This window comes from Hemitrygon akajei, chromosome 9 (assembly GCF_048418815.1).
Source record: "Hemitrygon akajei chromosome 9, sHemAka1.3, whole genome shotgun sequence".
NCBI lineage: Eukaryota > Metazoa > Chordata > Chondrichthyes > Myliobatiformes > Dasyatidae > Hemitrygon > Hemitrygon akajei.
In genome coordinates, this window is record NC_133132.1 from 168,197,233 (window position 1) to 168,341,411 (window position 144,179).

Consider the following 144,179-nt stretch of genomic DNA (forward strand, 5'->3'; position numbering starts at 1 on the left):
AGCAACATACACACAAAATGCTGGAGAAACTCTGCAGGTCAGGCAGCATCTGTGGAGGGGAATGAACAGTCGACGTTCTCCAGCATTTTGTGTGAGAGTTGCTCAAGATTTCAAGCATTGACAGAATCTCTTGTGTAAGTGAAAAGAGGGGGGGGGGGGGTTCAGCTCATCTAGTCTGTGCCAAACCATTTAAACTGCCTACTTCCATCTTCTAGATCTAGATAGCAAGAGGAAGCCGCAGGAACATTAAGAAATAAATCTGAAATTTGCTCGTCCTTCAGATGAAAGAAGGTACACAAAGTTGACTTGTTTATTTTAAATTACATAGAGGTACAGCTCAAAACAGGCCCAGCACCCTACCTATTTAACTCTAGCCCAATTGCAGGACAATTTACAAGGACCTATTAACCTACTAACTGGTACCTCGTTGGACTGTGGGAGGAAACCAGAGCACCCAGAGGAAACCCACACAGTCATGGCGTGGAACGCACAATCTCTTACAGCGTATACCAGAACTGAACTCTGAACTCCGACGCCCAGAGTTGTAATAGCTTTGTACTAACTGCTACACTACTGTGGCAACCCAAGAGGAAAGCAAGATGCAACAGCCATAACGCTAGCTGCACGGTATCAAACCCTCTGTTTGTTGCAAATTGTAAGGTTCACTGAAGCCTCTAGATCATTTTAGATCCAGGTAGATGTTTGGGCCTTGTTGCCTGGAAGGGGCGCAGAAGCATGAAGCCAGAGGTTAGAAGTATGTGGATGTGTATTTAAAAAGTTTTGCTTGCAGCTGAAGACTGTGATTAAACTGGCAAGCTTTCTACTGACTAGCAGTGAGCAGAATGCCCCACTCTCGTTGAGAATATCTCCGAGATGAAAGGGAGGAATGTTTGGTGGCTCTAGGACTGTAGTCTCCCAGTTCCGAAGAATCGAGGAAGATCTCATTGAAACCTATCGAATATGGATGTTCCAATAGTGGGGGGAGGCTAGGACTAAACGGCACAGCACCCGAATAGACGCCATCCCGTTAGAACAAAGATAGACCGGAGGTTTAGTGATTCTGTGGAATTCGTTGCCACAGACGGCTGTGCAGCCAAGTCATTGGGTATATTTAGAGGGGAGGCTGATAGGGTTTTGATTAGTGAGGGCGTCAAGGGTTACGAGAAGGTAGAAGGGGTTGAGAGGGGTAATAAATCATCCATGATGCAATGGCGGAACAGACCTGACGGGTCGAATGGCCTATTCTCCTCCTATGTCTTATGGACTTATGATCTCCTCTACAGAGAGCTTTCTGTATGGCTGTAAAATGCCGATTAAAGCTTTGCACATTTGCGCGAATTTACAATTGTATTAGTTGTCATCGAAATAACTCGCCAATAAGTGATAATCTGTCAGTTCACATCGAAGCGAATAAACATTGCCCCCCAGCACAAAAACTCGTCCCAGGCATATGCAGCAGTATTTATATCGTCCCGTTGTCAAGGGGGGCGGGAGGGATCTGACATAATTATGAAAATCCATAGTGCACTTTTTATCCAGCAATTTGCCTTAGTTGAGTAAAGATTGAGAACGCGCAGCACTGAGGAATATTGACACACACCCAGCACCGAGCTGCTCTTGTGTTAGGAACTGACGGAGTGGCGCTGAAGGGAATCTGGAATCGTGCCGCGTACCATTCCAGACACACAGTTCAGATATGAGAGGAAGAGTGAGTGAAAACAAGCGCATTGATGACTTTTTTAAAAATTATATTCGATGAGAGATCACCTTCATCGTGCTTAACGACAAACGACTTGCACTCCCCGGATCATGAATTTTGAATAAAGCCTAGTTTACGTCTCAGCCAGTGAGCGAGCACAAATATTTCCCCTCGGAGGTGTAAACCCATGTGGCATCGTACGCTTATCCATATTCAAAGGCGACTGGTTTCACAGGGGACTTGGAAGTGGGGGTGGGGAGGGTGGGTTGCGATATGTAGAGCAATTTATTCCTTTACATCGCTAAAAGTAACATATCACTTCTCTTCGATAACGTATGCACCGAGGAGCACAATGCAGCTTCGGGACTGTGCCTTTTGTGTATTTATGCCGGCGTATACCACCATCCCCCCCTCCTTCCCCTAATATGGCTCGAAGACTTAGAAGCAGCAGCGGGAGCGATTGGGCGTGGCGACGGGGCTCGGTGGTGCTGAAAGACAGCTCCCCGCGCTGAGGGTGTGCGTTGCTGCTCCGCCGCGCCCTCCAGTCTTCTGCTGTGCATCATGAGTCCAGCGGCTCCCGGAGCGGCGCCATGAAGCGCCAGAACGTGCGGACCCTCGCCCTCATTGTCTGCACCTTCACTTACCTGCTGGTCGGAGCCGCCGTCTTCGATGCCCTGGAGTCCAAGCAGGAGACCTCGGAGAAGAAGAACCTGGAAGAAAGGAGGTACGAGCTCATGACCAAATACAACCTGAGCGAGAAGAAATACGAGGAACTGGAGCTTGTTGTCTTGAAACTCAAGCCTCATCAAGCGGGGGTCCAGTGGAAATTTGCCGGCTCCTTCTATTTCGCCATCACTGTGATCACAACCATCGGTGGGTTCTTTGTTCTTTCTGTCTTGTATTGACGGGCCTGCACTTTCTGTCTAGTGTTTCGTCAAAAGAGAGTTGAGGTCTTGGCGCTGTTTCACTGAAAAGTTAATGTTTGTAGCAATTTTAAATATCCATTACAATTTTCAGTAGTTTGTGGCGACGCAGTGGAAGTTTAAGATCTAAGACGTGTTAAATAGTTTCTTGCACTAATTTAACCGTGTCTCGGGAAACAGATGACTTGTATTTTAAAGGATAGGGGAAGAATGCGACAGCCTGGAGTAATTAGTTCTGTCTGACCTCTTGAGGAAGACGTGGTGTAAAATTCTGTAGTAAGTCACAACCTCTCTGTATGTGGTGCCAGAACAGCGAATATAAGGGGAACACGGGTCATGCAGGATACTGAGCATTTTCACATTGAACACGTTAGCAATGTTTTATACTCATTTCTGATTTCCATGTCAATTAACAGGATATAATGGAGAACTTGCCAGAAAAGAGGCTGATCTCAGAACAGGCAGTAAATACCAAACAGCGTATTTTTCCTATAAAGAGAAAATTGAAGTATGACCTAGCAGGTGCTTTCAAAATAGCAGAGGATATGTATTTCTGGCATCTCCTGTACCTAATAAAGTGGCCACTGAGTTTATGCTTATGGTCTTCAGCTGTCATAGTCCATCCATTTCAAGGTTCGATGAGTTGTGCGATCTGAAATGCTCTTCTGCACACCACTGTTGTAACATGTGATTATTGCAGTTACTGTCACCTTCCTGTCAGCTTGAACCAGTCCGGCCATTCTCCTCTGACCCCTCTCACTAACAATCTGGTTTAGCCAACAGAACTACTGCTTACTGGACTTTTTTCGGTTTTTCACACCATTCTCTAGAGCAGAGGCTGTCATCCTGGTGTCCAGGGACTCCTTGCTCAATGGTATTGGTCCATGGCAAAAAAAAGGTTGGGAATCTTCACTCTAGAGATGGTTGTGCGTGAGTATCGCAGGAGATTAACAGTTTCTAAGATACTCAGATCACCCCTTTGGCACCAGCAAACATTCCACCATCAAAGTCACTTAGATTATATTCCTTCCCAATTCTGATGTTTGGTCTGACCAGCAACTGAACCTCTTGACCATGTCTGTATGTTTTTATGCATTGAGTTGCTGCCACCTGATTGGCTGATTAGGTATTTGCATCAACCAGCAGGTGTACCTAATAAAAATGCACTCAGTGGCCACTGACTGCAGGTAGAGAAGTGGCCTTTTACATTTGTAAGGGAACCCATAAATATGGGATAAATCTAACAAGGACTTCAAAAAAAGCTTCTTCTTCCAGAGGATATTTTGAAAATGGATCTTGATACAAGGAACAATTGAGCCACATTACATATTCTAGAAGCTTGCAAAGGAAGGAAGATTAAAAGGATATACTGATAGTATTAAATGTTTGGAAGAAACTTGGGGAACATCAATAGATTGGTTGGTCTGAATTGACCTACTGAAAACTTGATTCAACTTGTTTTAGGAGCCATGGCATTTACCCTGCATTGTCAAGATTTCATTGACCTTTAAATCTTTCCATTGTCACCTTTAAGAACCTTACCTTGATAAAGCATTTTAAACAAAATTAGACCATAAGACAACGGTTCCCAAACTTGGGTTAATGGTAGGGTCCCAAGGCATAAAAAAAGGTAGGAACACCTGCCATAAAAATTAGGAGCTGAATTATATCATTCAGTCCATCTAGTCTGCTCTGCCATTTCGTCATGGCTGATCTATTTTCCCTTTCTGTACCATTCTCTTGCCTCTCCCCATAACCTTTCATGCCCTGATTAAACAAGAACCTGTCAACCTCTGCTTTAAATATACCCAACGACTTGTCTTGAACAGTCACCTGTGGCAATGAATTCCACAAATTTACCATCCTCTGGCCAAAAAATTCCACCTAATCTCTTTTCTAAAGGGATGTCCTATTATGCTCTTTATCCTAGCTTGACATCTATTGTATTGGATCCCATGCTGAGGTACTGGAGCACATTCATCTGTTAGTGGGGTTACATGGCTATAATTTGATATTTTATTTCATTGATTTGGGGTGTTAAAATCAATATATTTGTATTTAGTTAGTGTATAGTAATTCCATAATCATTATCCACTTTAGCAACTTCTTAATGCAATTGCCTGAATGCGATATTGGAAAGCTGCCCGCCTTGTGAAAAAACTGACTATTTTGTTTACACAGTTTCTATCTAATGCAAGTGTTCAGTGAAGCTATTTTTAACAGCTTTATTCTAGAACATTTGTAACTTAGTTCATTCGTTTTATTTCAGTGCACTTGGTATTATTCAGTGGATGATGTGAATGAGAGGTGACTGGAGTGATAAATTTGTGCATTTCAGAATCAAAATCAGATTTAATATCACTGGCATATATCATGAACTTTGTTGTTTTGCAGCAGCAGTACTGTGTAATACATAAAAAACTATAAATTACAATAAGAAATATATATGTGTGTGTATGTGTATATAAATAATATAATATAATGTGTGTGCATGTGTGTGTGTGTATATATATATATATATATATATATATATATATATATATACACACACATACACCCATGGCACCCACCTCTCCTACCCTGGCACCCACCTCCCCGACCCTGGCACTCCTTCTCTGCCACCACCTGCACCACACCCCCCCCTTCCATAGCGCTCCTCCCTTGCCATTCCCAACATTCTTTGTTCTCGCCAGATTTACAAACTCGTTCTCTGCTCCATAGTACTGTACAAAAGTCTTAGGCACCCTAGCTATATATATATATATATGTGCCTAAGAATTTTGCACTGTATTGTATGTATGAAATTAAATATGTAGTGCAAGAAAACAAAAGTAGTGAGGTAATCAGAATCAGAATCAAGTTTATTATCACTGGCGTGTGACGTGAAATTTGTTAACTTCATGGGTTTGTACACTGTCTATATCTGAAATCTGATGGCAGAAAGGAAGATGATGTTCCTAAATTTTTGACTGTGTGTCTTCAGACTCTTGCACCCCCACACTTTGGTGCCTTTGAGAATAGGGCATGTCCTCTTTGCCCATCTATGTAACTATTAAATCTAATGTCCAAATTAAGGTGGAGGGGAATATCATTTGCTTTCCAAACCAATTAAGTTCAGAGATATCAAAGCAGCTGTACAGATTATGAAAAAGCACAGAAGGAAAACACATAGTTCAAGAAGGCCAGCAATATCATGAAGGATCCCACCCACCCTGCTCATGGACTGTTTGTCCCACTCCCACTGGGGAGGAGGCTGCACTCCAGGACCATCAGACTCAAAAACATTTCCTTTTCCAAAGCAGTAAAGCTGATCAACACCTCCACCCACTAACCACCCCTCCACTCCCAGACTCAGAAACAGTCACTTTCCCCAAGCAGTGAGGCTGATCAACACCTCCACCCACTGACCCACCCCTCCACTCCCAGACTCAGAAACAGTCACTTTCCCCAAGCAGTGAGGCTGATCAACACCTCCACCCACTGACTCACCCCTCCACTCCCAGACTCAGAAACAGTCACTTTCCCCAAGCAGTGAGGCTGATCAACACCTCCACCCACTGACCCACCCCTCCACTCCCAGACTCAGAAACAGTCACTTTCCCCAAGCAGTGAGGCTGATCAACACCTCCACCCACTAACCCACCCCTCCACTCCCAGACTCAGAAACAGTCACTTTCCCCAAGCAGTGAGGCTGATCAACACCTCCACCCACTGACTCACCCCACCACTCCCAGACTCAGAAACAGTCACTTTCCCCAAGCAGTGAGGCTGATCAACACCTCCACCCACTAACCACCCCTCCACTCCCAGACTCAGAAACAGTCACTTTCCCCAAGCAGTGAGGCTGATCAACACCTCCACCCACTGACCCACCCCTCCACTCCCAGACTCAGAAACAGTCACTTTCCCCAAGCAGTGAGGCTGATCAACACCTCCACCCACTCACCCACCCCTCCACTCCCAGACTCAGAAACAGTCACTTTCCCCAAGCAGTGAGGCTGATCAACACCTCCACCCACTCACCCACCCCTCCACTCCCAGACTCAGAAACAGTCACTTTCCCCAAGCAGTGAGGCTGATCAACACCTCCACCCACTAACCACCCCTCCACCACCATTAATTTGTCATTTCCTCTCAGTCACCTTATGTACAGATACTCCTATAACTTGCATCACCTTATGGACATACAATCAGTCTATGAGTTCAAGCTAATCTTACACATTTATATTTATTATGATTTTTAAATTGTTTTCTATGTGCTTTCTTAGGTTGCATCAAATCCAGAATAACAGTCATTTCATTCCCCTTTACACCAGTGTATTTAAGAATGACAATAAACAATCTTGACTCTTGAATCTTGAATTGGGAAATCCACTGACTTGATCTTCCTTCAGATGTAGCTTGTGAGTTTAGGATTCAGTATATGGTAAGTGAAATTCTGCATATGATACTTACCTTCCACAAATTGGAAGCAGAATTCATTGTGAGCTGCTGGTGCAGAGGAGGTTGCTGATAGAAGGGACAAAGTTGTGAGTCAGCTGGAGTGGTCAGAGTGCCTTCCAGAAACTGTTGAGCAGATCTATTATTGTGTGCCTACTTTAAATTCTGTGAGCTTTTAACAAAGACGGTAAAACTTCCTTTGTCCTTATTGTGAACGGTCTTGATAACTTCATTAATGTCATGTGCAAATAGAATACCAAAGTTCAAAGTGAATTTATTATCAAAGTATGTATATGTCGCCATATACAACCCTGAGATTCATTTTCTTGCAGGCATTCACAATAGAACAAAGAAATACAATAGAATCATTGAAAAAGTAGGCAAAATCAACCAATGCACAAAAGAAGACAAGCACAGTAAATAAATGAATAAACAAATAAATAAATAATACTGAGAACATGAGTTGTAGAGTTCTAAAAGTGAATCCATAGGTTATGGAATCATTTCGGAGTTGAGGTGGGTGAAATTATCCATGCTGGTTCAGGAGCCTGATGATTGAAGGATAATAACTGATCCCTAAGGCTGGTGGTGTGAGTCCTGAGGTTCTTGTACCTCCTTCCTAATGGCAGCAGTGAAAAGAAAGCATAGCCTGGATGGTGCAAATCCTTGATAATGGATGCTGCTTTCTTGTGGCAGTGCTCTTTGTAGATTTGCTCATTGATGGGGAGGGCTGTGCCTGGGATAGTCTGGGCTGCATTCAACACTTTTTGTACATGGGAAATAGAAGACTAAAGACTAATCGATGCTGTTACTTGCGACTTGGGTAAAAACTGTGTTTGGAGATGCAGAAGGAAGTATCTTTGGAAGTGGATGAGGGATGTGATGGATGAAGTAACAGGGAAATGGTCAGAGATAGTCTTGACTACAATTGTTAATAAAGACATCAGATGATTTAAGAAGATTTATGTGAAGGACATGTCCACTTCTCATCACTTTTATCAGAGAGAACATACAGGAGCCTGAAGGATGCTGCTTTCTTGTGGCAGCGCACGTTGTGGATGTACTCAGCGATAGGTAGGGGTTTACCTGTGATGGACTGGGCTGTCTCCACCACTTTCCATTCAAGGGAACTAGAGCACTAAAGGCTAATTGATGCTGTAATGTTTAATGTTTTAGGAACAGCTTCTTCCCCTCCACCAAGATTTCAGAATGGACAATGAACCCACTACTTTTGCTCTCTTTTTGTACCACTTATTTTTTAATATATACTTCTTAATATAATTTATAATTTATTGAATGTTTTGCACTCTACCACTGCTGCAAAACAACAAATTTCACAACATCTGTCAGAGATAATAAACCTGATTTCAAGTTCCTAGATGTGAACATGTCTGAGGATCTATCCTGGGCCCAACATATTGATGCAGCTACAAAGAAGGCACAACAGTGGTTATATTTCATTAGGAGTTTGAGAAGATTTGGTTTATCACCAAAGACACTCACAAATTTCTACAAATGTACCTTGGAGAGCATTCTAACTGGCTGCATGACAGTCTGTTGGGGTGGTGTAGGGGGGCTACTGCACAGAATCAAAATAAACTGCAGAGAGAAGTAAACTCAGTCAGCTCTAACTCCATCATGGGTACTAGACTCCCCAGTGTCCAGGACAGCTTCCAGGAGCGATGCCTCAAAAAGGCGGCTCCATCATTAAGAATCCCCAGCACCCAGGACATGCCCTCTTCTCATTGCCACCATCAGGAAGCAGGTACAGAAGCCTGAAGACACACACTCAACAATTCAGGAAGAGTTTCTTCCCCTCTGCCATCCAATTTCTGAAAGGACTCCGAACCCACAAACACTACCTCACTACTTTCTTTAAATTTTTAGTTTTGCACTACTTATTCAATTTAACTATTTAATATATATATAAAGTTACTGCAATTCACAATTTTCCTTATTATTGAAATGTACTGCTCCCACAAAGACAGCAAATTTCACGTCATATGCCAGTGATATAAAAAACCTGATTCTGTTTGTGACTGTAACCGCTGATAAAGATGTCATATGATATAAGATGGTTTAGAGGTGGTCATGGTTATGAATAAGAGATATTACATGGATTTGAACAAGTTCTGGAAGCATAGATGGCTTGTAAATTTAGGGTTTACTAGTCACTGTTGTTTTGTTAAAAAGGCATGTAAAGAAGTAATTGGTGCAGAGACAGAGGTTGATGTGAAAAACCTTAAATTTAGAAGTAGATAGGGTGGTAAAGAAAGGCATGTTTGTCTTCATTGGTCAGGGCATTGTGTACAAGAGTGAAAAAGTTATGTTGCATATGTGCAAAGCTTTGATTTGGCTGCACTGGGAGTATTGTGTGCATTTCTGGTTCACCTATTACAGGAATGACGTGGCGGCTTTGGCGAGGATGTGGAAGAGATTTACGAGGATTCTGCCTGGGTATTAGCGATAAAAAAAGGTTGGACAAATCTGGATTGTTTTCTCTGCAGTCTGAGGGGAGATCTCAATTTAGAGTAGTTACATAGAACATAGAACAGTACAGCACAGTACAGGCCCTTCAGCCCACAATGTTGTGCGACCTTTTAGGCTACTCCTAGATCAACCTAATCTTTCACATATCCCTCTATGTGTCTATCTATGAGTTTTTCAAATGTCCCTAATGATCTGCCTCTACTACCACCCTTGGCGGTGTGTTCCACACACTCACCACACTCTGTGTAAAAACCTCCTCTGACATCTCCTCCTGTACGTTCCTCCAATTTCCTTAAAAAGTCTTCCCTCTTGTATTTGCAATTGCCAGCCTGGGGGAAAGGTGTTCGTTGTCCTCTGTGTCTATGTCTCTTAAACACGAGTGTGCTAAATTTGGAGTATTGTGTGCAGTTCTGGTTACTTACTTACAGGAAAGATATCAATAAGATTGAAAAAGTTACAGGGGTAGGTTGATTAGGTCACACAAGCCTGGAGCATCTGGACAACAAGGATGCATATATCAGGATGCCCTTTATTGATTACACCTCAGCATTCAACACCACCAGCCTCTCAAAACTAATGATTATCTCCATGATAGATAGATAGATAGATAGATACTTTATTCATCCCCATGGGGAAATTAAACTTTTTTTTCCAATGTCCCATACACTTGTTGTAGCAAAACTAATTACATACAATACTTAACTCAGTAAAAAAAATATGATATGCATCTAAATCACTATCTCAAAAAGCATTAATAATAGCTTTTAAAAAGTTCTTAAGTCCTGGCGGTTGAATTGTAAAGCCTAATGGCATTGGGGAGTATTGACCTCTTCATCCTGTCTGAGGAGCATTGCATCGATAGTAACCTGTCGCTGAAACTGCTTCTCTGTCTCTGGATGGTGCTATGTAGAGGATGTTCAGAGTTATCCATAATTGACCGTAGCCTACTCAGCACCCTTCGCTCAGCTACCGATGTTAAACTCTCCAGTACTTTGCCCACGACAGAGCCCGCCTTCCTTACCAGCTTATTAAGACGTGAGGCGTCCCTCTTCTTAATGCTTCCTCCCCAACACGCCACCACAAAGAAGAGGGCGCTCTCCACAACTGACCTATAGAACATCTTCAGCATCTCACTACAGACATTGAATGATGCCAACCTTCTAAGGAAGTACAGTCGACTCTGTGCCTTCCTGCACAAGGCATCTGTGTTGGCAGTCCAGTCTAGCTTCTCGTCTAACTGTACTCCCAGATACTTGTAGGTCTTAACCTGCTCCACACATTCTCCATTAATGATCACTGGCTCCATATGAGGCCTAGATCTCCTAAAGTCCACCACCATCTCCTTGGTCTTGGTGATATTGAGACGCAGGTAGTTTGAGTTGCACCATATCACAAAGTCCTGTATCAGTTTCCTATACTCCTCCTCCTGTCCATTCCTGACACACCCCACTATGGCCGTGTCATCAGCGAACTTCTGCACATGGCAGGACTCCGAGTTATATTGGAAGTCTGATGTGTACAGGGTGAACAGGACCGGAGAGAGTACGGTTCCCTGTGGCGCTCCTGTGCTGCTGACCACCATGTCAGACCTACAGTCTCCCAACCGCACATACTGAGGTCTATCTGTCAAGTAGTCCACTATCCAATCCACCATGTGAGAGTCTACTCCCATCTCCGTTAGTTTGTGCCTTAAGATCTTGGGCCTCAATACCCCCTTGCGCAATTGGATTGTGGATTTCCTCACTTGTAGATGCCGGTCAGTTTGAATTGGCAAAAGCATCTCCTCCACAATCTCCATCAGCACAGGAACAACACGGGGACGTGCGCTTAGCCCCCGCTCTACTCGTTTTACACTTGCGACTGTGCAGCTAAGTACAGCTCCAACAGTGTATACAAGTTTGCTGATGACACCACTGTTGTGGGCTGTATCAAAGGTGGTGATGAATCAGCATACAGGAGGGAGATTGAAAATTTGCCTGAGAGGTGTAAAAATAACAACCTGTCACTCAAAGTCAGTAAGACCATTGAACTGATTGTAGACTTCAGAAGAGGGAGATCAGAGGTCCACGAGTCAGTAATCATCAGAGGATCAGAGATAGAGAGGGTCAGTAGCTTTAAATTCTTGGGTGTCACTATCTCAGAGGACCTGTCGTGGACCCATCATATAAATATAATTGTAAAGAAAGCACGGCAACACCTCTAATTCCTCAGGAGTCTGCGGAGATCTGGCATGTCATCGAAAACCTTGGCAAACTTCTATAGACGTGTGGTGGAAAGTGTACTGACTGGCTGCATTATAGCCATCAGGCTCTTGAACAAAAGGGGATAACTATACCTATTTAAGGACTTTTTATCTCATTATTTCACACTCGCTATTTATTGCTATTTATTTATATCCGCATCTGCACAGTGTATTGTTCATTGATCCTGTTTACAGTTACTGTTCTATAGATTTGCTAAGTATGCCCACAGAAAAAGAATCTCAGGGTTGTATGTGGTGATGTGGATGTACTCTGATAATACATTTTACTTTGAACTTTGACTTAAAGGACACAACTTTATTCCCAGGTCTGCATGAGAATGAGGGGAAATTTGTTAGAAGTACTTCCTCCTTGTATGATGGTTTCCTTTCCAAAGACGTACCATTTGATTGGTTAATTGGTCATTTCAATTGTCCCATAATTAGGCTAGGGTTAAGTCGGGGGCAGCATGGCTCAAAGGGCTGGAAGGGCCTATTCCATACTGTAGCTCAATAAATAAGTCAACATGAGAGGTATAAATAGGGTTGTTATTGCCGGGGGTGGTAATGGGGCCAAACTCGCACCACCTATCAATGGACTTAGTGTCTCAAATAGCTTCTGACAACCAAGTCCAGCTGCTGGCCTTCATGCGTGACTTAGCTACTAAGCCCAGCAGAATCGTTCTACTTACAGGAGAAAAGGCAAAGGCAGGTTACTGGCACCTTAAAGCTAGTCGCTTTGGGCAGATGGGGCTCATCAGCCGTGGGTGGCCCCTCATCCAGGAGAAGGAAAACTCTGATCTCAAACCTCCTCTGGCTTTCGGCTATACCCACTCGTGAGGAAGGATTCAGGACTAAACTCCAAGGGAAAAATCTGGAACTGGAGTCCCAGCCGCCGTCCTACAGTGAGTTCAATACTGCCTGGCAGCTCCTGCGATGCTGCTGGTACCAAACTGTATCGGTCTCTGCCATTCCTTTGGGTTCATCAGATGCGTGGAGAGGGGGAGCTTGCTACATGGGCAACAGCTTGCTCTCCGTATCGTACTGCCCAGATTTGCATATCTAGAAGCTAGGACACAATACCCATGGTCAATTCTGACCGACGGAGGCCTCATAAATAGGGTGAATTCATTCAGGCTTTTTTACCTCATGTTGAGTGAAATTTGAACTAGAGGTCGTAGGTTTAGGGTTAAAGGTGAAATATTCTAAGGGTACTTGAAGGGGACTTCTTCACTCAGAGGGTGGTGTGAGTGTGGAATGAGCTGTCAGTAGAAGTGGTAGAAATGGGTTCAACTCAAAGTTGAAATTTCAAAGTTTATTTGTTATCAAAGTATATATACATTATATAGCATTAAAACTGAGCCACAAAACAAAGAAACCCAATAGGACCCATTAAAACAAAAGAAGACTATCAAACACCCAATGTGCCGAGAGAAAAACCAGATTATGCAAAGTTTAAAGAAGATATGTGGGGCAATTATTTACACTGACAGTGGTTGATGCCTGGAATATGCTGCTAGAGATGGCAGCAGATATGATAGTGGCATTTCCGAGGCTCTTAAACAGGCACATCGATATGCTGGGAATGGACGGATAGGAATTGTATGTAAACAGGAGTAGTTACTTAAATTTGATATCATATTAATCCCAGTGTTCATGCACCAAAGGGCCTTTTGCTGTACTATCCTGCTCTATGTTATTTGTTATGTGTAGAAGCTGAGAGGGGATTTTTGCCTGAGAAATCTGAGCTGGGGGGGTGGGGTTATTGAGGTATATGGATAATGCTGGGAATGTTAAAGATGAAGAGATTGAAATGAAACAAATTTAGTGCTCAAGTGGGCGGGGGGGGGGCATGAAGAACATGTAAAAGTAATTATCCCTCAACATCAGGCTCCTGAGTCAATGTACATAACTTCACTCACATAATACTCAACTGATCACTGAATAGAAACACTTCCAACCACCCTCCACCTTGTGTTCTCTGTATTATTTATTTATTTATTATCATTCAAGGGTGGCAGGTGGAGATATGTCTCTTCCAAAGGAGGTGTAAGGCGCTCCTTCCCCCCACTAGCCTGCAGGTCACCCTTGGGCAAGGTGTAGCACCTGCTTAGTCCCCCGATCAGGGTCACGTGAAGCCATGAAAGCAGGTGGTGGATAGTCGTATGAGCAGCCGGTGCAGATCACAAGTCCTGGTTATGTGACCACTGAAGCGAGGCAGACAAACTCTGAAGAGTATTAGGTACAGAGAAGATGTCAGGGGTATGTTTTTTACGCAGAGAGTGGTGAGTGCGTGGTATGGGCTGCCGGTGATGGTGGTGGAGGCGGAAACGATGGCGTCTTTTAAGAGACTCCTGGATAGGTACATGGAGCTTAGAAAAATAGAGGGCTATGGGTAACCCTAGGTAATTTCTAAAGTAAGTACATGTTTAGCACAATGTTGTAGGCTGAAGGGTCTGTATTGTACTGTAGGTTTTCTATGTTTCTAGTATGGGCAATGGCTGGGGACACCTGCCTTGTAAAGACACTGCCCAGTAGAAGGCAATGGCAAACTACTTCAGTAGAAACATTTGCCAAGACCATGACCATGATTGTCCAAGTCATATGACACGGCACATAATGAATGAATGAATTCTTATTATATTTATTACTATATTATCTTCCTTTATTCATTGACTCTATTTCTTTGTTCTACTGCAAGAAATGAATCTCAGGGTCATATTTGGAGACATATGCATACTTTGATAATAAATTTACTTTGAACTTTAAGCAATGATTTGGTGATCACCTTATACCCAACAGTATTAATACTCAACATGGGCATTGGTGGGAGGGATTCCAGCTAGAGATTTTGGTGACAAGCAAGATATTAGAACTGATTATTTTTGTTTCTGTCAAGGCTGCATTGATTCAGGCATTTATTGCACTGTGATCACATTCCTTTAAGAAAAGGAGTATTAAAATAGAAATAAATGAATCAGAAGCACATTTGTGTGAATTTATATTTTGACATAAATAGCAGAAATTGTGTTACTTCACATTTAGTGATTGAAAAGGTTAAAATCCTCATCAGTCACACCAGTGAATTTAAAGGGAATGGACGTACGGGAGTTTTTATTAGATCAGTAATCCAAAGGTCTAGACCAACAACTTGACGGGTTTCAATGAGATCACCCCTCACTCGCTGGAGTTTAGAAGGTTATCACATTGCAACCTATGGAATATTGGATAGCCTAGACAGAGAAGAAGATATTGTGGGGGAGTTTACAACCAGAGGATACAGCCTAAGGATAGAGGAACGCCTCTTTAGAACAGAGATAAAGTGGAATTTATTCTGTTCTTCAGCAGAAGGAATGCTATCTCCAATTCAAGCAGTTGTGCTATTAGTGATTGAATGAATCCATGTGTCACCTATTTGTCCAGCATTAATTCTCACTCATTCACACAGAGGCCTCCTTTTCTAGATTAACATTTCAGAACGTTCTTTTACCTCAGGCTGCTAATTTGTGGCATGATGTGCATCTCAAGATTTAAGGCGTTGCAGTTCACTGAAGGACAATCGTTCTCTGTCAATCACTGTAACTCTTTAACCTTGGCACCAACAATAAAAGGCTGCCTACTTGCAGAGGGAAAAAAATAGTTTTCTTTTCAGTAGAGCAGAAAGAAGGCGATGGGGAATCCCTATTCTTGTCATGAAAAATACTGCAACATGAAAAATATGACGGGTGTGGACTCTCGCACTCAGTGGCAATAAGACCAAAGAACTGATTGTGGACTTCAGAAAGGATAGGACAAGGGAACATGATCCAATCCTCATAGAGGGATCAGAGGTGGGGAGAGTGAGAAATTACAAGTTCCTGGGTGTCAAGATCTCTGAGGACCTAAACTGGTCCCGCTTGTCGATCTAGCTACAAGGAAATCAGCGGCTATATTTTTTGAGGAGATTTGGTTTGTCACCTAAGACACTTGAAAACTTATACAGATGTACCATGGAGAGCATTCTGGCAGGCTGCATCACTGTCTGGGATGAGGGTGAGGTTGGGGGTAGGCGATGGCACAGGATTTAAATAAGCTGCAGAAAGTTGTAAAATCAGCTCGATCTTGGGTACTAGCCTCCATAGTATCCAAGATATCTTCAAAGAGTAGTGCCTCAGAAAGGCAACGTTCATCATTAAGGACTCTCATCACCCAGGGCATGCCCTCTTCTCATTGTTACTGTCAGAAAGGAGGTAAAGAACACTGAAGGCACACACTCAGCAATTCATACACAGCTTCTTCCCCTCTGCCATCTGATTTCTGAAAGGGCATTGAAACTATGAACACTACCACACTTTTATTATTTCTGTTTTTGCATTATTTTTAATTTAACCATGTTATTTATTTATTAATTTATTTGCTTGCTTGCTTACTGTAATTTATTTATTTTTCTATATTATCATGTATTGCATTATACTGCTACGGCTAAGTTAACAAATTTCACACATGACCATAAGACCATAAGACATAGGAGCAGATTTAGGCTATTTAGCCCATCGAGTCTTCTCCACCATTCAAACATGGGTGATCTTTTTTTTCCCTCCTCAACCCCACTCCTTGGCCTTCTCCCCATAATCTTTGATGCCATGTCCAATCAAGAACCTGTCAAACTCTGCCTTAAATATACACAATGACCTGGGCATCCACAACTGCCTATGGTAACAAATTCCACAAATTCACCACCCTCTGGCCAAAGAAATTTCTCCACATCTCTGTTTTAAATGGACGCCTTTCTATCCTGAGGCTCTTCCCTCTTGTTCTAGACTCCCCAACCATAGGAAAAATCCTTTCCACATCTAGTCTAGGTCTTTCAACATTCGAAAGATTTCAATGAGATCCCCCCTCATCCTTCTGAATTCTAGCGAGTACAGACCCAGAGCCATCAAACGTTCCTCATATGATAACCCTTTCATTCCTGGAACCATCCTTGTGAACCTCCTCTGGACCCTCTCCAATGCCAGCACATCCTTTCTTAGATGAGGAGCCCAAAGCTCAAGGTGCCTTATAAAGCCTCAGCATCACATCCCTGCTCTTGTATTCTAGACCTCTTGAAATGAATGCTAACATTACATTTGCCTTCCTCACCACCGACTCTACCTGCAAGTTAACCTTTAGAGTGCTCTGCACAAGGACTCCCGAGTCTCTTTGCATCTCAGATTTTTGGTTTTTCTTCCCATTTAGAAAATGTTCCGCACATTTATTTCTATTACCGAAGTGTGTGATCAAGAATTCTTCAACGTTGTGTTTCATTTGCCACTTCCTTGCCCATTCTCCTAATCTGTCTAAGTCCTACCTGTTTCCTCAACACGACCTGCCCCTCCACCAATCTTCATGTCATTTGCGAACTTGGCAACAAGGCCGTCTATTCCATCATCTAAATCATTTATATACAGCATAAAAAGAGGTGGTTGCAAGTGATTCTGCATTCCTCATGCACTGATACTCACTCTGCTGGCTGCAATTTTGTGCTATCATCTGCTCACCCTTCCTGACAGTCTTGACTGCATGCTATCTATGCTTTTTTACTGTCTAACCTATCCTGAGTCCCTTCACTCCAGTTCCCAGTCCCCTGCCAAATTAGTTTAAACCCACCCCAACAGCTCTAATAAACCTGCCTGTGAGAATATTTGTCCCCCTCGTGTTCAGGTGCAACCTGTCACTTTTGAACAGAAGAGATCCCAATGATTCAAGAACCTGAAGCCCTGCTCCCAGCACCACCTTCTCAGCCACACACTTATCTGCCAAATCATCCTCTTTCTACCCTCACTGGCACATGGCACAGACGGCAATCCAGAAACTATTGCCCTGGAGGTCCTGTTTCTTAGCTTTCTGCCTAGCTCTCTAAGTTCCTTCTTCAGGACTCTTTGCTTTTCCTTCCTATGTCATTGGTACTAATATGTTCAAAGACATCTAGCTGCTTCCCCTCCCTCTCAAAAATGCTGTTGCTGTGATCCAAGACATCACTGCCCCGGCACCTGGGAGGCAACATACTATCCAAGAGATTCATGTTCACAGAATCTCCTGTCTTCTCCTCTGACTATTGAGTCCCCTAGCACTACAGCTCCCCTCTTCTCCCTCTTTCCCTTCTGCACCACAGACCCGTGCCCAGTGCCAGTAACCTGCTCTCCGTGGCATTCTCTTGCGAGGTCATCCCCCACAACAGTATCCAAAGCAGTATATTTATTTCTGAAGGGGGCTCTGTGCTAACTGCCAATTCACATTTCCATTCCTGACAGTCACTCAGCAACTCGCCTCCTGCAACTTTGAGGCAAATTATATATGCCAGCAATATTAAACCTGATTCTGATTTGTATCTGCTCTGCATTGTCTGATCATAGTATTAATGACACCATTGCTCTGTATCTTTAAAACTCAACTGAAGTTTTATTAGTTTCATTTTGACTTTTTCAAATCACCCTCTGTAGTTTTTTGGAATCGCAGTTTCATGTTACCATTAGTAGAAGATAGTGTGATGAGTTGAGTCAAAGTTCAAAGTAAATTTATTATCAAAGTATATATAGGTCACCACATACAAATCTGACATTTATTTTCTTTCAGACATATGCAATAAATTCATAAAAGAATAACAACCATTACAGAATCAATGAAAGACCACAGCAACTTGGACATTCAACCAGAGTGCAAAAGACAACAAACTGATCAAATACAAAAAGAAAGAAAGAATGATAATAAATAAATGAGCAGTAAATATTGAGAACATGAGATGAAGAGTCCTTGAAAGTGAGTCCATTGGTTGTGGGAACATTTCAATGATGAGCCAGGTGGAGTTAACACGAGGAAATCTGCAATCTGCAATGTCGACGTTTCGGGCCAACGTCCTGATGAAGGGTCTCGGCCCGAAACGTCGATAGTGCTTCTCCCTATAGATGCTGCCTGGCCTGCTGTGTTCCACCAACATTTTGTGTGTGTTGCTTGAGTGAAGTTATCCCTGTTGGTTCAAGAGGCTGATGGTTGCAGGGTAATAACTGTTCCTGAACCTCATGGTGTGAGCACTGAGGCTCCTGTATCTTCTTCCCAATTACAGCAGTGAGAAGAGAGCATGACCTGGGAGATGGGAGTCTCTGATGGTGGATGGTGCTTTCCTGTGACAACATTCCCTGTAGATGTGCTCAATGGTGGGGAGGACTTTACCTGAGATCGACGGGGCCATATCCACTACTTTTTGTAGAATACTCCATTCAAGGGCATTGGTGTTTCCATACCAGGCTGTGATGTAGCCAGTTAATATACTCTCCATCACACATGAAGCTTAAGTTCATATTCAAGTTTAATTGCCATTCAACCACACATGAATACAGCCGAATGAAATGGCGTTTTTCTGTGGCCAAGGTGCAGGACACAGTTCCAACATCATGCACAACACAAGGAAGGTATAGCACATATAAGTTTGCAGTAAGCATACAGTCACACAAAAAACTATATCACCAAGTTCCTGAGTGTCATGTCTTCTAGACTGATGGTTCATGGTCGTTATCAGCAAGATCAAGCGCTCAGCAGTCCAGTCATCATGCGCTAATTCAGCCACAGATGATCACAATCCAACTTGCCCTTCCTCTGAGTGAACACTGGAGGGCAGCACCATTGAGAGGACTTGTCTATTGGTGGGTTTTCAGGTGGCTGTCATGGCCACATAAATGGAGAAGACCTGTGTGTGACTTTGTTTAATGTGTGGATGCTGATGCACAGGGAGCCACCACTTAGTCCTTGACAGTTCGGGTCAGGGTCCAGTGGCACTGAATGCAAGATGACTGAGGTCTCTATGCTGCTGCAGCCTTTCTCTGCCTTCACTGCCATTGTGAGGTGTCGTTATCTTCCCTGAGGTCTTGGTTCGATCGCTCTTTGTTTGGTCCAGAAACCTTAGATCCCTCAACACTGGGTTCATAAACAGTTATAACCCTACAACCATAAGGCTTCTTCACTTTCATGGATTTGGAGGGAAATGTTAGATTGATCTTAGAGTAGGTCAGCACAGCATTGTGGGCCAAATGATCTATATTGTGATGAAATATTCTGTTTAATGATATTTCCTGTCCTCTAGCATAGAATGGATCCAAGGAGTTTTATATTCCTTGAACAGCCCCCCAGGGCTGTGTGCTCAGTCCATTGCTGTTCACTCTGCTGACCCACGACTGTGCTGCAACACACAGTTTGGACCAGATCATCAAGTTCGCTGATGACCCGACTGAGTCAGCATACAGAGAGGAGGTGCAGCGGCTAACAGACTGGTGCAAAGCCAACAACCTGTCTCTGAATGTGAACAAAACAAAAGAGATTGTCGTTGACTTCAAGAGGGCACAGAGCGACCATGCTCCGCTGAACATCAATGGCTCCTTGGTAGAGATAGTTAAGAACACCAGATTTCTTGGTGTTCACCTGGCAGAGAATCTCATCTGGTCCCTCAACACCAGCTCCATAGCAAAGAAAGCTCAGCAGCGTCTCTACTTTCTGCGAAGGCTGAGGAAAGTCCATCTCCCACCCCCCCATCCTCACCACATTCTACAGGGGTTGTATTGAGAGCATCCTGAGCAGCTGCATCACTGCCTGGTTCAGAAATTGCACCATCTCGGATCGTAAGACCCTGCAGCGGATAGTGAGGTCAGCTGAGAAGATCATCGGGGTCTCTCTTCCCGCCATTACAGACATTTACACATTTACACTACATGCTGCATCCGCAAAGCAAACAGCATTATGAAGGACCCCACACACCCCTCATACAAACTCTTCTCCCTCCTGCCATCTGGGAAAAGGCACTGAAGCATTCGGGCTCTCACAACCAGACTATGTAACAGTTTCTTCCCCAAACTATCAGACTCCTGAATACCCATTGCCTGGACTGACACCTTACTGCCCTATTGTCCTGTTTATTATTTATTGTAATGCCTACACTGTTTTGTGCACTTTGTGCAGTCCTGGGTAGGTCTGTAGTCTAGTGTAGATTTTTCTTGTTTTTACATAGTTCAGTGTAGATTTTGTATTGTTTCATGTAGCACCATGGTCCTGAAAAAAGTTGTCTCGTTTTTACTGTGTACTGTACCGGCAGTTATGGTTGAAATGACAATAAAAAGTGACTTGACTTGACTTGAAAAAGCAAGTGTATTTTATTGTTGAGTTGTCAAATGTTGTTGATTGTAAAGAAGAAGCTCGTTAAAAGCACAGACAATCTGCTGACAATAAGGGAAGGGGGTGAGAAGGGATAGAAGTGTTAATCATGAATATACGTGATTATGCTTTGCTGGAAATCCAGAACTACAAACTCAAAATGCTGGAGGAACTCAGCAGGTCAGGGAGTCCATTGAGAGCAATAAACAGTCGGTGCTTCAGGCAGAGTTCTACTAAGTGGTCTCAACCAAAATGTCAACTGCTTATTCCTTTCCATAGATGCTGCCTGACCTGCTGAGTCTCTCAGTGTGTTACTCCAGAAGGCCGCATCCATTGTTCAGGACCCCCATCGTCCAGGTCATGCCTTCTTCTCATTGCTGCCGTCCAGGAGGAGGCACTCGCTCAACATCTCCGCAACAGCTTCTTCCCCTCTGCCGTCAGACTTCTGAATAAACAATGAACCCATGAACACCACCTCACTTTTTGTTTGCTTTCATTTTGCACTACATATTTAATTTCATTTATTTATGTATTTCTTATTTTAATTAATAGTTTTTTAAAATTATGTATTACAATATTCATAGAAACATAGAAAACCTACAGCAAATACAGGCCCCTCAGCCCACAAAGCTGTGCCAAACATGTCCTCACCTCAGAAATTACCTAGGGTTATCCATAGCCCCCTATTTTTCTGAGCTCCATGTACCTGTCCAGGAGTCTCTTAAAAGACCCTATTGCATCCGCCTCCATCACCATCACTGGCAGCCCATTCCACGCACTCACCACTCTCTGCGTAAAAAACCTTACCCCTGACATCTCCTCTGTACCTACTTCCAAGCACTTTAAAACTGTCCCCTCTCGTGCTAGCCATTTCAGCCCTGGGAAAAAGCCTCTGACTATCCACATGATTAAACCTGATTCTGTTCTGATATTTTAAGACCGAGACCCTCAAAGTGCGATTCATACCTCAATGGCATTCTGCTTATGAAGACCTAGTTAGGATTCCTGGAAATTTACTGCAGTGATGTGGGGTTAAATATCTCTGTTCTCATTTCATCTTTAACGTTGAGAAATATTTAGTTCACAGGCAAAATGAAAACAAAGAACTCAAACTTTTGTAGTACTCTACTGTTTTAAGCTTTCAAAGGAAGCAGGAGGCTGTCAGTTCCTCCCATCATTACCATTGTTACAGACTTTAAAAGAAGTCTTCAACCCCTAGTTTTGTTTCTTTAGTGTCTGTCTGGAAAGCAGCAGATGATAACCAGCAAGAGAAGAGTCTAAGAAACTGGCATTATGCTGAATATATGTGAGACCTGTCATCATTTAGTCATTAAATATTATTTTTATTGACAGATACAGCACAGTAACAGACCCTTCTGGCCCAGTTACACCCTGGTGACCAATTAACCTACTAACCCGTACGTCTTTGGACTTTGGAAGGATTCCAGAGCACCTGGAGGAGACCCACACAGTCACGGTGGCCTCTCGCATATCAGTGAGACCAACATAGATTGGGAGACCGCTTCGTCGGGCACCTTCACTCCATCCAACACAAGAAGTCGGACTTCTCGGTGGCCACCCATTTCAATGCTACTTCCCATTCCCATTCCGACATGTTAGTCCATGGTCTCCTCTACTGCCACGTTGAGGTCGCAATCAGGTTGGAGTAGCTTCCAACCTGATGGCGTGAAAAATCATTTCTCGAATTTCCAGTAATAGCCTCCCCCCCTTCACCATTCCCCATTCCTGTTTCCCTCTCTCACCTTATCTCCTTACCTTCTGGTGCTCCTCTCCGTTCCCTTTCTTCAATGGTCTTCTGTCCTCTCCTATCAGAATCCCTCTTCTGCAGCCCTGTGTCTCTTTCATCAATCAACTTCCCGGCTCTGTACTTCACCTCCTCCCCCTCTCCGGGTTTCACCTATCACCTGCCATCTTGTACTTCTTCCTCCTTATCCCCCCACCTTCTTTTTCTAACCTCTCCTTCATTACCAGTCTGCTGAATCACCTCAGCCCGAAACGTCAACTCAACTCTTTTCCATAGATGCGACCTGACCCGCTGAGTTTTGTGTGCGCTGGTTTTGACGTTACAAGATTCTGAGGAGCCTCGACTGTGGAAATGCTGAGTAATTTGTTTTCTCATGTGGAGGCATCTGGACATAGAGGGCAGAAAAGGTCGCCTGTTTAAAATGGAGTTGAGGAGGGACTTCTCTGTGATTGGGAACCACTTTACGGGTCAGCTGAAAGGTGATGTGGCTCACAGCTTTCTTAAAGCAGAGAGGCTGCTCCCGCAAATAACAATGAATAGAGTCAAAATGAATTCAGTCAAAATAGCTGGATGATTGAAAAACTGAAGAGAGAATTAGTGGAAATAGAATGCGTGTAAGGTGTTTAACATGGAGCAGTGTTGAGATCTGTTGGTGCATGGAATGTGCCTTCTGCTATGACTAACAGCAAAGGGGAAACTTACACACTAACGTACGTACTAACTCACAGGTACAAAGAGAGCTCACCAATAATTACTCTCAAGGACAAATGGGTACAGAGGTTTGAATTGCAGGCTTTTCTGTGATTAAAATTAATGACTGGAAAATTAGAAGGGTCGCAAAATATGTGCACTAATCTCAATAAATTATCTGATCTGCCTTCTCATTGAAAATGCCCAAGAGAACAATAACTTTTAAAATTGACCCCAGGTTTTATCAATAATTCTGCGGAATAGACTATATGTAATTAGTTTGTTGCTTTTGATTCTGCTGAGCAGTGTGTGGAATTTCCAGGCCAGTGTGTCGTTTAATTTACAACCCACTGTTCCGAACAGCAGCACAGTTATGTAGTGGTTAGCACAACACTTTACAGTACCAATCAGTTCAGTATTAGGGTGAGTGAAGGTGTACCCTCTGGTACCGCTGTACCTCCTGTACCTAATAAAGTGGACACTGACTGTTCGTCCAAGGTTTTCTGTTGCTGCAGCCCAACTGCTTCAAGGTTCAATGTGTTGTGTATTCAGAGATGCTCTTCTGCACACCACTGTGGTAACGTCACCTTTCAGTCAGTCTGGCCATTCTCCTCTGACCTCTCTCATTAATAAGATGTTTTCACCCACAGAACTGCATTCACTGGATATGTTTTGCATTTTGCACCATTCTCTGTAAACTCTAGAGACTGTTGTGTGAGAAAATCCCAGGAGATCAGCAGGCCTGAGATACTCAAACCACCCCGTCTAGCCCCAACGATCATTCCACAGTCAAAGTCACTTAGACGTTTCTTCCCCATTCTGATATTAGCCCAGAACATCAACTGAACCTCTTGACCATGTCTACACGCCTTATGCATTGAGTTGCTGCCACATGTTTGGCTGATTAGGTGTTTGCATTATTGAGCAGGTGTGCAGATGTACCTTATAAAGTGGCCACTGTGTACCCCGGCACCCTGTCTTGGATATTTACATTGTCGAGCAGGTACAAGGGTGTACCCAATAAAGTGGCCACATTGGACCCGGAAACAAAATCATGGTCATTATGTTCAGGGTTGTCACCAGTCTTCTTTAGCAGTAATTTTCTGCTGACATTTTAAAGTATACTTCAGTAGACAGTGAAATGTTTGCTTTTGATGGAGTCTGCAGGCCTTTGAATACTTACAAATACAACAGTTGATTTTATTAATTCATTTGACAGGAATTTGAAGTGAAGGTCATGTATAAAGTTATTTTTTATTAGAATAGAATGTCAAGGTTAACTTCACATACTTCTCATCTCGTGATTACATAGCAATGTTGTAAAACAATTTGATCTCAAATCTGTGTAAATTCACGTTCTTGCAGCTTAACAAAGCATGGAATGTGGCACACAAAATACACTGACCTGTCAAAGTTCATAATCAATTAATCATCCAAGTACGTAAACGTGACCATATGCTACCTTGAGATTTATCTTCTTGTAGCATCTAAATAAAGAAATACAATAAAATGTATGTAAACTTTTACATAAACAAAAACTGACAACACAACCTGAGCACTGTAAGCAACTCACACAAAATGCTGGAGGAACTCAGCAGGTCAGGCAGCAACCATGGAAAAGAGTGAACAGTTGACCAGAGTGCCAGCCTGCTCCACCATTTAGAATGTTCATGGCTAATCTGTCTGTTGTTACAACACCACTCTTCAGCCCAAACCCCCAAAGTCTCTTCATAATGCTGTAGTGCAAAAAACCCCACTACTTTCCAAAGAATAAAGTTGAAAGTAAATCTATTGTCAAAGTACCTATATGTCACCATATACAACCCTGAGATTCACTTTCTTGCTGGCATACCCAATAAATCCAAAAACTTAATGGAATCAATGAAAGACTACATCAACTTGGGCATTCACCCACTGTGCAAAAGACAACAAACTGTGCAAATATAAAAAGAAAGAAATAATAATAACAATAAATAAATAAACAAAACTATTGAGAACATGAGGTGAAAGTGAGTCCATAGGTTGTGGGAATAGTTCAGTGATGGGGCGAATGAAGTTTATCCTCTTTGGTTCAAGAGCTTGATGGTTGAGGGGTAGCCAGTGTTCCTGGACCTGGTGATGTGGGTCCTGATTCTCCTGTACCTTCTTCCTGATGGCAGCAGTGAGAAGAGAGCATGGCCCAGATGGTGGGGGGTCCTTGATGATGGATGCAGCTTTCCTACGACAGCGCTCCATGTAGATGATGTGCTCAGTGGTGGGGAGGGCTTTACCCGTGATAGACTGGGCAATATCCTCTACTTTCTGTAGTATTTTCCATTCAAGGGCATTGGCGTTTCCATACCAGGCCATGATGCAGCCAGTCAATATACTTTCCACTACACACCTTTAGGAGGTCAATAATTTATCATTTAGGTTCTCATGGGTAGATAATTCCAATCTCCTATCAGATTCCTTTTTCTCGAGCCCTTTATCTTCGCCTACCACCTTCCAGCTTGTACTCCTTCTTCTAACCCCTCACCTTCTTATTCTGGTTTCTGCCCTCTTCCTTCCCAGCCCGATGAAGGATCTCAGCTTGAAACATCGACTGTTTATTCATTTCTGTAGATACTCCCAGGCTGCTGAGATCCTCCAGCATGTTGTATGTATTACCCAAGACAATATATAATGTGTTACTCTGGAAAGAAGAAATTCCACTTCATTTCATCCTTAAGCGGTCAATCTTTTATCCTGAGACATGCCTCCTCATTGCAGACTCCCTACCAGAGAAAATATTCTCAGATCGTCTGACTTATGAAGCTCCTTCAGGCTTCTGTATGTTTTGATGAGATCACCTTTCACTCTTCAAACAGCCAAAAGTATTAACCCATTCAGCACCATCTTTACTCACAGGCCATCCCCTTTATTCTGGGAATCAATCTAGTGAACCTTAGCTGCACTGACTCCAAGTAAGGTATATCCTTCCTTAAAATAAAAAGACCATATATAAGGAGACATAATTGGATGAGGTATAGGGGGTGTGTCAGAGATAAGTTCTTCATACAGATAGTGATGGGTGTGTGATATGCCCTGCCCAGGATGCTGGCAGGGGCACGTATATTAGGGGGGATTTGCGAAACTCTTAGATAGGCACGTGGATGACTGAAAGATGTAGGAGGGAAGTACTAGTTTGTTCTGCAAGTCAGCTGAAAGAGGGGCACAACATGGCGGACTGAAGAGGCTGTACTGTGCTGCAGCATTCTGTGTTCAAATCAGGATGCTATATGATGCAATGTGATCTCCCCTCCCATGTACCTCATCATGGAATTTATCCTGGCTTCTGAATCATCAGAGAGCAAACAAGGCATAAATATTCCCTCATCTCCAAAGGTAATCACGCAAAACAACAGAATTTTATTGCATTCTCACATGCATGGCCCACAGTGTACATTTCAACGGTCTGTGCTTGGCACAGACATTCAAAACAGTGAATGCATATCTGGAGATCCTTCGCAAGAACAGTGTGATCAGACCAGAAGATATAGGAGCAGAATTAGGTCATCTCCTCTGCCATCCATCATGGCTGATTAATTTTCCCTTTCAACCCCATTCAAGGTTCAATGTAAATCATATTTATTTATTGTCAAAGTACGTATATATGTCATCATGAACAGTACTACCCTGAGATTATTTTCTTGCTGATTTACTGCCTGCTACACTGCTTTGATTTAGGGCAGCACTGAAAGTCCTCCATCTCTGGTAGTGGTCAGGGCTTCCTTCATCATGTTAGTAGCTTTCTCTTGGTTTTCACTACTGTCAGTCATGCCAGTCCCAGGAATACTGTCACACTCAGACATAGAAGGATTCTACATTGGTGTTTCTATAACAATTCTGTTTTACCAGTCAGGGTTGTGAGCCCTGAGCTGAACGTTCAAACCTAGAGGACCGATAAGACCACCCTTGGTACCCTTTGACCTGTTTGGTATGGGTGACCCTAAGAGCCAAAGCATAAAGCCTTGACTCCAGCAAACATGACTTTCTGGGTCATTGAGGAATGCAAGCCTCCAAACCCCAAGGTTGTGGTCCTCTTGGAGGTTTATTGCAGGCATTAATAGGAAAAGAAATTACCCTGTTCTCAAGTTTTTTTCTCATAACCTTTGATGCCCTTTCTGTTCAAGAACCTATCAACTTATACTTAATGGCTTGGCCGCCACAGTCATTTGTGACAATCGATTCCAAGATTCACCATCCTCTGGCTAAAGAAATTCCTTCTCATTTCTGTCCTTGCATTCTGAGTCTGTGACCTCTGGTCTGAAACTTTTGGAAGCACCCTCTCCATATTCTGTGGACGTTTTAATGAATGCCTGTTTGTGCAGTCATTTCAGTTCTAGCACTACTGTAGCCAAGAAATCTGTAGCCAAATTGCCAACCAGAAAGGAAAGCTGGAAGAACTGAGGAACAGAGATAAAGGGGTTGAAAGTGGAGGCACTTGTCGGTGCGAATCATAGTGATGGACAATTACTGTGAATACAGTAGAAAATGTCCATTGCCGTAAGCAGCTCGATGGGATAACTGTTGAGTCATTTTGCACGTTCAGGTTTATTATCACTGATGTACAGTATGTTATGACATTCACAGTTTAGCAGCAGCAGTACAATGCAATGCATGACAAAAATAGCAAGATACACGATTCAAGTTTATTTACACATGTACTTTGAAGTATACAGAAAAATATTTTGATGGGTTAACAATATCGTGCCGCTGTCGGTAAAGCATTTGTATTGCCTGGGTTCCTCCAAGAGCTCCGTTGTCCTCCCACATTCCAAAGACGTACAAGTTAGTTGGCTAATTAGTCACATGGGTATAATTTGGCAGCACCATCTCATTGGGCTGGAAGGGCCTGTTACTGTGCTGTATCTCTAAATGAAATGAAATGAAATAAACCAACATACCCAAGGGCAGCCAATGTGTCACCACAGGTTCTCGTGCCAACAAAGCATGCCCACAATGCTCGGCAGAACGGCACAGAACACAACAAGCAACAAAACAACAGCAAAACAAACCCCTTTCCTCCCTCCCACCCACGCACTCACATAGTTCTCTAATCCCAGGACAGGCCTGCAGCTCCATCCCCGAGCAGACGACCACAGCTCAAATTAAGCATATGAAAAAATTGTTAAAAGTTGAATCTGAATAAAACTCAAGAGACCAGCTTCTTATAGTTACCACAGTTTATTGCACGCCCTCCTGCAGGAGTCTGAGACCCAGTTATCAAAGGGAAGGTACTGCCACCATCCGACAAGTGGGCCCACTTAGTCAGGTTACAGCCATATACTTATACATTGTAAGCCCCATACATTATTGTTGCAAGATGTTATTTGAACTGGTTCGCCCACCAAGTCTGTTGGTGCAAAACTTAATTACTTAGATAAGAGAGTCTGCTAGATCTAATGACAGACGGATATGCTGTCCATTCCTTATCAGTTATTCCCTTTGCTGGGCCCTGACTTAATTACAGATGGATGCACATTCCTGTCCTTATCAGTGAGTCCTCTCCCTGCTACTCAAACGAGGGTACAATGTACAACGTTATCAAATTCTCAGTGTCTCTCTGCAAACCAAGGAGAACTGGCAATGAGCCTGTCTTAGCTATCTGCTGAAGACAGAGTTTACTTCAGTTCAAAAATTCCCATTCAGTCCCAATTATTCTTTTAGCCAGAGGTTACATAGGTTCAAAATGATTTTTTATACCCTCAATTCCTCAAAATAAATAGTGTAAAATAGTGAGGTAGTGTTCATAGGTCATTCGGGAATCTGGTGGTGGAGGGAAGAGGTCGTTGCTAAAACACTGAGTATGTGCCTTCAAGGATCAGAGTACATATATGCCTCCATGTACACCCCAGAGATTCTTTTTTTTTTTGGCATACCCAGGTAAAAACAAAGAACCAACAAAGGGAACAAACAAAATAACAACAATAAATAAATAAATCAGCAATAAATACCGAGAACATGAGATGGAAAGTTCTTGACAATGAATCCATTGTTCAATGATGGGCAAGTGAAATTGAGTGAAGTTATCCCCTCAGGTTCAGAAACCTGCTAATTGAGTGGTAATAGCTGTTCCTGACCCTGTTGGTGTAGCTCCTGTACCTCCTTCTTGATGGCAGCAGCGAAAAAAGAGCATGGCCAGGAATTGGGAGGGGGAGGGAGTTGGTCTCTCATGATGAATGCTGCTTTCCCACAGCAGCATCTTGTGTAGGTGTGCTCATTTGTGGGGAGGGCTTTACATGTGATGGACCGGGCCATATCCACTACTTCTTGTAGGATTTTCTATTGGGGGGAATTGGTGTTTCCATACCAGGCTGTGATGCAACCTGCATGCTGACTCTTCGCAGACATCTAAGGAAGAAGGGACGCTACCGCACGTTCTCTATAATGACACTTACGACCCAGGACAGATCCTCAGGAGCTTAAAGTTCCTGACCTGATTGCCTGAAGAGGACTGGCTCATTGTCCTCCAGTTTCCTCCCCCTGAAGTCAACAATCAGCTCCTTGGACTTGTTGGCATTGACTGAGAAGTTATTGTATGGCACCAAACAGACATATTTTCAGTGTCCCTCCTATGTGCAGATTTGTCACCACCTTTGATTCCGGCAGTGACAGTGGTGTCGTCAGAAAGCCTACTGTGAGTATGGCATTGGAGCTGTGCTTAATCTCACAGTGATAGGTGTAAAGCGAATAGAGCGGGGGGTTTAAGCACACAGCTTTGTGCTGCCCATGTTCAGGTGGAGATTGAGGAGGAGATATTGTTGTCAATCAGGACTCATTTTATAAAAAATTGCCTACTTGTTTAACGTATTAAAGGTGGGAAACGTTTGGTTAGTGAGCATGGCGTTTTCCTTTGGGAAGATATTTATACGCGACGTGATCCCTGAATGATCACCTGACTTGTTTGAGGTGTTGGTCGTGTTTTATGTGGCAATGAGCTGAGCTCTCTGAGATTGCTCTTTCTTGATCCATTTTCCTCTCTTGAAAGAAAGGTAGATGCATTGAGAATCAATTTCTAGCCATTTTCTTTCTTTTTTAAAAATTTTTTTTATTAGTTTTTCAAAACATTTTACAAAATTAAAAACCCCAAATCCCAGTGAGGAGCATTAATACAGAGCAAGGTTAAGCATACAATAACAATATGCTACAAAGGAAGAGAATTTAACAAAAAAGCACCTAAATTAAAGACAATTGAGCTTAGTGTCCTCCCCAAACCCCACAACACAAGAAAAAAAACAACAATTCCAGACCAACCACCACACAATAAAGAGAGTATAAGTCCGGACAGTCAAACTCCCAGACTGTAAATACACTTAGCAACAGAGGATAATAATGCCTACTACCAGAAAAAAAAAGGAAGCTGAAAGCAAGGGACCGAAAAGAAAAAAAAACCCTAGTCAAGAGGAAGGTTATGAAAGTACTCGATAAAAGGCCCCCAGACCTTATGGAACTTTAAATCCGAATTGAGAACTGAATAATGAATTTTTTCGAGGTCCAAGCAGGCCATAATGTCGTTAAGCCATTCTAGCCATTTTCTGATATTTATTATTTCATTTTTGGGCAATGGGTTTCCTTTCATAATAGAAACAATGAAACATAGAAAACCTACAGCACAATTCGGCCCTTTAGCCCACAAAGTTGTGCTGAACATGTCCCTACCTTAGAAATAACTGGGCTGACCCATAGCCCTCTATTTTTCTGAGCTCCATGTACCTATCCAAAAGTCTCTTAAAAGACCCTATCGTATCCGCCTCCACCACCATTGTCGGCAGCCCATTCCACACATCTCACCACTCTGGGCATACAAAAAACGTACCCCTGACATCTCGTCTGTACCTACTCCCCAGCACCTTAAACCTGTGTCCTCTTTTGGCAACCATTTCAGCCCTGAGAAAAAGCCTCTGACTATCCACACGATCAATGCCTCTCATCATCTTATACACCTATAATGTTGAGTTAAGAAATCAAGTTAGCAAGGTGTACACTCAAGTGGCCACTTTATTAGGTACAGCAGTGCAGGTGTGGAACCCAAAGTTCGCACAGCTTTCAGTGGCCACTTCGGATTAGTGAGCCAGTCTACAGGCATACCTGAGCCACTTTATTAGTTATGCCTGTACACCTGTTCATTAATCTAATCAGCCAATCATGTGGCAGCAACTCAATGCATAAAAGCTTGCAGACATGGTCAAGAGGTTCAGTTGTTATACAGACCAAACATCAGAATGTGGAAGAAATGTGATCTAAATGACTATAACTGTGGAATGAGTGTTGGTGCCAGATGGGGTGGTTTGAGTATCTCAGAGGCTGTGATCTCCTGGGATTTTCACACACAACAGTCTCTAGAGTTTACAGAGAATGGGTGAAAAACAAAAGGCATACAGTTAGTGCTAGTTCTGTAGGCGAAAATGCCTTGTTAAGAGCGAGGTCAGAGGAGTATAGCTAGATTGGTTCACGCTAATGGGAAGGTGACAGTAACTCATTTAACCATGTGTTGCAACAGTAGTGTGCATCTCTGAATGCACAGCATGTTGAACCTTGAAGTGGACGGGCTACAGCAGCAGAAGACCATGAACATACACTCAGTGGCTGCTTGATCAGGTAGAGGAGTTACCCAGTAAAGTGTCCACTGACTGTATAATCCTTTTGACAAAAATAGAACTCCAGGTTGATACTTTGCTGAGGAGTGCTTTGGATAGTTTTTACCTCAGCCACATGAAATGTTCGAGTTGTATTTCAAATTGCCTATATTTTAATTCTGTAATTAAGAGCACATAAAACTACTTCCCGCAAGCTAAGTTACAGACTTCAATTAAAATTTAATTCAAACTAATATTTAGAAGAGTACTAATGACCTCCGATGTATTTATTGAGATACAGCTTGGAATAGGGCCTCCTGGCCATTTGAGCTGCTCCACCCAACAATCCCTCAATTTAATCCTAGCTAAATCACAGGACAATTTACAAAGACCAATAAACCTACCAACCGGTATGCCTCTGGGCTGTGGGAGGAAACTGGAACACCCAGGAGAAACCTACACAGTCACAGGGAGAACATACAAACTCCTTACAGGCAGTGACGGGAATTGAACCCCAGGTCGTCTGTACTGTAAAGTGTTGTGCTAACCACTACACTACGTTGCCTCTGTGCTCACTGACTTTCGAGGCAGTGCAATCTGGATTACGAATCACATCTCCATTTCTTACATCGTTGACCCTTTATTGTTAGGAAATAACTGTGAGCTTTGCAGAAGGAAACTTGTAAAGAGCAGGCAGTGAGTAGGAAGATGATATTGAAGGCAATTTTGAGAGATGGCACAACAGCCAAAAACACAACTAACAATGTTGGCAGAAAACACAAGAAGAAAAGAATAAATCAACTGGTAATAATTTTAAATGGCAGTCAGGATAATAAATTTTGTTTGTTTTTTTATTTGAAGCTAAATAGCCCTGTATTTTTGTAAGTAAAGCTGAAGTTCTATTTTGGAATTAATTTGTTGCCATTTCTAAACTTCTTGAATTGAGTGTGACAGATGGCCTGGAAGGTGATTTTCATCTTTCTGGTTCCACTCCAACGATGAGAGAAGTAAATCCCCTTCAAATTTCTAAGGATCCATTCTTCACAGTCAGGGCCATCTTGAGACCATTTTCTAGCAGGCTGAAAGTTAATCAAGAATGTCAAAGCTGTACCAGACTCATGCTCAGGTAGTTCAGCATTGACTGGTCTCCTGGTGAGCGCCGGTTTGTAATAAATCGCACGTCCTTTTGAACATCAACTCCGTGTGGCCTCTCAGCTTGCTCCCACTGTTACATGATTGAAGCTGAAGTCTCCTTAGAATGTGCAACTGAGAACATAGAACAGTACAGCATAGGAACAGGACTTTTGGCCAACAAAGCTAAATTAATAATGAACTAATTTGTAGTAGAAGTCAGATTTGTTCAGTGGGTATTCCTAATTATCAAGGATTGTTTTTATTTAGAGTCATAGGAGTACAGCAGAGAAACAGGCTCTTCGGCCCATCTAGCCCATGCTGAACCATTTAAACTGCCTGTTCCCATCGACCTGCGCCGGGACCATAGCCCGCCATGCCCCTGCCATCCATGTACCCATCCAAACTTCCCTTAAACTTTGAAATCGAGGTGGCATGCACCACTTAAAATGGCAGCTCGATCCATACTCTCACCACCCTCTGAGTACAGAGTGAAGAGTTTTCCCCTCATAGTCACCTTAAAGTTTTCACCTCACCCTTAACCCATGACCTTAAGTTAATGTACAGCTTCTAGCCTGCTGCTGGGTTAACTTCTTCCTCAGTTCTAGTGGTAATGACTGGCGGTTGGAATATGTTCTCAGTATGTGATTTCCCAGGCTTCATGTCAGAGAGTGTATCTCCCTTTTCACAGGTATGATCTATTTATTGTGTGAAGAGGCATGAGGGAAACCTACTGAACTGTTCTGGTGTTGTTCCCTGACTGGTGGGTATAGTTCCCAAAAAAAGAGCTAGCAAACACGCAGGCCTCCACATGGGCCAGGACCTTGTCGTGGCTTGGAGGCACGTGTGCCTCAGTGACCCGGAGAGCTATGTTGACTGGAGTCAGGGCCTTGTGCTTTGGCTCTTGGTAGGGTCACCCATGCTGAACAGGTCAAAGGGTAGAGGCCAGACGAAGAGTGGTCCACTCCTCTGAACCTCCAGTGTTGGCGGCTCAGCTGAGGGCTAGCAACTCTGACTGGTAAAGCAAAATTGTTACAGAAACAGCAATGAAGAATCCTTCTATATCTGTGTGCGGCCAAGGACAGAGAGAGATGGAGGACCTTCATTGCTGCCATAAACGCCAGCAGTGTAACGGGCAGCAGGCAAGTATACACGCAGGACTGGTTCAGTGGATGGTTTAAGCACAAGAGGTTTTGCGGATGCTGGAAATTCAGAGCAATGGACACAGAGCTCAGCAGGTCAAGCTGCATTAATGACGGGGAATAAACAGTCGATGTTTCAGGCCAAGATCCTTCAGGCCTGATGAAGTATCTTGACCCAAAATGTTGACTGTGTACTCCTGTTCATAGATGCTGCCTGACCTGCTGAGCTTCTCCTGTGTTTTATGTGTTACAGTGGATGGCTTCATTGTTTCCTACAAAAAAACAATGCATCCAGCACGGTAGCATAGTGGTTAGCACAACACTTTACAGAACTAGTGACCTAGGTTCAATTCCCACTGCTGTCTGTAAGGAATTTGTACTTTCTCCTCGTGGCTGTGTTACAGTGTGGGTTTCCTTTCACCGTCCAAAGACGTACCGTTTGTCATTGTAAATTGTCCCATGATTAGGCTAGGGTTAAATTGGGGGATTGCTGGGAGGGGGCGTGGTTCGAAGGGCTGGAAGAACCTGTACTACACTGTATCTCAATAAGTAAATAATAGAAAATAAAACCTGAATTGTTACGTTTTCCAAGTTCCAGTAAAATGAGTGGACAGCCAAGGTGTAGAAGGTTAAGTGGTTCTGTAAGTGAAATAATGCGGCCCTTTGGTCTCCTTCCCTTGACAGTTGATTTTATTTTGAACATCTCTTGTTCCGATTGAGGGAGCCTTTTCACTGAAGTAGCTAAAACTATGATGTCACTTTGGAAAGCTTAATCAGTTCCCTATACCAATTGCACAGTACATGAAGTTTAGTGAAATAATGAGGCCCTTTGACTTCCCCTTTACAGCTGATTTTATTTTGAACACCACTTGTTCAGGTTGAGGGAGCTTTTTCATTGAAGTAGTTGAAACAGTGAGGTCATTTTTAAATACAATATCAGTTCCCTGTACAGATTACACATTAGATTAAACTTACTGAAATGAATCTGCAGATTAGAAACCACATGTTCACAAATCTAGATAATTTTGATTTATTTATTCCGTTTTTAAAAGATAAATAAAATAATATTCACCTCCATTCAGGGCCCCGAGCAGTCCTTCCACGTGAGGCAGCACCTCACCTGTGAATCTGCAGGAGTCGCCTATTGTGTCTGGTGCTCCCAATATGCCTCCTCTGCTTTAGCAAGACCCGGCGTAAATTGGGGAATTACTTAGTCAAGCACCTCTGCTCCATCTGCCTAAAGTGGAACTCCCTGGTGGCCAAACATTTTAATTCTGATTCCCATTCCCATTCTGACATCTTTGTCAGTGGCCTCCCCTTGTGCCAGGATGAGGCCACCCTCAGGGTAAAGGAGCAACTGTGTAACCTTCAACCTGATGGCATGAATATCAATTTCTCATTTCAGTAAAAAATATTTCCCTCCCCCTCCCCTCTGCATCTATTCCCCACTACGGCCTCTTACCTCTTCTCACCTGCCTATCACCGCCCCCTGGGTCCCCTCCTCCTTCCCTTTCTCTGAGGGTCCACTCTCTTCTCCTATCAGATTCCTTCCTCTCCAGCCCTTGACTTTCCCACCCACCTGGTCTCACCAATCACCTGCTAGCTATTCTCCTTCTACTCCCCTGACTTTCTTTATCCTGGCATCTTCCCCCTTCTTTCCAGACCTGATGAAGGGTCTCAGCCTGAAACATCGACTGTTTATCCATTTCCATAGATGCTGACTGACCTGCTGAGTTCCTCCAGCATTTTTGTGTGTTAATATGTAAGGAGATTGTGTACATTGTCCCTGTGACTGTGTGTATTTTCTCCAGGTCCTCCGGTTTCCTATCACAGACAAAAGACATACTGGTTAGTAGGTTAATAGGTCATTGTAAATTGCCCTGTGATTAGGCTAGGGTTAAATAGATGGGTTGTTGGGTGTCACAGTCCATTGCTTTGGAAGGATCTGTTCCACACTGTATCTGTAAATAAATGAATATTGCTATTTATAACTAAGCTTCAGGTATATTATTCTGTTGTGTGAACAAATCCTAGAGTGTATCTTATCTTTGTTTTTGTCTCTAGTGATAATGCTTTATGGTGCAGCATCCTTGAATTAGGATCAAATATTGAAACGCATGAGGATCAGAAGAGAAATTAATTTTATGTGACATGCGTCTAAGTAGATTAAAGATTTATCATTACTTTCAGCATTTTTCAGGGCCATATCAATGAAAAAGAAGTGTTTCTTAAACTCAGTTCAGTGTCTTTTACAATCAAGGAAGATTGAGGGGAGATTTGATAGAGGTATACACAATAATGAGGTGTATAGACAGGCTAAATGCAAGCAGGCTTTTTCCACCGAGGGAGAGTGAGACTACAACTAGAGGTCATGTGTTAAGAATGAAAGGTTAAAAGTTTAAGGGGAACATGAGGTTCTTCATTTAGATGTGAGAGTGTGAAATGAGCTGCCAGCACAAGTACATGTGAGCTCGATTTCAATGTTTCAGACAAGTTTGATCGGTTCATGGATGGGAGAGTATGTAGGGCTATAGTCCCGGAGCAGTTCAGTTGGACTACAGACAGACAAACGGACATACTTTATTGATCCCGAGGAAAATTGGGTTTTGTTACAGTCGCACCAACCAAGAATAGTGTAGAAATATAGCAATATAAAACCATAAATAATTAAATAATATTGTTAATCATGCCAAGTGGAAATAAGTCCAGGACCAGCCTATTGGCTCAGGGTGTCTGACAATCCTGAGTTGTAAAGTTTGATGGCCACAGGAAGGAATGACTTCCTATGACGCTCAGTGTTACATCTCGGTGGACTGAGTCTCTGGCTGAATGTACTCCTGTGCCTAACCAGTACATTATGGAGTGGATGGGAGACATTGTCCAAGATGGCATGCAACTTGGACAGCATCCTCTTTTCAGACACCACCGTCAGAGAGTCCAGTTCCACCCCAACAACATCACTGGCCTTACGAATGAGTTTGTTGATTCTGTTGGTGTCTGCTACCCTCAGCCTGCTGCCCCAGCACACAAGAGCAAGCATGATAGCACTGGCCACCACAGACTCGTATAACTTCCTCAGCATCGTCCAGCAGATGTTAAAGGACCTCAGTCTCCTCAGGAATAGCTTTATTTACCCTTCTATCCATCTGTCTATCTTGCATCAATCTATCTGTTTATCAATCCATAAGACCATAGGACATAAGAACAGAATTAGGCCATTCAGCCCATCGAGTCTGCTCCACCATTCAATCATGGCTGATCCTTTTTTATCCCTCCTCAACCGCACTCCCCATCTTTCTCCCCATAACCTTTGATGCTGTGGCCAATCAAGAACCTATCAATCTCTGCCTTAAATACACCCAACAACCTGGCCTCCACAGCTGCATGTGGTAACAAACTCCACAAATTCACCACCCTCTAGCTAAAGAAATTTCTCTACATCTCTTTTTTAAATGGACGCCCCACTATCCAGAAGCTCTGCCCTCTTGTCCTAGACTCTCCCACCATGAGAAACATCCTTTCCACATCTATAATGTCTAGACCTTTCAATATTTGAAAGATTTCAGTGAGATCCCCCCTCATTCTTCTAAGTTCCAGCAAGTACAGACCCAAAGCCATTGAATGTTCCTAGTATGAGAACCCTTTCATTCCTGGAATCATCCTTGTGAACCTCCTCTGAAACCTCTCCAATGCCAGCACATCTTTTCTTAGATGAGGATCCCAAAACTGTTCACAATATTCAAGGCAAGGCCTCACCAGTGCCTTATAAAGCCTCAGCATCACATCCCTGCTCTTGTATTCAAGATCTCTTGAAATGAATGCTAATCCATTTATCTATACAGGGGATACCAGTAGTTCCTTCAGATACATAAAGTGTAAAAGAGAGGCGAAAGTGGATATTGGACCACTTGAAAATGACACTGGAAAGGTAGTAATAGGGTACAATGAAATAGCAGATAAACTTATAAGTATTTTGCATTGGTCTTCACTGTGGAAGACACTAAGACACTAGCAGCATGGTAGAAGTGACAGGTGTCAAGGCCTGAAGTAGATAGGTCTCCTGGATCACGAGATTCCAGAATGGTTCTGGAAGACTGGAATATTGAAAATGTCACTCCTCTAACAAGAAGGGAGAGAGGCAGAAGAAAGGAAACTATAGGCCAGTTAGTCTCAGTAGTTGGGAAGATGTTGGAATTGATTACTAAGTATGAGGTCTGGGGATACTTGGATGCACATGATAAAATAGGCCATAGTCAGCATGGTTTCCTCAAGGGAAAATCTTGCCGGACAGATATGTTGGAACTCTTTGAAGAAATAAGCTGGATAGACAAAAGAGAATAGATTGATGTATGTACTTGGAATTTCAGAAGGTCTTCGACAAGGTGTCACACATGAGGCTATTTAAGAAGCTCTGAGCCTAGTATTACAGGAAAGATTCTAGCATGGATAAAGCAGTGGCTGATGGATGGGAGGCAAAGAGTGGGAATAAAGGGAATCTTTTGAAGTTGGCTGCCCATGACTAGTAGTGTTCTACAGGAGTCTGTGTTAGGGACAATTCTTTTTATGTTATAGGTCAATGATTTGGATGATAGAACTGATGACTTTGTTGCAAAGTTTCCAGACAATATGAAGACAGGTGGAGGGGTAGATAGTTCTGAAGAAAGTATAGAGTCTACAGAAGAACTTAGACAGATCAGGAGAATGGGCAAAGAGTTTGCAGATGGAAGATGGTGTTGGGAAGTGTATGGTCATGGTAGAAGAAATGAAAGGGTTGTCTATTTTCTAAATAGAGAACTGAAGTGCAAGGTAATCTGGGTATTCTTGTGCAGGATGCTCTAAGGTTAATTTGCAGTTAGAGTCTGTGTTGTGGAAGGCAAATGCAATGTTAGCAATACATTTCAAGAGGACTAAAATATAAAAGCAAGGATGTAATGTTGGAACTTTATAAAGCACTGGTGAGGCCCCACTTTGAGCATTGTGAGCAGTTTTGGGCCTTATCTTAGAAAGGATGTGCTGAAGCTGGAGAGGGTTCAAAGGAGGTTTATGAAAATGATTCCATAATTGAATGGCTTGTCATATGAAGAGCGTTTGATGTCTCTGGGCCTTGATAGAGTGGATGTGGAGGAATTTCTTTAGCCAAGGAGTGGTGAATCTATGGAATTCTTTGCGATAGGGAGCTGTGGAGGTCAAGTCTTTATGTAGATTTAAGACAGAGGGTGATAGTTTCTTGCTTGGTGTGGGTATTAAGGGATATGGTAAGAAGGCAGGAGATTAGAGCTGAGAGGAAAATTGGATCAGTCATGATGAACTGGTGGAGCAGACTCTTTGACCAAATGGTCTAATTCTGCTCCTACATTTTATGGTCTTATAAATCATTCATCTATCTATCTGTCTGTCTGTCTATCTATCTATCTATCTGTTCATTCATTCATCTATCTATCTGCCTATCTATATCTATCTTATCTATAATGAAGGGTCTTATCCCAAAACATCAACTATTTATTCCTCTGCATAGATGTTGCCTGGCCAGCTGAGTTCCCCTGGCATTTTGTGTGTTGTTCTGGATTTCCAGCATCCACAGAATCTCTTCCATCTATCCATGCATGCATGTATGTATGTATGTATTTATTTATATTAATTAATCTATCTATTTATTTACATTAATTTCAAAGTTCAAAATAAATTTATTATCGAAGTACACATAGGTCACTGTATACAATCCTGAGATTCATTTTCTCGTGGGCATACTCAATAAATCTATTCAATAATGACCATAACAATCAATTAAAGACTGTCCAACTTGGGTGTTCAACCAGAGTGCAGAAGACAACAAAATGTGCAGATGCAAAATGAATGAAATAATAATGATAAGCAATAAATATCAGGAACATGAGATGAATGTCCTGGAAAGTAAACCCATTGATTGTGGGAAAATGTCAACGATGGGACAAGAGAAGTTGAGCAAAGCTATCCCCTTGGTTCAAAAGTCTGACGATTGAGGGGTAGTAATTCTTCCTGAACTTGGTGGTGTGAGTCCTGAGGCTCTTGTACCTTCTTCCCAATGGCAGCACTGAGAAGAGAGCATGCCCTGTGTGGATGGGGTCCCTGATGATGGATGCTGCCTTCTTGTGACAGCATTTCAGGCAGATGTACTCACTGGTGGGGAGGACTTTACCTGTGATCGACTGGGCGGTATCCATTACTTTTTGTAGTAATTTACATTCAATGGCATTGGTGTTTCCATACCAGGCTGTGATGCAGCCAGTCAATATACTAAACTTGTCAAAGTTTTAGATGTAATGCCTAATCTCCAGAATCTCCTAAGGAAGCAGAGACGTTGCTGTGCCTTCTTCATAATTACAGTTACAGTGGCATGCAAAAGTTTGGTGAGTAAAAGATGACCTGATTTCCAAAAGGCATAAAGTTAAAGATGACACATTTCTTTAATATTTTAAGCAAGATTACTTTTTTATTTCCATCTTTTACAGTTTCAAAATAACAAAAAAGGGAAAGGGCCTAAAGCAAAAGTTTGGGCAGCCTGCATGGTTGGTACTTAGTAACACCCCCTTTGGCAAGTATCACAGCTTGTAAACACTTTCTGTAGCCAGCTAAGAGTCTTTCAATTCTTGTTTGGGGGATTTTCACCCATTCTTCCTTGCAAAAGGCTGCTAGTTCTGTGATATTCTTGGGCTATCTTGCGTGCACTGCTCTTTCGAGGTCTATCCACAGATTTTCCATGATGTTTGGGTCGGGTGACTGTGAGGGCCATGGCAAAACCTTCAGCTTGTGCCTCTTGAGGTAGTCCATTGTGGATTTTGAGGTGTGTTTAGGATCAATATCCTGTTGTAGAAGCCATCCTCTTTTCATCTTCAGCTTTTTTACAGATGGTGTGATGTTTACTTCCAGAATTTACTGGTATTTAATTAAATTCATTCTTCCCTCTACCAGTGAAATGTTTCCCGTGCCACTGGCTGCAACACAAGCCCAAAGCATGATCGATCCAGACCCGTGCTTAACAGTTGGAGAGGTGTTCTTTTCATGAAATTCTGCAGCTTTTTTTCTACAAACATACCTTTGCTCATTGCAGCCAAAAAGTTCTATGTTAACTTCATCAGTCCACAGGACTTGTTTCCAAAATGCATCAGGCTTGTTTAGATGTTCCTTTGCAAACTTCTGACGCTGAATTTTGTGGTGAGGATGCAGGAAAGGTTTTCTTCTGATGACTCTTCCAGGAAGGCCATATTTGTGCAGGTGTCGCTGCACAGTAGAACAGTGCACCACCACTCCAGAGTCTGCTAAATCTTCCTGAAAGTCTTTTGCATTCAAATGGGGGCTTTGATTTGCCTTTCTGGCAATCCTACGAGCAGTTCTCTGGGAAAGTTTTCTTGGTCTTCCAGACCTCAACTTAACCTCCACCATTCCTGTTAATTGCCATTTCATAATTACATTATGAACTGAGGAAACGGCTACCTGAAAACTCTTTGCCATCTTCTTATAGCCTTCTCCTGCTTTGTGGGCATCATTTATTTTAATCTTCAGAGTGCTAGGCAGCTGCTTAGAGGAGCTCATGGCTGCTGATAAGGTTTGAGGAGTCAGGGTATTTATAAAGCTTTGAAATTTGCATCAACTGGCTTTTCCTAACTATAACTGTGAAAAAGCCATAGCCCTATCAAGCTAATAAAGATCTGAGACCTTGGTAAAAATTATCTGAGAGCTCAAATCTCTTGGAATGCCCGAACTTTTGCATGGTGCTGCTTTCCTTTTTTTCACTCTAAAATTGTGCAAAACAAAAATAACACATTAATCTTGCTTAAAATGTTGAAAAGCATGTTTCATCTTTAACTTTAGGACTTTTGGAGATCAGTTCATCTTCTACTCACTTAACTATTCACAGTAACAGAAATTTTGACCAGGGGTGCCCAAACATTTGCATGCCACTCTATGTGCTGGGCCCTCTGAAATAACAGAGAGGAATTTAAATTTGCTGACCCTCCCCACCTTTGACCTTCTGTTTGTGGTCTGGCTGATGGACATCTGGTTTCCTTCCCTTGAAGTCAGTTATCAGCTCCTTGATCTTGTTGACATTGAGTGAGAGGTTGTTGTTGTGGCACCACTCAGACAGATTTTCAATCTCCCTCCTGTATGCTGATTCATCACCACCTTTGTTTTGGTTTCTGACAGTGGTGTCATCAGCAAACCTGAATATAGCATTGGAGCTGTGCTTAGCCACTCAATCATAAGTGTAAAGTGAGTAGAGCAGGGATCTAAGCACACAGCCTTGTGGTGGACCTGCGCTGATGGAGGTTGTTGAGGAGATGTTGCTAATCTGAACTGATTGCAAGTGAGGTAATCAAGGATCCAATTGCACAATGAGGTATTGAGGCCAAGGTGTTGGAGCTAATAACCTTTTGAGGTGATGATCGTATTGAATGCTGAGCAGTAGTCAATAAAGAGCATCCATTTTTGGGGTTCCAGGGTTGAGTGAAGAGCCAATGAGATGGCATCTGTAGGCAAATCGGTGCTGATGTAAATAATTTCTCAGATAGGAATTGGTATGTTTCTCAAAACGCTTTATCACTGTGGATATAAGTGCTACTGGACGACAGTCGTTGATGCAGGTCACCATGTTCTTCTTGGACACTTGTATAATTGAAGCCTGTGTGAAGCAAGTGAGTACCTCAGACTGCCAAAGTAAGAGGTAAAAGATCTCAGTGAAGATATGTACACAACGCTGGAAGAACTCAGCAGGTCAGGCAGCATCCATGAGAAAAGAGTAGCCAACGTTTCGGGCCGAGACCCTTCATCAGGAATGGGGGGGAAGAGAGGGCCGAAGCCCAGTAATAGAGATGGGGAGGGGGTAGGGCCTAGAGGTGCCAGGTGGAAAACCAATCAGAGGAAAGATAAAGGGGGAGGGGGAAGGGATAAGCATGAAATAACTTAAGATAAAGAAGCAGAAAGTTGAAAGGGGAGAGAGGCAGAGAGGGACCTGGGATAGGGGGAGGGAATTACCAGAAATTGGAGAATTCAATGTTCATACCACCAGGCTGGAGGCTACCCAGACGGTAGATGAGGTGTTGCTCCTCCAACCTGAGTTTGACCTCATCATGGCAGTAGAGGAGGCCATGTATGGACATATCCAGATGGGAATGAGAGGCAGACTTGAAGTGGGTGGCAACCGGGAGGTCCTGTCTATTGTGATGGACGGAGCGTAGGTGCTCGATGAAGCAGTTCCCCAATCTGCGTCGGGTCTAGCCGATGTAGAGGAGGCCGCACCGGGAGCACCGGATGCAATAGACGACTCCAGCAGACTCGCAGGTGAAGGTGATATTAGCCAATTAGCCACAAGCCTTTATTTATTTATCTATTTATATTTTTAATTTTCTGTTGTAGTTTGTGGATGTTTTTTTTTCTCTCTCTCGGTATTCTCTTACTGTTTCCTCTGAAGTGTGGGTGCTCTCCCTTAAAGTCAGCTCAACTGGCGATGGGATTGTGGATGTAAACTGACAAGTGAGATTACTGCAAAATGAACCAACATGACGCAGGCACCAATGAATTGCCAGATTTTATCCGGTGAGTCCTGTTGCCATGGGAGCTTCCAATTAATTTGAAGGCATGCCACTATTTCAAATCACCAAAGTTTCGATGGATTGTGAGCGTTGTCTAATCTAGACTGCCGGAGCCAGACACACATTTGAGTTAATTATATTGTCTGATGTTTCTGGAATGCATTAACAAGCTGTGAAGCCTTATGTTGTGGCTTCAATGTTTATAACCCAGGGTTTCCACAGATTTATCAATTAGTTTGCAATTATAGAAAGATGTAGCAATAAATAAATCAGAGAGTGATGTTGGGCCAACTGTGCTTCTTTGAGAAATGATCATTTGTTCGTTATGTGTCATGCCTTATGATGAAAGCCATCATGATCCCATGACCATGATTGTTCTCTATAGAATTGGTTTTCCATTGCCTTCTTCTGGGTGTTGTCTTTACCAGACGGGTGACCCCAGCTATTATCAATGCTTTTCAGAGATTGTCCACCTGGCATCAGTGGTCACATAAGCAGGACTTGTGATATACATCAGCTGCTCATACGACCATCCACCACCTTCTTACCTGACCCTGACTGGGGGGTTAAGCAGGTGTTACACCTTACCCAAGGATGACCTGCAGGCTAGCAGAGAGAAAAAGAACTTTACACCTCCTTTGGTAGAGACATATCTCCACCTTGCCACCCAGAAATTATCAATAAAATAATCCATTTTAGAAAATAAAACACTGTCATATACTCTAACTGAAAGAGCAGAGGACTCTATTTTTATTTCTAAAGAAATAGCAATGCCTATTAGTGACTGCCGCAGATCAATCCTTATCAAATTTAAATTGTTGAGACACTGGTCAATTAATTTAATGGTTTTAATCTTGCAGTTGCCAGAAACGTATCATTTCTGAGTTCAGAAAGATTCTCACCATTGGCTGAATCTTAGCAATTCCTGTAAAAGTTCAAGTTCAATTTCAGTTAAACTTTGCTTGGAGTTTTTTTAATGTCACCAAAGATGTATACATGTAAACATGCATACAGCCAAATGAAACAACATTCCTCTGGTATCTCCTTTGGCAGAGATGTATCTCCATCCCACCACCCATGAGAAATGACATAATTGAATAATGTGAACAAAAGCAAATCTAGACAAAATAAATGTGACCCTGTGCTCAACAAATAGATCCAAAGTAGGTCAAATTATGCTAATTTTCAATTAAAACTTTACAATCATGGAAATGCACTTGGGGAATAAGTGAGCAGTTTGGAGAAAGTGGAGAAGAAGTTTACTTTTTCTAGTGATAAGGTATCGCAGTTTCTGTTTTTATCCCCTCCATTACTACAGCCAGGCTGGCTCAGGATATCCTACATCAGTACAACACAAGACATGTAGTATATCAGAATCAGAGTCAAGTTTACCATCACTCACATGTGTCATGAAGTTTCTTTGTTTATGGTAGCAATACAGTGCAAGAGATAAAAAATACCATAAATTGAAATCAATCAATAAATGAATCTATTAAAAGTGCAAAAGAGAGAGATAGAAATGTATTATTCATGGGCTCATTGTCCATTCAGAAAACTTATGTCAGAGGGGAAGAAACTGTTCCTAAAACTTTAAGTATGAGTCTTCTAACTTCTGTATCTCTGCCCCAATGGTAGTAATAAAAGGAGGACATGATCCAGATGGTGAGGGTCCTTAATTCTTAAGTAGCCTCCTTGAGACACTGCCTTTAGAAGATGTTCTCAGTGGTGGGGAGCTCTCCCCACTCTGTGCCCCTGATGCTGCACGGCTGAGTTTAGAACCTTCTGCAGCCTCCTGCAGTCCTGTGCATTGGGACCTCTGCACCAGATGGTGATGCAGCTCCAAATTCCAGGCCATCAGCATCTCGGAGGATCTATCCTGGGCACAACATGTTGATGCGATTGTGAAGAAAGCATGCCGACGGTTAAACTTTGCTCGGAGTTTTGTTGTGTCACCAAAGATACAGATACACAGTGGAGAGCATTCTGACTGGTTGTACCTGCTGATGCAACATAACTCCCTCATTAACAACTTTGATCTGGCCTCTCCTTAAATCTGTCTCATTTATCCTTCTTCCTACCTTCATGACAACTTCTAGCTACCTTTATTATCCCTCCTTTCCAGTCCTGTTAAGTTTTATTAAGTTCAAGTTCAACCATATATAAATAACGATGAATACAGCCAATCGAAACAGCATTCATCCAGGGCCAAGGTGCAAAACACAGTGCCAACAGTCATACACGGTTCAAGGTACATAGAGCACGTTTAACTACAATAGCAGTAAAACATATAAAAATACATAGCCCAAGAGTCTGAGTATCACGTCCTGTAGATTGATGGTGCAAGGGATGTCGGTAAGGACAAGCCCTCTGCAGTCCGATCATCACACACTAGTGCAGTCAAGAGAGGATTACCTCTGTCTCTCCTCCCACAGGTGCTACCAGGCCTACAGACTGTTTTCAGCACTTTCGCTTTTAGTTCACGTTTCCAGCATCAGCATTTTCAGCACAATTATACGGATGCACTGGAGAAATTTGTGCTGTTCCCCAAAGCAACAGCACCACCATGGCCAACAGCTCCCACCGTCCAAAGACATACCAGTTGGTAGGCTAGTTGGTCTTTGTAAATTGTCCCATGAAGAGGCTGGTTTGCTGGGGCAGCACGGCTCAAGGGGCCAGGAAGGCCTATTCTGCACTGTCTCCCTAAGTAAATAAATAAATGCAAGGATGCAGCACTGAGATCTTATAAGGCAATGGTCAGATCACATTTAGAGTATTGTGGTCACTTTTGAGCCCCATACCTCAGATAGGATGTGCTGGGATTGACACTGCCTAGAAGAAGGCAATGGCAAACCACTTCTGTGGAAAAATTTTCCAAGAACAATCATGGTCACGGAAAGACCATGATCGGACACATCGTATGACACGGCACATAATGAATGAATGAAGTGAGCAAATAAAACAAAGACATTTCAGAGGCTGGAAGAATGACATTCTGAGAGAACATTGAAGGTAATTGGGACTAAAGGGGTAAAGTGAGTCTCTAAAGTAGGGAGAGATGCAGAAGAATGGAAATTATAGTCCAGTTAGCCTGACCTCAATGGTTGGGGAGATGATAGAGTCCATGAGGTTCCAGGGATACTTGGAGGCACATGATACAGTAGGCCAAGTTCAGCATGGTTTTCTTAAGCAGTCACCTTGCCTGACAACTTTATTGGAATTAATGAGGAAATAACAAGCAGGATAGACAAAGGAGAGTTGGTGGATGTTGTGTATTTGGATTTTCAGAAGGCCTTTGACAAGGTGCTGTACATGAGGCTGCTTAACAAGCCACGAGCCCATGGTATTATAGGAAAGATACTAGCATGGATGGAAGACCGGCTGATTGGCAGGCATCAAAGACTCAGAATAAAGGGGGCCTCTTCTGTTTGGCTGCCAGTGACTAGTTGGTCGTTCTTGAGACTGCTTCACGTTAGTTGTCAACAATTTGTTAATGGTATTGATGGTTTCGTGGCCAAGTTTGCAGACAATACAAAGATAGATGGAGAGGCAGGTATTGTTGAGGAGGCAGGGATACTGCAGAAGGACTCAGACAGACGTGGAGAATGGACAAAGATGTAGCAGATGGAATAAAGTGTTGGGAACTGTATGGTCATATGCTTTGGTAGAAGGAATAAAAGTGTAGATTATTTTTGAAAAGGGGAAAAACTTAAAAATCCAGAGGTGCAAAGGAGCTTGGGAGTTCTCTTGGAGGATTCCCTAAAGGTTAACTTGCAGGTTGAGTCTGTGATAAGAAGGCAAATGAGTATTCATTTCGAGAGGACTAGAATATAAGAGCAAGGATGTAATGCTGTGGCTTTATAAGGCATTGGCCAGACCACACTTGGTGTACTGTTTTAGGCTCCTTATCTGAGAAAAGCTGACAGAGGTGGTCCAGGGGAATGATCTGGGAATGAAAGGGTTAATGTACAAGGAGTATTTGATGGCTCTGGGCCTGTACTTGCTGGAGTTTAGAAGAATGAGGGGGATCTCATTGAAAGCTATCAGATAATGAAGGGCTAAGATAGAATGGATGTGGAAAGGATGTTTCCTGGATTGGGTGAGTTTAGGAACTGCCTCAGCCTCAGAATTGAGGGAACAGAGATGAGGTGGAACTTCTTTAGCCAGGGAGTAATGAATCTATGGAATTCATTCCCATTGACAGCTATGCAGGCCAACTCATTGAGTATACTTAAAGTGGAGGTTGATAGGTTCTTGGTTGGTCAAACGTTTCAGGGAGAAGACGGAAGAATAGGTTTGAGAGGGATAATTCAGCCATGATGAATTGTTAGGTGGGCTGCATGGCCTAATTCTGCTCCTATGCCTTGTGGCGTTATAGCCTTATAATATTTAAGTGATTGGATAAAATTTACAAGGATGTTGCCAGCAATGGAGGACCTGAGTTATAAGGAAAAATTGAATAGAGTTGGATTGTACTCCTTGGAATGTAGAAGATTGAGAGGTGATTTGATAGAAGTATAAAGAATTATGGTGGGTATAGATAGGGTAAATAAAATTAGGCTTTTTCCATTGAACCTACAACCAGAGCCCATGGGTTAAAGGTGAAAGGTGAAAAGTTTAAGGGGAACATGGGCAGAAGCTTCTTCTCTCAGAGGATAATTAGACTGTGGAACGAGCTAATTGATTTCAACGTTTAGGAAAAGTTGGGATAGGTACAGGGATGTTAGTGGTATGGAAAGCTATGGTCCTGCTGCAGGTTGAATGGGAGTAGGCAGTTTAAGTGGTTCAGCATGGACTAGATGAGCCAAAAAGCCTGTTTCTGTGCTGTACTTTTCTATGACTCTATTTAGGGGTTGTCAAAGATACATATTTTAGACAGAATGTGGTGGGTAGGCGGAATGCCCTGCCGGGGTAGTGGTTAAGCCAGGTACATTAGGGGTGTTTAAGTAACTCTTAGACAGACACTTGGATGATAGAGAAATGAAAGGCTATGCAGGAAGGAAGGGTTAGCGTGATCTTGGAGCAGATTAACAGGTCGGCACATTGTGGGCTGAAGCACATACTGTGCTGTGATGTTCTGTGTTTCATGTTTTTGTTAGGCAGCAGGTTGTTTGAATTTAAATGAATGTTGGTGCATACAAATTCCACTATGGAATGAGATAAATAATGCAGCTATCTTGGGAAAGAGGGGAGTTGTAGGACTAATGAGATCATTTGTCAAAAAAATGATTGTGTCGACGTGTTGAGTTTGATAACTTCTTCAGTGCTATAACATGCTATGATTCTTTGATTTTCTGCTTGGCGAAATAGATTTATTTTATATTAGATTTAAGCTCGGCCAAAGGTTGAGCTGCGGGAAGCCAGAAGCATATGAAATATCAATGTGCTGCTGCATTTAGCCTCAATAACTTCAAAGCACATTGGACATTAGCTTTTATTTCTAAGTAATATGAATAAGAAGGAGTTCAGTAAATTTAGGTTCTTGAAAGTATTTGATGGCTCAAACTAGTATGGAAGCAGAATTAGGCCATTCAGCCCATTGAATCTGCTCTGCTATTCCTTCATGGATAGTTTATTATCCTCATTCCTCTGCCTTCTCCCCGTAAACTTTGACACCTTTATCAATCTCCACTTTAAGTATACTCAGTGACATGGCCTCCACAACCATCTGTGGCAATGAATTTGACAGATTCTCAACCCCCTGGCTAAAGAAATTCTCCCTCATCTCTGTTTTAAAAGGACATCCTTCTATTTGAAGCAGTGCACTCTGGTTTCATACTCTCCCACAATTGAAAAATCCTCTCTATATCCACTCAGTCTACAATTTTCAATATTTAGCAGTTTTCAATGAAAACCCTCTCACTCTTCTGAACTCCAGTGAGTACAGGCTCCGAACATTTGAATGCTGCATATCTATTAACCCTTTAATTGCCGGGATCATTCTTGTAAATCTTCTCTGAACCCTCTCCAATCCCAGCACATCCTATCTGAGGCATGGGGCTCAAAAGTGCTCACAATACTCCAGGTTTGATCTGACCATTGCCTTATAAAATCTCAGTACTGCATCCTTGCATTTATTTAGTTATTTAGAGAGACGGTGCAGAATAGGCCTTCCTGGCCCTTTGAGCCATGCCACCCCAGCAACCCCTGATTCAGCCCAGCCTGTTCATGGAGACAATTTACAAAAACCAATTAGCCTACCAACTGGTATGTCTTTGGACAGTGGGAGCTGTTGGCCATGGTGGATTTAAAATATGGAAGAAGATGTTAATCTCGAATGGGTCAAGGACAGTGGAAACAGACAGATCAATTGTCTTTGTTCCTGCCACGTGCTTGGAGATGGAGGCTGCCATTTTGTGAAACTGTTTTATCTCCTTCATTTTGTGAGACGGAGTTGCTTTGCTTTCTGTGTTTTAAAGTAGACACAATTATGTTTCAGGTAATCTTCTGAACTAGAGGTCATTTCCAAAGAACTTACTTGTGAGGTGTTCTTTGATATAAGATAACATACAGGTTTGTGAATGTTGGGGTTGGTGCCTGTCTGGAGTGATGTGAGCTGGTTACTGAAGAGAACAACGAGCCATAAATTACTGATTGTCATTTGCTGGGAAGAGGGCAGTAAATGGATGCAAGTCTGGAGCAGAGCCAATAAGATGGAGTTAAAGATCAATCAAATTACCCACAGCCAATGACACTGGAATGCAATATTTGAATTGATAAGGAACGAGTATAAAAGTGGACACTTCGAGTGTGCTATCAGCGATAACTTTGTCAAGAGACCCATCATTGCAAGGAAGAACCCCCATGCCAGGGGTGGGCGAAGAGAGAATCGATCATCTGGCCAACAAAAATTCCCTATTCTAGTGTTATAAATTGGAAAAGTGGTCTGAGTGACTATTAGTACAGAGGGAACAGTAAGATTTATATTCTAAATTGTTGGCCCAAGATCCACATAGTTATGTTTTTGTTTGTGCAGAGACAATAAAGTGCAAGTTTTGATTAATTACGAGTTGTGTGGTGAATTTCCTAACCTAGCTCCATTGACAAATGGACAACAGAGGAAACTGGAGCACCCAGAGGAAACCCACACATTCCCTGGCAAGGGGAAATCATCCAAACTCTTTAAGGGTAGTGTCAGAATTGAACTCCAGCCTCTGGAATGGCTTGAGTTGTATTAGAATTGTGTTAACCACTTTGTGACCATGGTGCTCGGTATATCTATGTTAGCCCTTTCAAAGTGAGGACATCATTTGCCTTTCATTGCATTCACTTTCCTTTTAAGGTAGATTTACCTAGAAAAGGTATGCTCTTTTCTCACTGCTGCCATTGGGTAGAAGGTACAGGAGCCTCAGGACTCCCACCACCAGGTTCAAGGACAGTTGCCACCCCACAACCATCAGGCACATGAGCCATGGAGATAATTACACTCGCTTGCCTATCCATTGAGATCAAAGTTCAAAAGCTCAAAGTTCAAAGTTGAATTTATTATCAGAGTACGTACATATCACCACATACAACCCTGAGATTCCCCTTCCGCGAGCATACTTAGCAAATCTATAGAACAGTATCTGTAAACAGGAACAATGGACAACAAACTGTGCTAATGCAGATATAAACAAATAGCAATAAATAACGAGCATGAATTAACAAGATAAGAGTCCTTAAATTGAGACCAGCGGTTGTGGGAACACCTGAAGTAGAATGAGTGTAGTTATCCCCTTCTGGTCAAGAGCCTGATGGTTGAGGGGTGTGAGTCCTGAGGCTGTTGTACCTTCTACCTGATGGCAGCAGCAAAAAAAGAGCATGGTCTGGGTGGTGAGGATCTTTGATAATGGATGCTGTTTTTATGGCAACATTTCATGTAGATGTGCTCATTGGTTTGGAGGGCTTTATCCATGATGTACTGGGCAAAATTCACGACCTTTTGTAGGATTTTCCATTCAAAAGCATTGGTGTTCCCATACCAGACCATAATGCAGCCAGATGTCCCCACAACCAATGATCTCACTTTAAGAACTCGTTATCTCATTACCTTATATGCTCTTGTTATTTATTTACATTTGCATTTGCACAGTTTGTTGTTTTCTGCACTCTGGTTGATCTTTCATTGATCCTGTTATATTTACTATTCCTTTGATGTGCTGAGTATGCCCGCAAGAAAATGAATCTCAGGGTTGTATGTGGTGACATATATGTACTGTGATAATAAAATTTACTTTGAACTTTTGAACTTTGGTAAGAAATATTTGGAGGAACATTTGAGCTGGTGAATGATGCATGTACAGTATATGGAGAGAGTGTTTGGGTCAAGGCTGAAATAGCTGAAAAAATTTAACAGACTAGAATCTATGGATAGGAAGAAGCCAAATTAATAATAATCACAAGAGAATCTGCAGATGCTGGAAGCCAGAGTAACAAACACAAAATGCTGGAGGAATACGGCATTGAAGCTGAGCTTAGCCACACAATTATAAGTGTGAAGTGAGTAGAGCAGAGGGCTATCAGTCCTACAGTCCTGGGCCTCTGTACCTCCTCTGCAATTGAATCTTCAAATTCCTAACTGGAAGAGCACACTCTGTGTGGATTGGAAGTAACATCTCCATCTCGCTGACAATCAACAGTGGTGCACCACAGGGACGTGTTCTTAGCCCACTGCTCTACTGCCTCCACACCCATGACTGGGTGGCTAGGCATAGCTCAAATGCCATCTATAAATTTGCTGATGATGCAGCCATTGTTGGTAGAATATCAGATAGTGACAAGAGGGTGTTCAGCAGTGAGATATACCATTCAATACCGGCAAGACGAAAGAGCTGATTATGGACTTCAGGAAGGCTAAGTCGAGGGAACACAAACCAATCCTCATAGAGGGATCAGAAGTGGAGAGAGTGAGCAGTTTCAAATTCCTGGGTGTCAATATCACTGAGGACCTCACCTGGACGCAACATACTGATGCAGCTACAAAGCAGTTTGAGGAGATTTAGTTTGTCGGCTAAAACACTTGAAAACCTCTGCAAATGTACCGTGGAGAGGATTCTGACAGGCTTCGTCACTATCTAGTATGGGGGAGGGGTGTGCCTACTGCACAAGATTGAAATAAGTAGGAGAAACTTGTAAAATTAGTTAACTCTATCGTTGGTACCTGCCTCCATAGTATCCAAGACATCTTTAAGGAGCGATGTCTTAGGAAGGCAATGTCCATCATTAAGGATTCCCAACACCCAGGATGTTCCCCATTCACACTGTTGCCATTGGGATAAGGGCACGGAGTCTGAAGACACACACTCAATGATTCAAGAACAGCTTCTTCCCCTCTGCTATCAGATTTCTGAATGGGCATTGAACCCATTACTTTTTTATTCTGTTATTTGCACTACTTATTTTAATTTAACTATTTAATAGACATTATATACTTAATGTAGCTCAGTTTTCTCCTCTATATTTATTTATCATGCATTTCATTGTACTGTAAAGTTAAATTTCACGACATATGTTGGTGATATTAAATCTGATTTTGATTCTGGCAAAGCACACCGCCTTATGGTGCACCCGTGCTGATGGAGATTGTGAAGGAGATGTTATTGCCAATCTGAACTGACTGGAGTCTGCAAGTGAGGAAATCCAGAATCCAATTACACAAGGAGATATTGAGACTAAGGTCTTGGAACTTATTGATTAATTTTGAGAGGATGATAGTATTGAAAACTGAGCTGTAGTCGATGAACACCATCCTGATGTATGCAACTTTGGGGTTCCAGGGTTGAGTGAAGAGCCAATGAGATGGCACCTACTGTGGATCTGTTGCTCTTGGTGGGCCAATTAGAGTGGAGTCAAGTCGCTTCTCTGACAGGAGTTGATATGTTTCATCACCAACCTTTCAAAAAACTTCAGCACAGTGGGTGTAAGTGCTATTGGATGATAGCCATTGAGGCAGAAGACTATGTTCTTCATAGACACCGGTCAGTATAAGTGAAGTCTGTGTGAAGCAGGTGGGTACCTCAGAATGCCAAAGCGAGGGGTTAAAGATCTCAGCGAACGCTCCACCAGTTGATCAGCACAGGTCTTTAGTACTTGGCCAGGTACCCCGTCTAGGCTGGATGCTTTTCATGGGTTCAACCTCCTGAAGAGTGCTCACACTTCGGCCTCAGAGACTGAAATCACGGGATCATATGGGACTCATGCCTGCATCTTTACTGTCCAGAAGGTTGAGTGAAGAGCCAATGAGATGGCATCTGCTGTTGACCTGGTCTATAAACTGCTGTGCTTTGATGCCTCCATTATTTTCGTGCTGAAAGTTATGCCTATTTCATAGGGAAAAAAGCAGTGGAAAGCAAACTGTGTCAAGTATCTATGATTTTTCAGCTTTCATCTAGCACTCTACAAGAGTACAGTGTTGCCATGGCAGTGAGGATTTGAAAGCTGTGGTTGGATTGATTTACGAGGACCATCGTAGCATTTGTTTAAATTAGGGACTTGGATGCATGCCAATATATGCGAATAATTTAGTGTGAGGAAAAATTATGCCAGTTTGGCAACTCAGTGAAAATGCAAGTCCTGGAATTAAGAATAGAAGATCATTTCCAAATATTGATATTTTCATTCTGGCAAGTTGAATCACTTGGTATAAATGCGGCAGTAAATACTAACAAATTTATCTTACTTTCACATCACAAACAGTTCTTACTGATGAATCATTGTTGGACTGAAACCATGGTAATTAAAATGGGAATTCAGAAGCCAGTAAAGAATATCCTGATAATGAGCCAGCTTCTGAACACCCTGCTACCGCCCAGTACACATTTCTTACGACAGTGCCTGTAGCATTATACTGTTGTATATTTAACTATATGTCGTGCATGCACTTTATGTCAACTTGTACATCTAGAGGATTTTTATCTATTAATTTTATTGAGTTAATATTTTATGTGCATATGTGATACATGTGCTGTGTTTTGCTATCTTGGTCTCAGGGGAATTTTGTTTCATTTAGTTGTTTACTTGTGTACGGCTGAATGACAATGAACTTGAAATTCAACAGGAACAGCTAGAATTCAGCCAATGGTGAGAAGCACTGTGAACTCAGAAATGGTACGTTTCTGGCAAATGCACGATTAAAACCATTAAATTAATTGACTTCAGTGTTTGACCAATTTAAACCTGATAAGGATTGATCTGCGGCAGTCACTAATAAGCATTGCTATTTCTTCAGAATAAAAATAGTGCCCTTTGCTCTTTCAGTTAGAGTATATGGCATCATTTTATTTCCTAAAATGGATTACTTTATTGACCATTACTTATTAAGGAAGACATAAGCTATGGCATTGCGGTAACGTGACACTATTACAATTTGGGGTGCCGGAATTTGGACTTCAATTCCGGTGCGCTCTCCAAGGAGAGTTCACAGCTTCCCCTTGACTGCATGGGTTTCTCTGACCTCCAACCGCAGTCCAAGGACGTATTGTGTAGGTTAGTTAGCCATTGGAAATTGTCCCATGACTCATCGGGGTTGTCAGGGTTGCTGGGGTAGCATGGTTCGAAGGGCCTGCTTCGCGCTGTACTGCTAAATAAATAAATAATTGCTGGCCAGATTTGTAAGTGATACAAAAAGAGGTGGAGGGGCTGGTGGCGTTGAGGAAGAGCGTGCCTGCAGAAGGACTTAGACAGATTGGGAGAATGGGCAAAGGAGTGGCAGATGGAGTACAGTGCCAGCAAGTTTATGGTCATTCTGGTAGAAGGAATTGAGGCACAGACTATTTCTTAAATGATGAGTGAGCTCAGAATTCAAAGGTGCAAAGGGAATTGGGAGTCCTTGTGCAGGATTCCCTATAGATTAATTTGTAGATTAAATCTGTGGTGAGGAAGGCAACTGTAATGTTAGCCTTCATTTCAAGAGGACTGGGATATAAAGGCAAGGATGTAATGCTGACGCTTTATTAGGCATTGGTCAGACCACATTTGGGGTATTGTGAGCAGTTTTGAGTCCCATAATGTGCTGGCATTGGAAAGGCTTGAGAGGAAGATGAAAGATTAATCCCGGGAATGAAAAGGTTAATGCAGGAGGAGCATTTGATGGTTCTGAGCCTGTACTTGTTGGAGTTTAGACGAATGAGGAGAGTTCTCACTGAAACCTATCAAATATTGAAAGTGGAGGAGAAGAGGATTTTTCCAGTGGTGGAGAGTGTAGGACCCGAGAGCATAGTCTCAAACTACAAGGACATCCCTTTAGAACAGAGATGGGAGGAATGAGGATGCTCCTCAGACAGGATGAAGAGGTCAATACTCCCCAATGCCATTAGGCTTTACAATTCAACTGCCAGGACTTAAGAACTTTTTAAAAGCTATTATTAATGCTTTTTGAGTTAGTGATTTAGATGCATATCATATTATTACTGAGTTAAGTATTGTATGTAATGAGTTTTTGCTACAACAAGTGTATGGGACATTGGAAAAAAATGTTGAATTTCCCCATGGGGATGAATAAAGTATCTATCTATCTATCTATCTATCTATCTATCTATCTATCTATCTATCTATCTATCTATCTATCTATCTATTTCTTCAGCTTGAAGGTAATGAATCTTTGGAAGTTATTCCCGCATCGGTTGTGGAGGCCAAATCATTTGGGTATATTTAAAACGGAGGTTGATAGGTTCTTACACGAGGAAATCTGCAGATGCTGGAAATTCAAGCAACACACACAAAATGCTGGTGGAACGCAGCAAGCCAGGCAGCATCTATAGGGAGAAGTGCTGTCGACGCTTCGTCAGGACTAACTGAAAGGAAAGATAGTAAGATGAAGTGCTGTCGATGTTGCGGGCCAAGACCCTTCATCAGGACTAACTGAAAGGAAAGATAGTAAGATCAGCCATGATCACTTGCTGGCAGAGATTGGATGGGCCGAATGTTCTAATTCCACTCCAGTGCCTTAATGTCTTTGAAGTATATTTACAGAGAGAGAGCAAAATGTAGTTGAACATTGGCATTGATGTGATTATAGGAGGTGAAAAAATTTTCTAACTCTGCAATTTAATGATGCAATAGATAATCAAAGAGATTGCAGGAAAGGAGAAATTTATTTATCCATGCCTGCATTTTTTCACATTGGAACCATTTTTTAAAATTGTTTTGCTTTCAAATCTATTCAAGCAGCAGATAACGTTTGAGACATTAAGGCTGTGTGCCATTTATCAATAGACACTGCTAGAATGAAATGGGCAAAATTATGAAGATACACAGGCCTCATTAGTTTACACAATATGCCAATTCAGTCTCCAACAATAGCTCTCCATTGCTGCTAAGCAATGTATAATTTAAATGGCCCCTTTCAGGGTGGTTCTCTACGTATGGTGTTGTGAAGGAGAAATTCAGCTATACTTGCGCATAGGATTTTATTCCCTTGAATGTAGAAGATTGAGGGGAGATTTGATGGAGGCATACAAAATTATGAGGGGTATAGGTAGGGTAAATGCAAGGCAGCTTTTCTACTGAGGTTAGATGAGACTAGAACCAGAGGTCATGGGTTAAGGGAGAAAGGGGAACCTAAAGAGGGACTTCCTCACTCAGAGGGTGGAACGAGCCAGCAGAAGAGTTAGATGCGGCTTCAGTTCCAACATTTAAGAGAAATACATTGATAAGTATGTGGATGGGAGGGGTATGGAGGGCTATGGTTCATAGGACTAGGCAGAATAACAGTATGGCATGGAGTAAATGGGCTGAAGGACCTATTTCTGTGCTGTAGATTATATGACTCTATGACTACAAGGGAAAGGGATAATTTTGAACATAACAGAAATATAAAATTCTGATTTATTCTGTTTATATATTAGCTGTTTATTATACATTTCCAATTTTAATTTCTACTTCACAGCAATGTAAATGAGGTATCTGTATATACAGTGCATGAATAGGTTGTCATCTTCCAAAATATTTTCAATCCAGGAAGATTTCCCATAGCAACACACACAAAACGCTGGAGGAACTCAGCAGGCCAGGCAGCATCTATGGAAAAGAGTATAGACAACGTTTCGGGCCGAGACCCTTCAGCAGGAATGCTGAGTTCTGCTAGCGTTCTGTGTGTCTTGCTTGGATTTCCAGCATCTGCAGATTTTCTTTTGTTTCAGATTTCCAATGGATTAGTCAATAGCAAATGTAATAACCTTAGTGATAAGTGGAGAGAGAAAGAAAACTGGGAACTACCTGACAGTTAATCAGATATCCGTAGTCACAAGTCTATTATTAAGCAAACAACTTTCAGACTGTGGTGAGAAATAAAACATAATTAGACAGATTTAGTGTGGTTTTCTGAAAGGGAAATTATGTTCAACTAATTAATTGGAGTCCTTTGAGGATTCATCCAGCTGCATAGATACAAGGGGATCCCTTGGAGTTTCTGAACTCCATCTCCACTCCTTCCTGTCCCACATGGAAAATGGTTCCTCATTTGCCAGCATGCTGACAGCTAACTTTTGGTTCAGTGTTTAATACAATTGTCCCTCAGAAGCTGGTGGGGAATTGTCCTTGTTGGATCTCAAAACATCTTTCTGTAACTCGGGTCCCCAACCTTTTGTATGCCATAGACCGATACCATTAAGCAATATTAACCTGGACCGTGGACTCCAGGTTGGGAACCCTTCCTGTCACTGGATCTTGGACTCATTGGCAGAAAGACCACAGTCGGTCTGTATTTCGAGCCACACTTGACTCTATCACGCTGAGCCCGGCTTCCCCCCAGGACTGCTTGCTCAGCTTGGTGCTGTTCACATTGCTCATACTTGACTGCACTGCTAGATCCATTTCAAACCAGATCATCAAGTTCGCTGATGACACAACAGTGGTTAGCCTTATCAACAATGACGGTGAGATGGCATACAGAGAGGAGGGACAGTGGCTGGTAGACTCAAGTCTCAATATGCACAAGACCAAAGAAGTGATTGTGGACATCAGGAAGTTGCAGGCTGACCACTCCTTAGTACACATAAATTGCTCCTCCATAGAGACAATAAGGAGCACCAAGCTTCTGGGAGCATACATAATGGATAGTCCCACTTGGTCTCTCAACACCACCTCTTTGGTCAAGAAAGCACAGAAGTGTCTCCACTTCCTGAGGAGATTGAGATAAGCAAGTCTACCATTGTAACCAGTTTTTACAGGAGACTATCAAGAGTGACCTGACCAACTGCATCAGCTGCAAATCATCTGAGCACGTCCCTACAGAGGATTGTGAGGTCTATTGAGAGGATTATTGGGGTCTCTCTTCCTCAAATCCAAGATACTTATAAAGAGCACGGTGTATGCAGGGCCCTTAGCATTGTCAATGAACCCTCCCATCCATCCAACACCCCCTTTGACACCTTATCATCAGACAGGAGGTATAATCACATTAGGACAAGGACTGTTAGGACAGGAAACAGCTTTTTCTCCCAGATCGTGAGACCACTGAACTCTTTGCCACCACCCAGGTCTTATCACGTATGAAGCACAGGTAGCGTTATGTAGTTTATTTTTTTGAATTGTGTCTAAATGTACCTTATTATTTGTCAATTTATTTGTGGTAATATTAGCTCTGTGTTGTGTGTGAGTTATATGTACTGTGTTGTGCACCTTGGTCTGGAGGAATGTTGTCTCGTTTGTCTGTGTGCATTTGTATGGTTGAATGATAATAAGCTTGAACTTTAACTTATCTATTTAGACTTATAAATGCATTTCATCAAAAGTTAAAGAGCTTATGGATTTGAGGATAACATATCATCAACAGTGGATTGGTGAACAGATAGTAAATAAATAATGCATGGATCATTGGACAAGCTGCAGCTAATAGGTTGCTTCAGGGATCAGTGCTGGGTCCTCAGCTGCTTATTGATGACGAGGTGAAGAGGCTGCATCCACCTTGTCTGGCAATACAAATACTATCTGGGAAAATAAGATCTGAGGCAACACAAATGCCTAGAACCTGGATAAATCTATCGTGCATGGCTTAGGAACGAGATGGCAGTTGAAGGATGTGCAATGTCACATGGACATCTTGCACTCGGTATCTACCAGCCTCATGTTTTAATAGCCAGCATTACGTTGATATTTCATTTGAGTTCCTATCACTGATCACAACTGTTATTTTAAGATGAATTGACCTGCCTTCAGAAATGACTGTGCTTTGAACTTACAACACTACAGCACAGTACAGGATTTTTGGCCAAAGAATGTTGCACCAACATTATAATCTACTCTAAGATAAATCTAACCTTTCCCACCTACATAACTCTCCATTTTTCTACCACCCAAGTGCCTATCTAAAAATTTCTTAAATATCTGTGATGTATCTGCTTCAGCCTCCACCCCGGCACCCAGAAGGGTGTGTCATACAGTCACCACTCTCTGTGTAAAAAGACTTACCTCTGACATCCTCCCCATACTTTCCTCTCATCACTTTAAAATTATACCCCATCATATTAGCCATTTCTGCCTGAGAAAGAATCCTTAACTATGCACTCGATCTATGCCTCTTATCATAATGTATAGTTCAAGTCACCTCTTACTTTCCTTTGGCCCAAAGAGAAAAGCACTAGCTCGCTCAACCTATCCTCATAAGAAATTTTCTCCAATCAAGGCTGCATCCTAGTAAATCTCATCCGCACCCTCTCTAAAGCCTCTGCATCCTTCCTGTGATGAAGTGACCAGAACTGTGTACAATATCCCAAGTGTGCTCTAACCAAGTTTCATAGACCTGCAACACTACCTCGAGCTTGAACTCAATTCCCCAACTAATAAAGGCCAACACAGTATAAACCTTTTTTGATCAGCCTTTATAAAAGCAATGTCTCTGTGGAGACTGCAGTAAGAACTATATCGGCCAGATGGGACGTAAACTCTCAACCCGTTTACGGGAACACAGACTGGCGGTACGAGGACATGATCCACTGCTGGTACACGACAAACGAGAAGGGCACCGCTATAACTGGCACACCGCCAAGGTTCTGGCACAGGCAAACACGAAGCAGACATGAGAATTTTTCGAAGCGTGGTTCTCTTCTGATAACTCCTTAAACAAATATATCAAAATAGATGCCGTCTAAGAGCCAAAGGAACATGAGCTAATAGAATTCAAAGGTAAACTGTCGGGGTTTCCAATCTGCACCAAGGCAAACAAATGGGGGACCATATGAACGCGAGCTCCCCCGGAGAGAAACAGCAACATCTGCGTACTGAGGATATTGCCTGGACTGGTGGTGAAATGTCTCATGCTAATTGCCAAGCTCAGGAAACAATGCAGCATTTAATCACCTCAACCTGAGCTACCGATATTCACCACCATCCTATATTTCAGATGTTTCCTATAGTGGGGAGTTCATAACGAGAGAGCACAGCCTCAGAGTAGAGGGACGTCCATTTAGAAAGGAGATGAGGAGGTGTTTCTTTAGCCAGAGGGGGACGAATCTGTGAAATTTATTGCCACTGGTGACTGGAGAGGCCAAGTCATTGGGTGTATTTAAAGCAGAGGTTGATGGGTTCTTGATTAGTCAGGGCGACAAAGGTTATGGGGAGAAGGCAGGAGAATGGGGTTAAGAGGGATAATAAGTCAGCCATGATAGAAGCAGACTCGATGGGCTGAATGGTCTAGTTCTGCTCTAATATTTCACAGTCTTATGTTCTTATTTCATAGTGGCTTAGAGCCACTTGTAATACAGGGATTAATCGGATCATTTTATTGTAATGAGATCCTCGGGCACACCGAGAAGTTTTGTAACTCCCTTTCCTGTCTCTCTCACCTCTATGGCAACCTGTTCCCTTGGTAACTGTGGCTGCCATCGGGTTAGTTCCTGTAGATGGACTTGCTTCCCATTAGTCAGATTTGGATTCAGATTTATTTATCACATGTGAATCAGAACATACAGTGTTGTTTGTGGTAACAGGAAACACCCCCAAGCTTGTGCTGGGGGGCAGCCAGCAAGTCTCGCCACATACCCCGGCACCAACATAGCAGGCCCACAGTGCTCGGCGAAACAACACAGAACACAATAAAACAGAATACACCAAGTGGCAAAACAAGCCCTGTTATACCCACCCACATGCACCATAAGACCATAAGATATAGGAGCAGAATTAGGCCATTTGGCCCATTGAGTCTGCTCCACCATTTCATCATGGCTGATCCATTTTCCCTCTCAGCCCCAAACTCCTGCCTTCTTCCCGTATCTTCTCTTGCCCTGGCCATTCAAGAATCTATCAATCTCTGCCTTAAATATACATGAAGACTTGACCTCCACAACCACCTCTGGCAACAAATTCTACACATTTGCCACTATCGGGCTTAAGACTACCCTCTTCATCTCTGTACTAAAAGGACGCCCCTTTACACTGAGGCTGTGTCCTCTGGTCTTAGACTCTCCCACCATAGAAACATTCTCTCCACACCCACTCCATTGAAGCCTTTCAACATTCAATAAATTTCAATGAAGACACTCCTCATTCTTCTGAATTCCATTGAGTAGAGGCCCAGAGCCATCAACCGCTCCTCATATGATAAGCCTTTTAATCCCAGAATCATTTTCGTGAACCTCCTTTGAATCCGCTCCAATGTCAGCTTGTCCTTTCTAAGATCAGGGGCCAAAACTGCTCCCAATACTCCAAGCGAGGCCTCACCAGTGCTTTATAAATCCTGAACATTGCATTCGTTCTTTTATATTCTAGTCCTCTCGAAATGAATCACATTTCCTTCCTCACCACCAACTCAACTTGCAGTTTAACTTTAAGGAAACCTGCACCTCAGATTTTTGATACACAGTTCTCTTACCCCAAGACAGGCTGTCTTCAGCCTCCAGCCCCCATTAGTGTCATGAATAAATGGTGTGATTAAATTTTGCTGTCCAGAGCGATCATACAAGAAACAATCAGAGCATCTGGTGCAATAAATGACTAAAGAGCAAGTGGACTAATGTCGTCATCATCGTGGCTATCCCTCGAGGTCGAGGATGATGGTCTTCGTTCCGTTGATCTATTTATGGGCTCTCAAGTGGCCTATGAGTCCAATCTTGGACCTACAGAGCGAAGACGCCTGTGCGTGTATTTGTTTAATGTGTACTTGATGTTGCACTCCAAGAAGCACACGATACTTCACAAATTAACCAACTGATTCCAATGGCATGGAAACTATGACGATTGGAGCTGTTGGATTTGTTTCAGCCTTCATCCGCCTTCACAGCCGTTGAGTTCGAAGTAAGTTCATCCGCCTGTTCCACCATTGAGGTCTTGGTTGGATTGTCCTTTGTCAGGGACCTCACCCTTGACCTTACCACCATGGGTGACCCTATCAGGAGCATAGCTCCAGACGGCATCACTGTCGGGATCTCAGGACCACACAAGCTTCTCCACCATGATGAGGTGACAATCCACAGAGAAGGGCCTAATGTATTTGATTGCAAAAGGGATGAAATATCTGATGGGAATTCTTGCTCGAATGATACAAGACTTTGTATCATCAGTCAGCTCCATCATGGGCAATAGCCTCCCTAGCATCCATGACATCTTCAAGGAGCGTTGCCCATAATTTATGACCCCCGTCACCCAGGACATGCCTTCTTCTCATTGCTACCATCAGGGAGGAGGTACTGGAGCCTGAGGGAACATTCTCAAAGATTCAGGAACAGCTCCTTCCCCTCTGCCATCCAATTTCTGAATAGACATTGAACCCATGAACACTACCCCACTACTTTTTTTCCTCTTTTTGCAGTACTTGTTGAATTTTAAATATATAGATATGCTTACTGTAGTTTATTATGTTTTGCAATGTACTGCTGCCGCATAACAGCAAAACTCATGGCGTATGCCAGTGATATGAAACCTAATTCTGATTCGGAGATAGTTTTATTCTCACATAATGAGTGATTTACTTGTAATTGGAATCCATTTATTATCGCCACATATACTGAGATACAATGAAAAGCTTATCTTGCATACAGATCAGATTACTACACGGTGCATTGAGGTAGAACAAGGAAATACAATAACAAAACAGAATAAAGTCTAACAGCTACAGGGAAAGTGCCGTGTAGGTAGACAAGAAGGTGGAAGGTCATAACAAGGTGGACTGTGGGTTCAAGACTCCAGCGTATCATTTTAGGGAACCATTCTCATTAAAGTAGGGTAGAAGCATGTTTTCAGGCCTTTGTATCTTCTGCCCGATGGAAGAGGAGAGGAGAGAATGTCTGGTGTGGGTGGGGTAGTGTGCCTGCCCCACAGCTGTTCACACTACTGACATATGACGGTACTGCAGGATGCATTTCCAACAGAGTGATCGAGTTTGCTGATGCCACAGCAGTGACTGGGCTCATCCACAACGATGACGAGATGACATACAGAGAGCGGGGGCGGTGGCTGGTATGAAAGCAACAACCTGATTCTCAACATGGATGACTGTGGACTTCAGGAAGGTGCAGGCTGACCACACCCTCACCGCACATAAATGGCTCCTTCATGGAGAAAGAAAGGAGCACCAAGTTTCTGGGTGCACTTAATGGATGATCTCCCCTGGTCCCTCAGCTTCACCTCTTTTGCCAAGAAAGCACAGAGGTGTCTCCACTTCCCGAAGAGATTGAGGTGAGTGAGGATCCCACCCCGCCCCCCCCGCCCACATTCTAACAAATGTTTTACAGGAGCACCAACAAGAGTCCTGACCAGCTGCATCACCATCTGATATGGGAATTCCAGGACATCTGAACTCAAGTTGCTGCAAGTTATTGTAAGGATTGCTGAGAGGATCAATGAGGTCTCTTTTTCACCCATCCGAGGTATGTATCAGAAGTACTGCATACGCAGGACCCTGAGCATTGTCCCGTCCATCCAACAATCTCTTTGCCCTCCTATTATTAGGCAGGAGGTACTGTAGCATTAGGACAAGGACTGTTAGGATGGGAAACAGCTTCTTCCCTCAAACCGTGGGACTGCAGAACCCCCTGCCACCACCCAGGTCTCATCACTTACAAAGCGTCAGTAGCGTCATACTGTTTACTTTTTAACTTGTGTTGTAAATGTACCTTATCGTTTGTTAATTTTACTTGCGGGAATATTAGCTTTGTGTTGTGTGTGTTATATGTACAGTGCTGTGCACCTTGATCTGGAGGAACTTCGTTTCAGTGGTTGAACAACAATGAACTTGAACTGGTCTATAATTGGCTGCTTTACAGTAGCAGTGAGAGGTGCAGAGAGAATCCACGGAGGGAAGGCTGCTATCCGAGCTCTGTCCGCAAGTCTCTGCGTTTGCCAGTTTTGCATTCAGTACAGTGCATTGATAAAAATTGGTAGGGACATGCCAGATTTCTTTAGCTTCCTGAGGAAGTAGAGGCGTGGGTGAGCTTACTTGGCCATGACATTGACATTGATAGATATGGTGCCGCAGAGGTTCACTGGATTGATTCTTGGAAGGATGAAATTGTCTTCTCATAGGGAAAGATAGAGTGGGTTGGGGCAATGCTCATGAGCTTTTAAAGGAATGCCAGCTGTTCTCATTGTCGCATAGAGTACTGTGTAAAAGTCTTAGTATATAGCTAAGCTGCCTGAGACTTTTGCATAATATTAGTAATTTTATGAATTGTACTGCACTGGTACTGCAAAAAAAAAAACAAATTTCATGACAGATGTGAGTGATGATAAACTTGATTCTGATATGGGTCTCTATTGTGGACTGAGAGTGGGAAGGGGGCAGGGAGAGGGGAATCATGGTTGAGAAAAGGGGAAGGAAGGGGGGCACGCGACTCACCAGAGAGACATATTCTGCAATGATCAGTAGACCAGTTGTTTGGAATCAAATGAACTTGCCTGGTTTCTCAGGGCTGGGTGTGTCTGCACCCGCACCACCCCCCACCACTGGTACTCCATCTCTGCCACTTGTCCCAAACCCCTCCTAAGGCTTTCCATCCTCACTATTCCCAACAGCCATTGCTCCCACCAGAGTTATAAACTCGCTCTCACTCCATGTTGACAAACACTGTACTGTGCAAAAGTCTTAGGCACCTAGGCATATACTGTATATGTGCCAAAGAATTTTGCACAGGACTGGACAAAGATCTGAGAAGCTTGACAGGACAAATCTAGTGAAGATGTCGGTATTAGTGGACAAGGTGAGACTTAGTCTGAAGGTAAACACGCGGAAATCTGCAGATGCTGGAAATTCAAGCAACACACACAAAATGCTGGTGGAACACAGCAGGCCAGACAGCATCTATAAGGAGAATCACTGTCGACGTTTCGGGCCGAGACCCTTCGTCAGTGTCTCGGCTGGAAACATCGACAGTGTTTCTCCCTATAGATGCTGCCTGGCCTGCTGTGTTCCACCAGCATTTTGTGTGTGTTGCTTAGTCTGAAGGTAATAAGTCGTCCATTTACGACTGAGATGAGGATGATTTTTTACTCTCAGAGGTTTGTCGCTGCTCATTGAATATACGAGTAGGAATTTTGGCACAGTACTGTATTAGTCAACACGCAGTGAGAGCGTATATGCAAGTAGGAAGGTAATGCTTCCATTGGATAGTAGAGTTGCCAGATCACATCAGGATTCAGTATTCAAGGAAGGATATGAATTCAGTGGATGCTAATACAAGAGAAGGTATTCTGGATTAATACTTGGAATGGACAAGTGATTTTATGAGGAAGGCTTGGACAAACTAAGGGGGTGAACTCATTTAAGTTCAGAAGGATGAGGGGTAACTTGATTGGAACGTGTTTCTATTACAATGAAATCGAGGATCATATACAGACAGAAACTTTTTCCCAGGGTGGAAATGGCTAATGAAAGGAAAGATAATTTAGACCCTAAGACCATAAATATAGGAGTAGAATTCAGCTATTTGGCCCGTCGAGTCTGCCCCACTATTCCATTATGGCTGAACCATTTCCCTCTCAGCCCTAATCTCCTGCCTTTTCCCTGTATCCTTTAATGCCCTTACTGATCCAGAACCAATCAATACTGTATACTCAATAACTTGTCCTCCACAGAGAATGAATTCCACACATTCACTACTGACTGGCTTAAAATATTTCCTTCCCATCTCTGTTCTAAATGGATGTTTCTCTATTCTGAAGTTGTGGCCTCTGGTACAAGACTCACCCACTGTAGGAAACATCCTCCCCACATCCGCCTTATCCATCCTTCCAACATTCAATAGGTTTCAGTGAGTTCCCCCATTATTTCTCTAAATTTCAACACATTCAGGCCCAGAGCTATCAAACACGCCTAATATGTTAACCCTTTCATTCCTAGAACCTTCTCTTGACCCTCTCCAACCCCAACATATCTTTTCTTAGATAACGGGCCCAAAACTGCTCACAATCCACCAATTTTCCTTGGTCTATCCTGCCTGTTATTTCCTCAAAGAATTCCAACAGATTTGTCAGGTATAATGTCCCCTTAAGGAAACCATGCTGACTTTGGCATAATTTATCATGTGCTTCCTCATCCTTAATAATGCACTCTAACATCTTCCTAACCACTGAGGTCAGGCTAACTGGCCTATAGTTCCCTTTCTTCTTACTCCATCCCTTCTTGAACAGTGGAATGATATTTACAATTTTCTAGTCCTCCGGATCCACTCCATAATCTAGAGATTCTTCAAAGATCATTACTAATGCCTTCACAATCACTACAGTTACCTCCAGGTGACTTATTTACCTTCAGACCTTTCAGCTTCCCAATCACCTTCTCCTTAGTAGCAATGGTGCTCATTTCCGCCACCTGACACCCTTGCATTTCTGGCATACTGCTAGTGTCTTCAGATTCAAAATACTCATTAAGGACCTCCACCAATTCTTTGGACCCCAATACTACCAGTATTGTTTTCCAGCAGTCCAACATCCACTCACACCTCTCTTTTACTCTTTATTTACAACCGGTTCTGGTTAATTGGGCGGCCGTTTATTTGGGACAATTCTTAAAGGACAAAAAGTAATCGAGAAAATTCCACAAATTCACTCTCTCTGGCTAAAAAAAAAATCCTCCCTAACTCGTTTTAGAAGGTCGCACCCTCAATTTTGAGGCTGTGCACTCTAGTGTTGGATACCACTACCGTAGGAAACATCCTGTCCACATCCACCCTATCTAGTCCTTTCAACATTCGATAGGTTTCAATGAAATCCCCCCACATTCTTCTAAATTCCAGTTAGTACAGATTCATATGTTAACCCCTTCATTCTGGAATCATCCTTGTGAACCTCCTCTGGACTCTCTCCAACGACAACACATCCTTTCTGAGATATGGGGCCCAAAACTGTTGACAATACTCCAAGTGTGGCCTGACTAGTGCCTCAGCATTATCTCCTATTCTTACCCTTACTGTTGTGTAGCACAGGCAGTAATCCTGAGATTACTACCCTGGAGGTCCTGCTTTTCAGCTTACTGCCTAACTCCCTATAGTCTCAAATCAGGATCTTCTCCCTTTTTCTACCTATGCCATTGGTACCAATACAGCACTTTTGAAAGCGATTGGAGGAAAGTATTAAGGGGGATTCAGAGGTAGGTTTCTTTTTCACATAGACAGTGGTGGAACACACTGCCAAGGTTGGTGGTAGAGATATGTTAGAGACATTTAAGGACCCTTAGTCACATGGATGAAAGTAAAAGGGAGGGCTACGTGGGAGGGAACGGTCAGATTGTTGGTTTTAGATTGGGTTAAAAGATCAGCATAACTTTATGGGCTGAAGGGCTTGTATTGGGCTATAATGCTATGCTCTCTGTTCTAAAATCAATTTGTTTAAGGATCAAAATCAGCCCACGTTTTATTGAAATTTTGAGCAGGCTCTAAGAGATCTTCAGTTCCTATTCCTAGTGTACTGTTCCCCGGAATTTATGTTTGTGGAATCTATGTATACCTGAGCAAGATACCGGAAACCAAAGCTCATTATTTTAACCTCACAAAGAAGGTAACATGCAGTTCATTACATCAAATTACATGGAAAGTGCGATGTAAAGACAGGACTCTTGGCCGAACCACTCTGTGTTGGCGTTTGCTCTCAGCGTGACCATCTGCTGCATAGTGACCTTCAATCAACATTGGAGCAGACACAGCTCTTCCCCGAGCAGTGAAAGGCATCGCAGCACGGGGCTTTCGTGGATTTGCTTCTTTCTGACTCACCATGCGGTCCACCTCTTCTTCAGGCAATCTGTTATGCACAGCTCTGTTAACATTTGCAGAGGAGCAAACCTGTAATGCTTCCTTTCTGAAAGGAACTGTGGATTGGACAGATTGCAGAGTTATCACTGGGCAACCAATGATGTCATAGGTAGTTCCCCTGTGGACATTTGGATTCCATATTTATCTTCAGGCTAAGTAAGGGGCTGTTTTTAATTATTGCTCACATGATAGATATTACTATTACTGTCTAGGAAACAGTTGTCATTTGGTATAATCGTGACATGTTTGAAAGGGCAAGAAGCATAGATATGGGAAAGGAGCTTGGGAGATGAAAGCTCTGCTCTGTACCAGGAAGCTCACACCTTCTGTGTTTCTGGGTACAGATACATCTGTCATGGCATTGACCTGGTTAGTGATCCCTCTCCATGCAGTGTGACATTAAGAACTTCGAACTTTACAGTATTGTACAGGCTGTCCAGCCCACAATAGACTACTCTAAAATCAATCTAAGCCTTTCCTCCTGCATGTCCCTCCACTTTCCTGTCACCCATCTGCCTATCTAAGAGTATCTTAAATGCCCCTGGGTGTTCCACATGGCCACTACTTACTTTCTTTCTCTCTCTCTCTCTCTCTCTCTCTCTCTCCACCCCCCCAAAAAAACACTTACCTCAAGCGCTCTTTATACTTTCCTCCAATTATTTAAAATTATGTCTGCCCTGGTGAAATTTCTCTGGCTATCCATGACTATGCTCACAATATAGCCCCCAAATGTAACATGACTGGATGAATACACCATTTTTCATTATCTCATGCAGCAGTTTTCCTAACATTTCAGCTCCATCATTATTAAATAATCTATATTTTTGTTTATGATTGTCTGTTGTTTCTATAATGCTGCAGATTCTTCATAGCTTTAAACCCTGAATTTCACTGAATGATGGATTCGAGCTATGGTCTCCATCAAGGCATGGCTCAATGTTTTATAAGTTTGTAGGGATGGTCTTAGCCCATAAGACAGGAGCAGAATTAGGCCATCTGGCCCTTCGAGTCTGCTCCACCATCCAATCATGGCTGATCTTTTTCTTTATCTCTTCCTCAACCCCAGTTCATGGTCTTCTCCCCGTAACCTTTGATGTCATGTCCAATCAAGAGCCTATCAATCTCTGCCTTTAATACACCCAACGACCTGGCCTCCACAGCTGCATGTGGCAACAAATTCCACAAATTCACCACCAATTAGCTAAAGAAATTTATCCTATCTCTGCTTTGAAAGGGCGCCCCTCTATCCTGAGTCTGTGTCCACTTGTCCTAGACTCTCCCATCCTGGGAAATATCCTTTCCACATCTACTCTGTCTAGGCCTTTCAACATTCGAAAGGTTTCAATGAGATCCCCTCTCATCCTTCTGAATTCCAGCGAGTACAGACCTAGAGCCATCAAACGTTCCTTGTATGATAACCCTTTCATTCCTGGAATCATCCTTGTGAACCTCCTCTGGACCCTCTCCAATGCTAACACATCTTTTCAAAGATGAGGGGTCCAAAACTGTTCACAATACTCAAGGTGAGGCCTCACCAGTGCCTTTTAAAGCCTCAGCATCACCTCCCTGCTCTTGTCTGCCCTCTTGATGAATGATAACATGGCATTTGCCTTCCTCACCACTGACTCAACCTGCAAGTTAACCTTCAGGGTGTTCTGCACAAGGTCTCCCAATTCCCTCTGCATCTCAGATTGCTGGATTTTACCCCCATTTCAAAAATAATCCACACATTTATTTCTACTACCAAAGTGCATGACCATGCATTTTCCAACGTTGTATTTCATTTGCCACTTTCTTGTCCAAGTCCTTCTGCATCCTACCTGTTTCTTCAACACTACCTGCCCCTCCACCAATCTTTGTATCATCTGAAAACTTGGCAACAAAGCCACCTATTTCATCGTCTAAATCATTTATATACAGCATAAAAAGAAGCAGTCCCAACGCCGACCCCTGCAGAACACCACTAGTCACTGGCAGCCAACCAGAAAAGGATCCTTTTATTCCCACTTGCTGCCTCCTACCAATCAGCCAATGCTCCAACCATGCCAGTAACTTTCCTTTAATACCATGGGCTCTTAACTTGGTAAGCAGTCTCATGTGTGGCACCTTGTCAGGGGATTTTTGAAAGTCGAAATATACAATGTTTTGGGGATGAAGAGGGAGGGAGCTAGGGGTCAGATTAGGGTGTAGGGACAGGGATGTGGGGGAGTTAGAGGTCAGATTAGGGTTCAGGGACAGGGATGCGGGGCAGTTAGTGGTCAGACCTTCTTTGCACACTGCAAAGGCCAGTGATGCGGACATGGTATGAAGGACATCGAAAGTCCAGACCATGTATGTGGGTGTGAAAGAGACTTGTTTTATGCTGTTTTGTTGCCTGCTGTGTACCGTTCTGCTGTGTTCTGTTTTGCACTGCTGAGCACTGTGGACTTGCTCAGTTGGTGCTGAAATGTGTGGTGACAATTGCAGGCTGCAGCCCAGCGCATCCTTAAGTGTGTAGGTTGTTAACGCAAATGGTGCATTTCACTGTGTGTTTCAATGTCCATGTGATTAATAAATCTGAATCTGAATTGGAATCTAAGTAAATTGTAATTAATTTGCTTGTTATTTTTGTGCTGTGAAATTATTAGTCATTAAAATTGTACAGAGGTTTTGGCATGGGATAAGCTTACATTGGTATCCTTTTCTTCTGGCTGAACTGAGCTGAACATTAGGGTCAGGGCACGGTAAGAGTCCAATTAGCCCCCTGAATTCACGCTGACCATCAAATTAATTCAACACTAATTCCGTGACTTCCTGTCCCTAATACAGTGGCCCCTGAGTGCATGTTACTGGTCTTTTAGCTATTTTCTAAACAAGAAGAAAATTTATAAATCTGAGGTGCAAATGGGACTGTGAGTGGGGAGGGAGCAGGGAGAGGGGAATCATGGTTGGGAAAAGGGGAAGGGAGCAGGAAGCACCAGAGAGACATTCTGTAATGATCAATAAACCAATTGTTTGGAATCAAACACGAGAAAAATCTGCAGTCGCTGGAAATCCAAAGCAACACACACAAAACCTTAGAAGAACTCAGCAGGTCAGGCAGCGTGACCTGCAGATTCTGTCAGACCTGCTGAGCTCCTCCAGTGTTTTGTATGTATTGATTTGGAATCAAATGACCTTATCTGGTGTCTCAGGGCTGTGTGTGTCTACATCCATGCCACCTCCCACCCCCGGTACACCTGTCCCACACCTCTCCAGTGGTGCTCCACTCACCCATTCCTAACAACCTTTTCTCCCACCAGATTTACAAACTCGCTGTTGACAAATACAGTACCGTCCAAAAGTCTGAGACACCCGATCTATATCTATCTATCTATCTATCTATATATATTTACATGTAGGCTAAACAAAGCAGATTTACCTCCCTGAAGGATTTTAGTGGAGCAGAGCAACCAACACAAAATGTTGGAGGAACTCAGCAGGTCAACAAGGTGAATAAACAGTCGACATTTTGGGCTGAGATCCTTCAAAAGGATTGGAAAGGAAGGGAGCAAAAGGCAGAATAAGAAGGTGGAGAGGGGATAAGTGAAGCCAGGTGAGGGGGAAGGTAACTTGGTGCGGGTGGGGAATGAAGTGAGAAACTGGGAGGTGATAGGCAGATAAGGGAAAGGACTGAAAAAGAATGTGACAGGAGAGCGGAGTGAACCATGGGAGAAATGGAAAGAGGATGGGCACCAAAGGGATGTGTTGAGCAGGTGAGGAGGAGAGAAGGGATAAGAGGGGAGGCAGAATGAGGAATAGAAAGCGAGAGAAGGGGGAGGGAAAAGTAGAGAATTGATTGTTCATGCCATCACGTTGGAGACTATCCAGACAGAATATGATGTGTTGCTCTTCCAAGCTTTTAAGCAATCCAATCCTTTCATAGGGGAAACCAGAGGGCACTAAAGGATCCTGTCTTTCTTTATTCTTGCCATCCTTCTCTGTTTCCTGTGAGAGTCATCAATTAGTGACTGATTCCTGGCTTACATTGCAGGTTGGCTCCAACTGTGACTAACCACTCACGATATTAGCTCCCTTGATGACACTTTTAGTTAATCAGCAGTGTGTTAGCATTGACAGGACAATTAAGTGAACAATGTTGTAGTGTTGCTTCGTAACCAATTGGTGAGCAATAACCGCAACTTTGTTTATTGAAGTAAGTCAATACCTGATCAATACTAGTAGATGGTGCGTGTTGAAGAATTATCAGTGTTATATTGCATATATCCTCACAAATGGAATGAGTTTGAGGTGTGGCGATTGGTAGACTGTGGAAGCTGCAGCAAAGCAAGGATTAATTAATGTCCAAGTAAGGATAGTTTACAGCTGGTTTGCAGTCAGTCCAAGAAAAGTCTTTGAAGGGCATAGTTTCACTTTGCACAGCAAGGGACCAGAGCCATTTGGTCAAGACAAGATAAGATTAAAACTTTCACCTTATTGATAAGATCTTTGCTGATAAAATGAAGAAAGATAGGAATATAACCAAGGGATGCCACTTGGAGACAATTATTTTATTAACTTCAAAGTATTATTGGTTGCTAGCTTGTAGTTTCTATTGACTTTAGCACAACCACAGCCTCAGCCTAGGTCACCAGCAGGCTTGCTCGTCACAGCGTCTGACTGTCAACTGAAAGTCGATCTTGGCACGTAATTAAAGTTCTCTGACTTCATCGCATCATCATCATCATCCCCAAGGTCTGACATGGTCATTCTGTCAGAAACCTCAAAGCAGGTGGTTGGTCATGGTAGGACTGACTGTGCCTTGCGAAAACCTCATTGAGGAGGCATTCGAACATATTGCAAATGGCAATTGATCTTGTAATTAGGGAATTTGAACATACACAGTTTACTACATGATCAATATCCATAACTGCTAGTTAATCCCATATAAAAATGGTATTTCTCTGTTCAAACTCCAGAACCGTGCAGAGACAGGATGTTCTCCTTGTGCACATGTAAATAAAGTGTGTTTGAGGAATAAGTGCAGGTTGCCAGAGTCCAGTTAATTGGCAATGACAACTACAACATCTGACATGGTAAAACGCCCAACTTCCCATCTGTTGGGAAATAACCATTGGAATCACAAAACAGTACACAGAGAAGAAAATGATCAGATTAGATACTGCCCGGAGACAGCTCCTTATGCAAGTACTTTATCTCAAGAGCATTTAAGTAAAATTAATTAGCTGTCAATAGACAATAGACAGAAGGTGCAGGAGTAGGCCATTCGGCCCTTCTAGCCAGCACCGCCATTCACTGTGATCATGGCTGATCATACACAATCAGTACCCCGTTCCTGCCCTCTCCCCATATCCCTTGACCCCGCTATCAATAAGAGCTCTATCTAACTCTCTCTTGAATGCATCCAGAGACTTGGCCTCCACTGCCTTCTGGAGCAGAGCATTCCACATATCCACCACTCTCTGGGTGAAAACGTTTTTCTGCATCTCTGTTCTAAGTGGCCTACCCCTTATTCTTAAACTGTGGCCTCTAGTTCTGGACTCACCCATCAGCGGGAACATGCTTCCTGCCTCCAGCATGTCCAATCCCTTAATAATCTTATATGTTTCAATCAGATCCCCTCTCATCCTTCTAAATTCCAGTGTATACAAGCCCAGTCTCTCTAATCTTTCAACATATGACAGTCCCGCCATTCCGGGAATTGACCTTGTGAACCTACGCTGCACTCCCTCAATAGCAAGAATGTCCTTCCTCAAATTTGGAGACCAAAACTGCACACAATTCTCCAGGTGGGGTCTCACCAGGGCCCTGTACAGCTGCAGAAGGACCTCTTTACTCCTATACTCAATTCCTCTTGTTATAAAGGCCAGCATGCCGTTAGCTTTCTTCACTGCCTGCTGTACCTGCATGCTTGCTTTCATTGACTGATGTACAAGAACACCTAGATCTCGTTGTACTTCCCCTTTTCCTAACTTGACTCCATTTAGATAGTAATCTGCCTTCCTGTTCTTGCCGCCAAAGTGGATAACCTCACATTTATCCACATTAAACTGCATCTGCCATACATTTGCCCACTCACCCAATCTGTCCAAGTCACCCTGCATTCTCATAACATCCTCCTGACATTTCACACTGCCACCCAGCTTTGTGTCATCGGCAAATTTGCTAATGTTACTTTTAATCCCTTCATCTAAATCATTAATGTATATTGTAAACAGCTGCAGCCCCAGCACCGAACCTTGCGGTACCCCACTGGTCACAGCCTGCCATTCCGAAAGGGACCCGTTAATTGCTACTCTTTGTTTCCTGTCAGCCAGCCAATTTTCAATCCATGTCAGTACTTTGCCACCAATACCATGTGCCCTAATTTTGCCCACTAATCTCCTATGTGGGACTTTATCAAAAGCTTTCTGGAAGTCCAGGTACACTACATCCACTGGCTCTCCCTTGTCCATTTTCATAGTTACATCCTCAAAAAACTCCAGAAGATTAGTCAAGCATGATTTTCCCTTCATAAATCCATGCTGACTCAGACTGATTGTTTTGTAGGAATATTGACATTTAAAAGTGAAAAACTACAAATGCTGGAAATGTAAATAAAACAGAAAATGTTGGAAATATTTCAGGGTGGAGAGAGAAATGCAGTTGACATTTCAGATTGATGACTTTTCAGCAAAATTAGAATACAGTGGACTCCGGTTAACTGGGACATTGGGCAAGCACATTTTAGCTCAATTAAGCGGCTGTCCCAGTTAGCTGAAGTTAAAAAGATATAAAAAAGACAAACTACAATTTAACTGAGTAAGAAATTATGCATTTAAATGAAAAACGGAACAAATCAGAATACTACCAATACTACTATGGTACTATAAAACTATATATTAGTTCCTAGTAGTTACCGATGGAGGAATTCATCCAGTGTAGGCTGCTGTGCTCTTATGATTGACTGTAAATGAACAAAATCAATGTAGATAATGGACTGTCTTCATACAATGATATCAATGATTGCATCTTCTAAATCCTCATTTTCATTGTAACATTCAAGATGATTGTCAATACCTTCAAAATTTTTATAGTTCCTCACTTGATAATGTATTGAAGTCGTTTCACTGTCTCTCCTGGCTGTTTCTGACATCTCCAAGCCTGAATGCTTGAAACTTTAGTGAGCAAAACAGTTATGAATTGTCTTACTGCTTATTTCTTGTCAGCTATCAGTGAAAATCACTGCTTTTTGAACACAACACACACAAGTGTCACTGTAAAAACTGCTCGCTCTAAGCACGGTGTGGTGTCTAATGGCCACACAAATGCACGGGACGGTTGCTAGGTAGAAACTGTTCAGCCGCAGTCTCCTGCCCCAAGTAAGTGGCATCGTGTAAATGAACGGGATCTTGACTATTTTTTTGATTAGTTTCTGTTCTTTAAGAGTTGGACCAAACCAATGACCCAGTGAACTGGAACCCACTGTATATTCAACCACTTGGTTACCTACTGAATGGAATCAATGGTATCACATCACAGGTTTTAGACTTGCGGTGTTTTAGACTAGTTGGCAGTTGGTAAGAATCCATCTTCCCCAGAGCATCCTGATGGAATTTTACACTGCCATCTCAGACAGCATCCTCACATCAGCCATTGCTGTCTGGTTTGGTGCAGCATCCTCTCATAATGTATGGAAGCTACAGAGAACTGTCAGGTCAGTAGAAGAGGTCATTGTCTGCAGTCTACCAGCATTGCAGGACTTATATGTGTCCAAGACGCAGAATCAGGCAAGAAATATCATTGTGGACACTACCCACCATGCAAATTACCTTTCCAAATGCCTCCTTCTGGAAGTTCTGTAGGGCTCTTAAAGGGAAATTGTTATGCCACCTTAAAACTTTCTGCTCCGAGGCAGTTAATCTGATCAATCATTCCAGTTAGCCTCACTCCCTTCCGCTGTCTATTGGCTCAGTCAGAGCACTGCACTGTAACCACTTTTTATTTTTATTTGATTGAGATACAGCGTGGAGCATGCCCTTCCAGACCTTTGAGCGGTGCCACCCAGCAACCCTGGACACTTTACAATGACTATTCAGCCTATCAACCAGTACGTATTTGGACAGTAGGAGGAAATCAGAGCACTCAGAGGAAACCTACAGAGTCACAGGGAGAATGTACAAACTCCTTACAGGCAGTAATAAGATTTGAATCTTGGTTGCCCAAACTTCACACCATCTTAGAAGCTTTTCCCCCAGGCAGTTAATCAGATCAATCACCTCCCTCTATCTATTACCCCAGTCACTGCACTGTAAACTCTTCAAACCACTTTTCATAATGCTACTAACATTGTTAATACAGGCTTGTATTTATGTATTAATGCATATTTTATACCATAACCATACATTAACCTCTAACTTTATTCTTTATAATTGTTGAATGTTTTCTGTTGCATGTCTTGCCCTGACCAACACACCATAGCAAATTCCTAACACGCTAAAGATCTATTTTATATCTTTGATGTTGTGAATATATCAATTAGAAGTCGATCCTTGATTCTTGACCCTTGATCCTTGATCCTAGATCCTCGATTTACTCATTGCTTCACCAGGTAATCAATTTAAATGCGAATGGTTTAATTATGTTAAATATTTGTTGGTCATGCTGCTTTTGATTGTTCCTCATGTGCCTCTTCCTGCCACTCACTCTCTCTCCCACTCTCACAGTCCAGAAGACCAGACCTTAAAACATAGGAGCAAAATTAGGCCATTCAGTTTTTGATCACGGCTGATTTATTATCCCTCTCAATCCCATACTTATGCGTTCTCCCTGTAGCATTTGAATCCCCTTATTTACCAAGAACCTATCAGCCTCCGCTTTAAGTATATTTTATTTTATTTAGAGATACAGCACAGAATATCTCAGCTGTATACCTATTGAATGGTGAAAGGCCTTGAGAGAGTGGATGTGAAGAGGATGTTTCCTATGGTGGAGGAGTTTAAGCCTAGAGGTCACAGCCTTAGAATAGAGGGGTGTCCTTTTAGAACAGAGATGAGGATATTTTTTAGCCAAGGAGTAGTGAATCTGTGGAATTTTTTGCTACAGACAGCTGTGGAGGCCAAGTCTTTATGTATATTTATGACAGGGGTTGATAGATTCTTGATTAATCAGGGCATGAAGGGATACAGTGAGAGGCAGTAGCTTGGGAATGAAAGGAAAATTGAATCAGCCATGCTGAAATGGTGGAGCAGACTCGATGGGTGAAATGGCCTAAATCTGCTCCTATATTTTATGGTCTTCCCAGCCTGATCACTGGGCAATTTACAATGACCAATTAACCTACTATTCGGTACGTCTTTGGACTGTGGGAGGAAACCGAAACACCTGGAGGAAACCCACACAGTCACAGGGAGAACGTACAAACTAACCCTTTACAGATGGGCCAGAATTGAACTCTGCACTCTGACGCCTCAAGGTGTAATCGCTTCCACAGCAATGAATCTCATAGATCACCACTCTCGGCTAAAGAAATTCTTCTTCATCTCTGTTGTAAAGGGACATCCTTGCATTCTGAGGCTGTGTCCTCTGGTTCTAGACTCCCCCACTTTTGGAAACATTCTCCCTACATTCACTCTAGGTCTTTCTGTATTTGGTAAGTTTCAATGAGATCCCCCTCATTCTTCTAAACTCCAGTGAGTACAGGCCTAGAGCCATCAAACACTCCTCATAATTAACCCTTTTATTCCCCACATCATCTCTGAAACCTCCTCTGGACCCTCCCCAAAGTTAGCACATCCTTCCTTAGATAAGGGGCCCAAAACTGCTCACAATACTCCGAGTGTGGACTGAGCAAAGCTTATAAAACTTCAGCATCACACAGAGTCTTTGCTCTGCCTCATCAGTGTCAGGTTTACTGCAAACATCAGCAGTTCTTCTAACAGGAAATGCACCCTGGATATAAGCCAATGGCTGGTGGGCGTTTGAGGAGCTAGTGATGGGTGGGATGTTTGGGGAGTGGTGTCAGTACTGTGTGTCACAGGAGCTGCAATCAGGTAGGTAAGACTGTAAAGTGTTCGGGAGATGGCAAGACTGTGCCAAAAGCAGCTCTTCAAAGTAAAGATTATCCAATACTCTTTTGTTACCCAGGTTTCAATTTCATATTTCCCACATCTCACAGGCCAGGGATGACCCCCAGGCTGGTGAGTTCCCTAGTCTGAATGCCACGAGAGCCAGGAGACTTGGGCCAAACTGTGACTGGTGAGCCCTGGTGTTGATATCGAAGGTCAAAGCCTGAAGTCGAAGACCACAGTCAGCGAGTTAGGAAGGCAAGGCCCGATGGCCAAAGGCCCTAGGTTGAGGAAGTGGAAGTGATCAGAAAGACAAGGCCCGATGGCCAAGGGCCCTAGGTTGAGGAAGTGGAAGTGATCAGAAAGACAAGGCCCGATGGCCAAGGGCCCTAGGTTGAGGAAGTGGAAGTGATCAGGAAGACAAGGCCCGATGGCCAAGCGCCCTAGGTCGAGGAAGTGGAAGTGATCAGGAAGACAAGGCCCGATGGCCAAGGGCCCTAGGTTGAGGAAGTGGAAGTGATCAGAAAGACAAGGCCCGATGGCCAAGGGCCCTAGGTTGAGGAAGTGGAAGTGATCAGAAAGACAAGGCCCGATGGCCAAGGGCCCTAGGTTGAGGAAGTGGAAGTGATCAGAAAGACAAGGCCCGATGGCCAAGGGCCCTAGGTTGAGGAAGTGGAAGTGATCAGGAAGACAAGGCCCGATGGCCAAGGGCCCTAGGTTGAGGAAGTGGAAGTGATCAGAAAGACAAGGCCCGATGGCCAAGGGCCCTAGGTTGAGGAAGTGGAAGTGATCAGGAAGACAAGGCCCGATGGCCAAGGGCCCTAGGTTGAGGAAGTGGAAGTGATCAGAAAGACAAGGCCCGATGGCCAAGGGCCCTAGGTTGAGGAAGTGGAAGTGATCAGGAAGACAAGGCCCGATGGCCAAGGGCCCTAGGTTGAGGAAGTGGAAGTGATCAGGAAGACAAGGCCCGATGGCCAAGGGCCCTAGGTTGAGGAAGTGGAAGTGATCAGAAAGACAAGGCCCAATGGCCAGATGCCCTAGGTTGAGAGGATGGGGGTGGTCAGGAATTCAGTGAGCTGATGACTGTGAATGTGGGCCAGGGACTGGATATTGAAGGCCTGATGTCTCAGGCCTGATGCCTGAGCCTGAGGTGTCTGCAGATTAGAAGAGTCTGAGGCCAAGGACTCTAGAGGTGGCCTGCCCTGGGGTTGGAGACCAGTCTGTGTGTGTCATTGTGTGGGAGGGAGAAAAGGACTTGTTTTCCTGTTGATCTGTGTTGTTGTTGTTGTTGCTAGTTTCTGAGGAGGCTGAAGAGAGATGGGCTTTGCAATCCATACGACAGATGAGTAGTAGAGAGCACCCTAACAAGCTCCATCACTGCATGGTACAGAAACCGCTCTGCGGCCGACAGGAAGCCTCTGGAACGGGTAGTCAAACCCAGCACATCACTAGCATCAGCCTATCTGCCTGTGAAAGACATATAGACAGAAAGGTGCTGGAAAAGGGCCAGTAACACCATGTAAGATCCCAGACATCCTGCTCATGTCCCACTCCCATTAGGGAGGAGACTACGCAGCATCCACACGGGACTAAACTCAAAAACTTTCCCCAAGCGGTAAGGTCGACCAACACCTCCACTCACTTACCCCACCATTACTTTATTACTTTCTGTCAAACACCTTATGTACAGCCCAGCGTCACCTTATGTATGAGGGGTGATTGATAAGTTTGTGGCCTAAGGTAGAAGGAGTCAATTTTAGAAAACCTAGCACATTTATTTTTCAACATAGTCCCCTCCTACATTTACACACTTAGTCCAGTGGTTGTGGAGCATACGGATCTTGGACCTCCAGAAAGTGTCCACAGCAGGGGTGATTGATAAGTTCATGGCCTAAGGTAGAAGGAGATGAGTTATACAGCTCTCGTTACATGCACATGCAGTTCATCTCTTTGAGTGATTATGCAGAAAGTTTGAATAACTCATCTCCTTCTACCCTAAGCCACAAACTTATCAATCACCCCTGATGAGTTATTAGTTATTGGTTATCAGTTATAACTAATGAGTTGTTAACTAGAGACTTTCTGCATAATCATTCAAAGAGTTGAACTGCACGTGCATGTAACGAGAGTTGTATAACTCAACTCCTACTTTAGGCCATGAACTTTTCAATCACCCCTTGTACATACAATCAATGTATTTGTGTGTTATTATTATTATTATTATTATTATTATTATTATTATTATTATTATTATTATTATTGTGTTGTTTATCTTATGTTTTTTGTACTACATTGGATCCAATTGCTTCATCCTCCTTACTCTTGTGTTCGGGAAATGACATTAAACAATTTTGAATCCCGAAGCGTGAGTTGTTCTGCTGAACATTGTGGGCATGGTATGTGTGCCGACTCTTGCAGGCCTCCCCCAGCACATCATCAGGTTGTGTTGGTTGGTAATGCAAATGATGCATTTCCCTGTATGTTTAGATGTTCGTTCACTCGTTACGTGCCGTGTCGTATGATGTGGGCGATTATGGTCTTTCCATGACCTTGATTGTTCTTGGTAAAATTTTCTACAGAAGTGGTTTGCCGTTGCCTTCTTCTGGGCAGTGTCTTTACAAGCCGGTGACTCCAGCCATTTTCAATACTCTTCAGGGATTGTCTGCCTGGTGTAAGCGGTCACATAACCAGGACTTCTGAACTGTACCAACTGCTCATATGACCATCCACCACCTGCTCTCAGGGCGTCACGTGGCCCTGACCGGGGGGGGGGAGCTAAGGGTGCTACACCTTGCCCAAGGGTGACCTGCAGGATAGCAGAGGGAAGCAGTGCCTTACACTTCCTTTGGTAGAGACGTATCTCCACCCCACCACCCCATGTTTCGATGTACATGTGAAAAATAAATGAAATGGATCAGAACTAGCAACATTTTTTCTTCCTGCATCCCTCTCTTTTTCCATCTCAAACACGTAAATATTGACCCCACGAATGTGTCAGCAACAGTTCATTACTCACACATTTACTCAGCAGCACACTCTTACAGCAGTCCTTTCATCTGCTCACATCACGATTCCACACTCATCTATCAGGGCTGCAGTCAGATCCACTCAATCATCTAATCCAGCTCTAATTCACAACGTTCCTGTGTCTGCCACCTCCTCTCATCAGGGACCATCACCATGAGCAGCTGACTGGCTCCACCTCACACAGAATCAGAATCATGTTTATTATCACTGACACACGTTGTGAAATGCATTGTCTTGCAACACCAGTATTGAGCAATATATAAAATACTCTATACTAAAAATTAAATAAGTAGTGCAAAGAAAGCAAAAATAGGCTCATGAACAATTCAGAAATCTGCCAGTGGAGGCGAAGAAGCTGTTCCTAAAATATTCTCTGTGTGTCCTCAGGCTATATCTGTCGAAATTTGTGAGAGTCTTTGGTGACATACCAAACCTCCTCAAACTCCTAATAAAATCTAGCTGCTGGCATGCCTTCTTTGTAATTGCATCGATATGTTAGGTCCCAGGATAGATCCTCAGAGATTAATAGCAGGTTGTTACCTCTAAAGGAGAGACTGCCAAGTATGACGGGTGAGAGAATAGGTGAACCCCAGCACTAGGAGAAACTAATCGTAAACACGAGAGAATCTGCCGATGCTGGAAATCCAAAGCAACTCACACAAGATGCTGGAGAGAGTCAGCAGGTCAGGGAGCATCTATGGAAATGAATAAGCAGTCGACGTTTCGGGGCAAGACCCTTCTTCAGGACTGGAAAGGAAGAGGGAAGATACCAGAATAAAAAGGTCAGGGGAGGGGAAGGAGGATAGTTGGGCAGTGATAGGTGATGCCAGGTGGATGGGAAAGATAAATGGCTGGAGTAGAAGGAATCTGATAGGAGAGGAGAGTGGACCATAAGGAAGTGGGGACCCAGGGGGAGGTGATAGGCAGGTGACAAGAGGTAAGAGGCTTTAATGGGGAATAGAAGAAGAGGGGAGGGGGAGGGAACTTTTTTTTTAACCAGAAGGAGAAATTGATAATCATGCCATCAGGTTGGAGGCTACCCAGACGGAATATAAGATGTTGGCACAAGAGAAGGCCATGGACTAGAAGAAGCAGTTCGGAGATCTGCCCACATTGATTTTATTTCTCAGTCTCGTTTAGGATATTTTTATATGCAATGACTCTATCTCTGTGAAGCTTCTTTATGTTCTTTACATTGAGACAGTACTTCTACAGCAATACAGAGTGAATCCAAGTTAAGAGGTAGTAGCCACTGCTCTGTAACAATTTGTTGTTTATGCTCGAGTACAGCATGGATAATTACAGCATTCCACTCTCAACATCTCAATCATTGTTGGAGGATGAATCCTGGAAGGAGAGCATTTGAAGCAAATGCATAAAGATGCATTTGATTTATATTGCGCTGTCTGGCTTCTGAAGAGTCTTTATGGGAGCATTGAGGCTTGAGTGCGGCTGACAAAAAATAATATTGGGTCTGTAACTGTACGGATGGATGCACTAAAGTGGGAGTAGTATTGGGGAATTGTCTCCAGTTTTTCAAGGATGTAACCAGGAAGTTAGACGGGGGAGATCCAGTGGATGTAGTGTACCTCGATTTTCAGAAGGCATTTGATAAGGTCCCGCATAGAAGATTGGTGGGTAAAATCAAAGCTCAGGGCATCGGGGGGAAGGCATTGACATGGATAGAAAACTGGTTGGCAGATAGAAAGCAAAGGGTAGCGGTGAATGGGTGTTTCTCGGAATGGCAGGTGGTGACTAGTGGGGTGCCACAGGGCTCGGTATTGGGACCACAGCTGTTTACCATTTACGTTAACAATTTGGATGAAGGCATAGAAAATAACATCAGCAAATTTTCTGATGATACTAAGCTGGGTGGCAGTGTGACATGTGATGAGGATGTTAGGAGAATTCAGGGTGACTTGGATAGGCTGGGTGAGTGGGCAGATACTTGGCAGATGGTGTTTAATGTGAATAAGTGTGAGGTTATCCACTTTGGGAGTAAGAACAGGAAGGCAGATTATTATCTGAATGGTGTAGAGTTGGGTAAGGGAGAAATACAAAGAGATCTCAGAGTCCTTGTTCATCAGTCACTGAAGGTGAATGAGCAAGTGCAGCAGGCAGTGAAGAAGGCTAATGGAATGTTGGCCTTTATTACAAAGGGAATTGAGTACAAGAGCAAGGAAATCCTCTTGCATTTGTACAGAGCCCTGGTGAGACCACACCTGGAGTATTGTGTACAGTTTTGGTCTCCAGGGTTAAGGAAGGACATCCTGGCTGTAGAGGAAGTGCAGCGTAGATTCACGAGGTTAATTCCTGGGATGTCTGGACTGTCTTATGCAGAGAGGTTAGAGAGACTGGGCTTGTACACGCTGGAATTAAGGAGATTGAGAGGGGATCTGATTGCAACATATAAGATTATTAAGGGATTGGACAAGATAGAGGCAGGAAATATGTTCCAGATGCTGGGAGAGTCCAGTACCAGAGGGCATGGTTTGAGAATAAGGGGTAGGTCATTTAGGACAGAGTTAAGGAAAAACTTCTTCTCCCAGAGAGTTGTGGGGGTCTGGAATGCGCTGCCTCGGAAGGTAGTGGAGGCCAATTCTCTGGATGTTTTCAAGAAGGAGCTAGATAGGTATCTTATGGATAGGGGAATCAAGGGATATGGGGAAGGCAGGAACCGGGTATTGATAGGAATTGATCAGCCATGATCTCAAAATGGTGGTGCAGGCTCGAAGGGCCGAATGGTCTACTTCTGCACCTATTGTCTATTGTCAACTGAGACCACAGGGCAGCTGATCAAATGGAACAGTGACCATTTTCAGCTGACAACGGATTCCATTGAACTGAGTGGATCATTAACAGTTCCTCTGAGCTGAGTGTTGCCCTGCTATTTTTCATTGTTCTGAAATTATGTATCCATTTGTGTACTTCACTGCACGTGTTTGAAAGTGGTTGTTAGATGTGTAGCTAGGAAGCCTGGAAATCGGAAAAGCTGGTGGCCGTGAAGGTCGTAGTCAAAGTGTTGTAGAGCCCCACAGCACAGAACCAGACCCCTCAGCCTCTCTCATCTGTGCTGAAATATTATGCTACCTAGTCCCATCTATCTGCACCCAGACCATTGTCCTCCATACCCCTCCAATCCATGTACCATGGGGCGGCACGGTAGTGTAATGGTTATCACAACGCTTTCCGGTACCAGCGACCCAGGTTCAATTCCCGCCACTGCCTATAAGCTCTCCCCATGACTGACTGAGTTTCCTCTGGGTGTTCTGGTTTCCTCCCACAGTATGAAGAGAAACCAGTTGGTAGGTCAATTGGTCATTGTAAACTGTCACATGATTGGTCACATGCTATTAAATTGGGGGAATTGTTGGACAGTGTGGTTTGAAGTGCTGGAAGTGCCTATTCTGTGCCATATCTTGATAAATCAACAATAAACACTTATCCAAATTTCTCTTAACTGTTAAAACTGAATCCATAGCCACCACTTCCACTGGAAGCTCGTTTTTCACTCTCACCCTCCTCTGAATGAAGAGGTATCCCTTGCATATTTCACCCTTCACCCTAAACCCATGACCTCTAGGTCTAGTCTCGCCAAACCTCAGTGGATTTGCCCTATCTATACCTTCATAATTTTGTATACTGCTCTCAGATCTCCCCATCACTCTCCAATGCTTCAGGGAATAAAGTCCTCACTTATTCAACCTTACCCTGTAACTCAGGTCCGCAGGTCATGGAAGGTATTCTGTTTCTGAGATTATTTCAAGGTACTGCAGATCTTTGCCTTAAAAAGTGAAGGCAGGGCATGGACTGGTATTGTAACACGAGTAAAGCCCTCCCAATCATTGAGTGTATCGACATGATATGTTGAGAATGTCTGCCAGACAATGAATCTCAGGTTTGTATATGGTGACAAATGTGTATACTGATAATGAAATTTACTTTGAACGTCGACAATGGAAAATTACTTTCTTCTTCACAAGGATTTACAGTGATCAGAACTGACTTTTCTCTCTGATTAAGTCCCCAGTGTAATAAAAACATAAAATGCTGAAAATAATCAGCAGGTCGGGCAGCATGTGTGGGGAGAAAAGTAAGAGATCTCAGGCTGATGTCCACGCACAAAATGCTGGGGCATATCATCAGTTCGCAGGAGGTTCACGAAAGTGATTCCGGGATTGAATGGCTTGTCATATGAAGAACGTTTGATGGTTCTGGGCCTGCATTCACTGGAATTCAGAATGAGGGGGGATTTAGAAATATTTCTACACCTTTATTCCTTCTGCCAAATTGCATGTCCATGTTTTTCCTGACACTGTAGTCCATCTGTCACCTCTTTGCCTGTCTAAGTCCTTCTGCAGACATCCTGCTTTCCTCAACACTACACTTTAGCTTCTTGTGTGTCTTCGATTTGCTGTACATTGAACCTGAGGTGACAGGGTGGCAATATGCCTCTACCAAAATAGGTGCAAGGCACTCCTTCCCTCCACTAGCCTGCAGGTGCCCTTGGGAAAAGTGCTGCAGCTGCTCAGCCCTCAATCTGGGTCACGTGAAGCCACGGGGCCAAGTGGAAGGTGTCCATATGAGCAGCTGGTACATATCACAAGTCCTGGTGATGTGACCATTGATGCCAGGCAGACAATCTCTGAAGAGTGTTGATAATGGGGGGGGGGGGGTACACATCTTGCTCAGAAGAAGGCAATGACAAACCACTTCTGCAGAAAAATTTGCCAAGAACAGTCATGGTCATAGAAAGACCATGATTGTCCACATCATACAACACGACACATAATGACGACGTACTTTGAGCTATTATGTAGTTGCTAATGACACTAATATAACCCCCAGTGCCTGAGAGCAGGATGTGATTAAAGCATCAGTAGATAACACAGTAATAAACTTCAGCCTTTTATATACTGCAACATTACTTTTATGGCATAATGCTATTGATCATGCCTCCATGGTCTCTCAGATAATCTTGTTCACAATGATGTAAATAGCAGTGAGTCTGCGTAGATGGTAAACCAATGGAAAGCAGGACACAAAAAGCTGGAGGATCTCAGCCGATCACGCAGCATCTATGGAAATGAATAAACAGTCAACTTTTCAGGCCGAGACCCTTCATCAGGACTGGAAAGGAAGATTCAAGATATAAGATTGTTCAATGTCGTTTGCAGTACACCAATGTAAAAGAGAATGAAATAATTGTTACACCAGATCTGATACAGCACAAAAAAACAGTACAATAAGACATAGGAGCAGATTTAACCATTCAGCCTATTGAGTCTGCTCTGCCATTCCATCAATGCTGACTTCTTATCCCTCTCAGCCCCACTCTCCTGTCTTCTCTCTGTAACCTTTGACACCCTGACTAAGCAAGAACCTGTTAGCCTCTGCCTTAAATATGCTCACTGACTTGGCCTGCACAGCTGTCTCTGGCCATGAATTCCATAGATTCATCACCCTCTGGTTCAAGAAAACTTTCCTCAGGTTTGTTCTGAATGGATGTCCCTCTGTTCTGAGGCTGTGCCCTCTGGTGCTAGACTACCCCACTACAGAAAACATTCTCTCCAAAGTCACTTTATCTCGTCCTTTCAATATCTGATAGGTTTCAATGAAATCCTCCCCTTTTTCTTCTAAACTCCAGCAAGTACAGGCCCAGAGCCATCAAACACTCAACATACATCAACTGTTTCATCTCTGGGATCATCCTCGTGAACCTTCTCTGGACTCTCTCCAATAGCAGCACAGCTTTTCTGAGATAGGGTTCCCAAAACTGTTCATAATACTCCAAGTGAGATCTGACCAACGCCTGATAAAGCCTCAGTATTACATCCTTGCTTTTTTATTCTAGTCCTGTCGAAATGAATACAAATATTGCATTTGCCTTCCTCACCATCGACTCTACCTGCAAGTTAACCTTTAGGGAATCCTGCATGAAAACTCCCAAGTCCCTCTGCACCTTGGATTTTTGAACTTTCTCTCCATTTACAAAATAACCCACACCTTTATTCCTTCTGCTAAAATGCTTGACCGTACAGTTCCTTATATTATATTCCATCTGCATCTTAATTGCCCATTCCACCATTCTGTCGCTCCTTCTACTGACACCCTGCTTCCACAACTTTGCTTACCCTCCACTTATCTTTGTATCGTCCGTAAACTTAGCCACAAAGCCATCATCCATCCAAATCATTGGCATATAATGTGAAAAGAATCTGTCCCAGCACCTATCACTGCGGAACACCACTAGTCCCCGGCAGCCATTCAGAAAAGGCTCCCTTCATTCCCACTCTTTGCCTCCTGTCAATCAGCCAATGCTTTATACACGCTAGCATCTTTTCTGTAATACCATGGGATCGTATCTTGTTAAACAGCCTTATGTGCCGCACCTAGTCAAAGACATTTTGAAAATCCAAATAAGCAACATCCACTGACTCTCCTTTATCTATCCTGCCTGTTACTTCCTCAACAAATTCCAACAGATTTGTCAGGCAAGATTTTCCCTTGAGAAAGCCATGCTGACTCCAACATCTTTCCAACCACTGGAGCCAGGCTAACTGGCCTACAATTTCCTTTCTTCTGCCTCTCTCCCTTTTTAAACAATGGAATGATGTTAGCAATTTTCCAGTCCTCCTGAACCATTCCAGAATTTAGTATCTCTTGAACGATCATTACTAATGCCTTCACAATCTCTTCAGCTACCTCTTTCAGAACCCTGGGGTGCAGCCTACCTGGGATTTCTACCTCCAAACTTTACAGCTTAGCAAGCACTTTCTTCTTAGTAATGGCAATGATACTCCTTCTGTCCCCTTACATTTCTAGCGTACTGCTAGTATTTTCCACAGTGAAGACAGTCACAAAATACTTAATAAGTTCGTTCACCATTTCTTTGTCTCAAACACTAATTCTCCAGGGTAATTTTCCAGCAGTCCAATATCCACTCATGTCTGCCCTTTAGCTTCTATATATATGAAAAAACTTTCTCTATCTTCTTTTATATCATTGGTTAGCTTTTCTTCATATTTTATCTTTTCTCTCTTTATGGCTTTTTCAGCCCCTTGTGTGGTTTTTGAAACCTTCCCAATCCTCTAACTTCCCAAGACATTCCACGGAAATGATCCAGTTTGTCCACTGAGGTAAATCGAGGCCATGGGTTAATAGCGAAAGGTGAAATGTCTAAGGGGAGAATGAGGGAGAAGGGCAATTTCACTCAGAGAGTGGTAAGACTTGGATCGCGCTGCCAGCGGAAATGGTGGATGTGGGTTTGATTTCAACATTTAGGAGAAATTTGGAGAGGTATGTGGATGGGAGGGGTGTTGGAGGGCTGTGGTCCCAGTGCAGGTCGTTGGACTAGGCAGATTAATGGTTTGGGACAGAGCGGATGAGCTGAAAGGCCTGTTTCTGTGCTGTAGTTTTCTATGATTCTCTGCCTCCTTCACTAACAATAACGCTTAGCTGAGGATATACTTCTTGCAGCAGAACACCCTAGTGCAATTCTACACTGTCAATGGAGAGAGCATCATCTCATCAGTCATCACCATCTGGTTTGGTGCTACATCCTCTCACAGTATTAGAAAATTATGGCAAACTGTCTGGCCAGCAGATAAGGTCATTGGCTGCAGTCTACCATCAGTCCGGGACAGGAAATCATTAGTGGGCAGGAAATCCCCCCCGGCACTTTTTATAATGCCATTTACATGCTGGTGTTAATGTATTTATGCACATTTTATTTTAAATCTATACTTCTAACCTTATTTCAATATAATTCTTTATTTTTTTGTGATTGTTGAGGACCATAATTGATGAATGATGTTGTTCTGGTTGGAGTATGTTGCAGCACAGCAGATTTCTAATACATGTAGATGTTGATGGTGAATAATCATCCTTACCTCTTTGTCATGGTCTACAATGGAAATGCCAATGCCCAAAAATGGAAAAACCTACTAAAAGTAGTGGATACAGCTCAGATCATCACAGAGAAAGCCCTCCCCACCATTAGGCACATCATTAAGGACCACTGTCACAAGGAAGGGCCATTCATCAAGGACTTCCACCATCTAGGCCTTGCTCTCTTCTCACTGCTGCCATTGGGAAAGAGGTACAGGAGCCTTAGATTCCCAACCAGGTTCAGGAACAGTTATTACCCTTTAAACATCGGGCTCTTGAACCAGTGTGGATAACATCACTCACTTCAGCTCTGAACTGACTCCACAACTTACAGACTCACTTTCAAGGGCTCTACAACTCACCTTCTCAGTCTTATTTATTCTTTTATTTTTGTATTTTCACAGTTTTCCTTCTTTTGCACATTAGTTACTAGTCAGTCTTTGTTTGTGTGCAGTTTTTAATTGATTTTATTGTATTCCTTTGTTCTACTGTGAACGCCTGCAAGAATATGAGTCTCAGGCTGATTTATTGTGATGTATGAATACTCCGATAAAATATTTACCTTGAAATTTTGAACTTTGATAATGAAGGAAAGGTTAGAGACTTTACCTGTCCTTTCACTTCCACTAGTGTGTGGATACTTTTGGACCAAATTTTATGGATAATTGAGAATGTAGAACAGAAGATTAATCAGAACATCATTAGAATGGTTGGAGTAGAGCTATTGTAGGCATGACTGAATAGAATTTCTGCAACACATGAAGCAGAAACAGGTTACATTACTAAGGTGGAAATTAATGATCATTGTAGTGGAACAGAACAAATGGGACTTAACTCAGAATCAAGTGAGATTGCAAGGTTACATATAACGCACTCAGGGGCAACTTTATTACTTTCCTTCTGAAGTGGCCACTGAATGGTCTTCATGGTCTTTTGCTGCTGTCCCCCATTCACTTCAAGGTTCAACTTGTTCAGAGATGCTCTTCTGCACATCACTGTTGTAATCGAGTTAATGTCACCTTCCTGTCAGCCTGAACAAGTCAGCCCATTCTCCTCTGACCTCTCTCATTAACAAGGTGTCTTTGCCCTCAGAACTGCCTTTCACTGGATTTTTTCTGTCTTTCACACCATTCTCTGTGAACTCAAAAGACTGTTGTGCGTGAAAATCCCAGATCAGCATTTTCTGAGATACTCAAACCACCCCATCTGACACCAACAATCATTCTTAGCTCTTCCCTATTCTGATGTTTGGTTTGAACAACAAATAAATTGAATCAAATTGAATTGAATTGACTTTATTTCTTACATCCTTCACATATACGAGGAGTACAAATCTTTACGTTTCATCTCTATCTAAGTGTGCAATGTGCAATTATAGTAATTTATAATAAATTGAACAGTCAATAGAAATACACTCAAAACAGCATGAGTTAATCAGTCGGATGGCCTGGTGGAAGAAGTTGTCTCAGAGTCTGTTGGTCCCGGCTTTACCGCTGTGGTACCATTATGGTAACAGCCAGAATAGATTGTGCTTGGGGTGACTTGGGTCCCCAATGATACTACAGGTCTTTTTTCACACCTGTCTTTGTGAACGTCCTGAATCATGGGAAGTTGACAACTACAGATGTGCTGGGCTGTCCACACCTCTCTCTGCAGAATCCTGCGATGAAGGGAGGTACAATTCCCATGCCGGGCAGTGATGCAGCCAGTCAGGATGCTCTCAATTGTGTCCCTGTAGAAAGTTCTTAGGATTTAGGGGCCCATACCAAACTTCATCAACCATCTGAGGTGAAAGAGGCATTGTTGTGCCTTTTTCACCACACAACTATTTACCTTTTGACCAGGTCTTCATACTTTTGTCTTGTTGTTGCTATATGAGTAGCTAATTAGATCTTTGTATTAAAAACTTAGAAACTTGGTTCAGAAAAAGAGGGATGTCTACAATAGATATAGGCAGCATGGAGTAAAGGAATTGCTCGAGGAATATAAAGAATGTAAAAGGAATCTTAAGAAAGAGATTAAAAAAGCTAAAAGAAGAAGATACGAGTTTGGTTTGGCAAATAAGGTGGAAGTAAATCCGAAAGGCTTCTACAGTTATATTAAAAGCAAGAGGATAGTGAGGGATAAAATTGGTCCCTTAGAGAATCAGGGTGGTCAGCTATGTGTGGAGCCGAGGGAGATGGGAGAGATTTTGAACGATTTCTTCTCTTCGGTATTCACTAAGGAGAAGGATATTGAATTGTGTAAGGTGTGGGAAACAAGTAAGGAAGTTATGGAACCTATGACAATTAAAGAGGTGGAAGTACTGGTGCTTTTAAGAAATTTAAAAGTGGATAAATCTCTGGGTCCTGACAGGATATTCACCAGGACCTTGAGGGAAGTTTGTGTAGAGATAGCAGGAGCTCTGACGGAGATCTTTCAGATGTCATTAGAAACGGGGATGGTGCCGGAGGATTGGCGTATTGCTCATGTGGTTCCATTGTTTAAAAAGGGTTCTAGAAGTAAGCCTAGCAATTATAGACCTGTCAGTTTGACATCAGTGGTGGGTAAATTAATGGAAAGTATTCTTAGAGATAGTATTTATAATTATCTGGATAGACAGGATCTGATTAGATGTAGCCAGCATGGATTTGTGCGTGGAAGGTCATGTTTGACAAACCTTACTGAATTTTTTGAAGAAGTTACGAGGAATGTTGATGAGGGTAAGGCAGTGGATGTAGTCTATATGGACTTCAGCAAGGCCTTTGACAAAGTTCCACATGGAAGGTTAGTTAAGAAGGTTCAGTCGTTAGGTATTAATGCTGGAGTAATAAAATGGATTCAACAGTGGCTAGATGGGAGATGCCAGAGAGTAGTGGTGGATAATTGTTTATCGGGATGGAGGCCGGTGACTAGCGGGGTGCCTCAGGGATCTGTTTTGGGCCCAATGTTGTTTGTAATATACATAAATGATCTGGATGATGGGGTGGTAAATTGGATTAGTAAGTATGCTGATGATACTAAGGTAGGAGGTGTTGTGGATAATGAGGTGGGTTTTCAAAGCTTGCAGGGCGATTTATGCCAGTTGGAAGAATGGGCTGAACGTTGGCAGATGGAGTTTAATGCTGAGAAGTGTGAGGTTCTACATTTTGGCAGGAATAATCCAAATAGAACATACAGGGTAAATGGTAGGGCATTGAGGAATGCAGTGGAACAGAGAGATCTAGGAATAACAGTGCATAATTCCCTGAAGGTGGAGTCTCATGTAGATAGGGTGGTGAAGAAGGCTTTTGGAATGCTGGCCTTTATAAATCAGAGCATTGAGTACAGAAGTTGGGATGTAATGTTAAAATTGTACAAGGCATTGGTAAGGCCAAATTTGGAATATTGTGTACAGGTCTGGTCACCGAATTATAGGAAAGATATCAATAAATTAGAGAGAGTGCAGAGACGATTTACTAGGATGTTACCTGGGTTTCAGCACTTAAGTTACAGAGAAAGGTTGAACAAATTAGGTCTCTATTCATTGGAGTGTAGAAGGTTGAGGGGGGATTTGATAGAGGTATTTAAAATTATGAGGGGGATAGATAGAGTTGATGTGAATAGTTTGTTTCCATTGAGAGTAGGGGAGATTCAAATGAGAGGACATGATTTGAGAGTTAGGGGGCAAAAGTTTAAGGGAAACACGAGGGGGTATTTCTTTACTCAGAGAGTGATAGCTGTGTGGAGTGAGCTTCCTGTAGAAGTAGTAGAGGCCAGTTCAGTTGTGTCATTTAAGGTAAAATTGGATAGGTATATGGACAGGAAAGGAGTGGAGGGTTATGGGCTGAGTGCGGGTAGGAGGGACTAGGTGAGATTAAGAGTTCAGCACGGACTAGGAGGGCTGAGATGGCCTGTTTCCATGCTGTGATTGTTATATGGTTATATGGTTAACGAGCAGTTGTACAGGTGTACCCAAGTGGCCATTAAGTGTATGTTCTAAGTGATGACATTGGTTAGAAAATAGAAAGATATTGATATTGTGAAAATAGAGTTTGGCTGTGTAACAAAGTTTAACAATTAAGTTACATTTCATTAAAAGGTTTGGCCACACCAAATCAGTGAAATAATTATAAGAGGGATGTCCAGTGGGAATGGAGATTGTCAATGTACCTGGCCCAATGTCTTCCAAAACAGAGAGCAGCTAATAGCATCAAGGTTTCATCCCCAGACTGTAAGACTCTATTGAAGCTTTTCGAATGTTGAAAGGCCTCGACAGAGTGAATGGAGATATTTCCTATGGTGGGGGCATCTAGGACAAGAGGACACAGCCTCTGAATAGAGGGATGCCCATTTAGGGCAGAGATGAGGAGGAACTTCTTCAGCCAGAGAGTGGTGAATCTGTGGAACTAGTTGCCACTAGTGACTGTGGAGGCCATTGGGACATTTAAGGCAGAGGTTGATAGATTCAGATTCAGTTTATTGTCATTTAGAAACCACAAATGCAATGCAGTTAAAAAAATGAGACAACGTTCCCCCAGAATGATATCACAAAAGCATATGACAAAACAGACTGCACCAGAAAATCCACGTAACGTTTGGCAATCCCCAATCCAGAGTCCGGAGAGGCTGCTGCATATTAATATCACGCTACCGTCTAGTGCGTTCCCCAGAAAGGAGCTCCAAATCCACCAGACAAAAACAAGACCAAAAACTAAAGCTACAAGACCTGCACAAAACCACATAATTACAACATATAGTTACAACAGTGAAAACAATAGCATAACTGATAAAAAAAAAAGACTATGGGCACAGTAAAAATAATCCAAGATGTTAAAGGACTGTAAGTTCAAAAGAAATCACCACAGTTTCCACAAGTCCCCAGGGTCCTGACAGACTCGCCATCCCATGCCGGCGGCAGAAGGGAATACCCCCGCTATGGACTTCCAAGGCGCTGCCTGACTCAACCTCACAGACGCAGCACACACCGAAAGCAACCTGAGTCCGTCGAAAGGACTCCAAGTCCATCGAACCTCCGAGCCGACAACCATCCCCTCCGGCACAGCTTCTCCGAGCATCATCCTCTGCTGAGCGTATTAAAATGGCCATCGGCAACGCGACCTCCGAGGACTGGGGGCCTGTTCTTCCCAGCAGAGTCCCGGACCTCACAGCAGCAGCAGCAACGAAGGAGGTCTTCCTGGAATTTCTCAATGTTTCTCCGTGCTTCCACGTCCCTTTCCAATCGATTATGATTGCGCACAGCACTCCACTTCACAAATAACAGATAATCAGTTCCGGAGTGGCTGCTGCAAGCTGCGTTGCGTCGCCATCTTGGATGCAGGATTAGATTCGTGATTAGTCAAGGAATGAAGGGTTATGGGGAGAAGGTGAGAAATTTGGGCTGAGAGGGAAATGGATCAACCATGAGCAAACTCAATGGGACAAATGGCCTAATTCTGTTCCTATATTTTATGGTCTTATAATCTTAAGATAATGCTCAAAGGTGTGGAGGCATGAACTATAATTGAAGTAGCATTAAGCAAGACTGGTATTGTAGATAACAAACACACGCACGCACGCACGCACGCACACACACACACACACACACACACACACACACACACACACACACACACACACACACACACACACACACACACACAATGCTGGAAGAACTCAGCAGGTCAGGCAGCAGCTATGCAGAGGAATAAACAGTCAACGTTTCAGACTTCAGAAAAATAAAAACATTATTTTTATTACCTAGCCAAACTCTCTCTCCAAAACATCAACTTATTTCCATTTTCTAACCCAATATTATCAATTAAAATATATTAACTGTAACATTACAATCTCACTTGATATTGTGTTAATTTTTATCCATTCTATTCCAGTACAGCAATAATTGTATTCCACCTCTGTAACATAGCCTGTTTCTATTTCATCTTAGGTCATGAAGGGTCTCGGCCTGAAATGCCAACTGTTTATTCATTTCCATAGACGCTGCCTGACCTTTTGAGTTCCTCCAGCATTTTGTGTGTGTTGCTTTGGATTTCCAGCATCTGCAGAACCTCCTGTGTTTATTCCTCTCCATAGATGCTGCCTGACCTGCTGAGATCCTCCAGTATTTTGTGTGTGTTGCTCTGGATTTCCAGCATCTTCAGAATTGCCTCTCTCAAGGAGGTGGACAATGACAAAATTAATACATTAGGTAATGATCAACCATATCAAACATTGCAGTGAGGTGTGAAGGAAGTGCCACAGTAGTCCAGGATTTGTTGCTATAAATTGCACCTGCCATGGATTCAATTAATTTTTAACCTCAGGCATGTTGGGAGGTTAAAATACAGCTTACCCATACTATTCTCTATGGTTCATCAAGATGGTGTGACATTCATATTCACAACGTGAACTGGTCATGTTCTACTAAAGAGAAAATGAAATTGATAACAAACCAAAAACACAGCAGACTATGTTGATGGAGATCCACAGCAATGCATACAAAAGGCTGGAGAAACTCAGCAGGCCAGGCAGCAGCTATGGAGGAGAATAAGCAGTCATCATTTCAGATCAAGACCCTTCATCATGAAATGGAAAAGCAAGTCCAAATTACCAAGTCCAAAAATTTAAATAAATTTATTATCAGATTATATATATATATATATATATATATATATAAACCCACAAAACATAGGAGTAGAATGAGGCTATTTGGCCTGTCGAGTCTACTCTACCATTCTATGATCAATCTAACCCTTCCCTCCTACAAGCCCTTCCACGTACCTATCTCAAATGCTCCTCATGTATCTGCCTCTTCCACGCACCCACCACTCTGTGTGGAAAAAACCTACCACTGACATCCCCCCATGCATCCCTCCAACCACCTTAAAATTATATCCCCTCTTAGCCATTTCCACCCTGGGAAAAAATGTCTGGTTGTCCACTCAATCCATGCCTTTTATCATCTTGTGCGCAGCTGGTAATTCTTACAGTAACTTATAACATTTTTTATGGTTTGCGTTGTTCAGCTGCTGCAAAGCATTAACTTTCATGAAATATGTTAGTGATAATAAACCTGATGCTGATTCTGATTGGGAGGCAATCAGATCAGTTTTTGCCGACAGAAGATAATTTGTGAGAGGAGAAAGGAGCTCTGAAGGGTGACCTTTAGAATAGTGGAAGCAATCGATCTGAAAGAGCATTAGGTTTATTTCTGCACAGAAAATATAGTGATATAATGTTCATTTAATTACCTTGCTCTTGTCCTTAAAAACACGGATCCCCTAAGTTCTATAAAAATGACAAAAGGAATGGAGTTTCAGCCTATCAATATGTCTAAGGCTTCCATTTGGTGCAGAATAGAACATGACAGAAAGACACTCTGCTAGAAAGCTCAAGTAATCAGTGTAGTTTTGCACTGTGTTAATGTACATTACTGGAAAAGTATACATTTAGCCAGTGCAATGCCTGACAATCATCAATTCCCCATTGTAAAATTCTTCATTTTAACCAAATAAAAATGCTTATAGAAGCTTGAGAAAGTACAACATACACAGCATGCTGGAGGAACTCAGCAGGTCAGGCAGCACCTGAGGCCTCTGTCAGTCAGGGTAGAACATGGACGTTGCATCCTAGCTGCCTAGATACACAAGCCTGGGCAGTACGATATGGAGAGAATACTGTTGCCGTGCAGCAGTCTCCCCCTCTCCACACATCTGATGAACCCAAAGGAACAGCAGAGACAATACAGTTTGGTACCAGCAGCATCGCAGGAGTTGCCAGTCAGCATTGAGCTTGATGTAGGACTGCCTTAGGGACTCCAGATCCAGTGTTTGCCCTCAGAGTTTACACCCAAAGCCTTCCCCATGCATGGCAGTGGAGGTTTGAGATCAGCTTTCTTTCTCCTAGATGAGCTGCAACCATGCTGACGAGCTTCATCAGGCAGCATCTAAGGAGGGGAACAAACAATTGATGCTTCGGACTGAGACCCTTCCTCAGAACTGGAAAGGAAAGGGGATTAAGCCAAAAAATCAAGGTGCTGGAAGGAGAGGCGTACAAGCTCACAGGTGATAGGTGATGACAGTTGAGGGGAAGGTGGGTGGATTGGGGTAAGTGAATGAAGTAAGAAGCTGGGAAGGGATAGGGAGAAGAGATAGAGGTCTGAAGAAGAAAGGATCTGATAGGAGCAGACAGTAGACAATGGAAGAATAGGAGGAGGGGTATCAGAGGGAGGAGAAGAGAAGGGGTGAAAGGGTAATCAGAAAAGGAAATGGAAAAGGAAAGGAGAGAGTGGGGAGAGATGACCAGAAGTTAAAGAAATCATGTTCATGCCATCAGGTTGGTGGCTACCCAGACAGTACATGAGTAGAGGCCTCTCTACTGCCATGATGAGGCCATCTTGAGTCTGACCTCATCATTGCAACAAAGGAGATCATGGCACATGGGAATGGAAACTCAAATTGAAATGGGTAGCCATGGGGACATCTTGCCTTTAGCAAAGGTGCTCAACAGAGTAAGTACAATTTGAGCAGAACGTGGAAGTAGATCTTTTCTGATAAACAGTATAATTCCAGACTTTCAGTTACCACTTTATGGCTGAGGCTATGCTGCTGGATTGTAATTCAGCAGGATTGACTAATTAAAGTTCAAAGTTCAAAATATATGTCACCAACCCCGAGATTCATTTTCTTGCGGACATACTCAATAAATCCCAGAATCATGATAGAATTAATGAAACGTTGAGGAATATTGGTAGCTCGGGTTGTTTATTTGGAAGTTTGGTTGACCGTACATCATCAGCTGCACACTTCTCAGCCAGAGCTGAAGCATCTGTAAACATTTTGCCGACCTTGGCGACCAACCAAACCTCCAAACAATTAATGGAAATCCACACTAAAAGGGCAGACCGTCAACCTGTCTGCAAAAGACAACAAACTACGCAAATACAAAAAGAGAGAAGAGAGAAATTATAATAATAAATAAACAATAAATATTTAGATCATGAGATGAAGAGTTCTTGAAAATGAGTCCATAGGTATTGGGAACATTTCAATGATGGGGCAAGCGAAGTTGAGTGAAGTTATCTCTTCTGGTTCGAGAGCCTGATGGCTGACAAGTAATAACTGTTCCTGAACCTGGAGGTCTAGATCCTGAGGCTCCTGTACCTTTAGCATTGAGAAGAGAGCACACTCTGTGTGGTAGGGATCCTTGACGAATTATGCTACTTTCTTGCACCAGCGCTCCATGTTGATGTGCTCAGTGGTGGAGAGACCTTAACCTGTGATGGGCTGGTCCATATTAATTATTTTTTGTAGGATTTTCCATTTAAGGGTATTGGTGTTTTCAGAGGGAGGGAAAGGATTACAAGCCTGCAAATGATTGCTGAGGTTTTGGGTCAAATCTCTTAATCACAACTAATATTGGTACATCAACAGCTTCTCAGAACTACGAAATTTGTTGAGACCATTAAGTCTGATACTTAAGGTCTCAACAGTCAGGTTTCTTTAAGGATGTGCTTGAAGTTAAGCAATGCACTGGATGTTCCTATACTTTACAGTAATAGAGAAAAGGATAACCTGGGCCTAATGATGGATGCTGCTTTCCTACGACAATGCTCTATGTAGGTGTGCTCAATTGTTTTCTGGTAACAAGTTCAGAGGTTGCTAGAGGGCTTGAAATTATCCTGAACTTTTTTAAATATGTTTGAGATAGCACTGTATAGTACAAATATTTACTGTTGATATTGAATCCCCAAGGGTAATAATTGGAGTTGACAATGTCCATTTTCTCTTTGGCAGGATATGGCCACGCTGCTCCCAGTACAGATGGAGGGAAGATTTTCTGTATGTTTTATGCCTTACTTGGGATTCCACTTACCCTGGTCATGTTTCAGAGCATGGGCGAGAGGATCAATACATTTGTCAAATATCTCCTGCACAGGATCAAGAAGTGTCTTCGAATGAAGCGAACTGAAGTCTCTATGGCCAACATGGTCATCATCGGCTTTTTCTCCTGCATCAGCACCCTGTGCATCGGGGCTGCTGCCTTCTCATATTACGAGGACTGGACTTTTTTCCACGCGTACTACTATTGCTTCATTACTCTCACCACCATCGGTTTCGGGGACTACGTGGCTCTGCAGAAGCATGACGCTCTTCAAAAGAACCCCCACTATGTGGCGTTCAGCTTCGTCTACATTCTGACAGGCCTGACGGTTATTGGAGCTTTCCTCAACCTGGTGGTTCTGCGGTTCATGACGATGAATGCAGAGGATGAGAAACGGGATGCCGAGCAGAAGGCCTTGCTCATTAGAAATGGACAGACTACTATCCGCACAACAGAAACCTCTGGAAACTTCCGCAACATGTACGCAGAAGTTCTTCATTTCCACTCCATGTGTTCATGCCTCTGGTATAAGAGCCGGGAAAAATTGCATTATTCAATACCAATGATCATCCCCAGAGACATATCAACGTCTGATACCTGCATCGAACAGAGCGATGCATCTCCAAATAGGCTTCCAGAGACCTTTACTAATGGGTGTGTGTGTAATCTTCACAGGTCGACCATTAGCTCTGTGTCTACAGGACTTCACAGTTTGTCTGCCCTCAAAGGATTGACAAAAAGAAGAAGTTCTGTGTAATAACGATACAGTAAATTTGTTTTAAAGTTGATTAATGGTATGTACACAATTCACAGTATTTAGAGTTTAATAAGTCCATTGGACCATACTAATATTTTGAAAATCAAAACCAGCAGATGGTGCAAATAAAGCCAAAATTTGCTGGAAGCACATAACAGATCAAGTTGCATCTGTGGAAAGAGTAGTGAAGTTTTATTGTTACAATTCAAAGACCTATGGGCTGATGAAGGATTTTCACCTTTTAGTTTTCCACTTAAGCTTCTTGACTTGCTGAATGTTCCCAGCATTTTTTTTTGGTTTAATACATTTTATTAGGTACACCTGTACACCTGCTTGTTAATGCAAATATCTAATCAGCCAACAATGTGGCAGCAACTCAATGCATAAAAGCATGCAGACATGGTCAAGAGGTTCAGATGTTGTTCAGACCAAACAAGGAAGGAAATGTGATCTAAGTGACTTTGACTGTGGAATGATTGTTGGCGCCGGAGGGGGTGGTTTGAGTATCTGAGAAGCTGCTGATCCCCTAGGATTGTCATATGCAGCAGCCTCTAAGTTTACAGTGAATGGTGAGATAAACAAAAAACGTCCAGTGAGTGCCAGTCCTGAGGTCAGAGGAGAATTGCCAGATTGGTTCAAGCTGTCAGGAAGTAACTCAAATAACCCGCCTATCAGAAGAATATCTTCTTGCAGGATGTACCTAATAAAGTGGCTAATGAGTGTATATCATTAGGCAATGATAGCAGTGAAAGGAAGGGTGGCAAGAAAACAAACCAGTAATGGGAAAGAAACCAGCCAGCACAATTCTAAAACAATGGGCAGAGCCAGATTTTAAATAATGTACTTGTCCAAGGAAGTGATGGTAGAATTAAATATTCTTAAAATAAACACAATCACACATACTTAATGACTATCCTGATTGGATGAATCACCGCCTACAGTGCACTGATGTAATGACTTCTCATTGCTTTATAATGAGGAATGCTTTGATCGTCGACCATTAACTTTACTCTGACAACTCACACTCGTTCCTCAGCCGCACTGTATTTGCTTGTGCATGAAGAGAACAACCCAGCTCCTGTCACCAAACTGGTCTGAAGTTTGAACAGCAAGATGCCTTTTTGTACAGAAACTGATCCAATAGAAGTTTGTCCATTTCTGAATCCCATGATTTAAATATTTAAGTACCCAATCATCATGCATATTTCAGATGTTAATAACCAATTACATCAATGTGTTAAAGACCAATAATACATGAGAGAATAACTGTCCGTTAGTAAGTGTTGCCCTGGAATCAATCCTTCATTTGCATCTTTATCTTGTCTTGGTAAGCTTAGTGGCCTTGGTTCCTAGGCTTGAACAGAAAGACTGTAGAAGAGTTGGATCTTTAAGGGCCTTGTTCAGCTTGGTTGGCTGCACCGTGTGTGCACACTGTCTCTTACAGCCTGTCCTCTTGATTCTTACAATACTGTGTAAAAATCTTAAGCATGTGTGTATAGCTAGGGTGCTTGAGACTTTTGCACAGATTTCTGCTCTATGCGGAGCACAGAGCGAGTTGGTAGATCTGGCGGTTGCAAAGAAGGTTGAGAATGACGAGGGTGGAGCGCTGCAGGAGGGGTGTGGGGCAGGTGGCAGAGAGGAGTGCTGGTGGGGGGTTAGCAAGTGCTGACATACCCATCCCTGAGACACCAGGCAAAGTCATCTGATTCTAAACAGTTGGTGATCATGACAGAATGTTTCTCTGCTTCCTCCCCTCTCCCTTCCCCTTCTCCCAACAATGGTTCCCCTCTTCCTGCCCCCTTCCCACTCTCAGTCCACAATAGAGACCCATATCAGAATCAGGTTTATCATTACACACACATATCGTGATTTTTTTTTGTGTGGCTGCAATACAGAACAATGCATAAGATTACTGCAGTACAGTGCTAAAGTGTTAGGCTTCCTGGCTATATATCTGTGCCTAAGACTTTTGCACAGTCCTGCATCTCACTAAACTTCCACACAATGAAAAGACTGTGCAAAGTGTCTGTGCTATGTTCTGTCAGCACCCATTTTAACCCTTGCCTTTCTGCACCTTCCACACTTTCGTGGAGTTGAGGTAGGCAAATATGTCAGGGCTGAAGTGGGTGTCACTGTCTATGTTCCTGAGGCCAGAGGCTGGAGTTTGGAGTGAAGTGGGCAGTCAAGGGAAAAGGGATGGCTGGAGTTTGGAGTGAAGTGGGCAGTCAAGGGAAAAGGGATGGCTGGAGTTTGGAGTGAAGTGGGCAGTCAAGGGAAAAGGGATGGCTGGAGTTTGGAGTGAAGTGGGCAGTCAAGGGAAAAGGGATGGCTGGAGTTTGGAGTGAAGTGGGCAGTCAAGGGAAAAGGGATGGCTGGAGTTTGGAGTGAAGTGGGCAGTCAAGGGAAAAGGGATGGCTGGAGTTTGGAGTGAAGTGGGCAGTCAAGGGAAAAGGGATGGCTGGAGTTTGGAGTGAAGTGGGCAGTCAAGGGAAAAGGGATGGCTGGAGTTTGGAGTGAAGTGGGCAGTCAAGGGAAAAGGGATGGCTGGAGTTGGAACTGAAGGCAGGAGCCAAAATTGCGAAGCCAGCAGGTTATTGCAGAACTTGCTCCTGATGGCTCTGGTGTAGTGAGCTACAAACTCTGACAAGGAGCTGCATTGTCTGCGAGGTGGCCACCAGACTTCCAAAGTCCTCGGCAAGATGCTGCATGATTTTGGGGTACGGTCCAGGTGTGGGTCGAAGGGGCTAGGCAGGACAGAGTTGGCACGGACTGGATGGGCCAACAGGCCTGCTTCTGTGCTGTAGTACTCTATGACATGCTGGCGATCATGGCGTCCAACAAGGATGCCGCAACAATGGTGGAATATGTTATTATTTAATCCTCTTCTCTCATCTTCTCCCCCCCCCCCGTTCTGCAATCCCTGCTTGCACACATGATGCAGTTGCCCCTATTATTCTTCATAGAAAACTAAAGCACAGAAACAGGCCCTTCAGCCCATCTAGTCCATATGAACCACTTAAACTGCCTAGTCTCATCGACCTGCACCTGGACCATAGCCCTCCATTCCCCCCCATCAATGCATCTCTCCAAACTTCTCTTAAACATTGAAATTGAAATCACATCCTGTTCATATTATTAATCATATAATCCCTATTCATTCATACTAGTTGTCTGTGATTTTGGTTCAGTATTTCCCTGTTACTGAGACAGGAGATAGGAGCAGGTTGAAAAGTCAGAACAATGTGTTGAAGTTAGGACATCTGTTTATGTGTTTTGAAAGCTTCGCCCACCATGTGCTGAAGTCACATGGCCAACAAAACAGTAGTCCTCAGGCAGGGCACCATCGAGGTCGGCCTCAAGCAACCTGCTTTTCAAGTACAATCCAGCAGCAGGTCTGAATAGGTTTCTTACTTTGTGAAGAGAGAACTGAAACCTGATTCTGCAGGCACCAGTAGACCATAGACACAGGAGTAGAATTAGGCTGTTCAGCCCATTGAGTCTGCTCAGCAATGGCATCATCTCTGATTTATTGTCCTTCTGAATCCCATTCTCCTACCTTCACACCATAACCCTTGACACTTCTGTTAATCAATAACCTATCAGCCTGCAATTCAAAGAGCTTTGTGGCATTGAATTCCACAGATTCAGAACCCCCTTGATAAAGAACTTCATCTCTGTTCTAAAGGCACGTCCCTCCGGTCCTAGACTTCCCCACTATTGGAAACATCCTCTCCACGTCCAGTCTATCTAGGTCTTTCAGTATTCAGTAGGTTTCAATGAGATGCCCTTTCATTCTCCTGAACTCCAGTGAGTACTGGCCCAGAGCCATCAAACACTCCCCTTTGATTCCTGGGATGTTAACTACTCAGAACAAGACATTCTGCTTGGTGCTGGTCTGAAAAGAGCTCCCAAGTTTGATCCCAGCATCCAGCAGTAGGTCCACAGCTCTTCAAGTTCACTTTCAGCTTCTTCGAAGCTCCAGAGTTTTGCTTTTGCAACTCTTCCCAGCACTCAGCCCCGACACCTCCCTGTCTGGAAGAAATAATTTTAAAATTATTGCCCTTTTATTCTTTCAACCAAATACTTTATTTCTATTTCACCGTTTTTGATCGTTAATTGCTCCTTCATACTGAATCCACAACCTACAGATTCTCTTTCAAAGACTCTGCAACTCATGTTCTCTGTATTATTTGTTGACTTCTTTATTTAATATAATTATTTTTACTTACTTTTGTATCTGCATTGTTTGTCTTCTTTTGCACACTGGTTGTCAGTCTTTGTGTGTAGTTTTTCATTGATTCTATAGTAGTTCTTTGTTCTACTGTGAATGCCTGCAAGAAAATTAATCTCAGGGTGGTATATGGTGACATATATGTACTTTGATAATAAATTTACTTTGAACTTTGAACCCTAGCTAAACCCTAACAATTGAATTGAATTGAATGAATTAACTTTATTTCTTATATCCTTCACATGCATTAGGAGCAAAAATCTTTACATTATGTCTCCGTCTAGATGTGCAATCATAGTAATTTATAATAATTTATAATAAATAGAACAGTCAATGTAACATAGAAATACACTCAAATCAGCATGAGTTAATCAGTCTGATGGCCTGGTGGAAGAAGCTGTCCCGGAGCCTGTTGGTCCTGACTTTTATGCTGTGGTACCGTTTCCTAGATAGTAACAGCTAGAATAGATTGTGGTTGGGGTGATTTGGGTCCCCAATAATCCTTCAGGCCCTTTTTTCACACCTGTCTTTGTAAATGTCCTGAATCATGGGAAGTTCACGACCACAGATGCGCTGGGCTGTCCGCGCCACTCTCTGCGGAATCCTGCGATGAAGGGAGGTACAGTTCCCATGCCAGGCAGTGATGCAGCCAGTCAGGATGCTCTCAATTGTGCCACTGTAGAATGTTCGTAGGATTTGGGGGCCCATACCAAACTTCTTCAACCGTCTGAGGTGAAAGAGTTGTTGTTGTGCCTTTTTCACCACACAGCCGGTGTGTACAGGCCACGTGAAGTCCTCGGTGATGTGGATGCCGAGGAACTTAAAGCTGTTTACCCTCTCAACCCCATCTCCATTCCTCCTGTAATCCACAGCCAGTTGCTTTGTTTTTGCGACATTGAGGGAGAGGTTGTTTTCTTTACACCACTGTGACAGAGAGATGATTTCTTCCCTGTAGGCCACCTCATTATTGTTTGAGATTAGGCCAATCAATATAGTGTCATCGGCAAATTTAATTAGTGGATTAGAGCTGCGGGTGGCAATACAGTCATGGGTATACAGGGAGTAAAGATGGGTATTTAGTACGCAGCCCTGAGGGGCTCCTGTGTTGAAATTTAACAGATGTCAATTAGTTCTCCTCTTAATCACCTCCTGAATATAACTCCAGTTTATCCATGTCTTTCCTTATTATTTTATGTGTTCAGTTCTGGCAGTGTTCTTGCGAATCTCCACAATGCTCTTTAAAGTGGAGGTTGATAGGTTCTCAATTAGTCTGGGTTACGGAGCGAAGGCAATAGAATGGGCATGAGAGAGATAATCAATCAACCATGATTGAATGGTGGAGCAGACTCAATGGGCTAAATGACCAGATTCTGCTCCTAAGTCATATGGTTTCTCCACAGCACAATGAACTCCTTCTTATAGATGATGACCAGAGCTGTATGAAGTATGTGGTCTAACGCTATCATGTATGCTTGCAGTCCAAACTCTCTGCTCTTATATTTTGTGCTGAAGCTCATAAAACAACGAATCCACAATGCCCTTTCAATCACCCAATCATCTTGTTCTGCCTCTTTTAAAGATCGGTGGATATCTAAGATTCCTCTGCTCTTCCACAGATATGAGCAGTTTGCTCTTCACATTGCCAACACTCAGACAAGGAGGAGACACTGATACCTTTACATCTCGGATCCAACATCTTGAGGACAAGATGAAGGGTCCAGCCCGAAACATCGATTGTTTATTCCTCTCCATAGATGCTGCCTTAGCTCTTCCAGCATCTTGTGCGTATGTCACTCTTGAGGACGAGAGTTAGGGATAAGCTTTTCTGAGAAAAGTACCGAAGCTGAAGCATCTGTTGTGAATATTCACTCATTTAATAATGATAATTTTGCAATTTTATGATGCTGGGAACCAGTTAAAATCAAGATAGAATCTACATTCATATAATAAACTGTTAATAAGTTGTGATTGTTCTAAATACTAAACTCACTACATTCACCACTTCCACTGGCAGTTTATTCCACACTCTCACAACCTGAGTGAAGAAGTTTCCTGCAGATTCCCCTTAAATATTTCACCTTTTGTCCTTAGCCTTTGACCCTTAGTGTCATCCAACCCCAGTCGGAAAAAAAGCCTGCTTGAATTTACCTTATCTATACCCCTCAAAATTTTGTACATCTTTATAAAATCCTCCCTCATTCTCCTACAGTGTAGGGAATAGGGTCCTACCCTATTCAACCTTTCCCTATGACTCAATACCTTGTCATCCAGGTGCATAAAGCTGCAGCTCCTTGTACAGGAACCGTGGTGTACAAAGGCTGTTGTAAATCTAGTGAAGAAGAAAAGAAGAGCTTATGAAAGGTTCAAAAAGCTAGGTAATGATAGAAATCTAGAAGATTATAAGGCTAGCAGGAAGGAGCTCAAGAAAGAAATTAGGAGAGCCAGAAGGGACCATGAGAAGGCCTTGGTGGACAGGATTAAGGAAAGCACCCAAGGCATTCTACAACTATGTTAAGAGCAAGAGGATAAGACGTGAGAAAATAGGACCAATCAAGTGTGACAGAGGAAAAGTGTGTATGGAACCGGAGGAGATAGCAGAGGTACTTAATGAGTACTTCACTTTAGTATTCATTACGCAAGAGGATCTTGATGATTGTAGGGATGACTTACAGTGGACTGAAAAGCTTAAGCATGTAGATATTAGGAAAGAGGATGTGCTGGACCTTTTGTAAAGCATCAAGTTGGATAGGTCACCACGACCGGACAAGATATACCCCAGGCTACTGTGGGAGGCAAAAGAGGAGATTGTTGAGCCTCTGGTGATGATCTCTGCATTATCAATGAGGATGGGACAGGTTCTGGAGGATTGGAGGGTTGCAGATGTTGTTCCATTATTCAAGAAAGGGAGTAGAGATAGCCCAGGAAGTTATAGACCAGTGAGTCTTACTTCAGTGGTTGGTAAGTTGATGGAGAAGATCCTAAAAGGCAGATTTATGAACATTTGGAGAGGCATAATATGATTAGGAAAAGTCAGCAAGGCTTTGTGAAAGGCAAGTCATGCCTTACGAGTCTGATTGAATTTTTTGAGGATGTGACTAAACACATTGATGAAAGTAGAGCAGTGGATGTAGTGTATGCAAATTTCAGTAAAGCATTTGATAAGGTACCCCATGCAAGGCTTATTGAGAAAGTAAGGATGCATGGGATCCAAGGGGACATTGCTTTGTGGATCCAGAACTGGCTTGCCCACAGAAGGCAAAGAGTGGTTCTAGACGGGTCATATTCTGCATGGAGGTCGGTGACCAGTGGGGTGCCTCAGGAATCTGTTCTGGGACCCCTACTCTTTGTGATTTTTTTAAATGACTTGGATGAGCAAGTGGAGGGAAGGGTTAGTAAGTTTGCTGGTGACACAAAGGTTGGAGGTGTTGTGGATAATGTGGAGGGCTGTCAGAGGTTACAGTGGGACATTGATAGGATGAGAAAACTAGCTGAGAAGTGGCAGATGGAGTTCAATCCAGATAAGTGTGAGGTGGTTCATTTTGTTAGGTCAATTATGATGACAGAATATAGTATTAATGGTAAGACTCTTGGCAACGTGGACGATCAGAGTGATCTTGGGGTCCAAGTTCATAGGACGCTCAAAGCAGCTGTGCAGGTTGACTCTGTGGTTATGAAAGCATATGGTGCATTGGCCTTCATCAATCATGGGATTGAGTTTAGGGGCTAAGAGGTAATGTTACAGCTATATGGGACCCTGGTCAGGCCCCACTTTGAGTACTGTGCTCAGTTCTGGTCACCTCACTACAGGAACGATATGGAAACCATAGAAAGGATGCAGAGGAGATTTACAAGGATGTTGCCTGGATTGGGGAGCATGGCTTATGAGAAAAGGTTGTGTGAACTCAGCCTTTTCTCCTTGGAGCAACAGCGGATGAGAGGTGACCTGATAGAGGTGTATAAGATGATGAGAAGCATTGATCATGTGGATAGTCAGAGGCTTTTTCCCAGGGTTGAAATGGCTAGCATGAGAGGGCACAGTTTTAAGGTGCTTGGAAGTAGTTACAGAGGAGATGTCAAGGGTAAGTTTTTTACACAGAGAGTGGTGAATGCATGGAATGGGCTGTAGATGATGGTGATGGAGGTGGATACGATAGGGTCTTCTAAGAGTCTCCTGGACAGGTATATGGAGCTCAGAAAAATAGAGGGCTATGGGTAACCCTAGGTAATTTCTCAGGTAAGGACATGATTGACACAGCTTTGTGGGCCAAAGGGCCTGTATTGTTCTGTAGGTTTTCCATGTTTCTATCAACCCTGTTAATTTTCCTTTTCTTTGTCATCATCATCGGTCTGTTACACTTCTGGGGTTTAGGGTAGCATCTGCACTTTTGCAATCTTATTTATATCTTTCCTGTAGGTAGGTAACCAGAACTGTACTCAGTACTCCAAATTAGGCATCACCAATATCTTATACAACTTCAACATAACATCCCATCTTCTGTACTCAATACTTTGAATTTAGAAGGCCAACTTGAATTGTCTCTTTTCCACGGTATCTTGTGAAGGCATCTTCTCGGGTTTTACACTCAAATGGCGTAATGTCCTTTCAAATAACATCAGCCAGGGAGAACAGCATAAATGTGGAAGAATAAACATCTTTCAGTGGTTTATGAATGAATGTCAAGTGATTGACTTAAAATTAATTCAGGAATTCATACATACGTGTTCCTCATCTCATGTAAATCCTTAGACTTAATCTTTGACCTTAAGTCTCTTAATTAGTTCTTCTTTCCCCCAGAGAATGCTGCCTGCACTGAATTGCAAAATACTGTTGCATGAATTATTGTAAAAAATTGAATTATAGGTATATATTCCATAGGGACTGATGATTCCCCAAAATATATTATGTCAATTTTAGTATCTGAGATTATTTTTATGCCTCAGCAAATAAATCCGACTGTGGATATCTGAATTGCAATTTTTCTCAGACATTTTCTTTGACCACATCTTGTCTCTTTTGATTCAAACTGTTCAAAGTACCCAGAAAATACACAGAGCATCACAGTAGTGTAGCAGTTAGTGAGACACGAGTACAGCTTGGGACGTCAGCGTTCTGAATTTGCCACTGTCTTTCGTCTCCCTAGTACAAACTAGGGAGTTTGTACATTCCTCTGAATGCTCCGGTGTCCTCCCACATTCCAAAAACGTACCAGTTGGTAGGTTAATTGGTCATTGTAAATTGTCCCGTGATTAGGCTGGGGGTTAAGTAGGTGGGTGGTTGAGTAGTGCATCTCGTTGAGCTGGGAAGGGCCTATTCTATGCTGAATCTCCAAATAAATTATATAAATAAAATCCATGGAATGCATTTCTTCAGTATTTCGAGCTGTTTGTAGTCCTGATTATTTTGATACATGCCTCCCACATTCCTAAGACATACTGGTTAGTAGGTCAATTGGTCATTGTAAATTGTCCCGTGATCAGGCAAGGGCTAAATAGGTGAGTTTCTGGGTGGTACAACTCATTGGGCCAGAAAGGCCCATTCTGCACTATATCCCTAAATAAAATGAATAAATAAATAAAATTAATACTTAATAGATTATTTTATTAATTATTAACTATAACCAAAAAGCAGCAACACACACAAAATGCTGGTGGAACGCAGCAGGCCAGGCAGCATCCATAGGGAGAAACGCTGTCGACGTTTCGGGCCGAGACCCTTCATCAGGACTAACCGAAAGGAAAGATAGTAAGAGATTTGAAAGTAGTGGGGGGAGGGGGAAATGCGAAATGATAGGAGAAGACCGGAGGGGGTGGGATGAAGCTAAGAGCTGGAAAGGTGATTGGCAAAAGTGATACAGAGCTGGAGAAGGGAAAGGATCATGGGACGGGAGGCCTCGGGACAAAGAAAGGGGGAGGGGGAACACCAGAGGGAGATGGAGAACAGGCAGACAACTAAATATGTCAGGGATGGGGTAAGAAGGGGAGGAGGGGCATTAACGGAAGTTAGAGAAGTCAATGTTCATGCCATCAGGTTGGAGGCTACCCAACCAGTATATAAGGTGTTGTTCCTCCAACCTGAGTTTGGATTCATTTTGACAATAGAGGCGGCCGTGGACAGACATATCAGAATGGGAATGGGACGTGGAATTAAAATGTGTGGCCACTGAGAGATGCTGCTTTTTCTGGCGGACCGAGCGTAGGTGTTCAGCGAAACAGTCTCTCAGTCTGCGTCAGGTCTCACCAATATATAAAGGCCACACCGGGAGCACCGGACGCAGTATACCACACCAGCCGATTCACAAGTGAAGTGTCACCTCACCTGGAAGGACTGTCTGGGGCCCTGAATGGTGGTGAGGGAGGAAGTGTAAGGGCAGGTGTAGCACTTGTTCTGTTTACAAGAATAAGTGCCAGGAGGGAGATCAGTGGGAAGGGATGGGGGGGACGAGTGGACAAGGGAGTCACGTAGGGAGCGATCCCTGCGAAAAGCAGAAAGGGGGGGGAGGGAAAAGTGCTTGGTAGTGGGATCCCATTGGAGGTGGCGGAAGTTACGGAAAATTATACTTTGGACCTGGAGGCTGGTGGGGTGGTAGGTGAGGACAAGGGGAACCCTATCCCGAGTGGGGTGGCGGGTGGATGGGGTGAGGGCAGATGTGTGGGAAATGGGAGAGATGTGTTTGAGAGCAGAGTTGATGGTGGATGAAGGGAAGCCCCTTTGTTTAAAAAAGGAAGACATCTCCTTCGTCCTGGAATGAAAAGCCTCATCCTGAGAGCAGATGCAGCGGAGACGGAGGAATTGTGAGAAGGGGATAGCATTTTTGCAAGAGACCGGGTGGGAAGAGGAATATTCCAGGTAGCTGTGAGAGTCTGTAGGCTTATAGTAGATATCAGTAGATAGGCTGTCTCCAGAGATGGAGACAGAAAGGTCAAGAAAGGGGAGGGAGGTGTCGGAAATGGACCAGGTAAATTTGAGGGCAGGGTGAAAGTTGGAGGAAAAGTTAATGAAGTCAACGAGCTCAGCATGCATGCAGGAGGCAGCGCCAATGCAGTCGTCGATGTAGCGAAGGAAAAGAGGGGGATGGATACCCGTATAGACTTGGAACATGGACTGTTCCACAAAGCCAACCAAAAGTCAGGCATAACTGGGACCTATACGGGTGCCCATGGCTACACCCTTGGTTTGGAGGAAGTGGGAGGAGCCAAAGGAGAAATTATTGAGAGTAAGAACTAATTCCGCTAGACGGAGGAGAGTGGTGGTAGAGGGGAATTGGTTAGGTCTGGAATCCAAAAAGAAGCGAAGAGCTTTGAGACCGTCCGGGTGGGGGATGGAGGTATATAGGGACTGGACGTCCATGGTGAAAATAAGTCGGTGGGGGCCAGGGAACCAAAAAGCAGATAGTTTTGCTAAATTACTGTTCAGCATGACTGTTAATTTAGTGTTTGATGCCAATAAATAGGTTGAACTTATTAACTACAAAATATGGATAGCACACTCCTGGTCTCTAAGGCTATTGTATGTGACATAATACTTACACATGTTAAATTTTATAAGCACAAAAGCGTGACCTTTTTGACTACAAAACTGCTTGATTTCCAAGATGCAAGTTAGGATCAAGTTGGAGCATTCTTTCAATCAACAGAGCAATTTTTTTTCAGAAAATGCTTTACAATCATAAAATTAACAATAGAAGTTTTTTTTTACCACAATTCAATGCAAAATTATGAAGTTTACCAATCCAAAGGAATAAAACTAGATCTATTTATTTATTTATTGGGAAACGGTGCAGAATCAGCCCTTCCAGCAGTTTGAACCCAGCAATACCCCGATTTAATCCTAGCTGAATCACAACTAACAATGACCGATTGACAGTTTAAGTGGTTTCGGCATGGACTAGATAGGCCGAAGGGTCTGTTTCTGTGCTTCTCTATGACTCTAACCTACGAACCAGTACGTCTTTGGACTGTGGGAGGAAACCCACCCAGTCCCGGGGAGAACGTACCAGCTCCTTACAGGCAGCAGTGGGAATTGAACCCTGTGTCACTGATACTCTAAAGTGTTGGACTAGCCACTAATCTACCATAGGGAGTAGCCTGGATTGACAGACTTTCCATGGAGGTGCGTTTGAAGTGAATGAGACCATCATTTTCTTCTGCTGCTTAAACCATAAAACATAAAAATGTTTACAGAGAAATGCATATCTTAGACATTTGGATCTCATGATAGTAAATCATTCATATTATGCAATTCTTTATGGAGACCAGAATGATAATTTAGCTGGTGTGACTCAGCTAATGAAGTCTTTACAGGAGTTTCTAGCCTTTTTTATGTCATGGACCGATACCATTAAGTCAGGAATCATTGCTTTAAAATATTTTGACTGGGACATTTAAATAGAAGTTCATACATTTAACTCAACCTACCTGCTGGACACTAGCTGTAAATCTCAGATTTAGATACAATAAAAATATTGTGAATAACTTTATAGTTTAATAACCTGCACTCAGAATATATTGATCTTTAAATAAGGCTATGTGTAAGTTGTCATCTTTTGTGTCTACCTTTTTTTTCTTTTACATTTGTATGTGTTATGTAAATAATATTTTTATTCAACTGTTAATTTATATCAAGATTTAATAATGGACTACTCATGCAGTTGATATTTTAAACTCTGAGCTAAGCAAATGTATAATTTGCTTAAAATATCAGAAAATGTAAGAAAGGAGGATATCAAGTTAGAAAGATGAATTGGATTGTGTTGGCATCAAACACAGTTGAACTAATAAAGCTACAGGGGTCATGTAATTTTGGAAGTAAAAATGAATCTTGGATTCAAGCTAGATAATCAGGATGACAAACAATTGTTTTGCCAGAGATTTGATTATCAGAAGAATGAAAAATAGTTTATTTGGCATCAGTCAAATCCAACTTCTTTCTCAATTGTCTTTCCACCAAGGCATGCGGGAAATGCCTACTTCTGTCCAGTTGCATGTGTTTAGAAAACAAAAGCCTCAGAGTATTTTTTTATTATTATTTAATCAGGTACAGCAGTGAACGGGAAGGCAAAGTAAACCAATAGGTTGAGTTTTAAGAGCTGAACATTGAAGTACGAAGAAGACTGAATAAAAGGCATAAGAGAGTGTAAAACAGCAGCTCCCAACCTTTTTTATGCCATGGACCAATACCATTAAGCAAGGGGGTCCGTGGACCCTTGGTTGGGAAGCCCTGCAAGATAACAGAATTTAAAGGTGTAGCATATGCTACAAGTAATTGCACAACGTGTGTTTGAAAAAAACAAAGGACTGTTCATCACCTTTCTGAACGTGTGTAAGTAACCGATGACTGCTGGGATAATTTTTTGAATATAGCCTGTGGCTCATATCAGGGAGTATTTTCTGTGTTGCCAATGGAGTGTCTAGTTCCCGGAAGGATAATTCTGGTTGCACACTCAATATGGGTGGTGAATACTGAACATCGCACTGCAGACTGGAGAAAGCTGCATGTGAATTGACAAAAGACCACCCCCTTCACCCCCCATCACCTTGGAGTGAGAACGTTTGGTCTTAAAACTTGGCACAACTGGCATCCCATGACCATCAAAGGAATGTCACTCCGTCACTGTCAAACATTGGCTTACCTCTAATGAACTTAAACAGGCCTCACAAATACTGATTGTCAGCATGTCATATTTTAATATGTGTTCAATCTTAGTCATGTGATGTCATAGTCCATCATCTGGAGTTCATTACTGAATGATTGAATATAATTGCTGAAACTTGCACATGCCAAATGATCAGCGAGTTCCGGCTGGATATTTATAGCATTGATCAACGCCAAAGAAGCTAAGGTGGATGAACAGATTGCATGAATTCTGCATGAGAATTGTTATAAAACCTGCATATGGCCTCTGAAGATGCCCTGAAGCATGATTGACTGAAAATCTATCCAATGACGTACTGTCAACCACAACATATTGTAAATATACATAATTTGTTTCTATATCATTGGGATATTCTGAGATATAATGATGAACAGCAAGTGGTATAGGCGTTGATATAAGTGTCAAGATTACTTCAAATGCAGGAAGATACAAAGCAGTGGGAAATTTCCGGTCATTACTCCCCCCCCCCCCAACATTCCTCATTCTTGTTTCCCTCTCTCAGCTTCTCTTCTTACTGGCCCCTCAGCTGCTCCTCCCCCTTCCCTTTCTTCCACGGCCTTTTCTGTCCACTCCTATCAGTAACCCCCTTCTCCAGCCATTTATCTTTTCTACCAATGAACTTCCCAGCTCTTTACTTCACAAACCCCCTCCCCTTCTCCCAGTTTCACCTATCACCTACCAGCTTGTCCATTCCTCCCCACCCACCCCTTCTTTATTCTGACCTCTTTCCCCTTTCTCTCCAGTCCTGATGAAGGGTCTTGGCCCCAAATGTCGACTATTTATTCCCCTCCATAGATGCTGCCTGACCTGCTGAGCTCCTCCAGAACATTGTGTGTAATTGCAATTGGATTAGTTTTATATGATGCTTTAAGAAGGAGCAGAAACTTGAATGAGACAGATGAATTGAATGGTTATCTTCTGCACTGTGAAGTTTGTACAGCTGTAAGGAAGTACAAGGATTAATACACACTGCTCATATCTGTAGTTGTTACTGAGCTTCAGCTATTCAGTGCACACGTCCTATGAAATAACATCATAAAATAGCGACATGTTTCCCTGTAGTATGTTATTATGGAGTATATTTCCATGATGTAACGAGATAACGTAGCAGTCTCACTTTGTTGTACATAACGTAGTGTCCTGTATTGCTGTTTATCGATTAAACCCAAAATGTTTTGTGCTATGTTGTAAATAAAATTATTGATTTAATAAAATGATTTGCTGAAATACTTCCAGATCACTTTTTATTAGTAGTCAGCCGATGGGGCGGTGGCACCCACACCAGAATTAGAGACGAGTGCTCCCAGGTTCGAATCCAGCCAGCTCCTCGCTTGCTTTCCATCCATGCTGGCTTGAGTAACGCGCTAGTAACTCAGCCTCAGGGTAGAGGAGCGTCCATGTAAAACAGAGATGCGGAGACATTTCTTTAGCCAGAGGATAGTGAATTTGTAGAATTTGTCACCAAAAAGGCTACCTGGTCATTGGGTGTATTTAAGGCAGAGATTGATCGGTTCTAGATTGGCCCCGGCATCAAAGGTTACGGGGAAAAGACCTGGAAGTGGGTCTGAGGAAGGAAAATAAAGGTTCAGCCATGGTGGAATGGCGGAGCAGACTTGATGGGCCAAATGGCCTAATTCTGCTCCTATGTATTATGGTCTAAAACCACATGAAAATGCTAAAGAAGTGGCAGCGTTGCTGTCTGATGCACCACAGGGCACAGAAAGGAAGAATAACAACAAGTTCTGATGAAGTGGTCTTTCCTGAAGGTAGGTGATCAGAACTGTACTCAATTTTCCAACTTAGGCCTCACCAACATCTTACACAATGCCAACATAACGTGCCAACTCCTGTCCTGAATACTTTGATTTTGGAAAGTCAACTTGAATTGTCTCTTTCCCACAATATCTTGCAGTCGCATCTCTTCGGGTTAAACATCTTTCAGTGGTTTATGAATGAATGATTAATGATTGACTTAGAGCTAACTTAGGAACACATACATGTGTGTTCCTCATCTCGTGTGGAGCAGACTTAATCTCTGAACTTAAATCAGCATGGCAGTGTAGTGGTTAGCACGGGAGCGCCACAGGGAACCGTACTCTCTCCGGTCCTGTTCACCCTGTACACATCAGACTTCCAATATAACTCGGAGTCCTGCCATGTGCAGAAGTTCGCTGATGACACGGCCATAGTGGGGTGTGTCAGGAATGGACAGGAGGAGGAGTATAGGAAACTGATACAGGACTTTGTGATATGGTGCAACTCAAACTACCTGCGTCTCAATATCACCAAGACCAAGGAGATGGTGGTGGACTTTAGGAGATCTAGGCCTCATATGGAGCCAGTGATCATTAATGGAGAATGTGTGGAGCAGGTTAAGACCTACAAGTATCTGGGAGTACAGTTAGACGAAAAGCTAGACTGGACTGCCAACACAGATGCCTTGTGCAGGAAGGCACAGAGTCGACTGTACTTCCTTAGAAGGTTGGCGTCATTCAATGTCTGCAGTGAGATGCTGAAGATGTTCTATAGGTCAGTTGTTGAGAGCGCCCTCTTCTTTGTGGTGGCGTGTTGGGAAGGAAGCATTAAGAAGAAGGACGCCTCACGTCTTAATAAGCTGGTTAAGAAGGCGGGCTCTGTCGTGGGCAAAGTACTGGAGAGTTTAACATCGGTAGCTGAGCGAAGGGCGCTGAGTAGGCTACGGTCAATTATGGAAAACCCTGAACATCCTCTACATAGCACCATCCAGAGACAGAGAAGCAGTTTCAGCGACAGGTTACTATCGATGCAATGCTCCTCAGACAGGATGAAGAGGTCAATACTCCCCAATGCCATTAGGCTTTACAATTCAACTGCCAGGAATTAAGAACTTTTTATTAATGCTTTTTGAGTAGTGATTTAGATGCATATCATATTATTACTGAGTGAAGTATGTATGTAATTAGTTTTTTTTTGCTACAACAAGTGTATGGGACATTGGAAAAAATGTTGAATTTCCCCATGGGGATGAATAAAGTATCTATCTATCTATCTATCTATCTATCTATCTATAACACTTTATAGGACAGGCAACCCGGGTTCAATTCCCACTGCTGGCTGCAGGAGATTTGTATGACTGTGTGAGTTTCCTGTGGGTGCTCTGGTTTCCTCTCACAGTCCATAGATATAGTGACTGGCAGATTGTAAATTGTCCCATGATTAGGATAGAATTAAGTCAAAGTATTGCTGTGCTGTATGACTCGAGGGGCTGAAGGACCTACTCGGTGCTGGATCTCTCAATAAATAAATTACTGGGTGCAATTTGTTAATCAAGGATTTTTCAGAGACATTTTCAAGAAATGTAAATAAGCTTGAAAGAGTACAGAGAAAATTTACAAGGATATGGCCGAGACTTTAGGACCTGGGGTATATGGAAAGACTCAATAGACTAGAACTTTATTCCTTGGAACATAGAAGACTGAGGGGAGATTTGATAGAGGTATACAATATCATGCGGGGTAAAGATAGGGTAAATGCAAGCAGGCTTTTTCCACAGTGGTTGTGTGAGATTACAACCAGAGGTCATGGGTTAAGGGTGAAAGGTGAAAAGTTTAAGGGGAACGTGAAAGGAAACTTCTTCACTCAGAGGGTGGTTCATGAGAGGGTGGAATGACCTGCCAGTGCAAGTAGTGCATTGCGAGCTCAATTTCAATGTTTTAAGAAAAGTTTGGATAGACAATAATGGATGGTAGATGTCCCAGTGCAGGTCAATGGGAGTAGGCAATTTAAATGATATCTGCATGGACTAGATGGGCCAAAAGTCCTGTTCCTGTGCTGTACTGTTCTGTGTTCTGTGTTCTACATTCTAAGGAGACTTAGGATGTAACTAGGAGCAAGCTGAAAGGCCACACCAAATTGGTGTTCAAAATACTGGGCGACTTTATTACAAACCGGCGCTCACCAGGAGACCAGTCAATGCTAAACCAGCTGACCATGAGCCTGGTACAGCTTTGACATTCTCCATTAATGAGATTACCAGTAAAACTACGTTTTGATAACTGAATATTAGTTTCAGAATACTTAACTAAGTGACAGACTGTGTCCTGATTACAAAGTAAAGTGATAATCCACAGGTTTAGCAGCAAATTCAATCCTGTATTTCAGCATTGGGTAAACACTATAATATAACCAGTGAAGTTACTGAAACTGAGCTGAGGTCTCTGTTCTAGGCATCACTCTACTGTTGCCACTTTACTACAACACACATCACTATTTACTAGTTATTAGCCCTCATTATTCTTCCCCCTATAACTTAACCGATGCATTTTGATATCATTGGTATCTTCGTAGTCCTTTTAAACAAATAATAAAAGGCTTTCCAATCATATCTTTATGCTTGGGTTTTCCATTGTTTCCAATCCACAGAGACAAGATAATGCCTGTAAGCATTATTTAATCAATAATAGTTTCCATTAGGCACAAGGTTTATCAGGAAGTGATATTGATAGCATTATTTACCTGTATAAGCTAGTATCGCATTAACACATGGAGCACAAAGGTGAATCGGCTAGCCAACCTGCCACGTTGCTCGGTGGACACCTACATGCCAGCTTGGAGATGAATTATTGGGAAAAATAAGTTTTAACAGAATATTGAAGATTCAAGATTCAAGCCATCCCTCACTACAGGAAGGATGTGGATACTATAGAGAGAGTACAGAGGAGATTTACAAGGATGTCGCCTGGATTGGAGGGTGTACCTCATGAGAATAGGTTGAGTGAACTTGGCCTTTTCACCCTGGAGCGACAGAGGATGAGAGGCGACCTGATAGAGGTGTATAAGATGATGAGAAGCATTGGTGTGTGGATAGTCAGTGTTTTTTTTTTCCCCCACGGCTGAAATGCTAACATGAGGGGGCATAGTTTTAAGGTGCTTGGAGGTAGTTACAAGGGGGATGTCAGAGGTAAGTATTTCACACACAGAGAATGGTGGATGCGAGGAATGCACTGTCAGCCACGGTTTTGGAAGCAAATACAATAAGGTCTTTTAAGAGCCTCAAGATAGGTACAAGGAACTCCGAAAAGTAGAGGGCTATGTGCTAGGGAAAATCTAGGCAGTTTCTAGGGTAGGTTACATGGTTGGCACAACATTGAGGGCCGAGGAGCCTGTATTGTGCTGTAGATTTCTATATTCTATGTTCTATACTGAATGAAGGACTATGCTCAGAGAAGGTGCAACCAAGCAGCACCCTGAGGACTACATTACCTGACTGAAGAGCGGGCTTGTGGAAATACCGAAGCTGAAAGTATGTCAGTCCAAATACCCACGTCAAAGTTCAAAGTAAATTTATTATCAGCGGGCGTATATGTGACCATATACTACCCTGAACGCTGTTCCATCTAAACTGCACGGGTGGGCAGTTGCACAGTAACTGAAATGTCCCCATGCACCTAGCCTTTGTTGCCACACAACTCGATATTTTTTACACAATGTTAATATAATTTTTAAATTATGGTAATACAATTTTGAAATCTATGTTAATATAATTGTGAAATATCCTGTAATTAATTATAATGAATATAATCCATAAATGTTCTAAATAAAATGTACCACTACCTTTACTTTGAAACATTATAGAGCTTCAATGTATTTACATTGTCAGTGTGTCAAGTTACAACACTGTTACAAATTGTAACAATAAACACAGAATGGAATTTGGTAGCTTATTGTTAATAAATTGCCAGGCCACTGAATGTCAAGACATTATACAAAAAAAAGCTGTGTAAACATTTCCTGCTCAGAGCACTGATTGGTTCAAATGGCTGTAAGAAAAACAGAGGGAAGTTTAACCTTGAGATTCATTTTCTTATAGGCATTCACGATCGAACAAAGAAATACAACACACAACTACACACAATGACTGACAAAACAACCAGTGTGCAAACGGAGACAACCTGTGCAAATACAATAAGTAAATAAATACATTACAAAAACAATTGAATATATAAATAGATAGATAAAATAAATAAATAATATTGAGAACATGAGTTGAAATGCCCCTTATAGTGAGTCTATAGATAGAGTTCTGTGATCAGTTGACCAGTTGACTCTTTTTTTTCACCTATAAATTCTGATTAAGCCAGACATAAAAATGGCACCACCTGAGGCATAAAACAATGTGGTACAGGTCAGGCCTTTCAGCCCACAATGTTTTGTTGATCTTGATGCCACTTTATCCTCTTCCCGTGTATCATCCATATCACTCCATTCCCTTCATGTTCTTTTGTCTAAAGCCACCAAATTGGATGCTTCTATTACTATTACCCATCGGAACTAGAATCAAAATCAGAGTCACTTTAATGTGAAACATACCAGAAATGATTGTGGTTTGGTGCTAAGCATAAACCAGAGGACAATACCATAACAGACAACACAATAGCAACCAACAATTTACAAGACAATAGTGCTAACAGCTATGATCAATCAACAATTAACAGAAAGGTCACGTGTGCAAACATCAATAATCAAACTTAAATAAATAAATTTGAACATGTGAACAGAATCAATAGTTATCAACAGAACAGGGATTGCAGGAAAGACCATTTAACTGATGTTGGACATGGACAGTTGGGGTATTACACCTGAGTGAGTTTTGTTGAGAAGCTGGAGGAAAGAAGTTCTGGTGAAGATGTTTAGTCCTGGTGACGATGGGTTTGTACCGTCTCCCTGATGGAAATTTGGTTGATAGGTGACGGCGAGGGTGCTCTCTGCATAATAACACTTTCACCAGACTTTGTGTAACACCTGTGTGGTGCTTGTCTTATCGCATGCGACTGGTTGCTACACTCATTATGAGAAAACAAAATTACATAGTACCACACGAGGTGCTAGTAGGCCATCAGGCTAGTAGGGCATTCAATGTCTGTAGTGAGATGCTGAAGATGTTCTATAGGTCAGTTGTGGAGAGCGCCCTCTTCTTTGTGTTGGCGTGTTGGGGAGGAAGCATTAAGAAGAGGGACGCCTCACGTCTTAATAAGCTGGTAAGGAAGGCGGGCTCTGTCGTGGGCAAAGTACTGGAGTGTTTAACATCGGTAGCTGAGCGAAGGGCACTGAGTAGGCTACGGTCAATTATGGAAAACTCTGAACATCCTCTACATAGCACCATCCAGAGACAGAGAAGCAGTTTCAGCGACAGGTTACTGTCGATGCAATGCTCCTCAGACAGGATGAAGAGGTCAATACTCCCCAATGCCATTAGGCTTTACAATTCAACCGCCAGGACTTAAGAACTTTTTAAAAGCTATTATTAATGCTTTTTGAGATAGTGATTTAGATGCATATCATATTTTTTACTGAGTTAAGTATTGTATGTAGTTAGTTTTGCTACAACAAGTGTATGGGACATTGGAAAAAAAGTTGAATTTCCCCATGGGGATGAATAAAGTATCTATCTATCTATCTATCTATCTATCTATCTATCTATCTATCTATCTATCTATCTATCTATCTATCTATCTATCTATCAGAAGCTCTAGGTATTGAATGGAGGCAGTGAATAGAAAACACACTTCTGGAGATAAGTTTTGTTTGTATAAAAGCAATATTTACAAATTATTTACGTGAGTAAGAACAATTGAAAATTCCAAAATTCTCTTTAGGTTCCAAATCTCCAACATCAAATGTAAACCAAATTCCTATTTGGTTAGAATCAGTGAGATTCATTAGAATAAACTTTATTACTCCAATATCTCTAACTAATTAGATCTAGAGTTATTTCCTATTTAAAGGTTTACAGACTAACCTTTCCTTTTTTTTAATCCCTGGTTAGTTAGAAACTAATTGAATTCCTATTCTTAAGTATTATGGTTAACTTTAGTTTCATTTCAGGTCAGTATGTCTACAAATTCAAATTCAAAAATGACATAAATACAGCTTAACTCCTTTTATGATAATTCTCCAACATCACAACTTTTAAACAAAGTAAATCTCATTCAGTAGCTTATCAAAGTCTTTGCAGAAATAATCAGTTCTTATAGAAAATCAAATGCAGATCTTTTGAATGAAAATAAACTTATACATCCAACCGTATTAAATCCTCTATGTCTTTGAACATATTGTTCTCACCCTGGTTTTTCATCTTGGATAGCTCGCCATCTTGCTTCCTGCTTCATTGGATGAAATAGTTGATCATCTACTGAAAGTTAATTCACAAAATGTACATACCAAAAAAACTAACTTAAAAACAACAGGATAACAGTCTGTAAGTTTTTCTATACATTCTATTTTCTATTTCAAAATAAGACCATAAGATATAGGAGCAGAAGTAGGCCATCAAGTCTGCTCAACCATTCAATCATGGGCTGATCCAATTCTTCCAGTCATCTCCACTCCCCAGCCTTCACCCCATATCCTTTGATGCCCTGGCTAATCAAGAAGCTATCTATCTCTGCCTTAAATGCACCCAATAACTTAGCCTCCACAGCCGCTTGTGGCAACAAATTCCACAGGTTTACCACCCTCTGACTAAAGTAATTTCTCCGCATCTCAGTTCTAAATGGACATCCTTCAATCCCGAAGTCGTGCCTTCTTCTCTGAGTCTCCCCTACCATGAGAAATAACTTTGCCATATCTAATCTGTTCAGGCCTTTTAACATTTGGAATATTTCTATGAGGTCCTCCCTCATTCTCCTGAACTCCAGGGAATACAGCCCAAGAGCTGCCAGACGTTTCTCATATGGTAGCCCTTTCTTTCCTGGAATTATTCTTAGGAATCTTCTCTGAACCCTTTCTAATGTCAGTATATCCTTTCTAAAATAAGGAGCCCAAAACTACACACAATACTCCAAGTGTGGTCTCACGAGTGCCTTATAGAGCCTCAACATCACATCCTTGCTCTTATATTCTATACCTCTAGAAATGAATGCCAACATTGCATTCTCCTTCTTCACAACTGACTCAACTTGAAAGTTAACATTTAGGCTATCTTGCATAAGGACTCCTAAGTCCCTTTGCATCTCTGCATTTTGAATTCTCTCCCCATCTAAATAATAGTCTGCTTGTTTATTTCTTCTACCAAAGTGCATGAACATACACTTTCCAACATCGTATTTCATTTGCCACTTCTTTGCCCATTCCCCTAAACTATCTAAGTCTCTCTGCAGGCTCTCTGTTTCCTCAACACTATGCACTCCTCCATAATCTCCTCGATGATCTTTGTATCATCGGCAAATTTAGCTACAAATCCATAAATATTGTAGTCCTTGACGTACATCATAAAAAGCAGCGGTCCCAACACCGAATCCTGTGGAACTTCACTGGTAACCGGCAGCCAGTCAGAATAGGATCTCTTTATTCCCACTCTCTGTTTTCTGCCGACCAGCCAAAGCTCCACTAGTAACTTCCCTGTAATTCCATGGACTCTTATCTTGCTAAGCAACCTCATGTGTGGCACCTTGTTAAAGGGCTTCTGAAAATCCAAGTACACCACGTCTACTGCATCTCCTTTGTCTACCCTGCTTGTAATTTCCTCAAAGAATTGCAGTAGGTTAGTCTGGCAGGATTTTCCTTTCAGCAAACCAAGCCTATCTTGTCATGTTCCTCCAGGTACTCTGTAATCTCATCCCTAACAATTGATTCCAACAACTTCCCAACTACTGGTTTCAAGCTAACAGGTCTATAGCTTCCTTTCTGCTGCCTCCCACCCTTATTAAATAGTGAAATAATATTTTCAATTCTCCAGTCATCCGGTACAATGCCAGAATCTATCGATTCTTGAAAGAACATCGTTAATGCCTCCGCAATCTCTCCAGTTACTTCCTTCAGAACCCGAGGATGTATTCCATCAGGTCCAGGAGATTTGTCCACCTTCAGACCATTAAGCTTCCTGAGCACCTTCTTAGTCGTAATTTTAACTACACATACTTCACTTCCCTGACACTCTTGAATGTCCAGTATACTGCAGACATCTTCCACTGTGAAGACTGATACAAAATACACATTCAATTCCTCTGCCATCCCTTTGTCTCTCATTACAATATCTCCAGCATCATTTTGTATTGGTCCTATATCTACCTTCGACTCTCTTTTACCCTTCATATACTTAAAATGCTTTTAGCCTCTTCTTTGATATTAGTCACCAGATTCCTTTCAAAATTCATCTTTTCCTTCCTAATGACCTTCTTAGTTTCTTTCTGCAAGTTTTTAAAAGCTCCTCAATCCTCTATCTTCTTGTATGCCCTCTCTTTTGCTTTTACTTTGGCTCTGACTTCACTTGTCAGCCTCGGTAGTATCCATTTTCCCTTTGAAAATTTCTTCTTATTTGGAATATATCTGTCTTGTAGATCTTTTCACAGAAACTCCAGCCATTGCTGCTCTACTGTTCTTCCTGAAAATGTCTCTTTCCAGTCAACTTTGGCCAGTTCCCTCTCATGCCATTGTAATTTCCTTTATTCCACTGAAGTACCAACGCATTGGATTTTATTTTTTCCCTCTCAAATTTCAATGTGAGCTCAGTCATATTGTGATCACTGTTCCCTCAGGGTTCCTTAACCTTAAGCTCTCTTATCACCTCCAGATCATTGCACAGCACCCAATCCAGTACAGCCGATCCCCTAGTGGGCTCAACAACAAGCTGTTCTAAAAAGCCATCCCTTAAATATTCTACAAATTCTCTCTTTTGAGGTCCAGCACTGGCCTGGTTTTCACAATCCACTTTCATGTTAAAATCCCCGACAATTACCATGACATTGCCCTTCTGACATGCCTTTTCTATCTCCTGCTGTAGTTTGTAATCCACATCAGTGGTTTTCCCAAACTATTTCCTGTTTAAGTTTAGAAAAAATTAGAAGTGTGGTTTTCGATCCTTCAGTTAAATTTGAGGAAACTTGGAGACCATCTATTCAGCATTTTCATATGAATTAAACGGTCTGATCCTGAACCTTATTGTCACTATCCTGAATTGTGTGGATGGAGGTTGGGAGTCATAGGCACTACTGTATATATATAACATTATGCGATTGCCCATGTTGGTTAGTTTTTTTTTCTATTTAGTTGTTGTTTTTTTTTTGTTTTGGGGGGGGGGTTTTCTTAATCATTTATATTATTATATGAGTTTGAGAGATTCTATGTATGGATCAATATATATTTGAATGTTTATCAATCTATTATGTACTCTCAAATGTCTTGTAACAATATTTTTCTTCTGTTTTTTTTTAAAAAACTAATAAAAAGATTTGAAAAGAAAAGGTGGAGCCTTCTAACATTACATCTCTGGGTTTAATTAACCTGGATTACACCTGCCTTTAAACTTCCCTCCTTTAAGGTTAAAGACATGTCCATCCTCAGGAAATGATTCAGACGGTCTAACCCGGCTTCCCAGAATCAGATTTAATATCAGCAGCATATGCTATGAAACTTGTTAACTTAGTAACAGCAGTACAATCCAAAACATGATAATATAGAAAAATAAATCAATCAATTACAGTAAGTTTATGTTTGTATATTAAATACCTAAATTAAAAATTGTGCAAAAATAGAAGAAAAAAAAGTGAGGTAGTGTTCATGGGTTCAATGTCCATTTCAAAATCGGATGGCAGAGGGGAAGAAGCTGTTCCTGAATCGCTGAGTGTGGGTCTTCAGGCGCCTGTACCTCCTCCCCAGTGGTAACCATAAAAAAAGGGCATGCCCTGGGTGGACAACACCTTTTTGAGGCATCACTGCTTGGAGATACCTTGGATACTATAGAGGTCTAGTGTCCATGATGGAGCTGACTAGCTTTATAACTTTCTGTAGCTTCTTATGATCCTGTGCAGTAGCACCACCCTGTCCCCCCCCCCATACCAGACAGTGATGCAGCCTGTCAGAATGGTCTCCACAGTACTGTACATCTGCAGCAGTTTTTAAGTGTTTTAGGTGACAAACCAAATCTCCTCAAACTCATCATGTTTAAACCTCTATCGCAGGGGTTCCCAATCTCTTTTTGCCTTGGACCAATACCATGAAGCAAGGGCTCTATGGACCCCAGGACTCCCTTCAACTCTGACACTCCAGAGAGAGCACCCCAATCTTGTCCAATCTTTCATTATATCTCATACCATCTAATCCAGACAGCATCCTGGTACACCTGACCTGCATCCTCACCACACTCACTACGTACTCCCAATAATGAGGTGAATGGAACAGCACACAATAATCCAATTATCCATCTGTAGTGAGTGTTGTTAATAGCAGGCCTGTAAAGTATGCCCCAGCAAGCCAAGCTGTAGTAATAGGGAAATTCTGAGCCTAGACCACAGATAACTGATATAGAGAATAAGAGGGGCATGCTTAAATCACCTGCATCATGCGCGCATAGTCAACAGTTGTGCACGTTTCCTTAAGATGGCATGGCACTGGGAAATGGCTCCTTGGGCCGTTGCTAATGGCATTAACCTCCCTAACAATTCCTTTGCTTTACCTTCGATCTGATGTATTTTCAGTTCCCTAAAGTATACAAAGTCAGCCACCTCCATAAATATTTCAAAAGCCTGAGTGCTCCCCAAAGAGGTGCAATGGGGGTTTTTGCCAATCTCCTCTATCTATGCGTATGTATACAACAGATTTCAGGCACTGTCCACAGTTCTCCTGAAAATACCCTCCTCTAGTTAAAAGTAGAAGAGTCATTACTAACATAATCAAGTACCTGCATGAGGTGACCATGCATATTTCTTTTTTATTTTTACATGCAGAAGTCCTGATGAAGGGTCTCAGCTCGAAGCATCATCTGTTCATCCTTTCCATAGATGCTGTATGACCTGCTGTGTTTCTCCAGCATTTTGTGTGTGTGTGTGCGCGCGCGCGTGCGCGTGTGTTGCTCTCAATTTCCAGCAACTGCAGAATCTTTTATTCTGTCGCCTTCCCCCCTCCCTTTCTGGTCCTGAAGAAGTGTCCCAGCACGCAATGTCGACTCTTTATTCCACTCCATAGATGCTGCCTGACCTGCTGAGTTCCTCCTGAACTTTGGGTGTTCGTTGCTCTCGATTTCTAGCATCTGCAGAATCTTTTATTCTGTTGCTTTCCCCCTCCCTTTCCAGTTCTCGGCCCAAAATGTCAACTGTTTATTCATTTCCATAGTTGCTGCCTGACCTGAGTTTCTCCAGCATTTTGTGTGAGTTGCTTTGGATTTCCAGCATCTGCAGAATCTCTTCTGTTTATGCAAATTTCTTGGATGGATGACTCTGAATCAGATTGTTTCTCATTTACATCCTTTACTATTTTAACCACATCTTCTAATCTCATTAAAATCCTAGGATCTCGTTCCATTGAAGAAGTCTGCTATAATTTTCCTTCATTTAAAACATATCAGCCTCTTATCAGTTTTGCAGCTCTTAGATCATTGAATAAAAACATTTGCAGACGCTGGAAATCTAAGATAAAGCAGAATTGCTGGAAATATTCAGCAGGTCATGCACGGTGTTTTTGCAGAAAGGAACATACTTAACACATCAGTTTGATGACCTTTCATTAGAACTTCACCAATTAAGCAGACAAGCGTATTTTAAGTTGCAGAGAAGGGGCGGAAGGAACAATAGGGGAATTTTGATTGAGGGCGGAGACCATGAGAAAATGTGATACAAAAACTGAAGGTGCGAGGGGGTGGTCGGACTTGTTCATGAAAATTACCCATCAGGAGGAGATTTAAATAGAAGAAAATGAAGGAGAAGAGATGAGAGATAGAGATTTAAAAAAACCCCACAATGCTGGAATTGTGGGGCAACATGGAAGTGTAGTGGTTAGCACAAGCACCGGCATCTCCGATCAGGGTTCAATTCCCGCCACTGTCTGTCATGGGTTTGTACATTCTCCCCATGACTGTGTGGGTTTCCTCCGGGTGCTCTGGTTTCCTCCCACATTCCGGAGATGTATGGGTTAGGGCTGATAAGTTCTGAGCATGCTAAGTTGGCACTAGAAGCCTGATATAGGTCTCTCTGGTGCTATCTGCTACCCCCTTCTCTCTTCCCCTTTTCTCAACCACGAATCCCCTCTCCCTGCCCCCTTCCCACTCTCTGTCCACGACAGAGACCCAAATCAGAATCACTTACATATGTCATTGGATTTGTTTTTTTTTGTGGCATCAGTACAGTGCAGTACTGTGCAAAAGTCTTAGGCACCCTGGGGGGTGGTGGTGGTGGTGGTGTGTGTGTGTGTGTGTGTGTGTGTGTGTGTGTGTGTGTGTGTGTGTGTGTGTGTGTGTGTGTGTGTGTGTGTGTGTGTGTGTGTGTGTGTGTGAGAGAGAGAGAGAATTTTGCACAATACTATACATATAACAAATGAAACTAATCTCTAATTTTTAAAAATATTCTGCTTACTGGTGTTGAGCATGAATATGAACACCCTCACAAGTTCCAGCTTGTATCCATTGGCCACGTTCTCACTCCCACACTAATCTACAGCCCATTGGAGCTTCTTTATATCCATCTCCCGACTCTTCCACCCAGTTTGGCATCATCAGAGATTTCAGGAATATGATTCTGCTTCTTCAGCCAAACTGATGAAGTACCTGTAGATTGCCAATGTCTAGAACCAATTACCATTTCCTGCAGTCTCCCTCTAGAAAGATAGTTAGATAGATAGATAGATAGATACTTTATTCATCCCCATGGGGAAATTCAACTTTTTTTTTCCAATGTCCCATACACTTGTTGTAGCAAAACTAATTACATACAATACTTAACTCAGTAAAAAATATGATATGCATATGATATGATAGTCACAACTTGTCAAGCTAAGAAAGTTCTGTTTCTAGTTCAACCATACACATTTATGCAGCTAAACAAAACATCATTCCTCTGGGTGAAGGTGCAAAACATAGATCACATGGTCACACACAGACCTTATAGTTATGCTCCAGCAGATATAATCACGAATCTGGCAGATTATTTAAGATGTGGCACATACAACTCACGTATAGGTTCCTTAAGGTCGTTATAGCCAGCAGGGTGGGGCCAGGGTGGTAAAGGGATCAACCTCCACTACCTATTAAATGCTTCCAATGGCATGCGTCTCAAACAGCCCCTGACAACCAAGTTCAGCTCCTGGCCTTCACATGTGGCTTAGCTACTAAGCCTGGCCGGACTGTATCTACTGACAGGAGAAGGGGCAAAGGTGGGTTACTGGTGCCTTAAAGCCAGTCACTTCGGGCAGTTGGGCTCATCAGATGTGGTTGGCAGCTTATCGAGGAAAAGGAAAAGTTTGATCTCAAACCTCCGCTCCCACTTCCTACATTGAGTTCAGTGCTGTTTGGAAACTCCGGTGACACGGCTGATATCATTCTGTATTGGTCTCTGCCTTTGGGTTCATCAGATGCGTGAAGAAGTGGAGCCTGCTACATGGGAAACAGCTCGCTCTCCATATTGTACCACCTGACTTGTGTATCTAGACAGCTAGGATGCAACACCCATGGTCGACCCTGATCAATGGAAGCCTCAATTATGACATAATTATCAGAGAACGTCTACAGTATACAATCTGAAATACTTGTCATTGCAGACATCCACGAAAAACAGAACCCCAGAAGAATGAATGACAGAAAAACGTTTAGAACCCCAAAGCCCCCTCTCCCTGTCCCCCGTGCAAGTAACAGCAAGCATCAGCGTAACAACCTCCCCCCTCCCCCGGCCGTTTCAGCGTTAAGCGGCAGCACCCACCAAGCAACAACAAAGCACCCAAAGGGAGACCATTATCTGCTAAACTATTATTTACCCGACCGTTCGACATGCCATAGACTCTCACTATCAAGGCATAGTGTGATATCCCCGACTTTCACAATGAAGGGGAGACTGACAGTCGCTGTTAGACTATTTCAGTCTGTCTCATTGCTCTTCCGTACATCATCCTCAGCAAAATCCTGATGTTCCATCTCCCACAACACCTTAGTCGGCAACACAGGCCTGGAATCAATTATCCACAGGGCCGCACCCTGGAGGCACCATCTTCCAAGCAGCGCCTGAAGAATGTCGGGGAACAGTCAGCCAATGAACTCTAGGAACAGGAAATCACCTGTGGTAAAAAAACAGCAGATTGAGTGCCACTTGCAGATCAGGACCTCAATACCCAACCAACTAGAAAAGGAAAGAAAGAGACATCAATTAGGGGAATTAAGCTGTTCCTCGCAGATGTGCTAGAAGAAGCAGCCACTTGGCACCATCTTAACTCCACCCAGCACATACAACAAATACAGTCTTAAAGTAATATTCGCACAAGTCCATGACAGGCACGGCCTGTGTAATGAATGCCTTGGACCTGTGGGGGGCGCCAAAGAGCATTGGGCTGTGAGGTTTTTAGAGGACCTGAATCGGTTCATTGTTGTTTAATAAGAATTGTTAATTGTTTGGAGTTCTTCGGGTTTTTTCTCAAGCAACTTGCTCTCGATCAAGCGATCTGGTGCTTTCCGTTTAAACTTGTTAAGTTTATTTTGATAGGATCAGAAATCCGTGTTACTTAAGCAGATGCCAGATTAGTTCTAATCGCTGGGTCCTAGTCTCGAGAATACTGCTTCTTGCAGTGTCGTTCAGCTGATCCACCGATGCTCTTCCAGAATTATCACGAATAAACTTTCATCGCCATTTTGACATCGGAGTCTGTCGTTCGTCCGCAGCTGGGTTCCAATATTGCCAGTGCACATGGTGACAGCTGAAGTTAGGTGGTGCATAGGAAGTTATCCTGCAGCCACATTTTCATAAGAATAGCCTGTTCATTCCTTTCCTTGGCTTTCTGTCTGTTAGCCAGATCTCGACACAATATCCATGGCAGACCGTGACCAATGGACGGCCATAGCAATCAGTGGGAATATATGAATATTGGCATTTGTAATCACTGTATAATTATCATAGCCATTATGGAAGCAATCAGTTAAATCTATTCACATGCACAAAGTTCAGCTTTGCCTGCCTGTCTCAGTTCATCCTACAGATGATTACAGTCTGCAGTGATCTTCATTTTCACTGGGAACAAAAGGAAACCACTCGAAGAGGCACAAAAGAACATAAGCAAAACAAATTACTGTCAGTGAAAATAGTGAATGCACTAATTTAGCACTCTTGTGCTATTTTAAAATGTCATTAATCTGCTGCAACCCATGGCACATAGAAATCTACAGCACATTACAGGCCCTTCAGCCCACAATGTTGTGCCGACCATGAAACCTAGAAGCTGCCTAGAGTTTCCCTAGCGCATAGCCCTCTATTTTTCTATGCTCCATGTACCTATCTAAGAGTCCCTGTTGTACCTGCCCCTACCACCTTCACCGGCAGTGCATTCCAGGAGCCCAGCACTCTCTGTGTGGAAAATTACCTCTGATTTCCCTCTTGTACCTACTTCCAAGCACCTTAAAACCAAGCAGGACGTGCTGAACCAAATAGCTGAGTAATCAAATGGCCAGCTAAACTAATCTCCTCTGCCTACGCAATGTCCATATCTTTCCATTTTTCGCACATTTACGTGACTATCTGAAAGTCCCTGATGTATCAGCCTCTACCATCACCCCGGGCAGCACATTCCAGGCTTCCATCGATCTCTGTGCAAAAAGCTTGCCTCTCACATCTCCCTTGAATATAACCCCTCTGACATTTCAACCTTGGGAAAAAGGTGCTGCCTGTGACTCAGTCTGTGCCTGTCGGTGTTGCAGGCCACAGTGATGACCTTTCTCGTAGGTCAGCGATGCTCATTTAAAGGAGGGCTTCAGGCTCGTTCCGATGGCCCAGTCAGCAGCAGGAGCAGGCCACAGCGACAAGGTTTCTCACCGGTCGGCGACGCTTGGTTAACAGTACAGGCTTCTGTTAAAGTTCCTTTTTGTTTTCTCTTACTGTACCTGGTGTAGTAAATGGCTGTTGTGTGTTCTTCATACCGGATGTTGGAGTTCTGGGAGACCCAGAGTCTCCCGGGGAACGACACCTACGTGAAGTGCATCCGGCTGCAGCTCCTTGAAGACCGTGTTAGGGATCTGGAGCAGCAGCTCGATGACCTTCGGCTTGTACGGGAGAGTGAGGAGATAATTGATCAGAGTTACAGGGAAGTAGTCACCCCAAAGCTGCAGGAGGTAAGAAGCTGGAGAAATGGAAATATGAACAGGCAGTTAGTGCTGAGAACCTGGTGGCCATTCCCCCATATAATAAGTATTCTGTTTTGGACACCATTGTGGGGGATGACCTCCCGGGAGAACGCCACGGAGACTGGGTTACAGGCACTGAGATGGGTCCGTGGTGCAGAAGGGAAAGAGGAAGAAGAGGGGAACGGTAGTGATAGGGGACTCAGTAGGAACAGACAGGAAATTCTATGGACATAAACGTGACACTCGGATGGTATGTTGCCTCCCAGGTGCCAGGGCCAGCGACATCTCAGATCACATCCACAACAGTTTGGCAAAGGAGGGAGAATAGCAGGATGTCTTGGTACATATTAGTACCAATAACATAGGAAGAAAAAGCAAAGAGGTCCTGAAAAGATTCGGGGAAGTAAATTTAGAATGGAGAGGAGGAACTGCTTTTCCCAGAGGGTGGTGAATCTATGGAATTCTCTTCCCATGAAACAGTGGAGGCACCTCAGTAAATATATTTAAAACAAGGTTGGATAAATTGGTGCCTAGAGGGGAATTGAAGGTTATGGGGAAAAGGTGGGTAGGTGGAGATGAGTCCATGGCCAGATCAGCCATGATCTTATTGAATGGCAGAGCAGGCTCAACGATAGACAGAGGGGGTGGCGTGGCTCTACTGGTGAAGAATGGCATCAAATCGGTAGAAAGATGTGAGACAGGATCAGAAGATGTTGAATCCTTGGGGGCTGAGTTATGAAACTGCAAGGGTAAAAGGACCCTGATGGCAGTTATATACAGGCCTCCAAACAGTAGCTGAGATGTGTTCAAGAGCAATCACTAAAGAGGTAATGCTGAGCAAACTTGTGGGCCTGTAGATAGATAAGTCCCCTGGTTCTGATGGAATGCACCCCAGAGTATTGAAAGAAATGGCAGAAGTTATTGAAATGAGGTTGGAAAAAGGAGACAGCAGATGAACAAAATTAGTAGTTTGTATCAATCTTCACTGTGGAAGATACTGGCAGTGTGTCAGGTGTTGAAGGGTGTGAGGGAAGACAAGAGAAGGACCAGGGGACCTATCTATCTCCAGGCCCACAAGTTTACTCGGTATTACCTCTTTAGTGATAGCTATCGTCCACATCTCAGATGTGCCAGACGTCACAGGGTGCGAGGGAAGAGAAGTGGGTGCAGTTACTATTACAAGGAAGAAGGTGCTCAAAAAGCTGAAAGATCTATGGGAACATAAGTCAGCTGGACCAGATTGACTGCACCCTAGGGTTCCATAAGAGGTAGCGGTAAAGACTGCGGAGGCATTAGTAATGATCTTTCATAAATCACTGGACTCTGGCACAGTGCCAGAGGACTGGAAAATTGCAAATGTCACTCCACTCTTTAAGAAAAGGAAGCAGAAAGGAAATTATTGGCCAGTTAGCCTGACCTCAGTGGTTGGGAAGATGCTGGAGTCAATTGTTAAGGATGAGGATATGGAGTACTTGGTGACACAGGACAAGATAGGACAAAATCAACATGGTTTCCTTAAGGGAAAATCCTGCCTGACAAACCTATTAGAATTCTTAGAAGAGATCACAATTAGGATAGATAAAGGATATGCAGTGGATGTTGTATATTTGGACTGTCAGAAGGCCTTTGACAAGCTGCCACACATGAGGTTGCTTACCAAGTTAAGAGCCCATGAAAGTTACTAACATGGTTAGAGCATTGGCTGATTAGTAGGAGGCAGCGAGTGGGAATAAAATAATCCCTTTCTGATTGGCTGCAGTGACTAGTGATGTTCCGCAGGGGTTGGTGTTGGGAAGACTTCTTTTTATGCTGCATATAAATGATTTAGATGATGGAATAGATGGTTTTATTGCCATGTTTGCAGATGATATGAAGATTGGTGGAGGGGTAGGTAGTGTTGAGGAAACAGGTAGGATGCAGAAGGACTTAGATTAGGAGAATGGGCAAGAAAGTGGCAAATGAAATACAATGTTGGAAAATGCATGATCATGCATTTTGGTAGTAGAAATAAATGTGTGGACTATTTTCTAAACAGGGAGAAAATCCAGGAATCTGAGATGCAGAGGGACTTGGGAGTACTTGTGCAGAACTCCCTGAAGATTAACTTGCTGGTTGAGTCGATGATAATGAAGGCAAATGCAATGTTAGCATACATTTCATGAGGTCTAGAATACAAGAGCAGGGATGTGATGCTGAGGCTTTAAAAGGCACTGGTGAGGCCTCACCTTGAGTGTTGGGAACAGTTCTGGTCTCCTGATCTAAGAAAAGATGTATTGGCATTGGAGAGGGTCCAGAGGACGTCCACAAGGATGATTCCAGGAATGAAAGGTTATCATATAAGGAACGTTTGATGGCTCTAGGTCTGTAGTCACTGGAATTTAGAAGGATGAGGGGGGATGTCATTGAAACCTTTCAAATGTTGAAAGGCCTAGAGAGAGTAGATGTGGAAAGGATGTTTTTCATGGTGAAGGAGTCTGGGACAAGAGTGCACAGCCTCAAGATAGAGGGGTGTGCATTTAAAACAGATATGTGGAGAAATTTCTTTAGCCAGAGGGTGGTAAATTTGTGAAATTTATTACCACATGAAACTGTGGAGGCCAAGTCATTGGGCACAGCTTGATAGGTTTTTGATTGGACATGGCATCAAAGGTCATGGGAAGAATGCCAAGGAGTTGGGGTGAGGAAGGTAAAAAGGATCAGCCATGATTGAATGGCGGAGCAAACTCGATGGGCCAAATGGCCTAATTCTGCTCCTATTTCTTGTGGTCTTATGGCCTTATCATCTTATAAATTTCTGTCAGATCTCCGTTCAGCCTCCGACAGTCTAGAGAAAACAACCGAAGTTTGTCCAACCCGGCATAATTGCACATGCCCTCTAATCCAGGTGGCATCCTGGTGAACCACTTCTGCACCCTAGGTTAGCTTTATTTGTCACACGTGCACTGAAACTTGCATTGAAATGTATTGCTTGCATCAATGCCAGTGTAGTATAAGGATGTGCTGGAGGCAGCCCACAAGTGTCATCACACTTCCACAGCTCACTAACCCTAACCCCTCTGTCCTCAGAATGTGACAGAGAACCAGAGCACCTGGAGAAGACAACACGGTCACGGGGAGAACATACAAACTCCTTACAGGCAGCTGTGGGAATTGAACCCTGATCTTCCAATGGCTGGTGTAGTAAGGTAGTATGCAAAGTGCAATGCCGCCCCGTCACTTATTCTGGTGCTGTCTGAGCTGGATACACCGCTCTCATCCTAAGCTTCTTCTCTCTGCCTAATTCATCAAATATACTCCATCTCTTACTCAATCCTCTTGCTGTCATGACTGATGTGCTGACATTGGACAGGGTTCAAAGGAGATTCACAAAATAGTAAACACAAAACACACTGCAGATGCTGTGGTCAAATCAACACGTACAAACACGCTGGAGGAACTCAGCAGGTCGGGCAGCATCCGTGGAAACGAACGGTCGATGTTGGGCCGAGACCCTTCGTCAGGACTGAAGAAGGAGGAGGCAGGGGCCCCATAAAGAAGTTGGGGGAGGGCGGGAAGGAGAAGGCTGATAGGTGCCAGGTGAAAAACCAATCAGAGGAAGGATCAAGGGGTGGCAGAGGGGAAGTAGGGAAGGGATAGGCAGGAAAGGTGAAGAAGGAATGTAAGGGGATGTGGTGAACTACATATACCTGTCTGGACACACCCCCCCTGCTGACTGCTCCTGTGGCCCCTCCCACTGACCGTGGCTCCTCCCACAGACCCCGGTATAAAGGCGATTGAGGCCTGAGCCCGGCCCTCAGTCTCCAGGATGTAGTATGGTGGTCAATTACTGCTTGTACTTTCTTCCAGTCAATAAAAGCCGATATCTCGCCTTCACGTCTCAGAGAGAGTTATTGATGGTGCATCAATTTTATTGACTGGAAGTTTTAAAACATGGAAAGCATTTTACGTCTGGAAAAATTGGATTTGGACCCCCAAGCCCCTGAAACAGCTCTTGCCTTTGAACTCTGGCTTGCATGCTTCCAATCATACTTGGAGGAGGTTAGTGCGACTGAACCCGCTGTTATGCACAGAATTCTCCTCTCGAGGGTCACCCCAAAAGTTTACTCACTTATCAGGGACCTGTCGACCTACCAAGGAGCACTGGACGCCCTCAAAAGACAGTACCTGCGGCCGGTGAACACCGTCTACGCAAGACATTGCTTAGCTACGCGACGACAGCGGCCTGCAGAGTCGAGCACCGAGTTTCTCCGAGCCCTACAGACACTCATGCGAACTTGCGACTGCAAAACTCTCACGGCGGAACAGCATGCGGAGCTCCTCGTATGAGACGCTTTTGTTACAGGGATCAGGTCAGTGTACGTGCGCCAGCGGCTGCTGGAAAATGCCGATCTTACCTTACGCTTGGCGATCGAGACGGCCGACACGCTGGAGGCTGCTCTGCACAACGCTGATGCTGTCCAGCCACGTGATCTCCCGCTGGTGCCGTGGACACCTCAGACCCCGCCACCGCCGGTTCCCACAAGCGAATTCGCCAACGCCGCTGCCAGTCGCGATTCCACGAACTCCCTGAACCCGACCACAGCTGCTGCCAGTCGCAAGCCCGCGCAGTGTTACTTCTGCGGACTTGAAAAGCACCCCCGAAAACACTGCCTGGCCCGAGAAGCTACCTGTTCCAGCTGCGGGAAGAAGGGCCATTTCGCCAAGATCTGTAAGTCTAAACCACGAGCGGGGTCGGGCAGCGCTGCGTGTGAGGCATGGGGGCCGCCATCTTGCCTGCCCGCCTCGTGCGAGGCATGGGGGCCGCCATCTTTGTCGGCGCCAACATGCCCCGCCCCCTACCCACCGGTGCTTACTGGGCATCAAGATGGTGGTTCAACTCTGGCCACTGTAACCCTCGACCAAAGCGCTCCACACCAGCTTGCAAGGTCAATGATGGACATCCTGGTGGAGGGGCACAGGACTAGCTGCCTGTTTGACACAGGCAGCACTGAGAGTTTTATTCACCCGGACACGGTGCAACGCTGCGGACTCGTGACACAGCCGGTAAGCCAGAGGATCACCTTGGCTTCTGGGTCGTATTCCACAAACATCCGGGTGGGTTGTGTAGCGACATTGGTGGTGCAGGGCACAGAATATCGGAACTTTGCGCTACTGGTCATGCCTCAACTGTGCGCGCCTGTGCTATTGGGGCTCGACTTCCAGAGCCACCTCGAAAGTGTGACTATGGCATATGACGGGCCCCTCCCACCACTCACTGGCCGGAATCCTCAGTTTTGTGGGACTTCGTCATATACCCCGCTACTGACCACACACACACCGACCCACACATCCCGCCCAGCACCATGCCGACAGCTGCGCTACTGACACCACTTGCAGCCTCTGCACCCTCAAGATCCCTCTCCCACCACTGTTCGCCAACCTGACCCCCGACTGTCAACCTGTGGCAACTAAAAGCAGGAGGTACAGCGCGGGGGACAGGGCCTTCATTCAGTCAGAGGTGCAGCAGCTGCTCAGGGGGGGATCATTGAGCCAAGCACAAGTCCTTGGAGGGCCCAGGTGGTTGTTGTTCGGAACGGGCAGAAAAATAGGATGGTCGTGGACTATAGTCAAACCATCAATAGGTTCACGCAGCTTGACGCGTACCCCCTACCCCGCATCGCGGATATGGTCAACCAGATAGCTCAGTACAAGGTGTACTCGACAATAGATCTGAAATCCGCTTATCACCAGCTCCCCATCCGCCCAGAGGACCGCCCCTACACCACCTTCGAGGCAGGCGGCAGGCTCTATCACTTCCTGCGCGTCCCATTCGGTGTCACAAATGGTGCCTCTGTCTTCCAGAGGGAAATGGACCGGATGGTGGACCAGTGCCAACTGAAGGCCACATTTCCCTATCTGGATAATATCACCATCTGTGGTCATGACTGGTCGGATCACAACGCCAACCTCCAACGATTTTTCCAAGTGGCCAAAACCCTGAACCTTACTTATAATAGGGACAAGTGTGTGTTCGGAACCACCCGACTCGCTATCCTTGGGTATGTCGTGGAGAACGGGGTCATTGGCCCTGATCCCGACCGTATGCGCCCCCTGTTAGAACTCCCTCTTCCCACCACCCTCAGAGCCCTCAGACGGTGCCTGGGCTTCTTTTCCTATTACGCCCAATGGGTCCCCCATTACGTAGACAAGGCCCGCCCCCTGGTCAAGTCTACCACATTTCCCCTCTCTGCTGAGGCCCGCGCGGCCTTCAGCTGCATTAAAGGGGACCTTGCCAAAGCAACGATGCATGTGGTGGACGAGACCATTCCCTTCCAAGTAGAAAGTGACGCCTCCGATTTCGCGCTGGCTGCTACCCTCAATCAGGCAGGCAGGCCAGTAGCATTCTTTTCTCGTACCCTTCAAGGCCCTGAAATCCGGCACTCCGCGGTGGAGAAAGAAGCCCAGGCCATAGTGGAAGCTATTAGGCACTGGAGGCACTATCTCGCCGGCAAAAGGTTCACCTTGCTGACTGACCAGCGCTCAGTTGCGTTCATGTTCAGCAACCAACAGCGGGGCAAAATCAAAAATGATAACATTTTGCGGTGGAGAATAGAACTCTCCACCTACAACTATGACATCCTGTACCGGCCTGGAAGGCTCAATGAGCCCCCTGATGCCCTATCCCGGGGAGCGTGTGCCAGCACACAGCTCGACCAGCTATACGCCCTCCATGCACATCTTTGCCACCCGGGGGTCACCCGATTTTACCATTTCGTGAAAGCCTGGAACCTGCCGTACTCCCTTGAGGACATCAGGATGATGACCAGGGACTGCCAAGTCTGCGCTGAGTGCAAACCGCACTTCTACCGTCCTGAAAAGGCGCAACTTATCAAGGCCACCCGCCCCTTTGAGCGACTGAGTGTTGACTTAAGGGCACCCTTCCCTCCACCGACCGCAATGCCTACTTTCTCAACATTATCGACGAGTACTCGCGGTTCCCTTTTGCCATCCCCTGCCCCGACACCACTGCCACGTCCGTCATAAAAGCCCTGCGCCAGCTCTTCACACTGTTCGGACATCCCTGCTATATCCACAGTGATAGAGGGTCCTCCTTTATGAGTGACGAGCTGCGCCAGTACCTGTTAGCTAGGGGCATTGCTACAAGTCGGACCACGAGTTATAATCCCCGGGGAAATGGACAGGTGGAGAGGGAGAATGCCACAGTGTGGAAGGCCACACTTTTAGCCCTTAAGTCAAAAGGGTTGCCGGTCTCTCGATGGCAGGAGGTCCTCCCTGAAGCACTCCACTCTATCCGCTCCCTGTTATGTACGTCCACCAATGCCACCCCTCACAAGCGTCTATTCTCTTTTCCCAGGAAGTCTGCCACTGGGACCACCCTACCAGCTTGGCTGACGTCCCCAGGGCAGGTGCTGTTCCGGAAACATGTGAGGAACAATAAATACTCCCCGCTGGTCGAGAGGGTTCACCTTCTACATGTGAACCCCCAGTATGCCTACGTGGTCTTACCTGATGGGCGGGAGGACACGGTCTCCGTCCGCGACCTGGCGCCCGCAGGAGCAACAGACCACTACCCCGAACACTCCACGGTAACTATGAACCCTGTACCTGAGGTGACACCACGCACACCGAGCCCTACACAGACTCCTCACGACACTCCTATACTGGGCATCTCATACGTGCATATACCAGGCGCCTCGCACACGCATGAGGGATCACTGACGCCTAGTGGGCTGACACCTCCAGTCAGGGCAGAACCAGCACAACCACCGTCTCCAGTGCAATCACCACCGGCACCTGGGCAATCACAGCCGGTGCTACGTAAATCGCAGCGACAGATTCAACCACCTGATAGACTTAACCTGTAAATATACTTGTAAGAAACTTCGCCCCATGGGGACTCTTTTTAAAACAAAGAGGGGTGAATGCGGTGAACTACATGTACCTGTCTGGACACGCCCCCCTGCTGACTGCTCCTGTGGCCCCTCCCACTGACCGTGGCTCCTCCCACAGACCCCGGTATAAAGGCGAATGAGGTCTGAGCCCGGCCCAGGATGTAGTATGGTGGTCAACTACTGCTTGTTCTTTCTTCCAGTCAATAAAAGCCGATATCTCGTCTTCACGTCTCAGAGAGAATTATTGATGGTGCATCAGGGGAAAGCACTATGGGTAGTAGAAGAAGGCAGAATCATGAGAGAGGTGATAGGCAGCTGAAAGCGGAGGCAGAGTGAAAGTGGGATGGGGGAAGGGAGGGGGAGGGAATTATCGGAAGTTGGACAATTCGATGTTCATACCAAGGGACTGGAGACGACCTGGACGGTATATGAGGTGTTGCTCCTCCAACCTGAGTTTGGCCTCATCATGGCAGTAGGGGAGGCCATGTATAGACATATCCGAATGGGAATGGTTCACAAAATGATTCCAGGGTAAAAAGGCTTGTCATAGGAAGAGCATCTGATGGCTCTGGGCCTCTTCTCACTGGAAACAGAAAAATGAGAGGATCTTATCGAAACCTATCAAACATTAAAAGACCTCAATAGAGTGGATGTGGAGAGGATGTTCCCTTTGGTGGGGGATCTAGGTCCAGAAGACACAGCCTCAGAATAGAGGGACGTCTATTTAGAACAGAGATGAGGAGGAGTTTCTTGAGCCAGAGGGTCATGAATCTGTGGAATTCGTTGCCTCAGGCGGCTGTGAAGGCCAAGTTATTGGGTATATTTAAGGCAGAAGTTGATAGATCCTTGATTAGTCAGTGCGTGATGTGTTATGGGAAGAAGGCAGGAGATTGGGGGCTGGATGGCTTGGTGACTAATAATTCTCAGTTCAAATGCTTCTGTGGTAGCTGTGAAATTGGAATTCACATTTCATATTTTATTATGCCATCAGAGACCATCCTATTTATCAAAGCTACACTACCACACTGAGTGACCTCCTTATTCCCATTCTCCGTAACTCATACTCCCACCCATTACTCTTCCCTGATTCTCCTACCATCCACCACCTCTGGGGACAAAATCGCAGTCACTAGTTAATCTCAAAGTTCAAAGTAAAGTTATTATCAAAGTATCTGTATGTCACCATATGCCACCTTGAGATTCATTTTCCTGTGGGCATTTGCAGTGAATTAAAGAAATACAAAAATAGTAAATAACAAAAACTGAGAAACAACAAATGTGCAAAAGAAGACAAATTGGCAAATAAAAATAATATTGTTGTAGAGTCTTTGAAAGTGAGTCTGCTGTGTATTTAACAGAAAACCTACAGCACAATGCAGGCCCTTTGGCCCACAAAGTTGTGCCGAACATGTCCCTACCTTAGAAATTACGAGGCTTACCTATAGCCCTCTATTTTTCTAAGCTCCATGTACCTATCCAAAAGTCTCTTAAGAGACCCTATAGTTTCCGCCTCCACCATCACCAGCAGCCCATTCCACGCACTCACCAGTCTCTGAGTAATAAACATACCCCGACATCTCCTCTGTACCTTGTGTCCTCCGGTGGCAACCATTTCAGCCCTGAGAAAAAGCCTCTGACTATCCACAAGATCAATGCCTCTCATCATCTTGTACACCTCTATCAGGTCACCTCTCATCCTCCGTTGCTCCAAGGGGAAAAGGCCAAGTTCACTCAACCTATTCTCATAAGACATGCTCCCCAATCCAGGCAACATCCTTGTAAATCTCCTCTGCACCCTTTCTATGGTTTTCACATCCTTCACATATTTCAGAAATCTTGTAAATATATTGTTTGGCTAAGCATTCTTTGTTGTTTCTATAATTTACTTTGATTATATATAAACATAAGTGATTGGCATACGTCATCACATTACCACATGATATGTGTATGTCTTGCTTAAAGAAAACACAAAGTTAGACGTACATTCCTGGACTCTCTTGTCTTCCTTTGAAGACAAGTTTCATGCTTGAAGTTACAAAAGTTAACAGAATCTCTAGGTAAATCACAAACAAGAGAGATTCTGCAGATGCTAGAATCCAAAGCAAAACACACAAAATGCTGGAGGAACCTAGCAGGCCAGGCAGCATCTATGAAAAAGAGTAAATAGTCAATGTTTCGGGCTGAGACCCTTAATCAGGACTGGAAATGAAGGGGGAAGAAGTCAGACCAAAAAGGTGGGCAAAGCGAGAAAGAAGTACAAGGTAGCAGCTGATTGGAGAGGAGGAGGAAGTGAAATAAAGAGCTAGGAGGTTGATTGGTGAAAGAGATAAAGGGCCGGAGAAGGGGGAAATCTGATAGGGGAGGACAGAAGACCATGGCAGAAAGGGAAGCAGGAGGAGCAACAGAGGAAGGTGATGGGCAGGTAGGAAGATAAGGTGAGAGAGGGAAACAGGAATGAGGAATGATAAGTGGGTGTGAGGGGGGCAAAGATCGGAAGTTTGAGAAATTGACATTCATGCCATCAGGTTGGAGACACTAACAGAATATAAGGGTGTTATATTTAAGGCAGAAGTTGATAGATCTTTGATTAGTCAGTGCATGATGTGTTATGGGAAGAAGGCAGGAGATTGGGGGCTGGATGGCTCCTCCACCATGAGTGTGGCCTCATTGTAGCACGAATTGGTAGAGTCAGTAGGTTGTGGAGTCAGTTCTGAATTAAGGCCAGGGAAGTTTCCTATGCTGGTTGGAGAGCCTGGTGCATCACTGTTGTGATGTAACATCAACATGTCCTTGGGATCTGGAGCTTTTGCTGTTCTGAGGGAATTTGACATGGTTGAGAGTGAGTTTGGGAACAGAGTGTGTGGCCTAATGACAGAAGGCAAACATGATCAGCTCCAGTTCTTACCAACTCGCCGATTAAAGCATCAAGCAGGACTGAAATCAGTGATTAAGAGAGCAGAAATGAGTGAGTGTTCGGAGCCGTTTGACTGCTCTCACACTCCCTCTTGCTCACTGCTGCCGGAGGAAGGTGCAGGAGGCTTGACACCTGGGCAAGATTTGACTTATGGATTGGGCTCATTTTTAGAGGACACGGCAGCTCATGTTGTGATGTATGTCTGGTTTCTGGTTACTCTTTTTTTATTGCTTTTGTGTGTGAGGAGTAGATTTGAAAGGTGGAGGGAGGGGAGAGAGAAATTCCAGGTGATAGGTGGAACTTGGAGGGGGAGGGATGAAGCAATGAGCTAGGAAGTTTGACAGGTGAAAGAGACAGAAGGCCATGGAAGAAAGACAGAAAGAGGGGGAGGAGCACCAGAAGGAGGTGATGGGCGGGCAAGGAGATAACATGAGACAGGGACAAGGGGAAGGGGTGGGGTTTCTCTCTCACCTTCCCTCACCTTTCAAATCTACTCCTCAGCTTTTTTTACTCCAGTCCTGCCGAAGGGTTTCAGCCCGAAATGTCAACTGTCCTTTTTTTCCACAGATGCTGCCTGGTCTGCTGGTGTCCTCCAGTATTTTGTGTGTGCATTGCTTGGATTTCCAGCATTTGCAGAATTTCTCTTGTTTGCTTACTTATTTATTTGTTTTATTTTTATTATCCTTTCTCTTTCTTCTTTTCTCATGTTGTGCTTGCACAATTTATTGACTTGTGCAATGGTTGAATGCTAAGTTGGGGATTGTAGGGGGCTGCTGAACTTCCATTGATTCTATTATGGATTTATCAAGTGTGCCCACAAGAAAATCAGGGTTGTATATAGAGACAGGGTAACTAATGAAACAGTACTCCAACGTGCCCATACAAAAAGATCTTTAA

General features: G+C 43.2%; 1 protein-coding gene across 2 annotated transcripts; it reads left to right on the forward strand.

The window, feature by feature from the left end:
* Positions 1-2,103: 2,103 nt before the first annotated feature.
* On the forward strand, positions 2,104-115,612 carry LOC140733744 (potassium channel subfamily K member 3-like). 2 transcript variants are annotated; one of them, XM_073057470.1, is made up of 3 exons: positions 2,104-2,572; positions 99,687-100,254; positions 113,797-115,612. In XM_073057470.1, the coding sequence occupies exons 1-3, from the start codon at positions 2,290-2,292 to the stop codon at positions 113,831-113,833; spliced, it is 888 nt and encodes a 295-aa protein (XP_072913571.1). In that variant the 5' UTR covers positions 2,104-2,289; the 3' UTR covers positions 113,834-115,612. The 2 variants fall into 2 exon arrangements, with proteins under 2 accessions (XP_072913571.1, XP_072913570.1); XM_073057469.1 differs by having other exon boundaries at positions 2,105-2,572; positions 99,687-100,568.
* Positions 115,613-144,179: the final 28,567 nt, after the last annotated feature.

What these genes read in the sequence shown, in the direction of transcription:
- LOC140733744 (XM_073057469.1), top strand. Translation starts at nt 2,290, where the DNA reads ATGAAGCGCCAGAACGTGCGGACCCTCGCCCTCATTGTCTGCACCTTC. An exon ending in CACTGTGATCACAACCATCG is followed by an intron (nt 2,573 to 99,686) that starts GTGGGTTCTTTG and finishes TCTCTTTGGCAG; the next exon opens with GATATGGCCACGCTGCTCCC.